Raw genomic sequence first — 134,700 nt, forward strand, 5'->3', positions numbered from 1 at the left:
TTATACGTCCTGTCAGCTGCTACAGCTCCGTTAAGCTGCTGTAGGAACGTCGTACGAGCCATCAGCCATCAGCTCCGTATGGAATTATGGACGATATGGTGGCCGATCGAACTTTCAAATCATTCTTATGTTCTGGACAATAATGAGTTCGCCACACTCTGTTAATCCTTTAGAAGGACATCAAGGCCCCATGCACGCAAACCTGGATAGGGTTTTAGCCGTGATCGATGAAGATTACTCAGCGGCAGCAGTGGAAATGATAGTTCTGACGGCAGTTGGCTGTCAAATTATGGTAGCACTGCCACTCATTCTGCTTGCTTTTAATTTGCTTTGGGGCCTGCTGGCCTAGCAAATCTTTTGGTTAAAGGCTCTCCTTTATGGCCGATCCTTCACTCGAATGACCAGGTTTTAATCCGCCCTCCGGCCTTTTTTTTTCCATTTCTATGACCAAGTCTGCAGTACGCAATCAATATGTAAATCTACAGCTAATCTGCTTGCTTGTCTTTTACCCGGTTGTCGTTTGCTGCCTGCGTGATCAGGAGTTCAGAACGATTTGGATACGCGTAATAACGAATGAGGGAGTACAAAATCTAGGAGATTCAGGTGAGCAGTTCCTGGCATTGTTTTATAGCGTAACCAGACACAGGACCATGACAGTACCTTGACAGAACTACAGTTTATAGTAGTGGCTGTCAGTATAGTATGGTACTCCATCAAGAAGGGAATAGTAGTGGAAAAACACGTTGGTTGAACGTTAGTGGGCCTGGTCAACTGAAACTTGTTGGGTGGGCCTGTAAATGATCCCCGAAAGCCCACCTGATATCGGTCGCTGGATGGAGATCCGACGGTGACCATATGATTGAGAACCTTCCTTTAGACTACCAAAAATTGTTAGCGCAAATCAATCCAAATGGGGTTTATCACTCAGAGTTACTAACGCGTAGCTATGAGTTTTGTAGCCAGCAAGTTCGTTACAATCAACCCTAAGGACTCGGTGACCGGCGATATCACCGTATCCGAGGTTGAATGAAATTTGATTGTTCTGTAAAAAAAAAAGGAATTTCGTGCAGAGTCGATGGCACTGGAGACCCTTTTTCCGGAGGCGTGTCTGGTGGAAGAGGTGGCCACCGGCAAAAGTTCCCCATGGGGATGGCCGCAGAACGGGAGCGCGCAGCACATCCATGCACCGCCACTCGCTCGGTCGTGAAGGCCAGGTCAAGGAGTCGTCTCCCTCCCTCCCCTCTGCACGCAGCTCCTCGATCGTGATCCCACCACGGTGATGGCGCGCGAATGATGGGGACGGAGACTAGCGCGGAAAAGCCACGCACCGCCACCGACCGTGGGGTAGTGCGGCAACGGCAACCGGCAACCGAGCAGAGGGCTGGAACACACATGTTGCCCGGCATCCACGTAACGGCAGGAACAGCGAGGGGAGAAGCGAACTCGCGTCCGTGGAAAAAGGACTCGGAAGGGGCGCGGCACTTTTTGATTTCGGCGTGGCTTCGCGTCAACAAGCGAAGGTCTTGCTAGTGTGGTCTGGAATTGTTTGCTAGCTGTGCGGGCGGATGACGTTTTCACGTGTGTGGCCTTCGCTCATGGGCTGGAGCCGACATCATATTTGGAGGCCCACGTCGGATCACTGTCGGTCCGCCGCTGCTGCATTGTTGGTGTTGGGTTCCACTGCTAGCTAGCTACCTACCTGCTGTTTCACGTACCGTTCACTGCTCGCTAGCGTGTTTGGATCTTAGGCTAAAAGTTTAATTGTTGTCACGTCGAATATTTGGATATTAGAAGGACTAAATATAAGTTAATTATAAAACTAATTGTAGAAGTTCTAAGCTAATTCGCGAGATGAATCTATTAAGCCTAATTAATCCATCATTAGCAAATTGTTACTGTAGCATCACATTGTCAAATTATGGATTAATTAGGCTTAATAGATTCGTCTCTCGAATTAGCCTCCATCTATGCAATTAGTTTTGTAATTAATACATATTTAATACTTCTACAGTATCAAACATCAAATGTGATAGGGGCTAAAGTTTAGTCTAGGAAACAAACACCCCTATGTTGATATGTTGATATGGTAGGCGTGCACGCATACTGTCAGAGCTGTATGAAAGCTCCTGTGGAATTACCCAGCCGGTGGTGGGAAGTGGGTTGTGGTGGGTAGCTCCACCGTGTAGTTCATTCTCTGGTGCCCACTTTTACAATCATGATGTCAACTTACCTGGCTACGCGATACGGTACTGCCAGTCGCCACGTATATATGTCCCTTTCGGCACGTATGGTGTACGGAGCATGCGCATGGGTCAAGAACGCACTGAGAGACGCCACCTCTCTCTTTTGACTTCTGGCCAGACCCCTCGCCTGCCGTTGTTCCCCTTCCGTGCTCGAGCTCCGACCGTGTGCATGCAACGGCTTTTCACTTCACGTTCCGAAACAGTGCTAGCTAGGAGAAGCTACTAGAGCTGAATAGCAAGCAGATCGCCTGATCCCCCACTGCGGCGCCGTCCAAACGTGCTTCCCTTTTCGCAAGTCCTCCTCCTCCCTAGCTAGCTAGGAGCCCCGTAGAAATTATCGTGGATGTCCTTTCATAATTTCATTGGCGAACGGGGAACGGCCGACGGTGGCAGCCGCACAACCGCGCGCACGACGCAACGCGCGCGTGAGGAGGAAGCGCCAGCTGCCGGCGCGCGCGAGGCAAGCGCTGACGGGCGACTGACGACAGCGCGTAAACCTCGGCGGAACCAAACCGCGCGCGGATCGAGCCGGGCGAGGCCTACGATTGACCTGCGGCAGGCGCGCGCGCGCGGCGTGCGAGAGCCGAGAGCGGCGACACCGGACGCCATGCACCCCGAGCCCCTGCAGCCTGCAGGTGCGGCACGAACAGAGCGCGACACGCGCGGAGCGGCATGATTCCCGCTGTTCCGACGGGTTTCGGCCGCGCCCGCCGCTGCGTCGCCGTGGCGGTGCGAGCACCGCATATGGGCCAAGGGGCCGAGGCACACTATATATCCGCGCCGGGGGGAGCAGACCAAACGTTCTCGGCATGACCGCATGGGCTAGGATCAAATGTTTTCGCTGGTCAAAAAGCAGGTCCCCCTCCCTCGCTCCTCCAAAGCAAACGTGCTCCAGGAGCAGAGGCGAGCGAGCAAGAACGGCAGGTGTGTCCACGGGGTGAGACAAGCGAATCTGCTCGCCGTAAGGGTTGCCGGTTGCCTCTATTAAAATGCGACGCATCCAAGTCAGTTATGGCCGGCTGGCCCTGTTCCGTTCAGACGGACGCTCCAGGTACTAGACGACTACCATTCGAGTAAACCCTCACGATTTTGTAGTATCGCAAGACAACTACCCAGTATTCAAATACACGCACAGTGGATAAGAAGACCATAGATTAAAGTATCTATCCCCCCAAATTAAGCACGCATGATTGGTACCACCGTCCCACTGGCCGTTGGCTCGGTTTTCTGTTGACAAACATTTCAATCACTCCAATTCCGTTGTGAAAAAGCAACTCTGATCATCAGGAGCAACAAACGAAAACACAAATGATAAAAATGAATTAGGGCTGCGAGTCTTGTACCTACTAGGCACACCTTCACAAGAGACAAGAGTAATATTGGTCGCTGGCATGTTATTTTAGTTGGCATGTCGGTACCCCCATAGAACTCGACGTCTCCGTGACCAACAGCGCTTATTAACAAGAGACGACAACGACAGGTCTGATAAAAGAAACCTCCCCGAGCTTGACCCCTCCTTGTCTCGAGCCCCCCATCTCTAGCTAACACCAGCAGGCTGCTCTCTCTAATCAGGAAGCACATATTAATGAGATGCCTCGGCTTTAGAATACAGGCTAACATGGAAACGCACATACTTCCCCACAGAAAGATACACATTTGGAATTGCCTTCTCGGCACTAGACACTGACCAAATCAGAGTGGTTAGTGGTTGGTTATCAGCCTGGTCCTGCAAATTAGCTCAAACTTCAGTCTTGATTTGAGGGCCATTGCTTCTTCGTTGATCTGAATATTAGTCTTCTGCAACCAGTCATTGTATCTCTTCTGTTGGCATAGGGTCTGTAATCTTTTTCTTTTTAGAATAAGGAGCTTCATTAATTACTGGAACATAGGGTCTGTAATCTTGATACCACTTATCAGAAGATGCACACCCAGCATGGTAATACGTACAGAAGACAAGGAATCTCACAGGCATGATGCATCCACTCACAACATCACAGCATGCATGCATGAGAAAAACCATGAAGCATGGGGGTCACGGTGAGGCCATGCCCATCCCATCAGTCGGTAAACGGTAGTGCACTGATGGAGCAGCATCATGTGTGTCCTGCCTGCAGCGTGTTGCTTAGGTTGCGGGATGGGTCCTCCTCTTTTTTGTCAGATTTAGTAGGGATGGATCTCACGAGAGCAAGAAGAGAGAGAGAGAGAAAAAAAAAAGGCCTAGAGCAAATCGCCAAACTTTGGGGTTGCCCGTGCCCCTACCTAATAATTGTACACTCCTAACACAATTGCTTAATTACTCACTCACATGTGACGTAATGGTCCACAAACTAGAGCTCGTTATGCTAATAATGCCTCCAGTTTTGGCTTGTTTGCAAAGTGGTGCCTGGATGTCATATACTTCTTCTTTGTGAACTAAACCCTTTAGCAACTTTTCTAAACGAGGCCGGCTTCGCTAATATGTCAAACTCTAGGTACCATTGTGCATTTTGTCCCAGCAACCGTCAGCAATTTATACCCACGAAAGAAAGAGCCTGCGACAAGCAGAGCGGCTTCTCCTTCTCTTATTGAGGCCTCTTCATCACCAACCATCATCGCCATTGCCAATCCACCAGTATGAAGAAGCTACTCTGTGTAGTACTAGTCTCGAGCCTTCTTCTCGCCACTCTTTCAGGCGCTTCTTCATCATCTCTCACTTCCTCCCTCGGGAGAGATCAAGCACAAGTTCTAGGCCGCAAAGGCGCAGTCCATTACGAGCATCTGAGCAGGAAGATGCAGCAGCCCGAGGTCAGTCCCCCAAGAACCTGTTGAAGTTTCATTGTTTCTTGTGCGGCAAAGAAAAACTTCAGTACCTGAAGGCTGAATCTAGCTAACAGCTGTCTGCTGCCTGTTTCTACACAACAGTTTTGTTCAGCTAATATCTTCATCATCAGCAATTATAAACAGTAAGAGAACTTGGCAGTTCATGATACATCTTGTCCATCCATGATCAGGAATTGGCCGTGGAAGTGAAGAAACCAACGGAGACGAAGGCCGGCTGGACGGTGGACAAGGGTGCGGACGCCGAGGAAGGGCTGATCTACAGCGCGGACTACAGCGCGGTGGCCATGCACGCTGGGTCCCCGCCCAAGCCCAAGCACAGGCACCCCAAACCATAGGGAATCTGTTCGTCTCCGTGTACAACCTTTATCCCTATGTACTGTAGTTAATCATGTTCTTAATTTCGCGTGTCCTGCTTATCGCGGGACCATATCCCTGCTGTATAGAATCCGTTGCTTCCGTTGCTGCGAATGGGGTTCTTTGCATCTCGCTGGTAGGTTCTGATCAAATGTGTCTCACAAGTGCACAGTAGAACGTGTTCATAAGCTAATCCGCACGTAGAAATGGGAGCCGGTCCTGCATCAAATCATCGTTAAAAATGCCCCCCAAAAACGCCGACATGCCATTGCCAGCCGTGGGGCTGGGTGGTTGGGCGATTGGGCGGTTCCTGTTCGGACGGCGCGAGTTGGGTGAACGGCGAGGCGGCGGATTCAGGAGGACGTGGATCAAAGCAGGGCGAATAGCAAATGGCATCGGTGCGGTTTCAGCTTTTACAAGTTAGGTCCTCTTTGGCACGGCTATTTCACGCAAATCGAGACAATGTAGCATGAAGTCGTTTTGTAAGGCGAGACTAAAATGAACTAGAAGCCGGGTGAAAGCTAGTTTTTTTAGCTCACCGGCTTGAGCTTCACCGGTGAAGCCGTTTTGGGATGAGCCGTGCCAAAGGAGGTCTTAGAACATAACAGAACCTGACACACGTTAAGACTGACTGAGGCACAACTGGAGAACCAGACTCGCGGAATGTATTTCAATGTCCATCATTCAGTCCCAAATGGCGCGGAATGCATTTCAATGTCCATCATTCAATCCCAAATGGATCATTCAATCCCAAATGGAGTCGAGTACAGACCAAGTCCAAAACGTGGTGTTCAAGCAAAAGGTTACTGTAACAGACTAATCAAAGACAATGTGTCCTGTGGGTCCAGAAACTGGAAATTTGTACAGACTGGCGCCGAGCAGAATCACACGATGCAGACCGATGGGCAACAGTCAAATTTGTTGCGGACCGGTTTTATTCGCCTGGAGCATCCTTCAAGTCTTTCATACCTTGAGCGCCAACTTCTTAGCGGCAAGAGCCTCCGCCTCAAGGGTTGGCTCCCAAAGAATTGTGGTTTCTGCCAGTAGCCCTGTCACGATGTATGGGTCCATGTTTGATGCTGGGCGACGGTCTTCCAGGTAACCTGTTAGAGTGGCCGAGGTGAAAAAGGGAAATAGTTTTGCATTTTATAATTTCATAGCTACTGAATTCACATGCATGGATACTGAATGGTACAATAAGATATGGATTTAGTGGCATGGTATCTTTTTTTTTCATTCTATTCGGTGCACGCATTGGCCAACTGGATGTATACATGAGCTAACAGAAGACATATTTACATCCTCAAACTAAACGAGTAAATTTATAAACATTTCAAAGACAAAATGCAACATTGAAGTGTAGGGTCATTTGGATAGAGTGCAGTCAAGATCATAAGACCTCAGTTGCAAGCTTAGCAAGACAATGTAAAGGCAAGAGAAGTTATCTACTCTGCATGGCCTAGACTCTTTGTCCAATGTCCAGGTGGTATTTATATGAATTTATAGGTAATTTCAGCATAAACTGCTAGAACATACCTTTTCCTTTGGCCTCGGTATCTCTTCCCACACGAATAGAGCAGCCACGGTTTGCCACACCCTGATAAATGAAAATGTTTCATTGGCAACTTATAAATATACAATATTCAGTAGATTGGCAAAGATAAAGAAAGGTGCTTCATCCATACCCATGAGAAGGTGTCGATGCTAGCTGTCTCGTGTAACCCTGTCAATCTTCTTTCATTTCCTTCTCCGTATGCACTAATATGCAAATCATGGCGCAGAGAAAGGTTCAGGATTGCTTTCTTGATCAATTCAAAGCCTCCATCTTCACGCATGCTCTTTGTGCTACATTTTCAAGGATTTCAGACTGTCAGTCCCAAATAAGGACATTGAGAAAAATTCATAATGCAGAAAGTTAGTAATTAACTGAGGTGAATACTCATATGGCTCATTCACACTAGGCAACAATTTATTAATGGCCTACTGATACTTTTACTCCCTTTTTGGAATAAAGAACAAACGTTTTTATTTAACTCTCAGCAGTCAGCATATGCTAACCTATAATGCTAATGTACTATAGGCATTCTGATGTTTTGTCTACACATGAAAAAACATACCATGAGCTAATTGGGAAGGATAAATAAGTATTAGCATAAAGGATTGTAACCTGTAATTTGTGTGGCAGCCAGCTCCGTTCCAGTCACCCTGTCACCATATGATGCGGATATATGTTCAGTTTCCTTTAACTCTAATCCATTATAATAACTTGAAATATGTAACTAACGGACATACCGGAATTGGTTTCGGATCAAGGGTAAGCACAACTCCAGCTTGCTCCGTGATTCTCTGATAAAGGTGAGTAGGACTATTTAGAAGTGCTTATAGTGATGCTAAAATTGATATCAGCTTAAGGACATAATCATGGGCTTCAAACCTCAGGTGTTTTGAACGAAACAGATACACTGAACTACGGTTTTTCACCACAAGAAAGATATCTTAAAACCTATAAATGCTTTATACTATGATAAGCTGATGTACTCTTAAAAATATGCTCCAATAATAAGGAAGAAGAAAAGAACCGAAATGACACGCTACCAGGAAATCTAATTACTATTTGAAGTACCTCGAGAAGGTATCTTGAAATCCATATGTGGTCTCCTGCTTCAATACCAACACTAGGTCCAACTTGGTACTCCCACTGCACAGATAAGGATCATGAAGTTCTGTCAATTAAACAGTGTGGGAGGGGTGGAGATAGAGATTCAGAAAAAATAAAAAACAAATTACATGTGTCTATGGAAGTAACATAACCATACCTGACCAGGCATGACCTCCCCGTTTGTTCCACTAATGTTGATTCCAGCGTAAAGGCATGCCTTGTAGTGAGCATCTGATATGTCACGGCCAAATGATTTCTCCGCTCCTACGGCGCAGTAGTATGGACCCTGCCATATTTTGACACAACATTTTTTTTTCAAAATAGTGTTCATCAAGCCAATGCAAGACGTATTTCAACAAGTGACTTTATTATGGCATGTTAAACCAAGTCAACTTTCTTCTTGTTTAATAAAATACCTGGGGACCAGGGTAGCCCCCAACAGGCCAGCCAAGAGGCCAATTCACATCTCTCTGAAGCAAAGTGTACTCTTGCTCAATGCCAAACCTGGAAGCAAAAGGATGCAGCAAGTGTTTCAACTTTCAACTCATTCCGTGATAGTAAGATTTGTATTAGAATTTACAGAGTACATGTGATTAAGTCATAATTACCATGGCACTTGTTCAACGACCCTTGGGTCGCTGAAAATTTGTGCAGCCCTGTGGCGTTTGTTAGTAGGAATGGGTTCCCCAGCTGGTGTGTAGGTATCACACATAACCTGAGAAGCCAAATTTTATATTAATCAGCAGACTGTTTTGCACATGCTAATCAAAGGTCAGTACGTTCGCCCATGGGTGCAGGTGATTATGTGGCATCCACTCGAAGGGGCATATGCGGCAATCAAAATTGAAGGTGAAAAGATGATACCACTCTAACTGGCAACTGCTATTCTTTTAACCCTTTTGTTCACATTTATGTGGAATTGCACAGAAGGCTACAAGCATGTATAGAAAGGGATGATTCAGTTGGGATTGGAAGTACCAAAATGTTGTTGCCACCTCGGAATGGGTCCTTGAAAATAGCCTGGGGGCTGAGAACAGAAAGAGAAATATCAGCAATGTACAGTAAAAAAATGCTTTGCCTGTAAAAGAACACATCTACTGTAATTTCCCCCTTACTATAGAATGACTTCACTGTCTTCTCCTGGAGCTTGCCCTGTGCTTGATCCATCGTAGTTCCATTTTGGTAGTTCCGAGGGATCCTCCACTGGCTTCTCAATTGTCTGGGATGCGGGCATGAAGATCTATTTTGAGTATTGGTGTGTAAAAGTGGTATGCAAATAGCAAAAGGAGTGCCCTGTGCTCATTGGCTCATTTCCCTAAACACCTCGTAATTGTCCGCAAAAGGGGATGCAAATAATGGTGGTGGTGACGTTGAATGCTTACCCTTGATTTGCTTCTGAGGTCGATTCCAGATCCTCCAACCCTACACAATGCGAAAAAAGGGGAAGATGCAGATTCGTCAACACAGAGCTTTTAAGTTTTAACACTTTGCATCAGTAGTGTGATCCGCATTTTAGTATTTTACTCACAAGAGTATGTGGTACACTACTATTTAAGTGCTGGAACTGGAAAGCAGAGATGAATCAGCACCCACAAAGCATCAGAATTTATGTTTTGGACTAACAGCTTCATAACTTTTAGTGGCTCCGATACTATTTTAACTAGTAAAGGCAAATCCACACTGTTGTCCCCGTGCTAGTGTAGTTGCATCTCAATTCTTAACTATTCAAATCCCAATCGGACGGTTCACGGGCCTGCAGAAAGTGTGGCCTTGTCCTGTTCCAATGCTATTCCTCATGTGGGGAAGAAAAAAAAAATGTTCCCTCTGCGCTGCAGCGAACCGATCAGTCAGCGAAATGTAAGGCGCGTACCAGATGTACTCGGCGATGATCTTGTCGGTGTAGGGCTTGGTGTCCAAGTTGAGCATCTGCTCGAGGCGCGGCACCACCCCGGTGCTGGCTGTGCTGATGGCCATGACCTTGAACCCCGAGGTGCCGCGGCCGGTCCTCCTGACGCCCCACACCCTTCCCCCGGCGCCCGCCGCCGGCCTCGCCCGGACGGCCGCCTTCGCTCCGACCTGGCACTGCATCGCCGGCACCACCGCCTGCGCCATCCTCCCGATCAACCACCCGGCTTAATCACCCGCAAAACCTTCATAAAAAACAAGCAGCGCACCGTCACCACCAACCAACCAAACCCAAATGCAGCAGAGAGAAGAGATGGCGGCGTGCGTGCATTGCACCGACTCACCTGCGCCTTTGGGAGGATGGAGACGAGATGAAGACGATGCGAGAGAGGGAAGAGGGCGTCTCGGAATTTCGGGGTCGGGCCGTATAAATATTTCGGATCCAGTGGACGCGGCGGCAACTGCATCTGGCTTTTCGCTGAGGGGATAGGGCTTTTGTTGGGTGGACGAGAGATTCCTGGCCCTTGCGAGCATCAGGGGCAGCAGCAGCACGATGGCACTGGCACCGCCCGAGCCGAGCCGAGCCGAGCCGAGGCCCTCCATCACAAATCCGGATAAAATCCATGGCTCTCCTTGTCACGTCGGCGCTCTTGACCTCTCACGAAACGCAGCGTTGTTTATGCGTTAAGAATTAAGATTGATCGATCGGCATTGACGCAGTGTAATCTGTGAATACAATATGCGATCCAGCGGAACCTCTGACCGGAGAGGCCAATAATTGGAGTGGAGGCGAGATCAGCGGTTCAGGATCGTCATCTTCTTGGTTGCTTGTTTTGCAGCAGCAAGCGGCGCCCGTTGATTCGATCCGCCGTGGCAGGTGTCGGAGACGGCCAATTGCAATCCCATCCGCACCGTGGCGCTCGCTATTCGGCTGCTGCACTGTGGTAGGCACAAGTGGCCATTTCAGCAGAGATCTCAAGTCAGTGCCACACCACTGGGGATTCTTTACTGGCAACATGTGAATACTGAATTCAGAGGTGTTCAGGTGAGGGGCTGTTTGGATACGAGGTGCTAAACTTTAACAGTGTCATATCGGATGTTCGGATGCTAATTAGGAGAACTAAACATGAGCTAATTATAAAATTAATTGCAGAACCTTGTGCTAATTCGCGAGACGAATCTATTAAGCCTAATTAATCCATCATTAGCAAATGGTTACTGTAGCACCATATTGTCAAATCATGGACTAATTAGGCTTAATAGATTCGTCTCGCGAATTATACTCTATCTATGCAATTAGTTTTGTAATTAGCTTATGTTTAGTACTCCTAATTAGTATCCAAACATTCGATGTGACAGGTGTTAAACTTTAATAGGGTGTTCCCAAACACCCCCTGAGACGGAAGAAACGTCCAGCGCTGCGCAGGGCACACATGTGATGAACTGAGTACTGGGTGACAAAACAATGCCGATAAGCTGAGCTAATCTGGCCAGCAGTGAAGCTTAAGCATCACGAAATGATTGTGTGTGGTACAAAACAGTACAAGTGTCTGGTTAGGTAGGTTTTTCTCGCTAGGAAAAAAAATGACTAGGTCACCACCACTAGAAACTTTTCTGTCAAGGGGATTCTCCGCTACATCCTCAGCTCACGTGTGCCCCGTGCAACGCCAGCATTCCCCTCATGTACTGATTCCTGGTTGTTCTGTACATCTGAAGCAACGTTTCGAAGCTCCCGCACGCGTCCTCGTACTCGTACACGACGCACCTGCAGAACCTTGACTTGAAGCCGGTGAAGCCAACCAAGGCTTGCTCAGGGTCAGAGCTGAACGCCTCAACAAGCTCTTCAAGGGCCTCCAAGATATTACAGAAATCGATTCTGAGGTCTGCGTCTCCTTCTTGTGGCAAGTGCCGAAGCCAGCTCATCCATTGGAAGTGTTCATCGTTTTTCTCTTGCACAGCCAACTTGATGCTTTCCAGTGCTTCCTTGAAGCTGCAATTCTTCTCGATGTTCCTGATTATCTCATCAAAAGTTGATCTCTGGCTACTTCTAAGGGCCTTCAAGTGAGCCGTTGCACAGGCACTGGGTGATGGAAGCTTTGCTGCAACCATGCATGCCTTCCTGAAAATAGGATCATTGCTGGAGAGCAACCTGATGGCCACATGCAACACAATAGCAAATAGTGAAGTTTCCTTTTTTGCACTGGACTTGTCAAATTGAGAGCCTCCAAGCTTCTGCTTCTCCACCCAACAATGAAGGGCAATATGTGCAAATCCTTCCCACCTGCAACACAATGTAATGTTAAGGAGCAGAAACACTAGACACACAAAGGTAAAATTTTACATAAATACGACACATACTTACTCAAAGGGTGGTTCAACCTCAATAGCAAGGGTCAAATGGAGTGAATAACCACCATGTGCATTAATCTGAGGTTCGCCAACATCAGTGTGAGCCTCATGAACATAGCCTCTAGGAATGTACATCATGTCTCCTTCATGTAAAACCTCCACCCTTCCACTGTTATCTTCTAAAGTACCATCTAAAGGGTCAAAAGGTTCATATAATCTAGGCAAAAGTGGCTTTGGGTTAGGCCAAATCATCCATTTCTTGCAACCAAGTAGCTGCCAAACAAGTACACAGTGATCATCATAATGGCGGGCTAGGCCTTGAGACCTTGCAGGTGAGAAGTATATGTTGGCTCCTACAGAAGGTTGGCCAAATAGATCAGCCAGGGCAGAAGCTATAGCAGCAACCTTTGCAAACCGGAACTCCATGCCACGCAACGCAATTGAATAACCATTCTTGAATGAGTGCTTGCATTTTTTGGTGAATGTATCTTCATCCAGGAAGACTGTTCCATCATCGAAAAAGTGCTCCTCCATCACACATCCCCTTGAGGTTTGGTCACTCAGGTCTTGTGTTCTCAAGACTCTAATGTCTTGCCTGTACATTATGGCATCACCCAAGGAATCATGAACCTCTTGGAGAAATGAATTTATGTCGAGTTCATCAGAAGCAATAGCAGGACAAGAAACAAGCCCCTCCATGAATGATTCGATGATAGCATCAGGTGCTGCACCAAGATTAAAGGCACTATGCAGGGCAGCAAAGACAGGATCATCATTTCGAGTGTTTTGTTTCCTCCTGTACAAATTTGGTGACCTTTCCCAGTAGGCCAGGACAAAGTTTTCAAAGCTGGACTCTGTTTGGCCAAAAATACTTTCCCTGACCACATCAGGCTCTAGGCAGGTTGGAGAAGCAAGATCAATTGAAAGCCTAAAAATAGCTTTACAAATCTCATATTCTCTACTTTGAAGTTGATTCTTCCCGTTGTTGCAATCAGCTGATGATCTCAAGAGTTGGACTTTCTTCCATACTTTATGTAACAAAGACAGAGCGGTCCTTACTAGCTCTTTCTGAATGCTCTGCAATTTATCAAGTTTGCAGGAATTTACCAGAAGCACCACTGTGTCAGTGATCAAGTAAAAGATTTTATTTGCTTCTGTATCTCTTTTTGGGTATTTGGTGGTCCTGCTATCGACAAATTCACGGATAGATTCCACCTGAGAAAATACATACCTACAGGAAGTCAATTTCACATTTTTCATTTGCTGAAGAAATTCAGAAAGTACAAACAGGGAGCATCCCTTTCACCAATTAAAACAGACTGTGATACTTGCCTTCTTCTAGCATGGCTAAATCATGCAATTGAAGTACATTCCTCTGATATAAAGTATGGCTCAAGTTGCTACAGTTAATATAAACAATATAAACGATTTTCTTAACCTAGTTTAGTAGCAATTGCACATACACAGAACTGCCAGTAGGAAAACTAGCTAGCACATGAGCACCAATTCGAGGATTTGATATCAAAATTTGATTTTATTTTTGTTGAATTTGATAGGGTAAATTCATATAAACCAGTAAGCAAAACGTGCTTCATACAGGGATACAGATGCTCACAATATCCTCGGCAGAACAGGCGAGCCTGCAAGACGCTCCCTACCAACTGAAGACGCCGATAGATCCATTATAGAATTACAGGCAGCCTCAGTCACTCGCTGGCTTCTACTCCCCAGCGCCCTCGCCAAGCCGCTGGCGATGCAACTGTCGGACGCCAGCACCTCGCCGGCCTCCATGGACCGCAACGCCGCGGCGCCCAGCACCTCGCAGCTCAGCGCCGCTACAGACGAGCAGCTGCAGTCCACATTGCAGCACACAGTGACAGTGCATCAGAAGGGCACGGATTTAAGAGAAACAAGCGCAGGGAGGGCATTCCTGCAAATTGCATTGGTGGAACGTGGAGTTCGAGCTGCGCCTACCTGGTGGAGAGGAGGCGGGGGAGGAGCGCGACCAGGGAGTCCGGGAGAGGGGAGAGCATCTGTCGCGGGCGGGAGAGCACACGACGCAGGAGGCGGGCTGCGAGTGCGGCAGGAGAGCAGGAGTTGCGGTTTTGGCTGGTGGTTTGGGCGGCGGCGAGAAGGACGGGGAAGACGTGGCGGTCGAAAGAGGCGGAGGAGGGAGAGGCGTCGTCGTCGGCCGCTTCGTCGCCGCGCTCCTTCCTCCTTTTCCTCTTCCCGCTCCGATTCATGGCGTTCGTTTCGGTTCACGGCGGCGGCTGGGAGCCTGGGACTGGGAGGCCGCGTGTGCGCGGTGGGGACTTGGGAGACGTTTGATGGAGAAGTACGTGACGCCTGTATCGTTGGCGTATGAGAGTATATTACGCTTTCTCATCAGCTTTGCGCCTTTGCATGATGACGCCAAGAGCCCAAGGCGTCGGTTGGGAACTTGGAATGCATTGGGCCGGCCTGAAACTTAGTTTTTTTAAAAAACTCCAAAATCACCCTATCCTCTAAACAAGTGACAATAAGAGGGCCGTGCAGCTAAAAAAAGTGAAGGATATGATGGGCTTTTACACCAAAGCGTGACGCTAAGATGCACGCAGCGTACTAAAATCAATTAGAGAATAAATTAGTCTGAGGTAGCAGCTCGAGCTGATCTTCAAAGGCGATCTGGCACGCCATTAGTCACTAAACTAGTACCAAATTGCTGATTCATTTATGCTAAGAACTCGAACTTTAGCAATCATACTGTTAGCTCATTGAATAGTTAAATCACTGTGGTGGCCTATTCCCCATGCTTGCTCTTTGCAAAGTTGGAGGAGTACAGTCAGCACGCCTACACCTACTCCCAACGCCTTGGCCGCCAAGAATGCTTTTGGTCGCTTGCAGTGCTATATGAAGACCTCAAGTCGTCTATCAGCAGTACTAGGGAACTCTCTGTTTCTGAGCTACATGTCTCCTGACTATGCGTCGTAGAGCTGTTCCTCTCTTCTTCTCAAATCTCGTCTCTGCGCTTCTTGTTTTTTGAATCATGATTCCGGTTTTACTGTGCCAGTTTCCTTTTTTTCCCCCTTTAGGGCTTTCCGCTTCAAGTTTAGTTGCTGGTTTAGTTGGCCACGATCATCTTTATTTGTTTGGGCTTGGCCCTTGGACGGAGGACAATGATGGAAACAACGAAGGCTCGCTCGCCGAACCTAATATGCTGGCATCTCAAATGCCTTGAGGATCATATTCGTATGTGTACTGAGTTCTCCATGCCATGCTTACATCTTTCTTTTGTCTATTACTCTATCATCAGTTTTATTTCAAAAAAAAAACTATACCATCAGTTTATTGCTGGTGAGAATATGAGAAATCATTCTTGGCTTTGCACGATCTTCGTCCTCCCATTTTTAAGCGTTTTTTCGCTCTTTTGCATGGAAAACTGTGCAGCTTCTGTGTTTTTCGCTGAGCAAATTCTTCATGTCAGGTGTCACCATCAGACCTTTTCCCTCTTTCTTGCCGTCTTGCAGATGCACGACTGTTCAGTTTTTCTTGTTTCAGAACGCTGATGTCGAAAGTTTCTCTTTCAGTTTTCTTGGTAATAATTTATTTCCTCCCTTTTCCGAACTATTGTCCGCAATGTTCAGATGTGTAAAAGCTCAATTTGAACACATAGTTTTCCTTTATGGAAAAGCAATGCACATGACCAACACTTTTCATTTATTTGAAAGCCGGCAGCAAACTAACCCTGGGCAGTCGCGCGGAGCGCTTCCCAAAAACCTTATTTGCCCTCTCCCAGTGCAGGATCACAAGAGCAAGAGGTTCCAGAGATCTGCTCTCTCGTTCGCCGATGCACGCCGGCGCTCGAGATGGAGTAAACTACGGTGGCGGCGCAGCAGCGAGAAGAGGCAAAAACCCTAGCTCGATTAGATGTCTTTTTGGTAGAGGCCGATACGTCGTATATATAGGAGAATCCACGATCTCACGTCGCGATTATGATCTAAACCGATTAGGCTTTCATATATCTCACTGATTTGAAGGCCAACTAACCAAAGAAAATAAAACGGCAAAAGAAAACTGCAAGGGCTGGAGGCCGAATTTCGGTGGACCATTCACGCAGGTGTCGCACGCCATGCCACGCCACGCCGGGCGTGGCGTGGCGAGCGAGCACGCGCGCATGGAGCTTTACTTCTCTCCCCATACACATAGCTTGGAGGAGTGGAGATAACCTCCATATTTAGTTGGTCATCCTTCTTCTCCCCTAGCAATGTGAGACTAAAGGTTTGCACCACTCCAACCACTCGCTCATACTCACATGGACTTTTAAGATTTATTTGGAATTTCTAAAGTTGCAATGGACCAAGCCTATTATTCCATCACCAGATGCAAAACACGATTTGTATAGTTCCAGAAGTAGGAGTAAAAAGAAATGTACAAGGTTCGAAACCAGCAGTTAACCATACGTGGAGTACATGTATTTGATGATGCGGAAACCAGGAGAGCTCGATTGCTGGAAATGGTTTCGTTGTTCGCCGACGCAGGCAAACACGAGCACCGGTGAGCGCAGACCAATGCACGTCAAAGTCATGCTAGCGCTAGCGCAGGGAAAGGCCCGGCCATGGAGGCGAGGACACGGCCGCCCTGACCCTGGACAACATAAGCGGGCGGGTGAAGCGGCTCCCGGCCTGCCGGATCGATGTTGTAGGACGCACTGGAGGCCTCACGGTGACCGACCGGGCCGGGGCGGGAGCTGACGGTGCGTTCCGCGACGCAGATAGACTCCTTTTGAAGGAAAATCATGCGCAGTTGGTGTGGAACGTCACAACTAGCAGGCCGCCTATCTTACTATTACTAATTAGAGATTTTTTTTGAAGCCTCCACATGAAATCACCTAGTAACGCTTAAAAAAGAGAAAATTTATAGAAGCCTCTACATGAAGCCACCTAGAAATGTGGACACTCTAAGAAAGAGAGAAATCCTTCAAAAAACCAAAACATCCGGTCATCAATTCAGTGTACCGTAATTATCATTGATTTTAATAGCCGTTGGATGTACTTTGTTTCTAAAATTACCCAATGCTATTGTAAATGATTAACAAAACTAACCCCACGTATCTATGTCTAAATTACCCACATATGTCACTATAGAAAAATTAAATCTAAATCATCTGCCGGTCACATCTGACATACATATGCCACTATAGAAAATTAAATCTAAACCATCTGCCGATCAATCTAACATAATAAATCTCTTTGCTTCAAATAAAAAATCTTCTAACTATCCTGATGTGCCTGTCACATGCAGCAATGTAATTAATCTCTTGCCCTTAATTATCTCTCTCCCATATTTAAATCATAAAAAGAATCTATCCTAAAAAGGATCTTTAGCTAATACAACTAACAAACTAAATACGTACGTGCATATAGAGATGCCTGCCTATCAGATATAACGTAATCTCTTGCCTTGAATCTCTCTCCCATATTTAAATTATAAAAAAAAAATCTATCCTATAGGGTTGTACGTGCATATATAAAAGGAGAGCTCTCTTTTGTATACTGCTTCCATCATCAACAGAACGAGGCCCTGCTGCTATTCAACAGAAAGGTACGATCAACTTGCCTTTGAGCATTCTTCTAGAACTGTTATTCCTATTCAATGTTCAAGTGCTACGCCCAGGAATCGAATGGCTGTGCGGAACCTTTTAGACCCATTGGTTACACTAGAGATCAACGCACAGCGAGACATTGTTTTTGGAATTTGTTTGATTCCCCCTCTACAATTAGATTAATTTTTCATGGCATATGTTACTACTGCTAAATCATTTGTTTATTGTTTGGCCTGCTGCGTGCGTGGTATAGATGACTTGCTTCTCACCATTGTTCTCAAACTGTTATTCCTATCTAAATATATTTTACTTGATTGTTGTTTGTGTACCATAACTTCTGTATAGAAAAATTCCATGTTTGTAGTTCATGTCTTTTGTATAGAAAAATAGCTCAATTAGATCCATCACCATATTTTGCTTTATGCAGTTGAACAAGTTGCAATGGTGAACAAAACCTTAAGTGAAATTAGACCGGAAAGGAATTGTGGAACATCAAGGCAAGGATAACCAGATTGTGGAATGCAACCTTACTCACTAGTGGTGAACAATTAAGTCTTGACATGATCCTTATTGATCACCTTTGATTGTATTTTTGGTATAATTTTTGGTTTACAAATTATTAAGATGATGCAAAATTAGGGAACCATGATGCACGGTGTTATCAATAAGGTCTATATGGAAAAGTTCAAACCATTGATTGAAGAAGGCAATGTGTACATAATTGCAAATGTCAGAATCACACCAGCAGCATAGAATATCTGGAAAATGACAGGATAGTCAGCTTCTTGCCCACAACTACTCTAAAAAAGGTCAAAGATACTGAAGACATTCCAAAGTATAGTTTCAAAGTCATGAGCACGGATATGCTTTCAGCAAGAATAAATGTGGACATGTACCTATCAGGTAAACCATTACTGACTTTACAATTTTTACACTTCCACCCATTCAACGGCCATCTAATAATAATTTATATTTATGTTTCATAGATGTTATAGGTGTCGCAGCACACATTGGATCGATAGAAGAAACAAGGACAAACTTCGAATTTACCAAAATCCCTGATATTGTGCTCAATAATTCTCTTTTCTTTCGTAGAAAACAACTACAAAACTTTCAACGTTTACATGCATGCTACAAAACTTCTGTTGAACTAAAAAATATCTTCTATAGCCTCCAAATAATTAATTTTGTAGTTAGATATTTAAAATATTTATTTTTCACTTTTAAATTTGTAGTGACATTAAGTTAAAGTTAGATTTTGGGGAGACAAAGTTGAGGAAGTTGATGATAGGACAAAATCCCATGTCATCGCAATAACATCTACAACTGTGAGGAAATTTAGTAGTAAGTCTTCATTAAATATGAGCTATTCAATATTAGTCATTCAACAAACTAACCTTCTAGGAAAATAAATAATTGACATTTTCTTAGGGTATTCTCTATCTCTATTGTCAACCAATGCAACAAAAGTTGTAGATTTACCTATTCCTGAACTAAGGATGCCCATGACAGGTAAGAAAAATTAGATATTATTTTTCTATTTTAATCTATGTAGCATGCACTCTAACATGATACATTCTTTTGTATGAAAAATAAGGCGTGCTGCTAGATGCATGGCTAATCTTTTGGCAGAAATTGGCATAAAAATTTACCAGTTCAGCAATAATGCAGTATAAACCTTAGGTTGCGATTGAATAATATAGAAGAATAGAAGAGAGGAAAGGTAGTAGCTGTGAAGCGAATCCTTGCTGACGAATCGGAAATCCATCAGAACGACGACTCCAGCGGCATCTCGCGAAAACCTGACTCTTTTGATCGGTAGGAGTGCCAGCGACCTCTACGAGGCAGCTGATCGTAGGCAATCAGGACGGGTGATTAGTGAATCATACGACAGATACTAGGCAAGAAAACACAGAGCACACCTGCACCAGCCGCTGCTATCTTCACCTATGCCTATCCGTGATCTGATGAATGGGGAAAGGTAGAAAACACAGCCGTACAGCACGCTGTTTTCTTTCTATTTTAAATGCGACAAGTTCCTGTGGGCTGTCGACAGGTAGAGTCCTTACATTTTCTGAGCATTCACACAGTGAATATGTCTTCCAATACAATATTTTATTGATTCACCATAAACCTACAAAATATTGACAACGTGAAACCTCAATTCATTAAAAAAATCAAGTCAGGATAAAACGAGCATGACTACACACTAATGGAAAATAATTTAAGGTAGGTAAGGCCTTTTAAAATTCATGAACACCACCATCATGGACCCGACTCGAAAGGATACGCATTACCCAATGCATTTCACTAAACTTCTAAAGCGAAATACAAAATTGTAATATAACCAACCTTATATTAACACCGGCCATCCATAATTTTTAATCCATGTAGCCATCTATCAAGATAATACGTGCCCCTTAAATAACCTAACTTAATCAGGAAAACAAATAGTCCCTAGCGATGACATGTATTGCAATTTTTTTAAAAAAAATATGTCTATCTCTAAACCAACAAACAGAAAAAAAATATCTATCTAAATCTAAATCTCTTCCGTTCTCACACGCCTATTAAAGAGAACACAACCAATCCCATCCACGTTCCATAGAATCCATCTAAAAGCCTCCTCACTGCGGACGGCATTTGACGGCAAATCAACGGAAGATCATCCTCTGCAAATATCTGGACGGCATCACCATCTTTCTCTCACCAACCTACAGAGCTACAACGATGTTGCAAAGATCAACTAGGTAACCTACCAATCACCCTCCCCTTTTCTATATGCTCTAAAGAACACGTGGATTAATTATAGGCCTATAGAAGCCGACCAACCTAGATTAATATGAAACTACTCCAATATTAAATGATAATCCAAATCATCTGTACTACTGTATTCGATAGGATTAGCACAAAACTACTCAAGGAGGTGTGCTCTTTTTCAGATTCAGAAATATGCAAGATCCTTTAGATACGTTTTCCTTCCGCTATTACACCCTAAATTCTTCATATAACTTCTTCTTTCCATATTGCATCGATTAAATCCATTCCATTTAACACATGTGTTGAGCAATATAGGAAGAACCGGAACAGGATGCTCCTGGTGAAACGAGCAACACAAGAGCTGGCCAGGTTGGGAAGAGGATAATATTACCATCTTCTTTTCAAGGGCGCACAAATTACAAGGAAAAAAACTACCAACATGCTATGCTATGATGACATGTCATTTGGTTGGATACCCTAACCTATTTGTGTCATTCATATGCAACGCCATTGAAGAAGCAGAAGATCAGAAAGCATCACCGGAGATACCTGGCATCAACCGTACCATGGTTCAAGAAAAAATGAAGCAAATCATGAGACACATAAAACAAAGAATACACTGTGGTGGAGCCGTTACAGGTAATGATCTGAACAACTCTTAGTTAGTAATTATTCATTAACAGATGATAAACTAACGGATGCCATTTTAAATGCAGATATTTATGCAGTTCAATTCCAAAAGGCAGGCCTCCAGCACACCCATATACTCAAATTGTCTTGATAACTGCTACATTGGGGGACAAACTATAACAAGAAGACAACAAACACCGAGATTTTCTTCTTATTGTGGTGGATCTTTCAAGAAAAATAAAGTTAATTGTACTTATCATTTTTCGAGCATAGTATGCAATACAATCTTAAAATTATATTGATTTCTCTACCCAATTATGATGACCAAATGCTCATTAATATATTGTATTTACAGTCCACGTTGCAAAATAGTGTGAAACTTATTATGATGCTACTAATAAAATTAAACAACAACTTCTAATAATAAAAATAAAGTGCTAGCCCGTGCAGAGGTATGGGTTGATGGACTAGTGTGGAAAATCAGACCGGAGGACGCGTGGTCCGACGTCGTTGGAGGGAGCAGTGGAGAAGCTAGCGACTAGCGACTGAACAAACCACGCTGCTCTACTTGTATCAGGGAAAAAAATAAACAGAGTTGCATCTTGCAGTTCAGCAAGCGTTACATATCTGTGTGGTTCAGTTTTCAAAAAAAAAAGAATATCTGTGTGGCTTGCATGTTTTTGCTCTGTAACAAAAACATCTATGTGCCTTGCATTGCTCTGTGCATAAAATCAGTCGGACGGGTGAGGATTGAGATGAAAATTTGCTGTCCAAACAAAGCCTGCAATGACTGATTGCAGGCTTGGGATGCTAGCCGGATGAGGGATGACGCCGCAACTGCACCCAGCTCAACCCTCCTTTTCTAACCAACACGCGCGCGCGACACGACACACACGGAGCACGAGACAAAATCAGCCTAAGCACAGAACACATCTAGGGAATAATGGAGGGAGATTAGAAGAGCACTGAAAGATTGTCCACGTCAATTCACTTCCAAAAGGGAACAGGTGGAGACGATCAAAAGTCTCCACATAGCATGTTTTTTTCAACAACAATACAACACTATCGATCAGATCCGGCATCCACTGCAACGAAACTATAGTGAAAGACGGCCAGCAAACTTATTGTTTAACCTAACAAAGTACACAAATTTCCCAGCAACTCCCATCAGAATACACATATCCTAGCTTCACCGTTTCCCATTTAACCTTGGAACATCAATCAACGCATGTATATCATAGCACACGGCTGCACAGAGTAATTTTACTTCTTTGTCTTATTAGGCATATCCGCTACTACCTTGCCCATGCAAGAAGCGCACGACAACACAGGTTATGTTGTCACTGCTCTCCCTCTTGTAGGCCTCTTGCAAGAGCTTCTTTGCAGCCTCTTCCGGGTCCTGAATGGATCTGGTCATGGCGACAGCTTCCTGCGTGACAAGAATTGTAAATGGGGTGGTACCAAGCACAACGAATATAGTAAGAGACCATCAAGTATTCTGCTGCTTTGCATTTCCTTAAATTACCTCGTTGGAGACCACATCCCACAGCCCATCACTTGCAAGGATGAGAAACTCGAGTGTATCATCGACAACTTCCTCCTAATGACCCACCAAAGCATTACAGAACACATTCATCAAATTTTCAAGTGTATAAATCATAGAGATAAAACACGACTAAGGAAAACAATACTTCTTCAGGATATAACATGACTTCTACAGTTCTACTGAATGTTTGTGTGATCTCAAAAGTCAAAATTGATAGAAAGCATCCATGACAAACATTTATCACCAAACACCTAGATGGCACAATGCCGACTAGATGTGGCAAATAATAACATCCCAGTTAGGATATTATTATTACTAACTGAGCATAGCATTAAGATGAATACCTATCCACATATTATGCATTTTGGGAGAAGAATAAGTGAAAAAATAAATATTGAAATGTCGGAGATTACGTACTCGGATCTCCGGATCCACAACTACATATTGCTTTAAGAGTTTGTCACCAAAAGCACGAGAAACAGCAAGTACACCACCAACACGCCATGTTCCTATAGAACAAAGCATGGTCATTAGGAGGAGAACCATATCCCACCAAGAAACTATGAAGAGAATGCAGTGACTGACATACCTGCCCACATCACAAAACCTCCAGCATCTTCAATGCGTTGCCGCTCATCAGTCTGATCAGGCTTGTGATCTTTTGAAACAGCAACAGCTGCAAAATCCAGCAGAACACATCAGGTTAAGAATGGTGTTACCAGTTACCACTGAGAAACTGATGCAGATTACTCCTCATACTCAAGACATGTTTTATCTTGGTCGTAGACTTAATGACTATTTGCCTAGCTTAGCAAGACAAGGCAAACAAGGCCAAAATTCGGACCTTAGGAAATTCCTCAAAAAACATCATATTGTACTGTAACCAAAATTTAGAAGCATGCATTTTGCAAGATAAGACAACAAGGTCAAAATTCAGACCTTAGGAAATACCTCCCAAAAACACCTTATTGTGGTATCACCTAAATTCTACAGGCATGCATGAATAAAGCAAAGGGCATGCATCCTACCACCATCCTTTTTCCATAATCACAAAAGGTCTTACTTAACAAGTCCAATACTCCAGTTACTTACCAATAACCAATATCAAGAGCATCACAAAAGTAAAAGTCTAAAACTGTAATGTAATGCACTATTGTACTTGTAGATTGATGGAAAACCACAGAAGATTGTTCCTTGTTTTTATGTTCTACTATTTTCACTAAAGAAGTTTTAGAGGAAAGCAAATTGTCTCAGGTAACTATTAAGTTAAAACAACAAGGGTATTTGAAGAGGAGGCACAGTGAAGTCTTTGATTACCATTTCCTCCCCTGCATATGATGGCCCTAGAGTCACCAACATTTGCGACAAAGAGGCGATCACCAACAAGGACAGCAGTTGATGCAGTCGATCCACACTGATTTTGACTACTGTCAGATTCTAAGAATTCACTGTCGGTGCTTTTATAAGCATCATCTGCAATAGTACCACCGTGCAAACTCTCCTGATTGTGCTCACACATTTTGAAGCCAGTGGAAAAGGGGACAAAAGAATACCTATAGCGACTTTGGTATCACTGATGAACTTTGGATGCCTAAGAAGATGGCTGAACAGGTTTTCTTTCACATACTCTGCTACTTTAGCACCACCATGACCTACACAAATAAACCAACCCTATGGGGTCAGAAAGAACTAGCTACAGAAGAAAATTACGGTCAAATTATCTAAATAAATCATTCTCAATTGAGATAAACCCGTACCGTCAAATACTCCAAAAAGACCAACTATCTGACCATCCACACAGTCAATTTTTGTTTCATAGAAGTCTTCCATGGAAGCCCTTTTACCAGGGGAGCTTGCATAGCCATAGCTAAATTTACCATTCTGGCTGGCAGAAAAATAAATGAGAAATACTAAGCAAATAGGTAATACAGATATAAATGATAATATTCCATTAGTTTGATGTTTGGATAATGGCAATGGACTACTAAGCCAAGCTACAAGAACAATACTCAAGGGATCCCAGTTAGGTATTTTGAAAAGCTATAGCTGGACAGATTCTTGCCTTGTAGAGCTACAACAGCAATGAGCTAATGTCCTATATTAAAACGAACCATCACAGAAAGCTGACATAAGTTCATAGGTAAGATGAGACAAGGTCAGATTTATAGAACAATACTAGCAACAAGCCATCCAAGCATGTTAACAGTACTATCCATTAACTTGATTGATCTGAACTGATGGAGCATATGAATGCTTTAATATTCTCTTATCTTATGTTATCAACCCTACATCTGATCCACACTTGAAATGCCATTTTTTTCATTTGGAATAATACATTCCTGCTCAAATTTATTCAAGACCAACATGATGACCTTAGCCTAGTTTTTTTCAGGTATTAGCTAGTCTGTAGCATTGATGTATACTTTGGCTTTGTGAGCTCTTGTTCCTTGTGAAAGTGTATTCGTATATCCTACTGAATTGATAGACATAATCACATAGCTACAACCAGATTCGCTTTTTTAGGTAACAAAGCTTAGGTCATTCCATTTTGACAGGATCAGTTCAGTTTCGAGCTAAAACACTAAAACACCAGTTTTGGTCATAACATCCAGGGAACCCTCTCCATTGTTTATGCCAAATTCGTGTGATGCATCAAGCAACGTATCCCAAAACTACATGCGACACGTCACATTTATGAAAATAATCGCAACCAAGCTGAGACAGACGAGCCCACACCACCAAGGAGATTTACAAATTGAAGCGCCCACGTCACAATTCGAGCAGAGAGAGCACAAATCAAACAACAACCATGGGGCGAGTGAGAGAGCGGTGCTGAGAATCGTCACCACCTGAGGCCGCCGCCGCTGACGGGCGATCCATCGGTGGGGTTGCCGATCACCGTGCTCAAGTACCCCATCCCCCGCAGATCACCAGCTGTGGTGACGAGCCCGCTCGGATCAAGCAGCTGGGAGCAGCGAATCGGCCCTCCAACGCGTCAGGTTTGCGGCAAGATTTGGGAGGAGCGGAAGCGGAAGGGGGAGGACGAGGCGACGGGGTTGGCACATTTCTAGTGGAAAACTCCTTGCTCGCTCGTCGGCGCTTTTGCGGCTAGGCCCTCGCGTTACCGGGGTATTCGCTCTCGCTTTTGGATGAGGTGCCGTGCGAGCGGCGAGACCGAGGTGCTCTTTTCACGTGAGCGAACATGGCTTTCGCGGCTTCCGGACTTGTACCTCCTGCAAGCTTGATCCTTCGAGAACATCGAGGGCGGATCACCGCGTGTCGCCGCTGGATTCGCCGGCTTCCGCCCCAAGCAAGTTCCTGTTCCGTGTCGCCGCCGTCCACCGTCCAACGTGAACGGCGCGTACCGGTACGGATGGATCGCGATGTCAGACGAACTTATGGGTTTTGTTGAGACAGTGCGTGTGTCAGCATTTTGACCCAATATTACTAGCGTAGCGTATCTGCTCCTCCTTCGTTCCAAAAATGTAGGTTCGTTCCAAAAATGTAGGTCTGCTCCTCCTCCTTTCGTTCCAAAAATATAGGTTGATTTAGCTTTTTTAATTCTATCTTAATACGTAGCAAAATCTATATATCTCGAAAATTTAAACAACCTACATTAGGGAATATATGTTACCGAATATCCATATACAAAAGTTCAATTTGCTCACCGTCTTAAGCTTGTTTAGATCCCAACAGGGCTATCCAGCTAATCTGAATAGACTTAACTAATTTTTAGCTAACAACTTCTAACTAGCCAACTAACAATTACTCGCACCTTCCTTTTTATATATGACGTTGGCATTTTTCTATGACGTTTTATATGGTGTGCGTGAAAAATAAATTGCCGAATTGTGTAACAGATAAACAAAGCTGTTGAGGAAAAATTTCTAAGGACGTTTATATACAAGAAAACACATTAAGTTGAACAGGACTACCTGACTAACTACGAGAAATTGTAAGACCAACTTTCTCGCGAAAAAAAAAACACTTTTAAGACCAATACTAGTATTTCCTCTGCTTGCCCTCAATTTCTCGGACGATGTGGGGGCAGCTCGCCCTGAGCCGGTTGAACCCCTCTGTCCCCTTGACGTGCTCCCACAGGTGGTCCGGCGTGGCGTACTTGACGCAGGCGTCCTCGAGCAGCCGGAGGTCGTACCTGACCGCCATCGACAGGATGTCCGCCACCGTGAGCGGGGTCACGAACGAGCAGAGCCACTGTTCGCACCGCAGCTTCAGCCTCTCCGCCCCGTACCTCTCCGCCGCGAAGAGCATGGCCTCCACCGTCTCCTCCGTCGGATCCACGTAGCTCATGCCCGGCAGCTGGTCCGTGTACACCACGTGCAGCAGCGCCTCGAACGCCTGCGCCGTCATCTCCTCCTCCTCGACGTTGATGTACCGCCATGGGTACTTCTCCGGGTTGTCGACGAGCTCCCGCATCTCCTCCCGGAACACCGGCGACCGCGCCGAGAGAATGCACGAGTGCGCGCGGAAGGTGGTGCCGCCGACGGCGTACGTGACGTCCGACCCCTCCTGGCTTTTGAGGAGCCAGAGGAAGTCCGAGGACCGGGTGTCCGGCGGGGCGGCGATCGCCGGCGCCTCGGCGAGGAGCGGGCACGGCGGCTTCCCCCTGAACACGCCGAGCTTGCACCGGACGATCAGGCGGTCGCTGCGCATCTGCGGGGCAGACTGGAGCTCCGCCGCCGCGCGCTGGAAGCCGAGGTGCTCCGAGCTGTTCGCGTTGCTGTTGTCGAACGTCGCCCTCACCTTGGCGGACTTGTTGTTGCCGCCGGCCTCCTTGAAGTTGGCCAACTCGAACGCGAACTCGGCCGTCGTCTCCGGCTCGCCGGACCTCCCGCGGGCGAGGAAGAAGGACACGTTGTCCTTGCTGCCGGCGTCGTGCCCGTTGGGGTACACCTTTATGTACCAGTTGCTCCCGCCGAGCCGGAACTGGGCGGAGCGCAGGCACTCGCCGCACGCAAGCAACGCCTTCTTCTCCGAGAATTGGCTGATGGTGAGCGTATGGGACCCGGTCACGACCTCCGGCACGCCGGTGGCTGTGGACGTCGAAGCCGCGTCCGTGTCGGTCGCGGAGTCTAGTGCAAAGCTTTTCATCCACGATGGCGTAGGGACGACCATGCCGCCGCCATCGTCAGCCTTGGCCGTGCGTCTCCACGGGAGCACCAACGGCGGCTTCGCCACCACCTCGGCGTCGATGAGCAGGGTGCACCTGACAATGATGCTGTCGTCGTCGCGGACGCACGCCGCCGCCACCTCCCGCCTCCTGGCGAACTCGACGTAGCCCTTGCTGAACACGCTGTCGCCTATCGCCAGCGCGGTCGTCTTGGCGGTGGCGTCGTCGAAGACGGTGCCCTCGCCTTTCTTGTCCAGGATTTTGACCGTGACCACGGCGTCGTAGAAGTCGAACGGCTGGGTGCGGCACTTGACGAAGACGGCGACGAAGTCCCGCGTGGCGGGGGTGAAGCCCGTGGGGTACAGCTTGACCCGCCACGATCGGCCATGGAAGTCGAACGCCTTGGATCGCAGCGCCTCTCCCGCCGGCAGCTGCGCCGCCTTGGAGTAGTTGGGGAAGGTGAAGGCTCGCGTCGTCGTCAGAGTGATCACGGGGCCGCGCGAGGCCGCTGGGCGCGGCGGAGAGCTTTTGGACGCCATTGGTGCAGTTCAATAGCGGTGTGGGTGAGGTCCTTTCCATGTGACATATATGGTAAGAGCGCTTGTCCCAATCTGTATGCGAGACAAGTTCTAGTCCATGTACATTATGCAAATGTAACAGAGTTCGGATGAAACATGTCTGAAATACACTTCGCATCAAAAACATCACCAACCGGGTAAATATTTGTTATGTTCTCACTCAAATTTGGGACGGCTAGGATTGATTTTGCTGTCTTGTTTGCTGTGGGCTGATTTTTCTGTTGTTTTCCTCGGGACAGTTTGTGATACGGTTTCCAGGCAAGTAAGTAGTTCTGTTTTATTTGTTGATCGGGCAGGGACGATGCCTGGCGTTTCTAATCAGACTACGCGATCCGTTGCAGGAGATGCAGCAGCTCGGCATCTGTTATGCCGACAGATGCAGGAGTTGAACATGTAGTGATGCCGGGGCCCTCCATCCGGCTCCAATTTTGTAGCTACTTCTTCCGTTTGGCGACTTACACTATATTTAGATGTATACAAACATCTATTAAACATAGAAAAGCTAAAACAACCTACAATATTGTAGGACGAATGGAGTATATAAAAACTCAATTGAGCCCTTGAATCCAATATCCCTGAATGTGCTCCAATGCCGTATTTGCTATTCTATTTTGTAAACACTTCCTTCATTTCAAATTGCATGTCATTTTAACTTTTCTAGATATATAGATATCATTATGTATATAGACGCACAGTGCATAGAAAAAACTATGTATTAAAAACGACCTACAATTTGGAACATAGGGAGTATAAATTTGTTATCTCTCTAGAAAAAGCCCTTTGAATTAAAGTAAACATGAATGTGTGGAAATAACTAGTTTTTTATTTTTGAACGAAGCACACAAGATAGTGCAAGTTTCCGTTGACTGCAGCCCTGGGATATCAGAGCTACTAGCTAGCACTCGGACGTCCAAAACATTAAAAATTACCTTATGCAACATTAGCGGTTACTATTTGTAACATGAAAAATAGTATGTAAAAATGACTACGTTGTTTGACTCTGGGATAGGAAATTCCCAGCGCAACATGAACACTATGTTTCATACAATATTCACTGTGAAACACAGAAACAATAATTGCAATATCGATGAATTATTAAGCACCGAGAAGATATCGAATTTAAATTCATATTCGCTGCGGCATTTATACCACTCGGATTCAATTGTGTATTCCTTAACATATGAAAAACGAATCACTACGGTATTTTTATGGGATGTTTGGTAGTACTTCACTCCATAAAAAATAACTCCACTCCACCAACTTCATCTTTTTGCAGCTCCACTCCACCAACTCCAGGAAAATATGGAGTTGTTGTATGTATTTAGCTAATTACTGTGCTCCAGCTCCAGAAACATGAGAATATGTTGTGAATAGTCTTTTTTACCCTTTTGTGAATGGGCTCACATGTATGTCTCTCTTTTCTCCCATCCTCTTCCTTTCTCTCTTCTCTTTTCTCCCCTTCTCTTCCTCTGCTCCCGATCTCGCGCAGGGGCGTCAGCCTGCGCGCGCCGGAGCGGCCCTTCGCATGGCATTTTGCGCGGCGGCGGCCTGGCCCCACGCCCGGCGAGCAGCAGCGGCACGCGACCTCAGTTGTCGACGATCTCCTCTCCAATCTCCTCCACGACCTCCTCTCCAATCTGGCAGGCAGCCTGCACGCCGGCATCAGTGTGGCCATTAGCATAATTCTTCTCTGCCAATAGCTCAAATTTTCGACACCGGCGCGCCGTCCGGCTAGTGCTGCAATGGCACCGTGCTCTAGTCGGCAGGGGCAGCACGGCTCCAACAGGTGGGGGCGGCATGGCCCCGGCGGGCGGGGCAGCACGATGATAGCGGCACAGCTCCGATCGGCAGGAGGGCGCAGCCCCGCAGCCCCAGTGGGCGGGGGCGGTGAGGTCCGACGAGCGGGTGCGGTGAGGTCTAGCGGTCGGGGGTGGGCTGGCAGCGGCGGGCGATGGCGGTCGGGGGCGGTGTGGTTCGGCGGTCGGGGGTGAGCCGGTCGCAGCGGGCGACGATGGTCGGGGATAGCGCAGTTTGGCGGTTTGGGGCGACGTGGTCTGACAGGCTGAGCGGCAGAGAGAGAGGAAATGGCGACGGGTGGGGATAGAAAATTTAGAAACGAACCGGTAAGTTGAGTAATTGGTGGTAATGGTGGGTAAATAACCCCAACTCCACAAGGAAGTCTGAAACTGATGTTTTTGGAGCACCCCCTGAGATACTCCATGAAAAAAACGTGGATCTGACCCCTAGCTCCACGTTTTTTCTGAAACTGGAGTTTGGGAAGATGGACGTGTTTAGCAGGATATTTTGTAGAGTTGGTGGAGTGGAATTATTTTTTCCATTTTTTCTAGAGTAAAGTGCTGCCAAACAGCCCGGTATACCACTCGGAGTCGGATTCAACTCGATCTATTTCTTACCGATTTGTATAACGCGTAATCGTAGTTGATATCCCGCCGACGATTTCGCCGTTCCATAACTGGTTACGAGATCTCGACGGACGGAGGGATCATCCGCGTGAGGCGTGCGTGACCAATCCAAGCATCCCTAACTAGCCACACGAACGAAACCCTACGTCAGCGGATCGATGGGTTGCTGCCTCTCGGCGCCCGACGACGACGACGCCGGCGGTGGGCTGGACCCCGTGTCCGGCACCCACCAGTTCACGATCCGGCAGTACAGCCAGACCAAAGGCATCGGCTCCGGCAAGTCCATCCTCTCCCGCTACTTCACCGTCGACGGCCGCACGTGGTACGTGCGATTCTACCCCGACGGCTACACCCCCAACTCGCAGTTCGTCGCCTTATACGTGCAGACGCTCTACAAGCCGCATTGCCGCGCCGTCCGCGCCCGGTTCACCTTCGAGCTCCTCAAGCCCGATGGCACGGTCGGCTACGCGCGGCGCTCCGACCGGCCCTGCAGCTTCGACCGGTACTGCAACTGCTGGGGCTTCCGCGTCTTCGTCACCCGCGAGGCCCTCGAGGGCGCAGACCTGGGCGTCCTCCACGGCGACTCCATCAAGGTGCGCTGCACCGTGGAGGTCGTGAACAGCCGCCGGAAGAACCGCGGCGGCAACCAGGCCCGAGCCGCCGCCGCCGCCGCCGCGATGGCGCCCCAGTCGGACTTCGCGGCGAACGCCATGCGGTTCTTGAAGAGCGGCAGGGCGCCGTTCGACGTCAAGTTCTCCGTGGGCGGCACGGTCTTCGAGGCGCACGGGCTGGTGGTCGCGGCGCAGTCCGAGTGGTTCGCGACGGCGCTCTACGGCCACGGGGACGAGGGGAGGTGGGCGGAGGCGGGGATGCAGTGCATTACCATCTCGGACACGACCCCGGAGGCGTTCGAGGGCGTGCTCTACTACATCTACCACGACGAGCTGCCGGAGGAGCTGATCAAGGCCAGTGGCGACGAGGCCGCGATGACGCGGGAGCTGTTCGATGCCGCGGACATGTTCCTCATCGAGAGGATGAAGAGGATGTGCGCCAGCCGATTGCGCCGCTTCATCAAGGAGGACACGGTGCGGAGCATCATGGAGCTGGCCCAGGCGCACTCCTGCAAGGAGCTCGAGCAGGCCTGCCAGACTTACTTGGGCCGCCGTAGGCCTTAGTGTGTTGCGTTAAACACAAGCTCCAGTTTTGTAGCTAGATGTACTCTGGTGCTAGACATCTGCATCGGGAGTTGCATATGCATAGGCGATTTCCACAAGTTTTGATCTTCACTAATGTACACGAGCCTTCGATCATGTAAACTGCCAATCATCTTCTTCTCTGTTGGCCATTGGTGTTTCTATGATTCTTTTGGGTGATGATATTACAGTATTTATCTGTGTGAATTAGCATGTCAACAATTTCTGTATTTAAGTTTTACTTGGGGAAGGCATTGTGTGCAGGGACGTGCTTTTTGGCTGTGTGTGTTGTGCGCAACTCGTCATCGTCAAGAAATGAAAAGTCAGCTGCCAGCCAGAGGGAAGTTTGGATAGGGGAAGGAGTGGCACGAGGTAAAAGAAACTGTGGCCTGTTGGATCTCGATCCCACGCAAAGAAAATATTGGGTGTTAAAACACATTAGCTGGAAGTAAGTAGGCAGACCCTTCGGGAAAGCAATTGATCAAATGATTAACAATGGGGGCTTCAGTGACTTTACCCTGATGTATGATGAATCTTCTGGCAAACTTGACTGAACTATGGAGGGAGAAATAAAATGACCCAAGTCGGGATTAAGTAGTTCGCTTTGCAGGTGCAAAGCTTTCTTTTACGGAACGAACCATGCATGTGAGCTGCTCATAGTACTTCATTAAAAAGGAGGGCGCAGAGTTTTCTGACGCCTTCTGCTTGCTTACTAACTTTAGCAATTAACACGGTGGATAGCCACAAGAAGAATTTTCGGCAGGAGCCTGCACTAAAGGTATATGGATACCCACCACTAAACTTTAGCACCTATCACATCAGATATTTGAATACTAATTAGGAGTATTAAACATAGTCTAATTACAAAACTAATTGCATAGATGGAGTCTAATTCGCGAGATGAATCTATTAAGGCTAATTAATCAGTTAATTAGCATCCGAACATCTGATGTGATCCTGCTAAAGTTTAGCACCTCGATCCAAACACCCCCTAAGCTTTCTTAAGTTCTATTCCAAGCTCAACAACCACGCATGCTCCACTCAATACTGAACATCCATGTGGCATTGTTTGGTACCACTGTGGGGAGAAGTGCTTCTCAAATAAGCTGCACTAATATGAGAAAAGCGCCTCTATAAGAAGCTGTGGAGAGAAGCGTGGTCAGAAGAAGCTTAAAAAAACGCGCCGTTTAGCTACTAGTTTCAGTTTATTTTAAGCATAAACATGATCTAAGCTGTTCAGTTCTGTTTGTGGAATTAAAATGATTCTGGTAGTAGTACACTGTGCACACCTGGCCCTGTTCAATTCAGTCGGGACATATCAACGGTCAGACTAATTGCTTGCGCCTTTCAACACGTATGCAGGTGTCTTTGTAACCCTGATATCTTCTTCGCGAACAAAATATTGGCATGAGCTGAGATTCCCTGGATTCACGATCTCCTGTGTTGTCAGGATGCGGGTCTTATTTTCTTTGCCTGCGCCTGGCTCGTTGCTTGCCATTGCCAGCTTTTCTTGTCGGTCCACAGATCGTGAACACCACCTGCCTGCGCCTTACAGTAGATTTTCTAATTCTTGCGGTGTACGTCGTGAACACCACCTGCCTGCGCCTGGCTCGTTGCTTGCCATTGCCAGCTTTTCTTGTCGGTCCACAGATCGCCATCGATGGAGGGGCTCCTCTAGCAGAGGGAAGAGGGTATCACTGATAGGTCGCCAATGATTCAGGGTTTGCTTGTCTCTGTCCATGGATTTATGATTGGGGGGAGAGCAATCACGTGACCGTGTTGAAAGCTAAGAGGAGTACCATGCTAACCCCGTCATCCTCATCTGAAAGGCGATCTGTTGAGCCCATCTTCTTTGTATGACTCTCCTTTCTGGTAGGCGGCAGGCAGCGAAGGCCGGGATCAGCAACACAAAATGGGGAAGAAACGACGGGCTCCGCTGTCATGTTGTCAGCAGCTACATCACTTGTCACCCGAGACAGTGATCATCGTAATAGCACGCGTAATCCACGAAACAGCTTCGAAAACAACTCAATCGATCGATCAATCAAATTCGAGGCTGGGAGAAAAAAAAAATCTCCGGTTTCGTGCAAGCTACTTGGGTCTCCTAGAAAGGGACGATTCTGACAGTGCATGTGGCCGGCTAGGTCCCCTTGTTAGCCTCTTTTTTTGTCTGCAAATGACAGGGTTTCTGTAAGTTGATCTGCACATGAATAAAATGTACTTCCCGTCATGGGTGTAGAGGCTGTGCGGCAGCTTGGACTTGTCAGTGAGGCCTGGAAGAGGCAAGACCGGCAGCTCGCCTCGTTTTCGCACTTAAACCAGGGCGCGATCCCGGCTTGTCGACGAGACGAGACAAAAGTCTGCGCAAGGTCTTTGTCTCTCCCTCTATCCAAACCACACACACCAATTGGGTGACAGAGACGAGTTATCTCAGTAGCTCATGCTCGTCCTCCTCCCTCCCTAGTCCTTCCATGAGTCAAACACTGCAGCTCTGAACACCGCTAGCAGGTCAATGGCTCACGACGGCAGCCACTCCCTGGAGCTCGCCGCTGCCCCCGAGCTCGACGACGATGGCCACACCCCGCGCACCGGTACCTACAAGTTTTCTCTCATCTTGCCTACAGCTGGCCACGCGTTAGTAGTAGTAGCAGTACTCGTGCTGACAGCGGCCATGGCTGCCTTCCTCTGGTTTTCTTTGTGTGTTCTTGCTGCTCGTCGTCAGGGAATCTATGGACGTGCTTCGCGCACATCATCACCGCCGTGATCGGGTGCGGCGTGCTCGCGCTCTCGTGGAGCGTCGCGCAGCTGGGATGGGTCGGCGGCCCCGTCGCCATGGTCTGCTTCGCCTTCGTCACCTACATCTCGGCCTTCCTGCTGTCCCACTGCTACAGATCCCCTGACTTGGAGAAAAGGCAGAGGAACTACACCTACATGGATGCCGTCAGGACGCACCTAGGTACCTGCTGGCTGCTGCCCCTTTTCAGATCATCAAATCCTGTGGCCTTTTTTTCACGACATCTTTGTTAGCTACTGCCACGAGTAGTACTTTTTTCAAAACGACCCTTTTCTTCTTTCCGTTCAAAAAAAAAATCTTAGTCTTTGGTTACTGGAAGCTTTGCTATCTTTCTGTGGCAACTGATGAGCCAAACGTACAGGGGAGAAGCGCACCTGGCTCTGTGGCTTGCTCCAGTACTTGAACCTGTACGGGACTGCAATTGCTTACACCATCACTACCGCGACTTGTCTCAGGTGATTCTGATCTTTGTCATGGATTTTCAGTTGGTAGCCACTATTCAGTCATGGCAAAATAGTTCCCGTTACCGAGAGTCACAAGCACAACTCCTCGTGGCAGGGCGATCAAGAGGGCCAACTGCTACCACAACGAAGGGCACGGCGCCCCCTGCGACGCACACGACGAGCACTTCTACATGCTGCTGTTCGGAGCAGCGCAGCTGGTGCTGTCCTTCATACCCAACTTCCACAACATGACGTGGCTCTCCGTCGTCGCCGCCATCATGTCCTTCACCTATGCCACCATCGGGCTCGGCCTCGGACTCGCCAAGACCATAGGTAACGTGCTTGATCGATCCATTCCAGTGAGCTGACGAAGCATATTCAGAAAATTAGCTCTTGAATCATGGACGCCAATCTTGTATCAGAAAATGGGACGATCAAAGGAAGCATCGCCGGCGTTCCGATGAGCACGCCGGCGCAGAAAGTTTGGCGAGTGGCTCAAGCAATCGGCGACATCGCGTTCGCCTACCCGTACACCTTAGTCCTACTGGAAATACAGGTAGGTACAACCTGAACTTTATCACTGTTCAGCAGGTACACGGATCGAGCTGCCTTTATCCATTTCACTGAAAGCGACGAAACATCTTTTTGGTGAAACTCCATCCACACAGGACACTCTGAAATCACCGCCACCTGAGAGCGAGACGATGCAGAAGGGCAACGTCATCGCGGTCCTGGCGACCACCTTCTTCTACCTCGGCGTCGGTTGCTTCGGGTACGCCGCCTTCGGCAACGCCGCTCCGGGCAACCTCCTCACCGGCTTCGGCTTCTACGAGCCCTACTGGCTCATAGACTTCGCCAATGCCTGCATCGTGCTCCACCTGCTAGGTGGATACCAGGTAAACTGACCACTGCAAGCTAAGAATTATTTGATTATTTCAGAGACTTGGACAGAGAGCTTGTTGAAACCATGCTAATGATTTTCAAATCTCTGCAGATGTTTAGCCAGCAGATCTTCACGTTCGCCGACCGTTGCTTCACGGCGAAGTTCCCGAACAGCGCGTTCGTGAACAGGTTCTACGCCGTGAGGGTGCCGGGCCTGCCGGCGGCGAGCTACAAGCTGAACCTGCAGCGGCTGTGCTTCCGGACGGCGTACGTGGCGAGCACGACGGGGCTGGCGCTGCTGTTCCCCTACTTCAACGAGGTGCTGGGCGTGCTGGGCGCGCTCATCTTCTGGCCCCTCGTCATCTACCTCCCCGTCGAGATGTACTGCGTCCAGCGGGGGATCCCGCCGTGGACGCGCGGCTGGGTCGCGCTCCAGGCATTCAGCGCCCTCTGCTTCGTCGTCGGCACATTCGCGTTCGTCGGTTCCGTGGAGGGCGTCATCAGGAAGAGGCTCGGGTAGTGTAGGGCAAGTGATACATGTGAATATGTGATGGAGCGGCATGCATGGCTGGTGCTTTTCTGTCACGGGAGATGTAAAGAGAAGGCTAGTAGAGAACAACCTATAACCTACTACACATTTCTTGTTCCTTTTGGACGTTCTGATGATTCTGAACCTTATGTTTTACATTGAAAATCTCTAGTTTGTTGGTGATGATGTATGATACTTGGCAACAATTTTCCAGCAAAACGAATCTCATTGAGCATCTACGGGCTAAGTCCTTTTAAGGTACACATAGGATGCACATAACTACACGTACACATGTGTGCGTGTCTATACACATATTAGAGAAGAGATTGGAGAGACTACTACCCTCGTTGCGCGAAAACACGCACACTTGTGTGTACTCATAGCAACTCGGAAATAAGGACTTATTTGGGACTGCTCCACTCTCAAATCTTCCCAAACACCTCAGCTTCGAAAAAACATGGATCGGAGGATCAATTTCAAGGATTTTGTGGAGTTCATGAAGATGTGTTAAAAAAATCATGTTTCAAACATCTACGTAGAGTGCCATTGTTTGCGCACATTCCCCGTACGGTTCGCTTATGTTTCCATCATCCACCTCCGCTCGTCGTTCTCCTCTTCTTCGTTGAAACAAAGCCGCCGCTTAGGCCAGCAACCATGTGCCACCGCCCCTTCTATTCTGGGCTTCCGGCACGCCGGAGCACTCCGCCGCCATGAAGACCGGCAAAACGGGCAGATCCGGTGCTTGTATGCCGATTCCGCCCATTATTTCTCCCTAATCCCTCTACTCCCAGCACCCCCTGCGCATCTGATCGAAGTCCATGAGGCGACGTCCATGGCGTAGGCATGCCCGGCTCCCATAGGGATGGGCGGACGGCATGCCCGCCCACAGCCTTCGGCAGCCAGGGGGCACGCTTACATATGTTAGTTATAAATATTGTTTTCTCATGCCGAAGCACCACATAATTCAACAGGCAAGGCGATGCTTCTTGTACCACGTTCAAGGAGATCATAAACTTCAAGCTATAAGAACCAAAGGAACACAAACATCAAACAAACCTTGAGATCCACGGTGGAGCTTGAATCAGTGTTTCCTTGCAAGAATCCCCAACCAAGTGAAAGAAGATAATCTTCCAACTGCAGACAAAATTTGATCTCATCAGCCATAGTTATATTTTTAAGTTGAAAACAACCAATAATATTAGATATATATAATTTTCACCTGAGGTAGAGTTTGGACACGCAGCCCGTCAAACGAGACAATCACATCTCCATATCTAATGCCAAGCTTCTCAGCAGTAGAACCAATATCTACCTACATAGGTCAAACTCTCAAAGGAATTACAATGTTCCTGTATCATAGTCTCAATAGAGCTCAATACACACTGAACAGAAGAGTCATACCCTGTCTACAATGTACCCATTGTTGATGTTGTGATCAAGAGAGATCACCTCCTGGAGTGACACGTCCAGCAGCTCCACTGTTCTCAAGCTCAAACCATGTACAGGGCGAGCAATACAACTGAAATAAGTTGGATTCAAACAATCAGCTCTAAAAAATTATCACAAAGAAGCCAAATGCAGCAGTTTCATAAGACCATGTCAATGTCACTTTAATGATGCATTAGCATAAGTTCAAGGATACATTCGGTTTGTCTTAAAATACTAGACCCTGTTAAATTAAGTTATGCATGAAACATGATTATTTGCAATATAAGACTATGGAGTCATAATTTTAAAAGGGGATACGATTAAAAGAGTTTTTATCTTTTCTCCCAAGGATTCCGCTGCCTGAACTTTAAGGAGATACCGTCCAAAACAAGGTAGGTCTATATGAAGCGGCAGCCGTTCTAGTTCCTTGTGTTAAAATTCGACTTGAAAATTAATTAGCTCTTGAGACAGATTGGGCAAGCTCCATGAATCTTCATGGACCACGTTTGTTGAAGTGAACCAAGCTAATCACAGGTTTGCCCTTAATACCAAGTTTATGCACATAACATTGCAACTTGCTCAAAGTCTGAGCATATGCCATTATACTTGATGATTCGGATATATGGGTTCTAACTGATCCAAGCTAGTACATGCTGTATGACAGTAATGTCACTAGCCAATTTTCCAGTCTATCTAGAAGCAACATTGTCAACCACCTTTTCAAACTTCGTTAGTACAGGCTCCCATTTTTATAGATTCATTAAACCTAATAGCATATATTTCTACACGGGGCAAGGGGAAAATTGCTCAGCTCAGTGAATAAAGAATGTTAAAATGCAAATTCTATACACATAAGGCAAATTGGAACAAACACTGCTTACAACTCAAAAAAAATTATGTTGAATTTTAAAACCAATTAACTTAGATGTTATAGACATTAAGCAAGTAATAACATCAGCGCAACATTGAGCAAAGTTAACGAACCTGAACTTCATCCACATTTCAATGTATGTAAGGATGGTGGAGATGGAAAGAATACTAAGATTTGGGCCACCATTATCAAATGCCATCCCAGCGACATTGCCATCATTGTCAATCACCGGTCCTCCAGTGCCACCCTACATCAAAGAAATACTATTAACTAAACTGTGCGATGAAGTAAGAATACAATACTGGGAAATAATAATGCTATTAGTACCTTAGGAGGTTCACAGTTAAGAAACATGTGGTAGTTGCACACTAAATCATCTGGGTCTTCAAACCACAAGATTTTCCCATGCCTAGCCACCAGATTAGACTCTTCGCCCCTACCCAACATGAAAACCTCCTGACCGTAGTTTGGGTTAGATCCAAAAGAGGGGGTCTGCAAAGGTAAGTCTGACTAGGACGAGATCTCCAATAAAGCAATATCATAATGCTGATTGAAGAACAAGAGTTATCCCTCTACGGCGGCCCTATTTGGCAAGCAAATGTGTAGCTGAAAGGGTAGAAAAGAGGTTTCATTAGATGTATTGTGCAATAGGGTCAAGAAAATAGCCAATCAGATAAGAACCATGGGAAAAAAGAAATTCTGAAAAGATAAACAAGCCCATAGCACTATTACACAAATCTGAAAAACACACACATGAACTCTACAATGTAGCAACCTTGTTGCGGCTACATGTGAAGAGGTAATAAACATTGGTTGGATTGCACTAGTAGATGTTTTGCAAGAGATGTCAGGGATTGGCGAAAAAATGTGGGAAATGTGATAGCCGAAAATGAATAAATTAAGTAGAAGCACATATCTTCCATTCTGCAGCTCACAAAGTTACTGATAACTTGTCCTTAAACCTAATTTCTAAAGTTAACGCAAGCTCCACAAAATTTAACATTGAAAGCTTTGTCTGTACCTTAAATTTGGGATCAAGTGTACATACAACTCCAGAACTAGTTAATATTCTAGCACACTTCTTGGTCTCCTTCCAACCGATGCAGATGCCAGTGCATTGGTTAATGAACTTCCCATCTGCAAACAGATGTGGGCGTTATCATCAGCATATAGGAAGATTAAATCAGGTTCATGTTGGCTGTGTGCGGTCGCAGAGGCCGGAAATTATTCCCTTTTCTAAAAAAAAATCAGGTTCATGTTCATCAACCAATTTTACCGTGTGCAATGGCGGAGACGCTAACGACTGAGCGTGCCGCTTCCCGGATAAGTGCCTTTTCTCTTGGGCTGGAGACACTCTCGGCAGTATATGGGTCTTTGGGCTTCACCACAGTAGGAAGATTTCTACGAGGATCTATGGAAAGGTGGAAAAAGATGCAGCAAAGACTAGTTGTGCACTTGTGCAGTAGGAAAAGTTTTAAGTTTTGAGTTGAGAAGAAGGTGACCTTTTGCAGCAACCTTGGAGATCCTCCTCCGCTTGCCAGACGAGGGGAGTGGCTGGCAGCGAGGAGGTAGCGGCGGGGTGCTGGTAATGGGTGCAGCAGGTAAGGAACTGAAGCCCTCTCCTGCTGCGGCTGCCAGCGTGTTCCTCTGCTGCTTCTCCTCGGTGCCTGTGTTGCTCCCGCCCACCAATTCCGTCGCCGCCGCCTGAGTCTTCTCCCTCTCATTAGGCACCGGCCCCGTACTGCCATCGCTTGCCGCCATACTCCAAGGCCCCGTCCGCCAACCTATCCACGTCCGGCGGCTTTGGTTTCTTCTCAATGGCCACCCCCGGAGTCCTCCTGTCGGTGCGAGCTCACCGTGGCTTTTGTTCTTCTCCTAATCTGTCAACTCGCCGGCGCCGGACTCCTCTTCGGTTTAGGCGGAACGGGAATCCTCTCGTCACCTCTAGAATCGACGGGGGGTGGGTCGGGATGATACGAAGAACAGTAGTCGAACTTGAATCCAACACGAAATCCTAATTCTCACCTTCCAACCCGAATTCGACATAGAAATCGGAAAACTATGGGAAAATTAGTTCATCGAAAGAACGTCACTTCCGGAAAAGAGCTGCGTCACGCGAAATACCATCAAAGAAGAAGGATACATTATCTGAAAATAACATTCCGTCACAGTTGGAGCTATTAGTGTGAAAATCTTGCAGCTCTTCACCTTCTTCCCACGCTAAAAGCATCGGCAGACAATCCCTCACATTCTCCTTCCCTGAGCTCCGGAGGGTCGGATTTGCACGGGGTGGTCACCGGCAGCATCGATCGGCAGAGCTCGAGGAGGCGCCAGGTCTGGCCGAGCTAGGCGGTGGCGTGGCTCGGCAAGGTCCTGGAGCTCGAAGAAGACCTCGACGGCGCGGAGCTCGAAAGGTCGACGCGAGCCGCGGCATCAAAAAGCTTGGTGCGAGCGGCGGCGGGCCAGCGTGCGCGGCCTGTGGACGTCAACGACGCCCCGCGCCTCGAATTCCCCCTCTTCCACATCAACGGGCGCCACTCAGACCAGCAGCAAAGCAACAGGAAGAGGAAGAAGAAGAAGATGAGGTCACAGGAGGAGGGTCTTTCGTGCCTGCCATGGTGGGTAGCACCGGCGCCGCCGCGACTGTCTGCAACTCTGCGTCTCCTCCATTGGCCGAGCGAAATTCTGCTCCCGGTGGGGATCGCTCGCGGTACTGCAGCGGGCCAGCGGGGTCACCGAGCCCGGCCCACGTAGATATCGAAGCTGGTCATAAAAGGCAAGCCCAGCCATGATTACATTTCGCAGAAACCGCTTTGTAGTACCATACGTGTTCTGCTCCGTCCGATCAAATCACGGGTGCCCCGTTCTCGTACTCGAAGTCGATACTTTCCCATCCCTCGCCGACTCGCCTTCCGCCGCGCCTCCCCCGCCTCGCACGCCGCCGTCGACGCAAAGCCGCGCGCTAGACCTCGATCCTGCGGCCGGGGCGATGAAGCTCGTCCACCGCGACCTTGTCCGCAACGGCCCCGGATCCGTCAAGGTCCCCCTTTCCTTCCGCCTCTCTCTCTCTGTCGCTGGGTGATCCCTATCCGAGCAGTCCAGTTGCTTGTTGGGTTTGCCTTGTATTGGGGCTAGGGCTGACGCAATCGTTGGGATTCCGTGGGGTTGGTTTTTGATCGGCTAGGAATTGTGGTTCGCAGTTGGTGCCGGAGGAGGAGGACGACCTGTGGCACGCGTACAACCTCATTGCTATCGGGGACAATCTCCAAGCGGTCACTGTTCGGTGAGTGAGTCCTCTGGTACTCTTATAGCTTGCTTTAGCTTGCAGCTTGCTTCAGCTCTTATACTCGTAGTAAGTCCTCTGGTGGATGCAGTAAACTACCGCAACTTAAGCAATTATGTTTTGCATTTAAGAAAGCTGCTATGTTCTCTAAAGCTTCTGGGTTTGTTAATTTTACACTCCTATGGCTCTCGGCCTATGATTGAAACTGGATGTAAAATTAGGGGAGATAGCTGTAGTAGGCCTGGTTAGTTTATTTGTTATATGGCAACAAACATGAGAGACGGATAATTTTCAGCTATTGACTTGGATTTGGGATGTGTTTTGCTTTAAGTTCACCAATTATCCTTTCATTCAAAATGCTCTGCTGCAGCTCCATACTGATTATTACACATTAATAATTATATGGATGATCACAAACAGTATTAGTGCGAAAAACATATGATATGCCAAATTGCTTTGAAGCCTTTGATCTAACTACAACTCGGAATAGTAGTTGAAGTCTCCATCCACTGCCCCTCATGCATCGGTGTATGTGTGCACATTTAAAACTCTTTTACAGCCTTCATGTTATGGAAATTGTGGATTTCCTTATAAGCAATTGCTGTTCTTTTGCTGGTTTACAGGAAAGTGTTGAGAGAGATGGCATCTGGAGGGCGTGATGCTGAGCGTGTGAAGCTTAAGTTGGAAATCGTAGTAGAGGTGATATATCGTCTATCTAACTGTATCTGTCCGGTGTTTCTGTCTATTAGCATTCAACATGTGAATTGAGAGCCATCATCATTGTTTATCAAGACTCGAGTGCCAACTTTATCCACATCACTTGTGGCATCTGGAAAGAAAGTAACAGAATGGGCATGATTGAAACTGTTACTACAGGAGATACTTATGTAAAAGCCTAACAATTTGCTATCTAAACTGATATTTTTTTTCAAATATAAGTACTTTTCAGGATGCGGTTAAATATCTCTGTTGTTTTTATCCCTGACGTTGATTTTAGTTACTTTGCTCCTCTTCGTTTTGTTTCATGTTCTTTCCTTATGCTATCAAACCTTACCCATATATCTGGATTGGCAATTGAGTGTGTCCTCTGTTTTGGAATGAAGTCTGTAGACTATGACAAAGAGGGATCTGTCTTACGTGTGCGTGGAAAAAATATCACTGAGAATGATCATGTGAAGGTTAGTGATATTTATTTAATAATTCTACCGTGTATTATACCCAGTTAAGCTGACCTCTTTCTTCATTAATGAAGATTGGCCAGTTCCATACTTTAGAGCTCGAGCTGAAGAGACCTTTTGTTCTACGAAAGGTATGGTTTAAATGTCAAGCAAGTTTATCTCAAGATATGTGCCTTTTGACTGTACAGTATATCTGCATTGGCCTCACTTTTCTGTTAATAATGATTACCTGTTTCTTTGCACTCTACAATATCAATTCAGGTCCTGTTAGACTGGTTAAGCCTAAGCTGAAATGGCTTCTTTATTCTTAAGAGTCACCAGACATGGTGCTATATATATTTTTTATTCTTCATAACCTTAACCCCTCTTCTGTAGCTATTGTGACAAGACCAACCTGTTGATGTAATAGGAGAAACTAAGCACCTCCATCAGCTGCCATGTCGCTTGTACATTCTAAGCAGATAAAAGCTATATCAACATTTATTAAGTGCACTTGACATGGCCTCTATGTAGTTATCCGATATTTGCTATGCTGGATGTGCTAATTGACTCAGGTTTCTGAGCTTGATGGTTGCTGCCCATGAACCTATGTTCTTTGCAGTCTTTATCATCTATAGTTTTGTAGTTAGGAAATAAACCAAGATGTTATGGTTTTTCTGTTTTCATCTGTTGAAGTCAGAGTAGCATCTTCTCCACTATGTTATTATGGTGCACGGTTGTGATGATGCATTTCATTCTGTTTTGTTGCTACTGTATCTTAAATGAAGTATGTACATCTTGTGTAGGAAATTTGGGATTGGTTAGCCCTTGAAACCATCCAGCAAGCATGTGGTATGTGATTTTGTCCTGTCGTTTGTAAACATGGATTATCTGCTCAATCAAATGTCCATCTCATCATCCATTTTTAAAATAAATGTGTTAACCTGGTGCATGCATGATACCTGGTCTGATTCAGCGGCGACCATCCTGCTAATTTCACCATGAAATAAACCACTTTTTCATTTCATTTTTGAAAACAAGCTTTTCCAAATCTCCTTGATTTCTATTGTTGCTCCTTCATGTAAAACATAGTGTTTTAATTGAGTCTACCCAACCTATTGTAGATCCTTCTGCAAGTGCTGATCTAGCAGTTATTCTAATGCAAGAAGGACTTGCCCACTTATTCCTCATTGGCAAAAGGTGAGTAGAATTATTGCAAATATTGATTTCTCTAGTGTTGATTGAATTGCTCTAGCTTGTAAGGTGACATTGTTGTTAACTATATATGTCTATTCTTAACAATTAGCTCCTCTAGACTCTGGCTCACTCATGCTAAGAGTGTTTGTATATCACTTTGTAGAGACCTTGCTTGCTGCACCCATGTTATATGAAATTCCCTGTTCTGCAAGTGACCATTTATTCAATGTTGGCTCTTTCAGAGGAATAGTAATACCTTGAACATGATATAAAAAAAGATAGATGTTGAGTGTATTTTCATCTCTATCTTACCTCCCCTTAAGTGGTTACACAATCGAAATAGTATTTTCTAGTTTCAATTGAAGAACACATGTTGCCATATATATGTCGTCCTGTCTTGTCCTGACATCTATCATTCTCTTCTAAACAGCATAACAGCGACCAGGGCACGTATTGAAACATCAATTCCTCGGAAGCACGGCCCTGCAATTGCTGGCTATGAGTCGGTATGATAATTGGTTCTATTAACTACAGGACAAAATTGTGTGTGTGTGTGTGTGTGTGGGTGGGTGGGTGGGTGTGTTTGGTTTTCACTCATTTCCACTTTCTGCTGTTCTTGTATAGGCCCTCAAGAAGTTCTTTGAGCATGTTTTGCAAGTAAGTTATGCACACGATGTTCACAAGCAAATTTGAACATGCACAGACACATTTGACTAATGGATTTCATTGCTTGGTTGTAGGCTTTGCTGAAACACATTGATTTTGAAGTAGTCCAGTGTGTTGTAATTGCAAGCCCAGGTTTTACAAAGGGTAATCCTCACTTATCTGCTATAATAGTTCCTCTATACGGGCATAAGTTTCAGCTGTGCTATTAGATACATGCTCACTCTTCAGTAAGTATATACGGTACCAAATGAGTCCATCTGTCATTTTGTCTCTAGCGTTACTTGCACAAAATAAAATGCTCCTATGTTAAGGCAAAAAAGGTCAATTTATGTGATTTTTATTTCCCTTTTCCCTTTTTATCTTAACAGGATCAATTCCGTGATTATATGTTTCTTGAAGCTGCACGACGAGATTTAAGGGTAATAATTGAGAACAAACAACGCCTTGTTCTGGCACATGCCACATCAGGTTACAAGTGAGTTTTTCCATCGTTTTGTATATAGTTTTGTCTGTGGGGATAATGTGTTGATTCTTAACACTGTAATTTGTACACATTTAGGACTGCTATCTAATCTTCGGAATGGCATGTCACTAGCACTAGCAGTTTAGCATTATGAACTGTTGGTAACTTATTTTCTGTGATCTCAGATATGTGTAACTATTATTTTGTAGAAGTGGTTCGTCACATGTGATAAGCTGCAATAATCCTTCTGGAACCATAACAATCTTAGCTAATTCTGTATTTGCCAAATGATTTTTAATGATCATGTTATTTATTTGTTTGAGCATCTCATTGCCCTTTACATGTCCATTTGTTTGCTAGGCATAGTTTGAAGGAAGTTTTGGATACCCCAGGCATCATGGCACTGATAAAAGATACAAAAGCAGCACAAGAGGTAAGTCTGACTCAGAATCAAACATGTCACAAAGTATGCTAACTTAAGTATGAGCTTTCTTAAACAATTTCTTTGATTATTAAAGCGTATTAGACCCAGTCTAAACAGATAATATCAGATTTTCTTAGCTGTTTCATATTCGTATGTCTTTCTATCTAATTTGCAGGTCCGAGCTTTGCAGGATTTCTTCAATATGCTTACTAATGTAAGTGTCTTCAAGTGAAACCAATTTTTTTAATAGTACCTTTTGAAGCTTGCAATAGTTACATGGATCTTCTCTATTCTGGTGCCACGGATTAGAGTTAGACCCTTTGTATTTTTTCAGTGGTACCTTTTTTTAAAAGAAAATTAAATAATAATTTCATATGCTTAGCTGCTTATGAACTTAATTGAAGCATATATGTTTGCTGATTATCTGCAGGATTCAGCTCGTGCTTGTTATGGACCAAAGCATGTTGAGATTGCACAAGACCGTCTTGCTATTCAGACTCTTTTAATAACTGATACTTTGTTTCGGTAAGTTGCATTCATCAAAACTGATAATATGTTCTGTAATCAGATATAAGGAAAATTACAATGATAAGAAACAGAGATTTTTCAGTCACGGTGAAACTGAACCATGCAACACATTGTATTAGACTAAATTTCTATATAAGCTTACTGTCCTAACTTGCTAGAGTCTATAGATGAGGAAACAATAGATTAATGAACTATCTGGGCTTTCTCAAATATTCATTAGACCTAACTATGATGAGTACACACTTGGGAAAGGAATCTAGTCATTCCAGTCTACCTTTTCTTTTACTGTGATGTGAATCATATCAGGCGACAGCTTGTCACTACTTGTTTAATGATATTAACTGTGTTTTCAAATAGGTCTTTTTCCACACAAGCACTTAACATCTGATTCTGTCAACACTAACATTTTCTTACTCTTATTCTGGCCATAGCAAGTGATGCCCCATATTCCACATGAGTGCTTTGCGAGCTTTGGTAGCTTGATATTTCTGGAGGATATATCTGTCGTGCAATACTATGAATATCGTTCCTATGCACGTCTAGTTGAAAGTTGAAACAGAAGTTTATGCCTTGCAAACCTATGTCCATATGAGTTGTCAAACTTCTAATTCTGATATTCTACCTGTGTATTAGTATTCACAGTTCTATCATGCTTCTCAGTGGTACTACTTAGTCCATATAATAGAATTTCTGGTGGTGACTGTTGAGAAATAATGACTGAACCTTTTGTTCGCTTACAGGAACGCCGATATAGCTACGAGGCAAAAGTATGTGAAGTTGGTTGAAGGAGTCAAGAAATATGGTGGTACAGTGCACATATTTTCTTCAATGCATGTCTCCGGCGATCGTGAGTTCTATGCACTTATCTTATGATTTTGATCTGGTTGCTCATTTCCATTATGATCGATGAAAATTTATGCACTAAGCTATATAATGTTGGATTTGCTTTAAACAGTAATAGTAAATATGACCTCTTTTTAATCTCATTTTCAATGCAATAGGTAAAGTTTATTTACTTTTATTGCTTGCTGCAGTGTTGTGTTTAAATTCCATTTGTCGTTTGTTTGAACAGAGTTAGCGCAGTTGACAGGGATAGCAGCTATACTTCGTTTTCCCCTGCCTGACCTAGAAGACATCGAGATGTGATCATACCAACCCCTCTGCAGCTGTTTAACATTTTTTTGGTGGTGGTCTGTTTGCTTATAACCGACATCATGTGTAACTTTATGCAGCTGATTTGATATAGTCATATAGGTAATCCTGGAAAGAGATTCACCTACTTTTTAAGATATCCAAGTTGTAAATGGTTTGTTGTGCCATATTTGTTAATTCTTTTCTCGATAAAGGGCCCTTGGTTCTTAGAGTTTAAAAAGGCAAGCATGCATAAAAGCCTGGTAATCTGTGGGGTAGCCTTCTCTTCCAAAACATAAACTGACTTAACATGGTGCGTACATGGAAATCACATGTTCTGACTTGAAAAGTCATAACCGTGGAGGTTCAGACATCGGAGCTAATTTTTCGTGGGGGGTGTTGCTAGCACGGGCACGGTACAGCATTAGCCGTTGTGTGATTGTGGACCCTTTTTTTCCATGAAAAAAGGACACGATTTTATGACTTTATATGGAATCACACCTTTATGCTCCTACGCTCTGCTGGAACTCTCCTGGAACCTAGTGCTCTGATGGCCAACCTGTGCCTACCTGTCTGCATTATTGTTCGATTATTCTTTTTTCTTTCTTTTATTTACGGGTGTACGCTTAGCATGATATAGACCATACTTGCTCTGAGAGTCGTAGTCGTGGAGAACGAATGCACAAGATCACCTTGGACAGCTGAATTTATTGGGTTTTTTATGCAAAAAAAATGCAGAATACATACAAGGCAACAAAGCGGAATCTTGTGGTTTAGTGTTTGGAGTCCAAGTATATCATTTGCCAAACCACTAGAAAATACGTGTGCGTGACAGTCGATGGGCCACGAGTTGCATTTTCTGCCATTTTTCGGACTATCGTTTGTACTCATCGATTTGGCGTGTTGTTCGGCATGTCAGCGACAAATAAAAAGTTTTGGACTTCGATTATGAAAATTTACTGGCACATCATGGTGCACGAACTTGTTTCCTTCCATCGTTTGCTCACTACTACCATGTGGCAAGAGTCAGGTCATAAGGTAAACACGTAGCTTATTCAAAAAAAACAAACGGTAAACACGTAGCTCAATGTGATTTGCTTCGTCGTGTAGAGGGAAACAGCTCGGATCACTAGCTGAGCCGCCTAAGGCCTCGTTCGTTTTCACCGGATTGGCCCGGAATGAGGTCCATTCCGGATGGTTTGAAGTGACCCAGTTTGAAACCAGACTTGCATTGAAAGTGTTGTTCGTTTTAGTCTGGCCTGGAACGAAAACCGGCCTGGATTGGAATCCTTCTACATTAGATGGCCCGGATTGAAACCATACCTCCTCACCCCTGGAATGAATCCTGACCGGATTGAGTGACACGGGTGGAATCACTCAAACCGGACCTGGAAGTAATCCTAGTTGGAATCCAATCCTGATGAAATGAACGAGGCCTAAATGGCCGTTGACTTGAGGTTTACCTTGGTCATTTCTCTCTAATCTTCTCGTGCCCGTGCCGTGGAGTAGAACACAATGAATAGCAAACCTTCGTGGCTTTCCGACATCATCAGATTTCTCCTCTCACATATTACATTCTATTGGTTATTGTCCCACAGAAAAAGAAACCCTTATCAGTGGACCCAGCTGCGTTTCCATGTCTTTCTTATTCCGTCACGCTCTACAACGTGACAAGCACGGAAGGGCCAAATGCCGCACGCTTCCCCCGAGCGATCCGGGGCGCCAGGAGCCAAATGGCAACGGTTTGTATTTTTGGAAGGAGGCCCATCCACGTCGCGGGCCCACAGTGGTGGCCACGAACAATTTGTCCCTTGGGAAGAAAATTTCGCATTTTCGATTGAAAAATGCTGGAAATTCACAGATGGATACCGATTGCTCGTTGCGTCAACGTAGTCTGTCTAATCAGGAATAATCCGAAGGCACTAGGCGCCTAGGAGTAGGACAACGCAGGAGGAGAGACTAGCCTAGCTCGTTGATGTAACTGCCTAATAAAGCTACTTGCGGTGTTATCTTGGGGGTATTTTAATCAAGTAGCTCAAGTTGGGGCGGCGATGCCACTTTACAAGTGGACTTATGCCGGACATGAGATGTTTATCCGATCCCATTCCGACGAATGTCAAACCCTAGGATTAGGCTATTGGTAAAATTCATGACGTCAGCACCACCTGGTTAAGTAGTGAGTAGTATAGTAATCAGCTAGTTACTCCTCTGCCTTCGCAATTCAGCCGTCTGCTGTACAATCAGTAGGGCACGGACCACGGCAGCAGGGCAGATTTTACTGAAATTCCTAGGTAATTTGAGTAAACATTGTCCTAGCTAGAGATTGCTTAATTTGCCTTGTGTCCCGGCTTTTGAGCTCGGCAAGTACGCGAACCCCGGCAGGGTTTTTGCTTAAACTTGACCGATCTGTCCCTCAGGAGATGAGCATGTTCTGATGAGCTGATCCAACCCCTCCCACCCGTTTCGAAGACTACAAATCGGCAGCCATCGTCATATTGTGCGTACGCTCCTAGTTAAGTAGCCTATCCATCTCTCGCCACCCATGCATCTTCAACCTCACACAGATTAAACAAGAATCCAATCCTCTCTCCTAGCTGCTTCCTCAATTTAATACAAGCAACCACATAGGCTTTGCTTTCCTGACACATCATCAGGCTGATGAGACTTAGTACCAAAATTAAAAGATACATACATACATACATACATACATAGATATATGGACCCAATCATTGCATTACCTGTAAATTATCCAACTTGAGCTGCTAGCCAGGCCCTCGATCCATTACACCACCATGGTCGTCCATAGCTTGCTAGTTACAAATTAAATTAGCATAATAAACCACAATGGTGACACTAATCGTACGAACCTGAAAGGACCAGCTAGGCATTGTAAACAAAGGAGAAATCCTTCTACTTTGGTCACCTTATTGTTGTTGACTCTTAATATAATCCCTTCCAAGATGGTCCCAAAAATGTGCAGGCATCCCTTCACCTCACCAAGAACCAGCAACACTTCACGCGGCTCTAGCATGAGCCGAGCCCATTTGTCGAGCACAAATTAAAGCATCAGCTAGCTAGCTAGGCCACGTTCCACAAGATAATTAAGGTCTTTGGCATGCTTCAGCCACACCCCCGAGTTGGCCATGTTGTAGAATATCACAATGTATCTATACTTGTACTACCACTTAGTACTATAATTTTTGTTCTTATCACTGTATGAATGGAATGCAGGTGGCGTGTGATGATATAATCACATCCTTTAATTTTCTAATGGAATTGAAAAAAAAAGTCACATCCTTTTCTTGTGGGGCACACTTATAGCCTGCCATGCAAATGATTAGTGTTATATGTTGAGAGTGTCATGAGATGCAACAAGGGGCTAGCGAGCTAGATCAGTGCTTTCAGTGATGGCAATCATCACGCCATCATCATCACAGCAGGCTACCCACAATAACTTACTAATACCTCACCTACTAATTAGCTAATTGCCTTGCAAAATGCTACCCCATCTCTCACTCGCTATATAAGCTCACTCTCTTCACTGGAGTGGCACAGCTAAGCTGATTAAGCGCTGTCATCATATCGCTCATCAGAGAGTATCAGTGTCCAGCTAGCGCAGGACCGAGACTAGCTCCGAGAGGCAGGGAGATCATGGCTAGGCTGGCCTCGGTGGTGCGGTGGTGCGGCGGGTGGAGGGAGCGGAGGGCGCGGCGGCAGAAGCTGCTGCGCCGGCGGCAGCACAGCGGCGGCACGGTGTGGCTTGGCCGGCGCAGGAGCTGCCGGCTGTCCGTGTCACGGCTGGTGCGGTGGCGCCTAGTGGCGGCGCTGCTGCGGCCCATCAGGAAGGCGCTGATGGAGATAGTCGCCGGCGCGGCGGCCGGCCCGGCCGGCCGGCGGCAGCTGGTGACGCTGCCGCAGCTCAACTTCCCCTTCGTCGGCACGCTCACGCTCCCGGCCGTCGCTTGAAAAGCGCGCGCGCGAGAGAGCACAGCATGTAATGATTTTGCGTTTTGTTTGGTTTGATTTTTCGTGGGTTAAGCGATCGATCTCCCAGCTGGTGCGACCTCTCGTCTCGATCGGTTATTAACAGCTGACATTTTCTCCCTTTTTGTAACTTTTATGTATACTGTCGTAATGCTCCAATACTCATAGCAAGTACGAATTCAAATAAAGGTAATAAATTCAGAGCAGGTTTACATTAAAATTAAATCCACGCTTGGAAATGCAGAAAAAAAATCTTATGAGAACGAATCTGTCAGAGGTTTATACAAACAGTGCAAATTCATTTATGTAGGAAATTAATAGAACAACTTTCGTGCGTTCCATAATCCATACAGGATCCGAATAGCAAGCGAAGAGTATCAGATCAAACCATTAAAAACCACACAACAGAAATTAAAGACTGCTAAAAGGTGAAGGACAGGTTCTGACGAGCTAAGGAGTACTTAAGCAGATGGTGCATATACACGTGATGGTGGTTAGAATTTCCTAGTAGCACGCAAAGCGTTCATCTTCATGCAAGGATATGCAAGAACACTAATTCGAGGACGACGGCAAAAATTTTGAGAACCTGGTACTAACTAACATCTATCTCATGATAATTTTAAGGTTTATTAATTAGCATTGGGAGCTTTTTTTAGTTAACTTGTGCTAGATTTGGTGATAAAGAAAATTTTCCCCATCACACCACCTGACGCCAAACATTGTGATCTTCCCTGTAGGAACACAAATTCAACGACAAATTGATCGAGAACCGCTAGTAATATCTGCAACCAGGGCAAGAGTGGCATCTTAATCTGTGTATCGCTAAACATGCACCATGCATATCTATAGGCAGTCACATGGAGGAAAAGAAAAGTCAGACTTATACTTGAAATCACGTCTTTACAGATTACAAGCATGCTTCTTTTTCTTTGAACAGATTACATGTATGCTTTTTCTTTGTCAGTGTAGAATCTTCAGAAGTTTTCAGATATTTATTCGCTCTTCTGAGATTTCTGGACCTTATTTGGAACATGCATGTGCATGGGATGGGAAAGGCTCTTATTAGATCACAAGAAGGCAACGGAAATTAATTTTTGATGTCGACGATCTCCAACTGATGGAACCAGTTTGTCCGTCTAGCTAGCTGGCGACAACTGTAACGTGCGTTCTGCAGAATTCAACAACGAACTGCGCCTATGGAAATGAATTTGTCTTCAACTAATTTAAATTGCCTTCAGTTCTAACGATTTATATCTGTTTCTCGAAATAGTTTACCAGTAGTCCACTGGCCACATAGAGTTCATATATGATTTCAGGTTACTGTATAGCTAGGCTCTCACACAATAGGTAATTGTTGTCTGTAGCTCAAAGGTGCTTTGGAATCAAATAAAAATAAAAAGTAATTAAGGTTGCACAATTTATCATGTATAGTGGTGATCATTTCTAAACTCGAAAAAACAGTCAGCAGTATTATCTGACTTTTTTTTGGTCAAGTAATTTACTACTTTTAGACAACTAGTTGGACATTATTTTTAAGTTATTATGAATGGGTGTATCTTTATAAATACACTAGTACTTTTTATCATAATTTCGGACTTTTTTGTGAACATTTTTTTCATTAGGATATATCAGCAGAAAAATATTGTTGGCAACCATATTATATAATGGGTGAAAACCAGGAGCCATAGAAAATGTTAGGAATGTTTATTAATTCGTATGACATGCACCCTTGTGCATATATATAAATAAAGAAATGGATCTTTGTGAAAGCCCTCTACATTGAATATGCAGTTTTCTGTGGTGGCATTTATAAGTATAACTAAAATAAAATGGTGATTACCAGCTGTACGTTACACACATGACTCCTTAAGTATAAAAACAATTCATCATTTAAGACAGAAGAAAACCACGGAATACACTTATTGCTCTTAATTACAAGAAAAGCTAACTGCCTCTCTAGTGATTACCAAAAAGAATATTTTGCCGTATTTCTTATGTCCGTGTTGCATATAGGTATATGATATATATCCTCATGGCATACTTGTTTTCCAACAATGATACCTTCTTTGAGTTGCCTAACATGAAAAAAGATATCAGCTGTCCGCATGGCATTCTTATTCAACGCAAACAAGTTAGTTTCATTTTTTTGTTTCTTTGTAAGGATCGGAAAGATCAACATAATTTAATCTTCTTGGCTTGGTCTCCAGGTTTATTCCAAAATTGTATGTTGCCTTTACTTAATCATGTGTGATATCTAGTTGTCTACCCAGTTTCGTAGTAAAAAAAAGACCATATAATTTTTGTTCTTGCTTGACAGCAATGTTCTTAATTCAATAATAATAAGAAAAAATACTTATGATCTTATTAAACTTGGCATGCAGGGAAACTTCACATAATTGACATCATGCTAATATGATTTGATAGTTATATCTCTGTCTGTTAGATTTGATTATTGGCCATCTCTGTAGTGCAAGAGGTAAAACATGACAGAGCACAACAGAAGGAAAGGAATATGTGCATCATTGGTATAGAAACCTCCGAATTAAGGAATCAGTACACAGTCTTGGTCTACCACACACCATTATTAGTGGGCAACATATTGTTATGTATATTTATGTTAATCAATGGAAGATGATTAAATTGTAGCTAGCAAGCAAATTATTAGTACAGCTAACCATGTGGGCCAATTATGGATTGGCGGAATCCAAAATGACATTAGCTGTTGATTCAAGTACCATTTTGGTGTTAGTACTGATTTAGCTGTTCGAATTGGACGGCCATCTTACCTAATTAATACTCCTATAATTAAGTGTAATGCACACAGCACATACTTTGTCTACATACATCGAGAGCTTTGTGTCTTTTTGTAACATATGTGAACATGCGTGCACACTTAAATTAAGATGGTGCCAAAACCAAAATATAGAGCGTCCAAGAAAAAGACAATTAAATACATTATATCTTCATAAATATATAAACTGTATGGATAATTTGTTTACACAAAATAAATAGGTATACCATATGTGCAAAGAGAAAACAAGCAAATAATAAAGGAGAAACGACCTTTATGAATGCAATGCCTTAATTATGTATAGTTTTGATAAAATTTGCACAAATATGCTTAACCTACCCAATATGGAACATAATTCTTCACACAAATTACTTCTCTTTTGATCAGTTGAAACAAAGAGAAGGAGACAACATTAAGCCTTTCAGATTCTTACCTCACAAAGGAAGCAACAATCACATGTGTTAAAAACAACCAAGTATTAATAACAGACGAGAAAAGAATCAAAGAGAAAAACAAGATAGCATCAATTACACAGAATACTCTTTAGAGCCGGTGGCACCTAAAAAGGAACCGGGGATAATTAGTTGGTGTAGTTGATGGAAGGTGAGGAGGAGGGGAAAAAATATGTATTTCCCAAGGAAAAAACAAAAGGGACCTAGGCCCTTTAATCAAAAGATGCTAACTGCCTGTAGAGAGAATGTCTTTTGGTTCCTTTGGCTACAAGTCATATGTCTTCTCAAGCTCAAAGTTCAGCAGCCCTATCCCTCATAGACTCTGTGGATCCCACTTTCCCAAATTTGAGAGCAGAAAGGGAACGCTCCACCAAACCAATTGAACATAACCACCATCCTAGCACTCCAATTACACAAGGCAACAACTAGCTAGAGCATCATCTAGCTAGTTCTCTCTCCCAGGCCTATGAATGGGCGAGAAAGGGAGGGAAAGAGAGAGAAATACATACACATGTGCAGCAGCTATATACTACAGAAAAACAAGGGCTAATACAGCTAACTCAATCAGCCATCTAGCTTAGGGAAAAAGAGAGAGTCGCGCAGCAATATGCATGCATCATGCATTCATGCAACCACTGATGGTAAAGGTCCATGCCATGCTATGAGTATGTAATTACCTTCTTCCTCATTCAGATAGACCTACATAAAAGTGAAAAATTGACAGGCGGAAAAGTGCGTGTGTGTATATAACAGCTACCTACATGTGTAGCTAGCTACAAAAGATACACGACATGGTTCCACAATTCACGAACATATATGCATACCAATCATCTTACCCAACAACGAGTACTGCACTAGCTTATATGTATGTGATCTCCATGCTTCAATTCTCTCTATATATGTTACAATTAATTACCTCAATCTCCCTCTCCAATCTCCCATGTGTTCCCAACCTATACACCTACTAATAACCTTACCAACTAAACATATGTACCAACAATAATCTCTCTCCTCAACAATCTCCTATATCTTAATCATGCATCGATCTCATGTGTGACATGAACAAGAGATATGCGATGATCTAGATACAAACAGCGGCAGCAGGGGCAGCAGAAGCATATGATCGGCGGTGCAAGAACAAGAATTAATTAACCATGCGGTATTAATTAATTACTGGTTCGATCATTGGCCGGAGAAGAGGTCGACGAGGTTCTGCATGAGCTGCACCTGCGCGCGGAGGCATCGCAGGTAGTCGGCGGTCTCGTCGAGGAGGCTGCAGTACTCCATCTCGCTGCCGCCGGGGACCAGCCGCCGGAGCGCGTCGGCCCTCGCCGGCTCCCCCGCCTGCCGCGGAGGCGGCCCGCCCCTGGGCAAAGCCGCCGCCGCCGCCGACGTCCCTCCGGCGGCGGCAGAGACGGTGCTCCTGGCGGCGCCGAGTGGAGGCGCTGGCGATGCAGCTGGTGGCGCGCCGGAGACGCGCCTCCGCAGCAGGACCGCGCGCCTCGACCTCATCGCCCTGCACACGCGCACCTGGCGGAGCAGCGCCTGCGTCCACGCGCGGCGCGGGTTGGCGGCGCGCGCCATGGACGAGTAGGCCGCGCGGCGGATGTTGCGCGTGCGGCGCGGCACGGGGGTGGCGCTGTGGATCCGGGCCAGCGCGCGGAGGAAGTGGAAGGCCAGCATGCGCTTGGACGGCGATGCCGAGCCCGACGCCGGGTCCGGGGCGGCGGCGGCGCTGCTGGCCACGGCGCGGCGGTTAGGGTTAGGGTTTGGCGGCGGAGGCGGTGGTGGGCGCGCCGTTCTCTTCCGTGCCATGAAACGGCGCGGATCAGCAGGAGACGGAGCGGGAGAAGGCTGGAGGATCAAGAGAGAGAACTCCGGGGGAGGCGGGCGCGTTGCTTAAAAGGCAGGAGAGGGAGTCGTGGGAGGCAGGAGAGAGGAAGGCGAGAGCGAGAGCAGCAGCAGGAGAGAGAGGGGAGGGGGAGTTAAGGTCGGGGAAGATAGGGTGGGGAGGAGAGAGAAAGGGAGATTTGGGCTCTGACACAGAGGATCAGGAGAGGGGCCTGCCTGGCTTTTGTGCTGTGCTGTGCATGATCTTCTATAGAGAGAGAAAGGAAGAGAGGCAGTAGAGAGAGAGGGAGAGGAACACGGCTCTGACACAGATGTCCTCAGCAAGATCCTGTGTCCTATAATACCTTGTTGACAACGAGAGACAAAACAAAGGCCGCGCCGCAGCAGGGAAATGGAGGAGAGAGAGGGGGGTGTTATTTTTCTTCCGGTGCAAGATGAAACAGGTAGAGAGAGAGAGGGTGAGGAGAGAGAATAAGGGGGTGTTTGGGAAACCCCTGTTAAAGTTTAACACCTGTCACATCGGATGTTTGGATGCTAATTAGGAGTACTAAACATAAGCTAATTACAAAACTAATTGCACAGATGGAGTATAATTCGCGAGACGAATCTATTAAGCCTAATTAGTCCATGATTTGACAATGTGGTGCTACAGTAACCATTTGCTAATGATGGATTAATTAGGCTTAATAGATTCGTCTCGCGAATTAGCACAAGGTTCTGCAATTAGTTTTATAATTAGCTCATATTTAGTCCTCCTAATTAGCATCCGAACATCCGATGTGACACTGTTAAAGTTTAGCACCTCATATCCAAACAGCCCCGAACAAGTGAACAACAAACAACTCCCCACTCCTGCATGTGGGATAATGGAATCCTGTGAAAGATAGAAAAGCACTTTGGTCGGACGGCGGTCGGACGAAGAATCATTTCATTTCTACTACTTCCTCCAAACAAGTAAACAAGTCCCCAATTTCTACGCGGATTAACGAGCTGAGTAACCCCCATTGTTGGCATCCAAGAGCACGATCATCTCTCGTAATCGGCACCCTCCGCGCAAATTGTCCACGCATGTGCCTCGTATCAATGGCGTGATTAGGAAACGCTGGCCAGCCTTTTTGCACAATAATTATGGCCGCGCAAATTAAATCCCGGCCGGTTACCACGATCACGTTGCTGTTGCTATCATCCGCCTCGTTTCAAGAACGACGTTGTTGCTGTTGCTGCGCCATTGATGACACGGCCAACGGAAAACGGAGAGATCGCAGTGGCATGGCAGGCCCAGCTGCGTGTGACCAAAGTAATCTTGGGATCGATCGATTAGGTGCAGTTCTCATCGGTAATGCTAATGCATTGGTGTTGCTGGTGCTACGCGCTTTGCTGGTCGACACGGATCGACCGGACGGAGAGAGATCGATCAGATGAACAATGCCACACCATGGTCTAGCTAGCCGATGATGAGCGGGGAACACATGGCGTCGCGTGCACTTTTGCCAGCGGATACGGGGCGGGTAACATGCGCGCACGCCGAGTCGTCATCCCGTTCCCGTTAGGCCTGTGAGTGACAACCAGGCAGACGTCACGGCTCATGAGAGAGAAAGAAGAGAGAGAGAGAGAGAGAGAAGGGATCGAAGGAGGGCGATGGAGGTGGTGTACGTACTGGATGGTTGTCCGGTGGGTTGGGGAGGAGAGAGAAAGAGACTAGAGAGAGAGGGGAAGCGGTGGGTGGTGGGGCCGGGCGTTGCAAACCACCACATGAGCGCACATGGGGTGCCTGGCCCACCTCCGCCCCCGATGGATGGAACGGATGGATGGACGGATTGGCCGGCCGGCGAGAGGAGAAGCAGGTAGGAGAGAGAAACAAATAAAAAAAGGTCGCCACACCAGCTGCATGCCCTCTCTCTCTTCTTTTCTTTTCTTCTCTCTCTAGCGGTAGCCGAACAAACAAGGAGGATACTGCTCCACTACATTTCTGCTACTACGTGTGTAACGGCATCGCGAGCAATAATCCTGGTGGTGGTCGTCGCGGGCGCGGCGCCGCTCATAAACCTCGCCCCTTTCCGCTGGCGACGGCGAGCCGGCCGGCGACCGGAAAGCGATCCCGATCCGGCCGTGTGGTGTTGTTAGTTCCAGTCGTTTTGACAGCGATCCCCGGTGATAATTCTAAAAAGGCCGGCCGCAGTATATATCGATGAATCGATCGTCGGTTCAGAGACGGCACATCGATCAGCATGTGGACGTCCGCGGAGCATCGTCCATCCTCTCTCTACTCTCTACACCTCAAGCTCGACGGAGAGGGATTATTGGCTAGGGCTAGCTGTGATTTAATTAGCTAATGTAATGGTGGTTTGGTCCAACGTCTAAACCAGTGCCATCGGTCTCAGCCTCACACGAGAGAGCTCAATCTCGCGAGCGGTTAAGACATGCTAATCGGGGATGATCCATCACATATGAACACGGATTAGACGACGGAGCAGAGAGGAGGAAAAAAAAGGTTGGATGGATAGGTTAATGTGTGGAAGGACGGGTTCGAGCGGTGGCGTGCACTGTCCCGGCCGGCCGGCAACTCTCGATCGATGCCGCACGATCGTGGCCTCTCGCTTGCAATTGCCCCTCTCGTGATGGTTGACTTGTTCACATCAACGGGATAACCTATATGGCTATGCTTTGCATCGCATCGCATCGTTCAGTTTGTTGCAGGGAAGCAAAGGAGATGGTATGATATCCACGAGGGAAGAATAGAAGCTTTATTTTGGAGAGAGAGAGAGAGAGAGAGAGAGAGAGAGAGAGAGAGAGAGAGAGAGAGAGAGAGAGGTCACTGTAGGCTAGCTTTGCACCGATTAGGAGTGTGTAGGTGCATGTGTTATCTGTAATACCTATCTAGTGGTATGTAGTATCTAGATACTACAAACCGCATCAATCGTATTCTCAAGTCAAAAGGCCAAACGAATCATAGCTATGCCGGCTTATGCGTGTGGAGGCCCATTTCTCTGTCACGGACGCATGCAAAGCAGTGTACTACGATATGCTACCAGCTCTAGCTTCTTGTGCATGGATGAATTCATAATAGTAGACTAGTTGAATAACTTTCTATAAACCGCCGGCTGCAGCTGCAGCTAGCCTTCCTGCTTGGTATTCGTTTAAAATTATAATACTTCTTCCATTTCTAAATGCTTTGTCACCGTAATAAATTTCATACACGATGACCATTCGTTTTATTCAAAAAATGTGTAGATATCATTCTTTTTGTGACTGGTCGACTTATAGTTTTGCATATTTGCACTACAACACTAATGGGTGAACGTCATGACCTCATGGTTTTTCTCTCTCGAATCTTTTGTTGCCCTTCGAAGGTTGAAGCAGGTTGGAGTTGGAACTTCGAAAATCCAAATGATCTTTCACCACCAGAAAGGCAGAAAGAAACACATGCTGGTCTGTGTTCGGGTCGAGAGCAAGACACGCGTCTCTCTGGCGATTGTGCAAATCTTTTTACCGCCAAAGAAATGCACGTGTATGCTTGCGGTCTACTCGTGCTGCCTTTTAAGAGCACTCTTGAGTTTTTGAACTGCTCGTTAGATGTACCTGTATGAAGACCATAAAATGAAACAGAAATATAAAGAAAAATGACATGATGCATGGAAAGGCTTCATCAATAATCATGCATGAGCGGGTGTGTCCAGCTGCTCTCCTGCCACACCTTCTAAAGTAAAATTTCGAGTGCGTCCTTCGTGTTGCTAATAAATCGGAAGTGGTTATGTGATGATATGCATTCGCAAGCAAATGCTCACACGATTTGTCCGGTACCAATAATTAATGATGCTTAACAGATGACATAAGCTACCGCCCAACCGCTAATGATCCGTGCCGTGCCTCCGGCGTCCATATGGGCCATGCCTGCATAGATCATGTTCTTGGAGATGTCGGGCATGCGACCGCAATTATATTGTTTGTGTGTCGAGATTAAACGGAGATGTCGAGGTCACGCAAGGGCGTATGCAGGTACTGTATATGATGTGTTTGCACAATTATATTGTAAACACATTGTTCAATGCCATTTGTGGAAAAAAAAAATACTGTTCCAGGGTGTGCATAAACACATCTTGCACATAGTTCTAATAAAATATGTGTTTTATATATAAATACAAATTTGATCATAAGTGCTTATTACAGTGCATAAGTGCTCACGGGTCATTTTAATTATTATCAGAAACATTTTAAATTCATAGTACTAACATAGGAACGTGTCCTAGCTATGATCTATACTTTGCCACTTTCATCTCATATAACAATAATACACATATCTCAAACATGTTGTCTTGCGTATCTTAATTAGGCCTTTCATGCTGAATGCCAAATATGGCTAAAGCACATATGAAAATGTGCGTAATTCACAAGATTTTCTAGCTAAAAGTTGAAAATGAAACAGCAATAGGAAATGTCAAATAATTTTGGATTAAGATATATCCAAGAACATCGATATCTAGTGTTTGATAAGATCGATCTATGCACAAATGTAATTGTCCGATGCATACCCCTTACCTTCTAATGTCATTCTCATGCTTAATGTCCAGTTTGTCTTCTTACGGACACGGAAGGGAATAAATATATTAGGTTAATTATCCCGAAATCTGTGAAATTAAAGTATAATAAAAAAACTCCAGCTGTGTGATATGAATGAAGCATCTACAAAATGAGCAGAGCTTAATGACTATTTGTACTTTCATGGAAAAATTCATCATACATTTGCTAGGTATCTTTACAAATAAGTTTCAACACCAGCTTTTGGAGCTGATTGTAAAAAACAAATCTGTCAGGGCGGCTTTTCAACATCAGCAGTGGGCCTAGCCTGTAGACAGTATCTAGCATTCTAGCTTCGGATAACCCACGTATGTACTCTGTAGCGGCTCAAAATATTTCTAATTGCAGAAAATTTCCTTGCTGGGGAAAAAGTAGAATGGATGGAATAATTAGGGTTAAAAGCATTATAGCACGCTGCTTATTGTTTTATATAGCGCCTTATCTTGCAGGCCGGTTTACATTCTTTGCCGATCTGTAAAGTTAGGGTCCTTTATCTTTCTCGCATGGAAGCGTACACACATGTATGGTCAAATAAGGAAATACTCTCTCCGTTTTTGTTTATAAGGTGTGGTATGATAAGGTGTGGTATGATATAGTACGGTCTCCCAAATTAGATTTTGACCATTCATTTATCTTATATTATATTATTTACGGTTATAAACTTATAATTATTGCCATGCCAAAATCACATTACAAAATAAAAATTTTATTAGCTAAATTATTGGTCAAAGATTGTAAACTTTGAATCTTGATATGCATATGCGCCTTTATAAACAGGAAGAGAGAAGAGAGAGGCGGTATATCTCTACCTTTATTTGGGTCTAGGATTATGTCAATGTCACATATCCGCATTGTAACTTTATTGTTTTTCTTTTGAGAATAATAAAAAAGAAAGCTTTGTTCCTCGTGTTGTAGGCTATAGCTAGCTGCGCATGTAAGAAGAGATAGGTTATTAATGCAGTAACGCTAGAGATGCATGCCAACTTCACACTACCCCATCGCCATGCAACCGAGAGAAACTAACATATGAGACAGGTACTAGCTATAGTGCAAAATGGGTGTTGCATTAAAGTCACATTTATTTTTCAACTACTAGGTTAAATTCAGAAACAACAAATTCACGAACCTAATTACTATTTCAAAGTATAAAGTATTAATAATAATCAGCACAATAAAAATAACTAGTCAATTAACTTGATATCCAAGAAGTTCAGAGTTGTTCAGGCAAATATGATAGATTGGAGTGTGTTGATATGTCCCGGGCTTGTCTGAACACGTACGATAGACTGATGAACATATTTCCTGCTTGTTTATGAAGCGGTTAGCAGTAGAATTAGTTAGACTATTAGAAGGTTCCAAGAAGCCGGAACAGGGATGGGTGGGGACTGGTGAGGAGTACAAACAGGACTCGTTTGTTCACATCTCATAATATTCTCACTGATTTGGTCCCCTAAAGGGCCCTCAACCCACATGCAAGCACTGCAAAGTACTCCCCCGTTGCAAATTGTAGGTTGGTTTCGACTTTTTAGGTGCATATTTTTTGCTATGCATCTAGATATATAAACTTAGAAAAACCAAAACGACTTACAAATTAGAACGAGAACGGAGGGAGTAGCGTAGACTATGGGGGTGTTTGGATACCCCATGCTAAAGTTTAGCACCTGTCACATCGGATGTTTGGATGCTAATTAGGAATATTAAATATAAGCTAATTACAAAACTAATTGCACAGATGGAGTCTAATTCGCGAGACTAATCTATTAAGACTAATTAGTCCATGATTTGATAATGTGGTGCTACAGTAACCATTTGCTAATGATGGATTAATTAGGCTTAATAGATTCGCCTCGCGAATTAGCATAGGGGTTCTGCAATTAGTTTTATAAGTAGCTCATGTTTAGTCCTCCTAATTAGCATCTGAACATCTGATGTGACACTGCTAAAGTTTAGCACCAAGTATCTAAACACCCTCTATGAACGATTGATTGATGAGTCGACGAGAAACATGGAAAAGCCATGAAGAACGGGGGGCTGGCCGGACTTTTATATAGTCCTTTTCGGCTAGCATTACGCTGATGTGTTTCTTTAATTTGTCCATTTGAAAAGGGCAACCAAACGCTCCTGCATGTTCATAATTAACATGCGCTTGCATATCATCACTAGCTTGCTAATTGGAGGTAATCATCAAACGCTCGTGCCCGATGCTTATATACCTTGATCCATAGCTAAGCAAAGCAACCAAGATATAGCAGCACATATGGAGGTTGCACCACCTGATCACAGTAGCTTTGCCAGCGCGTATTAAAACTGTGATGCTGCCACGCGTGTACGTAGCATGCCTTACAAGACACGTCATCCCTTTCATGAAAGGGTACGGTACACCAGCTAGCATCATGAACAATCTAGCTAGCAACACGCCACTTTATCATCGTTTTATACGTGTATATATCTCAATTAATTTTTTATTTAGTTTACATTTTTTAAAAGTTATTGTTAGCTATAGAGAGTCTGTGTGTGCCGGCTCATTACCTGCTAGCAATTGGCGATTCAATCAGCAATTGAGGGGGGACCAACACAGGTAACTGTTTCTTGTTGTTTCTGAATTTCATTCGGCAGGCATATGCATTTGGAGGGAGAGATCGAGATATGAGTGTCATGATCATGGAGCTGTAGCCAGCGAGGAGCCGAGCCCTGCCGGCCGTCGTCTTGCAGGGTGTTTTAAGGAATGGATGTGTGCTGCTGCAGGGATCGGAAGAGATATATTCGAGAGACGCAGCGGCAGCTATGTGTCTACTGTTGCATCCACTAGCTTGTAGCTAGCAGGCAGCTAGCTACTAGCTAGATGCTAGTAGGGTGCTCTAATTAGGTCAATAGTGCCTGTCATTATGCTCGCTAATTGGCTGGCATAAGCGTAATGGCACGAATTGATCGGTCCATCCGTGAGCTTTGAATCGACACACATGCTGATGCCTCTTCGTACACGCCTCGTGCAACTGTTCTATACACACATGACACGCGTTGCTGATGACGTGCGTCGCGAGAGGCCTGTATCTGTATCTATCGCGCAGGATGCGGCCGGCTAGACAAAGATCACGGCGGCGCTGTGGTGCCCCACTCGCGCGCGCCTCCGGCAGCAGCAGCCGGGTGCGCGCGGTGGATTGCCACCCAACAAACCGGCCGGCGCGGCGGGGCAGCGCGAGTTGATCCGTCTGGCGCATGGCGTTGGGCGTTTGGCCGCACCTGGGGCGGTGAGAGCGAGAGAGGAGGCGAGAAGCGGCGCGGCATGGGCGTGATGGCATCGTACCTGCAGACTGTGTAGCCTCTATCCTGCAACAGGACGAAAACTGTTAGGAAGGGCCCAGCCAACTGCCAACAGGCGGCGCGGCGAGCGACGTTGCTGTTGCTGCTGGTAGAGGCCGGCCGGGCCGGGCAGCAGCTGCGCGCGGCGGCCGGCATGATCGACACTGCACGAGACGCGACGTCGTTGATGAGGTGTCCGATATCGCGGCGCGACGAAGAGAAATTCGGAGTTATCCACACTCCAGTCTTGGCATCGTACGCGCATACAGAAGCTGAAGTCACCCTTCTTTGTCGTCTGCATCTTCGCTGTTCCACACTCCAACCCTCGCTCTCCAGTGGTTCTATCCCCAAGCCAACAATTCCCTAGCTAGCTAGCTAACCAATCATTACTGCAGGCCGATCGCGCGGTGTTGCCGGCGGGGACGCTTTCACGCCCGCGCCGAGCCGCGCGGGATGACGACGACGGAGCGAGATCACAAGCTATAGCGAGACGCCCCGCCCGCCCGCGTCCGCGAGCGCACGCACGGCGCGGTCACTCTCCGGACAGCGACCTCGGCTAACGGCACGGCAGCCCGGCCCCAGCAGCAGCAGCAGCGCGCGCGCCGCGGCATGTGGCTGACACGCCTCCCGCGCGACACGGCACCAACCACCACCCGGCCCGGCTCGACCGAGCGCCCGCGCACTACGCCGCCGCTCGCTATCGCCATCATTCGGGCCTTGCCTACGACTCGTGTACTCATGCGCTAGTACGAATACTTTCCCGTATCGGCCGGCCGGCCCGGCGCGCGCGGCGGCGCCACCAAAAAGCGCGCGCGCGCGCGCGCGCGGCGCGGCGCACGCCGGCCGGCGCAATAATTGGTTGGTGGCTGCCGCCGCGTACGTGCTCCGAATCTCCGACCCTACCCATGCGGCCGTGCGCCCCCGGCCGGCGGGCATCTCTTCCTGTCCACAGTGCAGTTCGGATGCGCGGCGGTGCGGTGGCCCGTCGTCCCAGGCCCCTGCGGCGTGGAGCCAGCGGGCGTGTGTAAGGGATAAACAAAACCGCGTGCTGCAACACCGAGATCGAGTCCCAGACGTGTGGCGTATGGGGTGCCCTGCACTGTGCCCGGCCGTCCGTTCCGGGTAGACGCCTTGGATTGGAATCATTGGACGCAGGTAGGTGGTCACAGTCCCATGTTACTGTACCACGGCACAGTGGTGTGTACGTGCACGCGCCACCACCCGGTGCCGGCCGGCAATCCCGCGGTGGTTGGAACGTTGTGGTTGCACAGAGCGCTGCCACGACGGCGCACCATCGATCGGGAGGGAGAAGGAGAACCAGTGCGAGAAGCAAGCGCGGTTGGCGCTCCGGGCGACGCATTTTCCATCAGGTTCGGTGACGACGTCGGCCGTGCGCTCGTGCGTGCGAGCAAATTAAAAGCCTCTCTTTCTCTCCAACCAAAAGCTAGCTTCGCAAGTACAACCTCACCCATGCATCGAGGACGCCTGCAGTGCAAGTGCAACCACTGCGAACCGTACGTACCTCGCGTTCTGCTCTCATGCCGGAGGGAGAACCCAAAACGTAAACAGCGGCAACGGCAAGGCCTTGGCCCCTGCGGTGTGCGGCCGGCGTGGGGAGGAGGGGGTGGGCGGCAGGCCGGGGCAAGCGGCTTGGCAGCTGGCGACGCGGGACGTGCCGGTGCCGGGCGTCGCGTGCACGTGGTGGGGCAGCCGGGGGAGGCGACCCATCGACGGATTTAGAGCATCTCCAACGGAACTCTTTATTTTTGTTGACAAAAAGATTTCTTGGGGAGTTGAATGGCAATTCTGTTGGAGTTGCTGTAACGAGGGCGGGTGCGTGCGCGCGCGGACGGGAGGCGAGCGACGGCTGCCTGGAGGAAGCGGCGATCGCTGCCTGCGTGGGGGGCCCCGGGGCTCGCTCGTGCATACGGCGACATGCCACCTGCGCCGCGATCTCTGTCCCCCTCCGCGGCCGGTTTGTCCTCCTCCGCTTTTGACTCCCCCACCCCTGATTGGATTCGCATTTGCTGCTGATGCCCGGCCACCAAACGGCTACGCTACGCAGGACGAAAGAAAATGCAAGGATACGCCTCGTCTGCGGCTGCAATCCCATGAGGCCATGATGATGGAATGGAATGCCTGGCCAGGCGCGTCCGGCGAGTCCCTGGAAAGCTACCTGGAACTTGTGGCATGTTCCAGCTCGTAGGGATCACACGATGGTGTGGTCTGCTGTTTGCCTCGCTATGATTCCGAAGGGGATGGGGTTGACATGCGCCTGCTCGCCAGGAGACCTGGTCAAGGGCTCAAGGCAGGTTGGGAATGGGAAGGATCATGGATGGTCGCAGGGTCTTCAGGCATGTGGTGTGTGTATCACGGTTCGGAACGCTGACCTGAACTGAAGAATATCGTGTTCTTTTTTTCCTCCGGCATTCTCTGTTCATTAGTTATACTCGGGCACAAAATCTGGAGGTTAGTGGGACTCTGTCGTCTCCGTCACATTGTGCAGTCGCCATGCAGTGGTTGGAATCTGCAACAATATGCAGACTTGGAAAAGGCACACACGAAGCGAAAAGCATCATTGTGATTGGCGACGTCTCGATAAGTACACGCTTCCTTGTTAATACAACCATGACAGCATCGAATAGGGGCAACAGGGATTTTCAAATGCAAAATTGCCTGGAAATGATGTCGACGAGCTACTTACCAGATAACACATTCACATTTCCAGGTAAACGAAAGCCAGAATGCTTTGTTATGGATGTTGATCCAGGAAATTGTCAGATGAGACGTAGGTTTCTTCAAACAATTAACAGTATCTCAGTGTGTACATAAGAGAAATCTCTCGTTCCTTGATAACCCTCCAGTTACAAAAAGATGGTCTGAATAAAACGCCTTTTGCTACATCATCTAAGAGCTATTGACAGAAGTGATGGGAGGAGCAAAAAAGAGGACCCAATCCTTTGGCTAGTCAAGAACACAAGAAGATAATCCAGGGCAATGCACTCTAGAGCATAGTACTCTGGTAGCTTCAAAACAATGCTGCAATTATTACTTATCAAGGCTGCTTTAGCAGCACAGGCCAGGACGGGTACAGAACTGTATAATCTAAGAAAAAGAACAAAATATGATGGTGGGAGTAGGAGCATCCTCCAGCCGAACACAAACCAGATCAAAACTTTTGAGAGGATGGCAGTGCAGATCCTAAGGCGCCATGAGCCCTTGGATCGTGTATTGAAGGGACTTTGCCCAGTCTTCTTTAAAAAGTAAAGTCTGTAGTGTCTTCATAACATTGTAATCTGGATCCAACTTGCGTTGCCAGCCCTGTAAAAAGGTGAAAAGAATTCAAGGATCACAAATGGGAAAGGAATGCCTATACAAGGTATTCTTGCGATTAAAGAAACAAAGCTGTAATACACAAATAGACAGGAACACAGATTACATAGGCACATTGTGGAATCCTATCTGCTTACAAATGATGAATCATCTTAGCTGGATATTACACAAATAGACAGGAGCAAGATGTCTAGTCAACCCCCCCCCCCCCCAAAAAAAAAAAAAATCCAAAGTTTATAACAACAGGAACATGGTTAATTCGGCTTAAAGCCCTTCAAACCAAAAACAGTATTCTTAGAGTAAAATCCAGTTAAGTCAAAACAAGTCATGTAAGTTACCTCAAGGACTAATGTAGTCACCATAACAGTGCAAACATTGCCATCGATGTTCACTTTGTGACGTCGAACTTGCTCAAGAAGCTGGTGCATACACTCAGCTGGGTGGACAGCGTCACCCTCAGTGGTGCCCCAAAAAGAGAATGATCGCTCAACTTCCTGTTGCATAAATTAAGAATTCTCAGCAATTGCAACCATGAAAATACATTCACACAAAACTACCATTAGCAATCACCATTTTAGCAAAAGAAAAGAGATACTGGTTGCTGACGAGATTGACAAAAAATACATAGGAAAGAGTATCCAATAATCCAACATTGAGTTGTGACGCATTCTAGTGTATCTAGGGTGACACTTTTTTTACAACCAAATGTAGGTGTATCTATGATATTTAAACTTTAAGGGAGAACAGAACTTCCGTGGCAGCATAAGGCCACAAACCAGACCGAATGTGCTTGCACCAAATATTACCACATGTTCATACAGAATTAATCAATGAACCAACTTTTTTTTAATCTTCCTTCATCTCAGGTTTTAAAACACCATGGCCTCTGATAATACTCCCTCTTTCACAATGAGACCATTATAGATCAAGGAGACACCAAATATAAGATCTTATAGATAATGAGATCAAACCAAACATTCGCCATTAAATGGTACTACGGTAACTACTGAACCTCTTTCACAACATTAAATGAGTTGAGAGTGGACAAAATGCAACAACTACACACACCACTCTCCATGAACAACAGCACTCTCCGAGAAAATGAACATTTAGCAAAGCAGAGGGAGCACCAAAAAATGGCAACCAAGTGCTAACCAATTATAAAATTCAGAGAAAATTTTTCATATTTGGTTTCTGCTGGCAACCTTTGCTATGCAAATACATTTTGACAGAATTGAAGGTAAATCCTATTGACCACCTATTAAGTAGTATAGCCTGCTTTATTAAGGAAAAGGAGAGAGATAATACTCAACAATAAAATCTAGGCTTTGATCACCAATGAAAAGACTTGTAAGGTAGTGACATGTTACCTCAATGAAAGCTTTCGGATTTGGACAATTCTGCTGTTTTGACAACTTTAAAGTACTTTCTGCAGCTGTACGACCATCTCGGCGAGCAACAGCCTTGAAAAACTCAAGTAAATTCACACGGTCATTACTTGAAAGTTCAGCGGTCATTCCTACATCAAGGAAGACTACATGTGGCCTTGACTTTATAAGGGTGTTATTTGAGTTTTTTGGTTGTACAACACGGACTAAAATATTTCCAGGGTGCATATCTGCATGGACGAAATTATCAACCTGTGAAAGGACACACAGTGGCCAAGAATGTTAGCTGTAAATACAAGCTCTAAAAGTTAGTGCGTATGAATAACAGAATAACTATGCTACAGCAGATATGTTTAGAACAGAAATTTGTATTGGTAGGCTCATAATCTGGAGTCCAGAACAAGTATAATCTCTTATAGTAGCATTTATTTTTCATATCAAAGCAGCAAAAAGTGTCATTTTGATGCATAAATAAAATACTGAGGCCCCTTTGATCTTTACAACATATAACCTATGTTTCACATAGTTTTAATTTCTTCAGCTGTTCTAATTAGGTAATCATATATATTGAATGAGGATACGCGAGATGGCTAAAAATATATTACCAGTAGCATTTTCAAGAGCGCATGAGTGCCAATATGGGCCAGAGCACTTTTAATTCGATCATGTCCCTCAAGGTCATCTACATAGTGTGAAACACTCTCTCCATGCTCGTAAGTCTCAACCAAAACAGCAGGATGAACAAGTGGATAAAGAGGTCTTGGGAAAGACACATCCTTCCATCTTCGGAAGTTGTAGATAAACCGGCTCAAATGAGCAGCTTCCCTTGCAAGGTCAACTTGAGACATCATGAAGACAGCAAACTGTTGCACACTTTCATCCAGACGCAACCAATTTAATGTGGGGATATATCTAGAAATTTTCGCTACTGCATTAATGATACTGAAATCCCTCCGTATTGAATCTCCTACACCAGGATGTCTTACTTTTACTGCAACTGTTACACGCTTTGTCTGCTGATTGGGATACCGGAATCGTAAAACAGCTCGATGCACTTGAGCAACACTTCCAGATGCAACAGGGTTCTCTTCAAAGTTCTCAAAAATGTCAGATAGCTTCCGACCAAAAGCTTTCTCAACAGTTTTCTTGGTATACTTAAAGCTGTGAGCTGGTGCTTTTGTGTGCAGCTTTGACAACTCAGTGCAAAGGTCACTTGCAAACAGATCAGGGCGTGTTGCAGCCCATTGACCCCACTTGATAAATGCAGGACCTGCCAGCTCCAAAGTACGATGAACAAGTCGAAGCCATGTTTTCCTATACTTACTGCCCAGAGTCTCTGCAAATGGGGCCATCAGTATACTCGGAGTGAACAGCAATGCCAAATATATTGATCTGAGGATTATAATAACCATCTCCACTGCCGAATATATCAAAGAGGTGATATAAATACGGCCATCCTGAGCTCGCTCACGTATTGGGTAGTACTCTCCATCTGCAGATGTCTTCTGAGCTAGCATTACCTCTCCCGCTATGAAAGCGAAGAGATAAGGAGCTAAATTAGATCTACTCACAGCCAAGCTAACGGCACAAGCAACCCTACTCAGAAATGGAGATGCTTTTGGTGCACGAGAACCCATTGCCATAAGTCGCTTCCAAGCAAGTTGGCTCTGAAATGCATTCTGGCTACAAGACGAAAGAACTGAGAACTTTCTCACACCAGTGCTCCAGTGTAAGCTCTCATTTGCTCTTCCAAGAATGTATGAAGTGCTTGGGCCATTATGAACCCTTCCATGCAATAAGGCCCTGCCAGAATACCCCAAACCAGATGCAAAGCTTGAACCAATGTTTTGCCCACTAGCAGTACTGGGTTTTGAGGAAACTAACAGGGTTTGAGCAAGTTTTCTGCTCTTCCCTATCTGCGCAAACCTGGGAGTCAGAAGAAAGCAATTTACACTTCAGCATTGGACAAAACGCACTAGTCAACATGCTAACAAGCATAGAAATATTGAATGTAAACTCCATAAAATTAAGAGCTGTAGAGCTGACCTTGACATCATGGCGTTCTCCTATGGATGACGCGTCACAAGCGGGGTCACAGGGATGGGCTTAGCGAGGGGCATGGGGGTTAGACTTTTGCAGGAAGAAGCTGCACCAGCGCCTTGAATCCCAAGTTCTATGTAGTCGACTGGGATCGATCGTGCGCTAGAGGAATGGCCTAATCAAACCAAATTACAGCAAATGATGGACGGATTAGATAAACGCTGAACTATGCAGCAGCAAATGATGGATGGGGACAGGGGAATATTTAGATTCAATTGGCCACAGCATTTGAAACATATCACAAAATCGAATTCGCTCTCGGAACAATCCAATCAAGCAAGCTTAGGGTTCCTTACCAGCAAGAGATCAACCCAAGTCCGGACGGATCTCCGCCCCGCCCTCAATCCACCACCGGAAGGGACCGGGGAGGGTGGCGCACGGCGGCGAGGACCACGAAGGAAAGGTTCCCCGGGAGCCGCCGAGTCGGTGTGGCTGGCTGGCGTGCCCCGGTGTGGTCGGAGGCTGGAGGAGGCGGCGGGTTCGGCGGCGCGCGGAACGGGCGCTGGCGAAGTGGAGGACGAGGCTGAGAGCTATTCCTTGAGGTATTGCGCGGGCCGGGCCGGCACTTGAAGTGGGCCGTTAGCGGATCATCATCATCCTTCGTTTTTTAGTGAGCGGCAAAAAACGAAAAAGAAGAAGAAGCGCTCCTGCCCGGCCCAAACCCAACCTATTCCGGCTTGTCCTAAAAGAAAAGAAAATCGCCAGAAGTCTCTCGTCCCTTCCGTCCTTATTTCTTTGCTACAAAGAGAGAGGGCGAAAAGGAAGCTCCATCAGTTCCCGTTCTTCTTGCCGGTGAGCTTCTCGATCCCCTCGCCTCCGCGAGCCTCTTTGGCTTCGGATGGTCGAGGGGATCTTGACTAGACGGTGTATATATAGAGTCTGTTCGGTTGTGCTTCTTTTAAACCACTGAAAGCTATGGCTGTTTTGCAGCTGAAGTCAGCAAGCAGCAGCTCAGCTACTTGGGCTTGCAGCTGCAGCTTCAGCCGCAACAAAGTAGCACAAACGAACAGGCCTATAGGTTTTAAAATAGCTATTAGTTTACAATAAATCTTTCTGTGGTCAGCTTTAATGGGGATCTCCTGTTCCTTGATGCCGCTCGGATGCCGTTTCATCTTTCGGCCTTGGTGGTGTCGGCGATGAGGTCTTTTGCTTCCTCCTGAGCTTCTCAGCGGTTGTTTATGTCGTTGGTGATATGATTTTAGTGGTGGTTGTTGTGTTCGTGGTGCTCGACGATGGTGTTATATGCGTGGGATTAAGCATAGACGATATTTTCTTCGAGATTTCCTTCTGCATTGATGTTCGAATCCTCCGTGAACTTCTTCGCGTCATCAGGATCCATGATAACAACATCGGCGCTGATCTCACAATCCACTGCATGGCTGCTGGAGTCTGGAGGAATGTATTCCCGGTGGTTTTATGTAGCTGTCCGGATTGTTTGTCCCTCCAGGACGTTTCCGACGATGGTGATGTTGTTTCTAAAAATGGATATGTGAGGTTTTCTTTCTACTGCACAAGAAACCGGGTTGGTTAATCTCCTTAGGGTTACTTTGCTGCGGGGTGTTGTGGGGTTATCGACATCACGTGTGGCGTCCGATCCCACAATCTTGGTGAAGTTTTGCTTGGGTGTTCAACGATTCAGGTGCACATCGTTTGTGCCAGCTCATGTGGCATTAAAACTGAAAGCTTATTCGTCAAAGTTGAAGTGGGATTCGGCTTCAAGCTACAAGCTTAGCGTTTGTTTCAGCGTCGAGTGGAGGTCTCGTTCTCTAGCGACGAAAAATACCGAGAGGTCTTCATAAGGATCAAAATGTAATTCTTGTTTCAATTAAGAATGTCTTGTAAAGAAGTTTATGTAAACAAATCAATAAATTGCGACCCGGTTCTTAAAAAAAAAGAAAAGAAAATCTGGCTTTTTTTGTTGAGACTTGAGAGCATATAAAAAAATTCCGGCTTTCGCTTTCCCCGCGACGAAGCAAAGCGACAAGGGGGCACGGCAGAAAACTGCGGAAGAGCGAGGGGGAAACGGGCGTGAAAAGTCGCCGATTGGTGCGTGGGTCGCGGTCCTCGCCCCCCTCGGGCTTTCGGGTCCGCGCTGCCCTGCCTGCCGGCAAACGCAACACGAAGCGAGCGTGGGGAGCGGGAGGCGAGGACCGAGGGGCAACGTGGCGTGGCACGGCCGCGGGAGGGGAGGCGCCTTTGCTTCCCGCGGAGGGGGCTATAAAAGGGGGGGTGCGAGATCCAGATCTGGGCCGATGCGACCGCCCTCGCTGCTCTCCCTCACCCTCGACTCCGCGCTCCTCCGCATCGCCCACATCGCCGACCTCTCCAGCATTCCCGACCACCTCGTCATCGACCTCTTCCGTGTAGGTATCCCGCGCCGCCCTCCGCCTCCCTTTCAAATCTGTTGCTACTACCGGTTGCTCGTGCTGAGAAGGTAACTGCCAGTGCGTGGCTTCGTTCTGGCTGGGTTCGATCATGTCGGGTTGGGCTTGTCCGCTCGTTTAGTGGTTATATGCTGCCTGATCCGTTCTGGTACCATGCTAATTTGTTTGCAAGGTTGATAGAACTTGTCGAATTGTGTGGAAAGGGTTCACATCAATTGTTCTGGGATCCATGCCTTTGCTAACAGTTGTCAAAGTGGTGATGTGTAATCAATTTTGATTGTTATTTCCCTTTTTGGACACTGCATTGATTTTTTTTAATAATATACCTAAAAATTGGATTTAGTCATGAAAGTGTTGGCAATTATGGACTGTGGTGGTGGGGAAGAGTAGCGGATGCCTTAATGTTGGTTACGGTGAGACCCTCCACACTCAGGCAATTTGGAAAGCAGTAGTGTTGTAATCTGGTATGTGTAATTGCACAGTTGGAATTTTGTAATTATCATCATTTTTCTAGTTATGATGGAAGTGTGATAGTTTATATGGCAAGGATTTGAGTTATCAGATATCCCAGAAAAGGGTGGATTGTGTTAACTTGTGCACACTTATGAATGTGTTAGCTAATTTGCTCTTGCATTTTGATGGCAGAGAACTCTGAGTGCTGGGAAGCTGACAGAGAAAGTTCTGAAGTTGTTTCTGGCAACTGGTTGTGAGGAAATCATATTGGCTGTTCAATTGCTAAACATTAAGCAACCAGTCGTTCCGGTCCTTCCCACACGTGTGTTTGTCATCATATTACCCTTGCTCGTTCAGTTATTATGCCGCAGCAGCTTTTGTTTTGACACAACATCTGCTTGTTTGCAGGGTGCTCTGAGAGGTTCTAGACCTGTTGTTGCTTAGATCATTTTGATTACCTGAGAAGATGTCTTCGGGAATTCAAGACAGTGAGGTTGACATTGTGATCGCAGCACTCCAGCCCAACCTGAACACCTTCTTTGAAGCATGGCGGCCATTTTTCTCTCGTTTCCACATCATTGTTGTCAAAGATCCAGACATGAAAGAGGATCTTCAAATCCCCACTGGCTTTGATCTCAAGGTTTACACCAAGTCAGATATTGATGGAATGCTTGGCGCCACGTCCATCAACTTCTCCGGTCACTCATGCCGTTACTTTGGGTATCTTGTCTCACGCAAGAAGTATGTGATTTCAATTGATGACAATTGCCTCCCAGCAAAGGACACGGCTGGGTCGACTGTTGATGCTGTTGCGCAGCACATGGTCAATTTGAAGACACCCGCCACGCCTTTCTTTTTCAACACACTCTATGATCCATACAGGAAAGGTGCTGATTTTGTCCGTGGTTACCCATTCAGCCTGCGCGAAGGGGTTGACTGCATGCTCTCATGTGGTTTGTGGCTGCATAACGCGGACTACGACCCAATGACTCATGTTGTGAAGAGAAATCAGCGGAACACAACCTATGTGGATGCTGTGATGACAGTTCCGCTTGGCGCCATGATGCCTGTGAGTGGGATAAACGTTGCATTCAACCGTGAGGTATTGGGGCCTGCTATGTTCCCAGCCCTCCGGCTACGCAACGAAGGGAAGCACAGATGGGATACCCTTGAAGACGTATGGAATGGTTTGTGTGCTAAAGTGGTATGCGACAGCTTGGGGTATGGTATGAAGACTGGACTGCCTTATGTGATGAGAAGTGATGCGGAAGCAGGTAAAGCTCTGGAGAGTTTGAAAGAATGGGAAGGAGTGAAAGTCATGGATGATGTTCTTCCATTCTTCCAATCACTCAAACTATCAAGGACTGCAGTTACTGTTGAAGATTGTGTTAAGGAGCTAGCAAGCATCGTCCGGGAGAAACTAGGACCAAAGAATGCAATCTTCACCAAAGCAGCCGATGCCATGGTGGAATGGAACAACCTCTGGAAGTCTCATGGAGCTCGGAATGCTTAGTTTGGACTTTGTGCGTTTCCTACAAAGCATCTATAATTGTTTGGAACACTTGTTTTTTTTACTTTTCCTTGTGGAACCCATAATGTTAATAAGCGGCATTCCCGTATGCTGCGGATTTGGCATGAGTAATTTTACACAACCATGCATACCCTTACTCTCTAATGTATCGATCAAAAGAACATGTGATTTTCTTGCGTTGGGTTTCATCGGAATGTAAGTACCTGCTCTGCAGCGCAGCCACTATTTTAAATATGGTGCTACAAGGGGATCTACAATAATATCAAACATTCTGAGTGCACCAGATCGTTATCCTAATATATAAGCATGCGCAACACACCCCAGTAGAATGGCCACCACACCCACAAAAATGCTCTGGCAAAATTTTACTAACACATTATGCAACAAAACAAGTCAACATGGGTTTTGTTTTGTAACTGGGAGACGTCTATTTTACAATTTCCTCAGTCCTCACTAACATATGCTAATTACAAACAACCATGAAGGACAGAATCCTGCACCGCTGCGTTGAACCTTCCTCCCGATAAAAGAGGGATAAGGTACAACATGAAGTTTGGTGCTCAATCACCACAGAAGCAGAAAAGGAGAATAAAAAGGACACCTTTTCCTCTAGGGCAAACATTTACAACTTGAGAGGAAAATACGTGACCCACCACAATCACAAGACGGTGTTGATGTGCAGTGCTTTCAACAATGAGGTGGCCATTTGTTTGACCAACACTTGTTGGCCGCCCCGTTGCCCATCCCTGCGTTCTTCAATGAGATTTTGTAGCTTTTGGGGAAGGTCATTCTCTACTATGAGCTGCTTTGGACGAGGATGGTGCTCATAGACAACCTGGAAAAGTTCCATACACCAAAAAGTTCAGATTCTACATAGCTACAAGAATCATTTCATTGACAGTGACCTAAAATGCAGGACCATTTGATCAAGCTAAGACTAGATGTCAAACCTTTATGAGTTTCAGCAGAGTCAATCGAGCAATAGCTTCTCGATGGTCAAGTCTAGCAATTAGCAATGTTGTCAAACCATTGGTGGCCATTGCTGTATTTATCCGAGACGATTTCCTGCAGAAGACATTGCGTACAATGCACGAATCAGTAATCTATAGCATGATTGCAGACAATCAGGATTGTAGCCTTATATTCTTACGTGATTATCTTCAAGAAAGCATCCAATGTATGGACAAAATATTGTTCTGGGCAGTCTTGGAAAAACTTCACTAATTTCTGAATGGCCTCTTTCTTCAATAACGCTTGTTCTACTTTTCTGTGATCATTATCATGAGCCAAACAAACAGCAATAGAATCTAATGCAGTGCATGCCCACGCATCATCCTCCAACAGATTTAAGTACACATCTAGCCCTCCATGAGCCCTCAACTGCTCTCTAGAGTTGCGAGAAGCATGGGCCATATCACACAGCAAAGGCAGGGCATATTGCCTTAGGGGTGAGTCCGACATGACAAAATTCATCAAGTGAGGGATGATCCCGTTTTCAGCTGCTTGTTCCTGTCTTCTTTTGTTAATCTTGCAAAGGTTGAACAAAGCATTGAGGACCTAGAGACAGAAGGCAGAGACAGTTATCATGTGCTCAAAAAATAAACAGAAGGCAAGTTGTCAACATGGTTCTGAGAAATTAGTTATTTAATAATACCACTTTTCAACTCAGACTGTACCCAAAAAAGGTGCAAAGCTACAGGCACATTGTCATCTTGCAGACACCTTCTGTTGCCTAAAACCTTTTCCAAACCGTCAGGTGATGGTTTGCTATTCCAACTTTGATTATGCTATATATTTATTGCATACTGCTATAAAGAAGGCATCAACTTAAGTATAGAATTGGTACTTCGCTCATTTAGGCATAATACCACAGGCCAGCACCCTCTGACTTAACAGCAATAGACCAAGACTCCAGCCAGCCAATATAGAACATGGACCATAATTTAATTTAAAAAATATTGATACAAAATGTTTCACCATGTAAAAAGGAAAAGGGCAAGCTAGGTGCTAAGATTTTCTTCCCCTAGTAAGCATGCTTGGATAACAAAAAGAACTGCGCACCTCACTATGTATTTGATAAACCAGAGGTCCATCACGAAGTTCAAGAATCGGTATCAGATGCTTGATAGCATCTGTGCGTTGAAGTGTCTCGAGACAATTAGGATCACCCGACAAATGATTAATACACCTAAGAATCTGCACAAAAAGGAGTTCCATAACAGAAACAAAAAGGAAAAAAGAAATCAGTCACAGGACCAAGTAGATAGCAGAATCAATCAAATGTTTAGGCTTTACCTTAAGAAGAATAGGAGGTTCTATCTTGTTGAACATCTGGAAAATACGTGCAAGAAGGCTTTGGCTGGCCATAAGAGATTTTACCACGGTGTCTGCTTGTGCAAACTCCAAAAGAAGATCAGCCACTTTCTCAAGATACTCACGTGCAACATCTGCGCTCATGGAAGAGAACATCTGAGCTAATGGACCAGATGATGTTGTACTCCCTGGTCTTAAATTGAGCACTCCTGATCCAGATAACACACCAGATGCTGTTTGCGATGCAGCTCCAGAAGTCGATGCTCCTTCATTAGAGACACCTGCTGAAGGTGCATATTTCATACTTTGAACTCTGTTTGAATCTTTTGCACTGGATTCAATATGGCCATTCTCCCTTCCATGTCTAGAAACCTCTGCATGAAGTTCAAAAATCAATTTGTTAGGGCATAAAGAGGGCTTGAGCCATAGTATCAAACATTTCCATGCTACACATCTTTTGCCAGTGGCCAGTGGGTGATTCCTTTTATACTCCAAATTGTACTATGGTCGATACATGACTGCTAAAGCGATACAATATAGTGCACTTATTTTTTTGATAATGTCACGGGTGATTTACAGAAGCCGAAACTCAGGACTGAAAACTAATTTATCCTTTTTTTCTCGAACCGCAGGATATACACACAGAGTAACACATGCACAATTCACGTGAGCCGCGCATTAAGGAACTCTGATAAGTGATAACCAAATGTGGTTTTAACATAAATGGAAAGAATGAAGAAATGATAGGTAAAGAATATGATGGGATAATGAATAGAGGAAGGTGCAGAATGGTAATAGTGTATTTGTCCATGTTTAATAAAGAAACCAAAAAAAAGTGTAGTATTAGATAAACAGTAAACTCTCAGAAAAGAGGAGTGAGACATAAAGTAAACTGCCCAAGTGACAGAAATGTAGAATGCACGACGGGTGGATACACCAATGTGCTAAGAACTGAGGTCTGAAATAAAGGGTACAGAATAAAGTACCAGCAAATTCTGCCATTATCAAGTCAAGTTCACCATTTGTTTTCCTCTCTGTTGACGCATGTAATAATGGCAGAATGGTTTCATGCCTTCCCAATCCAGATATGTGGTGAACGTAATCAAGTTGTCCAGATACATGTCGAGAAGGTGGTTCTTTCTCCAACAAACTCAGTAGAGGCCGGACTTGGTCATGTTGACCGCTATTATGACCATTTGAAACTAGTTCTATGTGCTTCGGTGATCTGTCTGTAGATGTCCTTCCTGCAGAAACACTAAGCCTCTGTGGCCTAACCAAGTCATTCTCATTCCTCTCTAAGTTACCAACACCAGTTTTCTCACTAAACCTAGGAGATGATGAGGAATCGATTAACATATGGTGCTTATCCGCATCTGCTTGTAGGGATTGCAGAGAACCAGATGAGTGGTGATGATCCAGCCTCGCCTTGGAAATTTCAATAAATGAAGGGTCTAATTGACCAGATCTACGTCGGGGGGTTGAGCCATTTTGTGTTACCGAAGCGCCTGACCCTGAGATGGAGGCAAATCTTGTTGCTTCATTCAAGCTATGAAGAGTATTCACCAGCCTAAGAAGTATCCCATTTTTTGCCGCTATACGGCAGAAATCATTTCTCAAAGTTGAATGCTGTAGCTTGAAGACCTGCCATATGCCATCAATTGCAAGATGAACCATATCCCTGCTAATTTGAGATATATTCCAGCATTAGTTAGATACAAGCATTTGAACAAATCAGTAGGGAAGATTTATGCCAACAACCAGCAGACTTGCCTGTACTTTGCATAATCAGGTTCCAAAAAGCTCACCAAAACAGGGATCCCTTGGCATGCAATGAACATTTGCAATGTCAAGGTGCTGGAGATGGAAATTGAAAATTAGTAAACCGGAGCTTTTACCCCCTCCTCTTTCTTATTAAAATAAGAAACCATCAACTATGTCGGATGAAAAAAAAGAACCTGGCCTGACAAAGCTGCTGAAGAAACAAGGATGCCTGCACCCGAACATCCTTTGGACGATTTGGCTCCGCAAAATTCATTACCACTGGAATCTGCAGATAGTTTTTAAATATCAATTATCACTCCATAGTGTCAACAGAGTATGGAGGTCATGAATTGCTTGGAAACAGTGTCTTACAAGGCCAACAAGGCACGCATTTTCTAGGAAGCCTGTATTATCTTTTACAATGTTGTTGATGAGCTGCAGAACTGAGCTTAAAATCTACAAAAAGTAAACAGTCAACTTTTCAGTGTAAAGAGCAAGAAATTTTTTTGTCAAATTAAAGTAAAACTTCATACACGGTTTTTGGGAAGTTCAAGGAGTTCCATAAGCGGGAGGAAACCATTCTGTGTCACATAAATCTGTTTTTGCCCAGGCCGGTGATTGAAGTATACTAGAAGCTTTTGGCATGCTGACAATATCACATCTTCACTTTCCCCAGGTTTCAGTTGTGCTACTATTTTGCTGTATTCCTGCAAAAAAAGAGGAATGAAAGTATTTCAAGGTCAACCCCTGACAGTTAGAAATGTATGATAGCAATGCATCTTAGCAGGACATAGTCTAAAAATCAAACAGAAGTGCCACTACATTGCATAGGAATTACTAACTTTTTGGATGGCTGTTCTCTTTTTGGAGGGGGGACAGCAGAGTTTATTAGTGAATAAGACATCCAACATACTGTCATTTCAAATGCAAGTACCGTATATTTCAAACAGAAAATAAATGGTTGTAAATGGTACTGATCATGAAATCAACCAACAGGGGCATACATTTGAACAAGAATCATCAACATTTAAAGGCTTAAACAACAGACAGGTTCAGCAACCGCCACGTTTGCAACGGAGCAGATAACATCACCAAGGTCCATAGTAAATGCCATAGCCATACTACCAGTAACTGGACACTCAAGACTCAACAGGTGCCATCTATACAAAATACTCCCTCCGTTTCACTATGTTTGTCCATGGTCTCAGAAGAACGTGTTCCATAATGTATGTCCATCGAGGATATCAATGGTCTAGTTATTGTAATGTTCCACTCCCTACCCCAAATTTGGTAGAGAAATTGTTGTATTATGACATTTAACATGGATATAGATGGTCATTTCATATTTATTTTTTCTTAAAGCTAGTAGCCTAGTACTTCCTTGGTCTGTGCACATCGTGTGCTATGGACAAATATAATGAAACGGACGGAGTATATTTATGGAATCATAATGGTTGACCAAGAGCATTGTCAAAGCATGGTTCTAAGACGGTAAGATAAGGCGTGGCAACCCACCCCTTTCATATTGCATAGGCGCTTAAGTCAAGGCGGTAAGACAATGGGACGTCATACACATATTAGCATCCAAAGAGAAAAGGAAAACAATATAACAAAACAGGAGGGATAGGGCTTTCCGTGACTATCCAGCTTGTCACCATTTCTAGCTACCCCAGCTCGTCAGCAACGCCTTGCACCCTCAAGGCACCTAACGACCTAGAAAACGCTTTAAGAAACTTGTGCCAAAGTATTGACATAGGTTTTTACAAAGATAGACAGCAGTTGCAGAATGCATAAGAAGGAAGCAATGGCACACCTGCCAAGGGAAAAGACTCTCTCCACCAATATCACCAAAACCCTGCAAATTCAGTTGATAACACCATCAAAACCTGAGCTAGAGTAAACAGAATTTCATCTACTTTACTACCAAAGGAAGGTAGATATGATAAGGTAGTGTTAGTACAGTACCTGTGCATCAATATCTTGTAGTCGATCTGCATATTCAATTAGTTTCCCACCATTCATGGACTCGCTATCATTTCCTTTTTGCTTCTCTGCCACCCTAGCATTGAGGGCCTTTGCAAAGTCATTTGATACACCATTATATGGAAGTTCGTGGCCAGTAGTTGATGTTGAAGCTTCAGCTACATAATTGCCCTGTTTGTCGATTGGTGGGAATAAATCTTCCAACGAGGCATCTCCAGGTTTGTCACTAAATCTACTCAGCTCTTTCGGCACCTCAACTGCTGAAGGTTCAACCACCTGTTAAGACCGGATATATTTAGCTTCCAATAATAAGAAAATCAGTTCAAGATCTTGATAATGAGGCAAGTGGCAAGTGGCAACCTAACTGCAGTAGAATTTTATTAAAGGGTGTCAATTGTAACCTAAACCAAATTGACAGGATCATGCATAATTCCATCCTGTTAACCCAGACAAGACAATTCAAGTATTTTAATTTTTTACTCCTATACTTCTTTTCAAGTTTTCCCACTTCCACATGTACAACAAATAGTTGGTAAAGAAATCGCATGTAGAGTGAATAAAATAGAAACACATGTATCAATGGGACTTCTCAAAATTCTTGACTATGGAACTATTAGGCCATTTCTTTGTATGTCAAAATTCTATGCAGAAAGATCTCACCTTTTGGTAGTCAATATTCTGTCTTCCAGCCTGAAAGGAGAACGCATCAACATCCTCAAGACTTGAACTTTCTTTACTTTCAGGCTCTATCTTACTTGGCAGACCAACTTGCAGTTCATGTGGCATTACTTTGTCATTCAAATCAGCATCTCCAGATGAAGATTCAGCTGGTAGCTTCTCATGTAAAACCAGTGTCGGATCTTTATTAGGAACTATGTTATCTTTCATAAGCGCCAGATTGTTTGAGCTACTGCCCTCGATGGGTTTTAAATTTCCATCATAAAGCTCATCAGGTTTATTTTGTGCAGCAGATTCCAGAATTGGTTCTTTTCTCCCGTTCTCCTAGTAGAGCAGTATAAACAAAAAATGGTTTATAATTTCCAAGCCTATAAATCCAGTTGGTCTGAATATTTTGGAGGATCGCACTCTGAGCAAGAAATCCCATGGTGTTACCTGCTCAACATTAGAAACGATAGGTGTTTGAGAATCTCCTGGTGTGCCACAAAAACCAGCAGTATTATGGCCACTTGAGCCTTCATCATCCCCATCGATGTTCCTGGTTGCACCAACAGAAGGAGAATATAAGTGTCTTCTCAAGGTCACTTTAAAAAGATGGTTGAAATAATCTGTAAACAACCAATCTTTATAATATAAAAATTTGTGTGATATATAGTGAAGCAGAAGTCCATGAATGAGAATAATTAGAATGGGCAGGGAAAGAACATGTTCAATCCGAGCAACGACAAGTTTACACAAATAAAATATTAGTTATCCAAGAGTTATATGCTGCTTAAATGATTGGCTAATCACCAATTGAGAAGGATATGAAAGAGCAACGGATGTCGTGGGACCATAGTCGTCAAAGCACTCGGCACCTTGGTGGCCCCAGATGTCTAGGGCCCGTCTAGGCAAAAGTTAGACAATGCCTTGTTATAGATTAAATAAATTAGGAGATATAGAAAATTACATATCAGAGAATAAAAGAAAAAAGAAGACAATTGGTTGGGTTCTCTAGTTAACGAGTAAACAGCCATTGTTGCTGATTTATCGGATGGCGAGCATACTTGTGGAGGAAATGGGAAGAGATCATTCAGATTGCCTCTGGCAATCTACCTCAACAGGTGCCTAGTAGGCACTGCCTACTCCTCAGTCCTTGTACAGTATTGTTAACCACCAGGGTGTAATGTACACTGTTTGGAAACTGCGCATTCACCTGAGGGTTCATGTGTATTTGTGGTTGTTATCCAAGAATAAGCTCCTAACTATAGATCACTTGGTGAAGAGGAGAGTGAAGACAGATCTTACCTCTTCTATTGTGAAGAGAATCCATCCAATGTTATACAGTCGTCCGATTAATCAGGCTTATCGCTTTTGCAGCACCGATTAGGCTGAGCGACTAGGCAGGAGCGATTAGGAACCTGATCGTTCGATTACTCGTCGCCTAATCGTGATTAGTCGTCCAATTAGGAGAAAAAACGATCAGCATCGATGTGGATGTGTATCAGAGTCACCAACTGATAATCATTTGTGGTGTTGATGGGTGCTATATACTATGTATTATATAGTATACATATCATATCGGTCCTTGTATATATGGACGATTATATGGACGACTAGGTCCGACTAGAACCGACTAATCGGGCCTGATCAACGGCTAATCACCTGATCGTATAACATTGAATCCATCCACCATCTCTTCTTCAAGTGTGTAGTTGTTAGAGAGATGTGGAGATCGTTAGCAGAGTCCCTACAGTGCCCTGTGGTGGACAGTGAAGCCAAGTTCTGGATCTCGGACAAGACACATGTAGTGTTTAATGTGTTTAGTTCTGCTTCTCTGTAAAGCTAGGAATAATCTTTGTTTTCACTTTTCAGGCTGGCAGGCGTTGAGGTTGGCCACAGCTGTGGGGGCCCATGCTTATGATGATTAAAAACTGGGAGCAGCTGTGCAAAATGCATCACTTGCAAATATGCAAGAAGTGGTGTCCAGAGCTGGAAAACATGGCAGCTCAGCTAGGAGGATCTCTCTGACTGGCATCTGCTGATGGAGGAGATGAACATCCAAAGCAATGGCATGCCATGCACCTGGGATGCCAAAACCGCGACCTGATCTGGGAGGATGAAACTTCCAGGGAGCTATTGTCAGATAACTTTCATTCTTAAGAGTTCATTCCTACAAAGTTGGTTGTTGTTTAGGTTCTTTTTGTTTTGATGGAGTTTTGTCATAGACTATGCAGTCAAGTTCGCGCTGCAGTATTGGAAAAAAGCGCATGTAAGGGTTAGGACGGTGCTTTTGAAATGCCTGTGGCCTGCGTTCTGTATGCTGTGCAAGCGGGGCTTATGATACTGCGCTACAAACTGTTTTAACGTGTGGTCCAAACTGCGATGCAAGTGGGCAAGGGTTGTCCCTAGAAATCTTTTTAAAAAAAGAAAAAGAAATGAGAGTATACATGTTCAGTCCACTTTCACAGTCAAGCGCAGCAAGCCCAGAGAAACACCAACACCTCCCAACCGGTGTCCTAAAGTCCTGATGCTACCTGCAGCCCAGCTGCCTGTCGTTCACAGCCATTCAGTTCTTTTCTTCAACAGAAACTTTAACCCAGCCCTGCGCACACAGCCTCCAATCTGCTGCCTCCCACATCCATGCCTCTGCTCACTAACCCTCTCTCAGATCCACAGCTTGCAGATTGGCCACAACACCAGTGAAATGGAGCGGCAGAAGGCCAAATCAAACAGTAGCCAAGGCAAAATCAAGGGGGACAGCAAGTGAAATTGAGAGGTGGGGCTTGTGAATTCCTATCGTGGCGCCTTCAGATGGTCACAAGAGAGCACCAGCAGGAAGCAAAGTGAGCTCACGTGGTGGCGCCACCGCCTAAGTCCTGAAAGTTAGGTGGTGTGCCCTGTCATCCTCCCACTGCCGACTGGACACCTTGGCATCAAGCCGTCAACTAGGCAACGCCATGACAACTATGCATGAGACTCGAACAAGATAATAAATGGCCATCATATAGACTTTGTAAATCTAGCATTACTTCAAACAGAAGTATCTAGACAAGTTTCACTCTATACTGCAATGCAAAAGATTGTAAAGGCCAAATTCTGAAATCATCATGCACTTTCATGATGTTTGTACTTTTCCAGCCCGTATATTGGTTCATCAAACTATTCAATTTCACAGGTCCCAAGTTTCAATAGAATAGAATAAGCTTATAAATTTATTCAAACTATGAACTCTCACTTATACCTCAATGGAGTAGGTTGCCGAAGGGAAGCAGGCAAAGCTCGTCTTGAGTTTTGCAACCAAGTATGCATCAATAATGTCTTTGCATCAGGCCTTTGCATTGCATCCTGCAATTGTTTTTCGAAGTTAGGACATGTAACTAGAGAAATAATATATCAAGTTCTCAAATAACATATAAAATAATAGTGTACCTTTTGGAAGCATTGCCGGAGAAAATCAGTAATCTCAGGAGACAATCCTTCTGGTATCGGTGGATGCACATCCTATACAAAATATTCTCATATGGCTTGATAAAGAGTTGCTTGCAAACATGTGAGGAGACAGGAAAGTAGGAAACAGATGTATGCAACCAACCTGAACAATGCGGAATAGTGCAGGCATAGGCTGGAGATCATAATATGGTGGGGCACATGTGAGCAACTCAATTACAGTGCACCCAACACTCCAGATATCAGAAGCAGCACAAACGCCAGACATTTCGATAACCTAATGTAGTCATGTGTTAATCAGAAAATGCATCCCAAACATTATACAAATGCAGTTCTTTTATGGTTGGAGTTGTAAGACCATAGGAGCCACAATAGCAACCAATATTATCCTATAATCCTGTTAGCTACTTAGCTTTTCCCACTAGAGTATGATATACAGTCAATGATGCAGGTTTGCAATTTTACTCAGTCCAGTTGTCCTAGCTGAATATGTAAGTAAAACCCTTCAACCTGGAGTGGATCTTTTTAGTGAACCTTGCATACACGAATCCTTTAGCAATTTACAATACTGTGGCATCACTGGCATGTATTTCCAAAACCAAAGTTGTGGCCAAAAACTCATGCATGTGGAAATTCCAGAAGTAACATAATGGCACAGCACAAATGAGTTCCACTATTTTAATGATCATTGATCACCGTTCCAAATCCCAATCAATAGATCTGGAACATAGGCAAACAGTGGTTGTCTTTTCTCTAAAGAAATGGACGATCAACTTGATGAATTAATGGTTGTCTTAATCTCTGTTATTCTACAATTTTTAAGTCCACAGAACAGTGGACCAGAGAACCTTCAAGCCATTTTATAGTAAAACACATACAAGATAAGAAATTACTTCAATATGTTAGTGGCATAGTGCACAATTAATTCAGCAGGAACATGATATTCAACAACTAAAAACAATTAATCAATCAAACCTCGGGGGCCATCCAGTATGGGGTGCCGACTACAGAATGAGTGTTGATATCAGCTTCAGTTAATTTAGTGGCAACTCCAAAATCAGCAAGTTTGACAAGGCCCTAAACAAGCAGGGTACACAAATGAAGATATAGAGAAAAAGTGCTGCTGTTATGATTCTATTACAAGTTTAAAATTTAAATAGTCAGTCTGCTTCTTTCGAAGTAAGCAAATAATACAATCTGAGAATAAAATAACTCAAGTTATGTTGGTATATATTCCCTCCGTCCCAAATTACTATTCGTTTTGACTTTTCTATATACATAGCTTTTATTACGTATCTAGACATAGTGTATATCTAGATGCATAGCAAAAGCTATGTACCTAAAAAGTCCAAAACGAATAGTTATATGACTGGAGGGAGTACATCTTTATATATCTAAAACAAGTAATAGGGAATTTCTAATTACAGTGCTATAAAAGTATCGTATGCAGAGCTCAGGATAAACTAATGCAAACATGTATAAAATTGTTGATGACACTTTGTGCTTAAGAGTTACTATGAGGCAGAAGGGACAACTACATTGACTATTAAAAACAACTGCCCCCAAATTGAATGCTAGACCACTGCCCGTGAGTTTATATCTAGACTTTTGGTGCACTTTCTTTCTTTTTTTCCATTGCATGACATTGTCACTAAATGTTCCATGGTTTTATGCAATAGATTAATTCCAACTAAGATATTAAAAACTTCCTTCTTAGAACAATGTCCTTGCACCTTAATAGTTTTTTTTCCAGCAGTTGCAAGCTTTGTATTTTTACCATATTCAAAGATTGGAACAAAGAAGAAACCCTGGCAAAATAACTTATTATGCAATCACTAACCTCTTTGGTAGTCAATATATTTGCACCCTTGATATCTCTATGTATGACACCTTGTTCGTGTAGATAAACAAGACCTTCCAACACCTGGCCATGTAAAAACTAAATTCAGACAAAAAAATGAAAACGAAAGTAGTAATGTTGCGGTGATCACCACAAGCACCTGGGCAATATAGACAGCCACCAACGATTCAGGAAAAGGTCCAAATTTGTTTGGCTTGATTATATTGGCAAGTGAGCCATTCTCCACATACCTGCAATTAACCCCATGCATTAGAAGTTCAGAGCTCCCAAGTCAAAATTCACTAGATGCACCCCAAGACATTTTTCAACAAGAATTACTTACTCTAGAATAATATGGAGGTGGCTCTTTGTCTTCAGTGATCCAAGATACTTAACAATATTTTTGTGATTAAGATTCTGCATAAAGAACCAAAATATTTATATTTCCATAAAAGTACATAAAACAATCATGGTCCTGCTTTCAATTTCAGAACAATAGAAGCTGCTAGAGATAAATGCAAGAATGTTAGCTTTCAGACCACATTATTCCCAGATTTTATTACCTTCAATATTAAAAATGTCTAGGGAGAGACTGGGTAAGATGCATCAAAGAATCAAAGAACGAAATAAAAGCACCACAAAGTTTATAACAGTCTATATTAGATAAAAGCAAGGATCTAGTGTGATTCTTATGTATTTTCAGTAGCTACAGCAACTTTAACCTACACATCAGTAGAGCATGCAAAGGAGATGCAAATTCTATTAACAAAAGGAGAGATTTAATAGGGACGTATATGAAAAAACAAGGCCTACTTTCAGAAGGTCGATCTCTTGCTGAATACACACCACCAGCATGCCATGGAGATCATTGTGCAGAATCGTCAAACATGCACAAAGACAATTAATTAGAACACTAGGCTGCAGAGATACAAGAGCAATTGCAAAAAAAAAATCCCAATATAGTTTTATACAAGAAGAATGAAAATAAATGACAACTTCCTCAAACTCAGTGTTCTACAAAGAATAAAGAAGTAACAAGCCAGTGCATCCTGAGACCCATGACAAAGTACTGATGTAACTTATGGTGCGACAATTTATCAGTTCACAAAGAAGGACAGACGCATCAGATATGATAAAAAACTCGACCTGCGGGGGGTAAGACAGCCCCCGGGCATTTTGCTAAGAAGAAGACCTTCTCACGCAGGTCGAGAAAACCCCCGAACCCCTACCCCACCCTTACCGTAGCCCGTGTGAGGCGACCAACGACCTGGAACGGACCTTAGACCTATGCTTTGGTGTGGGACAGATGAGGGGATTTTTTTTTTAACCCCAGCCTGAAATTCGCTCCCGCGGGGACTCAAACCCAGGACCTGAGGAGTGCTACTAGAGCCACCTAACCAACTCAGCTAGAGGCCCGTTCGCCAAATCAGATACGATCAAAACGACAAATCAAGTTGTCGGTTCAAATCTCTATGGCCTATCACGAAACTTAAACAGTGCGTGCATATATATTTCAAAAGGAAACCTAAACTTCAAAGTGATAAATGATACATGCATCAATGCCAAAAGGAGGAAAAGATAACTGAATTAGTGTCCACTTCCACAAAATTAACACTAATATGTAAAATTCTATTTTGGATATTAAAATTTACCCGACATCTATACAGCCATGGATAGATGAGCGTGTCAGCCTGCATAGCTGCTAGTTGCTGCCAATCCAACCATAAGGAGTTATGCAGACAAATGATAAATTTATCTATTGCAGGAGAGTTGCAAATGTTCAAATCATCATGTGCAGCTACTGCTTGCAAGGGCATATAAGGCCTAAGAATTTTCAGTTAATCTAGTCATGGTGCTGAAACTAAAGAAAAAAATCTTCTCCCCATGAATAATGTGACAAATAAAACATGCGTACTTATCATGTGTAGGTAGCAAATTTGGAAATAACTTGGCACCTATCTCATGCATTGACATGATAACCAAGCCAATTGCATCAAACAACAGTTGCAGGCATTGCCCCTTGAAATATCACTTTTCGGACCAGATACCCCCTGCTAGTAACAGCCTCGAGTGGTGCTACTTTATGTCATGAGTCTTGTTTCTTACGAGAACAAGTCCCAAATAATATTATGTCATATATGTTATATGGAACATGTACCATATCTTCCCACGCATACGACAATTAATAGCTCAAAAGCTAAAATATGATCGCAATCGACAAACGTATGACCAACTAGCTACATGACCAATCAGCATGCCGAAAGCCCAAAGTAATGGTTACACGTGTCTCTAGCTTCCGCTATAATTCCAAGTATGAACAGACCTTATAGGAAGCTTGCTTACGAGTCACACGAGTAAGCTAGCAGAACTTAGTGCTAGGATGTAATTTTATACTAGCATGCTACTGAACAAAAACAGTAGGCTACCAAACAGCAAGCAGCATAGCTCAGATTTCTTGTCGCATCTTATAGCAATTGAGGCTACTCCTGCTGTTGTATGTTACACAGCTCCCCAAAAACCACATTCCATGCACTTCCACGCATTTGCTGGTCGGCACTTGCTGCGCATGATAAGCCAAAATAATGAAACCTCACCATTATTATGTTGAGATCCTCCTGCGGAATGTTCTCCAGCGAGACCTGTTTGATGGCCACGAAATCGCCATTCTCCAGGTCAAGTCCCTTGTACACGCGACCGTACGCCCCCTTCCCTATCTCATCTCCAAGCATCTGCGCGCGGGCGCACAAAACAGTCAGTGAGAGGAGCTCACCCCCCAAAAAAATTCGCCACACCAAACACGAATTCCCCCCGGATCCGAGGCGGGAAGCGCGAGAACACTCACGTATTTGTTGTCGAGCGTCTTGGATTTGTGGAACTGCGCATTGTGCTGCCTCGACGCCATCTGGTCGCCTCCTCCGTGGCACGGGCCGGCCGCCGGCGGCCGCGGCGGGGGCGGGTGGATCAGCAGCGGCGGAGCATAGTCTCTCGCGAGCTTGCGGCTGGAGCCATTCACTTGCTCTAGGGTTTGGGTGGGAAGGGAATTGGAGGATGGGGGAAGCACCGAAGCAGGAAGACGAAGGTGGAGAGGGGAGAGAGAGAGAAACAGTGTAGGTGCTTTTCTGTAAATATTACTACTATTTTCGTTTTGCTTTGACGATTTTTCTGGGCGTGGGAAATTAACGGAATGGATCCCTTTTATAGCGGGAGTGGGCCATTGCAGTTGGCGGAAGCCAACGAGGATGTTGCAGGGATAAGCGGGGGGAGGGACTGTCAATTAGCTGTCATCGACTAGCTGCGTCAAGATCTTGCGCCTCATGCGGGGCCGCTGTGATCCCTTTAATAAGGATTTTCTTATACGTCTTTAATAAAGCATTCAACGAAAATGTGACATGGTTTTGTCTCACGTATATATATATATATATATATCAAAGTCTTTTTCTTAGAAGACGGAAGATCGCTAGCTCGTTTGGGCCTTCATATTATTATTACTTTTTTTTTAGAAGCTAATGCGATTGGTTTGGCCTTTGGGGTGTTGGGGCGAAGCAGAGTTTGTTCGAAGATCACAATGCAGATAGTTTGTGTCTTTGAACAATGATAAATTTAAGTATATTTCTTCTTGTGATTGCTTCTCAAAACTGTTCTCTCGTCCAGTCTCACTCAATTGGGTTTTAATCAAACTAGCACTCGGTGTTTTTAATATGTGTATCGTACCTTAATCCAATGGTTTGCACCTTCCATCAACTTCTCTAACCCAAAAAACACACTAAAATTTAAATCAACATTCATTTCACTTTACACTTTACAATGATTTTGGCACCGATGTGCCATCTTAGCAACCCATCACTCTCAAAGTATCGACACCTTCTCCTTCCTCACCTCCGCCCTCCTCCCACATCTCCATCAGCTTCTATCATTGACTTGTCCCTCCTTTATGTTGCCGTCCCTCTGAACTTATTGGATGCATGTAAATTCCTACCTTAAACCAAATCTAAAGTCTTCGTTCACTGTTGTTTCGTAGACTCGTAGTTGTTGAAAAAAATATGAATATGTGCGTTGGGGCTGCCATCTCTTCTTGCTAAAACGCAAGTGGCTTAAAAAGTGAGATTTACGATTCATCACCCTCTCATCTAGGTTTTAGAGCGTCTTCAATGATACAAGTTAGTTGATAGCTCATAGTTAATGTTGGTCCCATATACATGGCAGCTTTGAAGATCGTGTTGTAAGAAAAACTTGCATTGAAAAGTGAACGAGACTACCTCTTCACTCCACGCTGACCTTATATCTATTGTCCTGTTTAACTAGTAAAAATTTGATTGAGTTAGCTCTAAACTAGACCTTTGGAGCCGCCGGCGTGGTGCCAAGACGCACGGCACCCACTGTTGCCCCTCCGTGCACCGTGCTGCGCTGCGTGGTCCTCCAAAGTTGCATTCTGCGTGGTGCTGTAGTTTTAGGCTAAACAAAGAAAGAGGAGAAGAGAAGAAAAACCAGGCGTGCACTACTTCTTGGCTCTTGCCCGCCCGGGGCTTTTCCATCGCTCACCTGATCACCTCACCACGCACCCGTGCACCGTCAGCTCACACGCTAACGCGAAACTGGCCGAAAGCCTCGACAGCGCGCGCGGTAGGCCGGTAGCTGTGCTCCTCAGTGCCTAACTGGAGCACTACGTTCCAAGTCCCCGAAGTTCAGAGGAGATCGAGGGGTGGCCACACCGCCACACCGGTACATATCTACATGTTCCTCGTGGCTGCTAAGGTTTGGCCACAAATTACTGTAGTTGCAGCTTTTCGATGCTGTGAACTTTGGCTCCGACCGATGCGCTGCAGTGAAGACGACGAGGAGAGAGTCCACCCCGGAAGCGGAGTCAGTCCCGTCCGGAGACTCTCTTCCGAGGTTCATGTCCGCTGCTTCATTCACTCATGTCCTCTGCTTCCAACAGAGTACTGCGAGCCTCTCAATCTTTCCTTCCAACAACTCGAGCATACTCCTAGAGCATAGAGCAGCGTGGTTATCCCCAAACAACAAGTGTCATCTGTTCGAATTAAAAACATTTGGCTATAATGATATTGCTTCTGGACTAGATATGTGCTGCGTGAGATGGTAAGAAAGCTACGCGTGAGGCTTGAGGTCGTGAGTTCGAATTCTACGCACCGCACACGTACATATTTCGCGTGAAACTTCTCCGGCATCGCGCGAGTGCTCGTTGCGTCGTGCCGCAAGTGGAGGCTCCGGATGCCGCACCCCGACGACGCGCGGCGGCAGGAGGCGCTCCTGTACAACGGAGACCCTCCCGCCGCTGGGAACGACGGCCGCCGCGTGTTCAGGATCCCCCTCAAGATGAAGCTCAGCTTCCTGAACAAGGCGGCCATCGCGACGGACGCCGCTGACGAGGTACGGCCCGACGGCTCCCTGGCGAGGCCGTGGGACCTGTGCAGCGTGCAGCAGGTGGAGGAAGCCAAGTGCATCGTGAAAGTCATCCCCGTGTGGATCTCCGGGACGCTGTGGTTCACCGTGGTGGCGGAGCTGACCAACTACACGTTCCTCCAGGCGGCGACCATGGACCTCCACGTGGGCGGGCATTTCACCATCCCGCCAGTCTCGATCACCGCCGTGTTCTACCTCGCCGTGGCGCTATCCGTGCCCGTCTACGACCTGCTCATATCCCGCGCCGCGCGGCGGCTCACCAAGACCAAGGCCAGGGCGGCACCACCTTGCTCCAGAAGCAGGGCGCCGGGCTGGCGGCCGCCGCGCTGGACAGCGGCGATGGTGCGTCCCCGCTGTCCGTGTTTCTCCTGGTGCGGCAGCTTGCGGTTGATCGGGCTACTCAGGAAAAACGACGTGCGTGGTGCATGATGGGAGGGCGAGGAGGGAAGGGAAAGACTGCCGGAACTTGGCGGTGCTCCGGCGAGCCGCGGCGTGAGGAGCAGGCTGCGTTCTTTCGCCCCGCGGTCTGAAACACCGTCCACCCCCGGGCCCCGGTACCTGCTAGCCGCCCGATGCGACATGGACCTGCTAGCCGGGATTGAGTAGATCGCGGAAGGAGACCAAAGGCGCTCTGCCAGTCTGCCTCGTCAGAGTTAGAGTCGGACGCCGGAGGCCGTGCTGCGGTGCTCCGCCGTCTCCGGCGACGCATACCATCATCCAGGCGTCGACCATGAACCTCCACATGGGCAGGAACTTCGCCATCCCGCCGGTCTCTATCGCCGCCGTGTTCTACCTGGCCGTGGCGCTGTCCGTGCCCGTCTACGACCTGCTCGTCGCCCGCGCCGCGCGGCGGGTCACCAAGACCAAGGGCGGCGGCAATGGCATCACCTTGCTCCAGAGGCAGGGCGCCGGACTGGCGGTAGGTACGCTGGCGTTCATGGTCGCGGCCGCCGTGGAGCGGAGGCGGCGGCGATCCGCGCTGGCGCTTGGCGACGGCGCGTCGTCCCCGCTGCCCGTGTTCCTCCTGGCGCCGCAGCTCGCCGTGATGGGCGTGCCGGGCGCGCTCAGTATGGTGGGGCAGACGGAGTTCTACAACACGCAGTTCCCGGACCAGATGCGCACGCTCGCCAACGCCGCCTTCTACTGCGCGCAGGGCGTCAGCAGCTACCTGGCCACGCTCGTGGTCAGCGTCGTGAACGCGGCGACGAGGCGGCGCGGCGGGCCCGCTGGCTGGGTCACCGACGACATCAACGCCGGGAGGATCGACTACTTCTGCTACGCCATGGCCGTGCTCACCGCGGCCAACTTCGTCTACTTCCTCCTCGTGTGCGCGCACTTCTACCGGTACGAGGGAGAGCAGGCTGCCGACGCCCCTGCCGCTGCCGGACCTGAGCCTGCACGAGACGGTGGTAGCACAAGCGACAGCGACGCCGCGCTCCTCAAAACTTAGCAAGACAGAGCCTTGTATGTTGAAAGAATGAAAAATCATTCCTGATCTTACTGGATGCAATCGTTGTGAGATCAAAAATTCAGAAGAGGCCACCAGAGTGAATTGAACCATTATTTTCTTGTGAAATTTACAGTATATAGATGGTCAGATACTCAGATGGATGGGATGCGTTAGTTACATGATGGAGCACGGCGGCGGGTCCTGCTCGTAGACTACTCTCTCCTGGTACCTGGGGCACGCAGGCCACGATGGGACGTGGTGGACGAACACCGTGGCCGGCTGCTCGGGCGCCTTCTTCTCCGCGTCCGCCGACGGCTTCTTCTCCGCGTCCGCCGCCGGTTTGTTCTCGTCGGCCTTCTTCTGCTGCTGCTCGGGCTTCTTCTCCTCGGCCGGCTTCGGCGGCGCGCCGATGGTGATGACGGACGCGCGCCTCCCGGCCTTCCTCGCCTGCACGATCACGTCCACCGGGTCCACCGTGCCGGTCACCGTCATCGTGCCCTTCTCCGAGTCCACCTCGATCTTGTCAACACCTGAATCATGGATGGGTTGCTTCGATCATTGCCGTTGCATTGTCGGAATCCATGTTGCATAGTTGGATGGGTTACCTTGGAGGCCGGAGACGGCCTGAAGGACCTTGCGCTTGCATTTGGCGCAGGAGGTGTCCACCTTGATCACCGTCACCTTCGACATGGACGCAGGAGCCCTTTTGCCACTGATGCCTCTGTCTGGCCTCGCACGATGAGTGCCCGGCAGAGGGTTTGCTCCCGCCTGAGCTAGCACAAATATTTCTGCTAGTTTTCAGGTGGTTGGAGGGACAAACTGGGTAGCTCAACCCCTGACTCCGAGAAGTCTAATCGGTGTCCCCTCGCATTGGCTAGCTGCTAACATTGTCAGCACCAACTTCCAGTGATTGGCGACTACGCTGCAGATTCTAGAACGCATTTCGCTCGTGCAATGGTTCGTTCCCACCAAGCTTGTGTCATGAACAGGGATCATGCGAGGACTCAGCTGCAATGGTCCGATCAGCCGGGATTCTGGTGGGGTAGTTACACTTGCACGATTTTTCTAGTTGTTGAATAGTAAGCGTTTTCGTTACTCTGTGAACTACTTTTATTATTGCTCGTATTCTGATTCCTAATCCCTAGTGTTTGAAACTGCACTCTGCCATGTCTCTCGATTTCTTCAAGTTTTTCGGCCGGTTAGTTTTGCACCATGACATGCATGAGCATGACCCTGATAAGTGATATCCTAGCAATAATGTGCAGGCTATATAAACTACACCATTGGTTTAGCTTGCAATTTAGCTGTTTAAACAGGACATCCTCTCCTTTTGTCTACGCCAAGCTAGAAGTTGAACAACTGTATCTAACTAATCCTGCAAAGGGCGGACGACGTGGACGAATCAACTACATGCATCCTTGAACAGAGAAATAGCAAATACGCAGTATAAATTTGGATAAAAGAAACACATACAGCGTAATCAAGCAATGCTAGAAACACTTCACGCCTTTTCATAAGCTCATCTGGGCTCTGGCACAGCAGAATCACGCGGCAAGAACAACGGCTAGACGACGACAGGAGCTTGTGGCCTGTTGCCATCAACGAAAACAGACAGTATCGCAGGTCCGACAGGCAGGATTTCCTCCAATGAAGCCAATAGCCAGATACAGATTTCCAGCCATCAGCCCATCACCACCGATTCTAAGATATGTTTGCTTTGTCCAAGACCAGAGCGTGAGAAGATGAAAGTATCACCAAACATTTCAGCAGTAGAAAATTAGGACACATGACACTAGGAAAGATGGTAACCTGCGAGGGAAACTTCAGCCCTCATTTCAACTGGGATGTTACAGTGAGTGGTTGCCACGGTAAGCAGTTCAGTCATCTCAGGTTCTCAACTAACATTGAGCATCTCTGCAGATTTGCGGTGACAATCCACGGTGTATGCACTAGTAGAGTTACAGCAGCAATGACGAACAACACCTCCTTAGTACTCATGAAGTCACAACAGCAGCGTCAACAAATAGCAATCGCCACTCTGTAATGGGCGGGCCCTTCCCCCTTCTCCAGACGTATATAGGAAGAGGCTCCTCATTGTTGGAGCTGAATCTGCGAAGCGTCTTTAGTGTTACTGCCCTTTAAAGATGGCACGAGCTCCTCATTTCTTGAGTAGAAATTGACTATCTTCTGGTCCAGTTTAAAATAATGTTCCATCTTATCCAGAGGTTTCACATCCAGATCAATGAAATTTGCCTGCAAAAGGAATGTGTAATTTAATACCATTTATGTGGAAGAATATTAAAAAAAAGAAATGAATTCAGTAAACTCATTTGTGAACTACTCCCTCCGTCCTAAATTATGGGTCGTTTTGAGTTTTCTAAGTTCATACCTTTTACTGTGCATCTAGACATGATATATATCAAGGTGCATAGCAAAACCTATATGAATCTAAAAGACCCAAAACGACTAATAATTTGGACAGTATATGTTAGTTTAGTTGCTGGATACTTGAAGATGACGGTAATACAACAATATATCTCACAGTAGTATACCTTGTACTCATAGGTTTGCTTCACAGAATCAAGAAATACTGAATCATACTCAGAATCTGCAGTTCCACTCTCTCTTGGACGAAAGCTGATCATCAGGCTACAGTCCTTTGCAGTAGCAGAAACAAGGAAGTCCCTGACAATCTTCAAGCTCTTGTCCAACGGAAGAGAATGCAAAAGAGTGTACTTCCGCAATAGCTCTGCATCAGTTACATTTTTGCAGACCAAACAAGGCTGCGAAATTATGCTGTAGTACAAATGAATCGCCCCTTCAATGTCATGATCGTCCAGCTTTTGGGTGATCAACAATTTACCAAGTACTCCAGATCTAAAAATTGCCTCTGACAGGAGCTCAATGAAGTCAGGTAGCTCTAGGCCACTAACCTTGCTGAGATCTTGAAGACACTTGTCTGTTTCAGCAGGATGAACGTTATCTGCTCCACCTCCCATGCCACCAAAAACTAAAGAACCATTGACAAAAACCCTGAAGTTGTTCTGAGGAGTTGAGAAAAATGACTTGATGGCAATGCATATCCTTTCTTTTGACCCAGAAAATAGATCAAGAGGATTGTATTCACTAGGCGTCGATATCTGAAATGTGTGCAAGAATGTGTTGGGTATCAACCTGATTTCCAAAACCAAAAGAGATAATATAGTATTACAAGAGTGCCATAAATAACACGAAAGCATGTAGGTTTTTGTCATATAATTGTATCAACAACGCATGTTTCTTTTTCAATGAGCAAGAGCAAAAGAGAGTGCGATTCTATCTTGTATCAATCATTTTAATATACATACCTCACCCTGATGAAATTTGAGGTGCTGATGCATCTTATATCGTGTTACTTGTTTCTTGATGGAATTTTCTTTTGATATATATTCTGATGACGGCAAAAACCCACATTTGGCCTGAAAGGTGAAGCATGCCAAAAATAAGCAATGGTAAACATCTAACACACAATAAAGAATGAGAATAAAAGAGGAAGCTCGCAAAGTACCTTAATCTCCACAGCTATGCAACTGTTGCCTCTCGGATTACCTGAGATTAAGAAAGACTTTCCGTAGTAAGCAAACAAAAAATTCAAGCTAATATAGAGGTCTAAAAACCCCATAATAGAGCCCATCTGAATCTACTATGAATTCAGGTTGATGCCCAGCTGCCATTTCAAGACAGCAATCAAGCTCTTAGCGGTTCAACCTAGAATTAAGTTATGAATCAGTGAAAAAACAAGCCAGTTTCTACCATCTTGATGCCCATTTGGCTGTGGTAAGTAGTATTTGCAAATTTAAACCAATAAGAACTGCAAACCCAATGATGTTTATACACATCTAACACAAATAGAAACAACAAGCTAGGCAACAGTCTTGCCACAAATGTTTCACGCAGAACGAATGAATATAGCATTACTGACTAGACGTTACTGAATCAACCTTCTTTTCTAACATAAACAAGATTCAAATTATGGTAAAAAGAGGGATGGAGAGTTTACCAGAAAATAATGAGTGATCTGGTATTAGAAGAGCAGCATCGGCAGTGTTATCAATTGAGCTCGCATTCACTCTCCAAGCAGGACGGCTATTAAGAACATTCTTTTCAACAAGCTCCAGAAAATCCCTAGAGACACATACACGAACCTGCACGATGGAAAGACAGCATGATTTCTTTGTTGAGTCATGCAGATCCAAAGAATGATGCATTTTTAAATAACTTAACAGCAATTAACAAATGATGAAATAACAGCATGATGATGACCAAAGTCAAATGTTTGCGCATCCAAGGCATGCTATTTCATGTATACTCCCTCCATTTTAACTATATGACGTTTATTCATTTTTGAACTAATTAGCTTGTCCCAAAAATCATATATTTAAAAGAGGGAGTAGCAGACTAGTAGGGTGATAGTGATTACTAGGAAATGGTCGCAATTTTCTCATTACTGCAAAAAAAGAATATCGAAGTATCAAGGATTGTTGATATGTTGCTAACCATAAAAACAGAATAACAAGAATAAGTTGAATCCGAACCGTACCCCACCATCAACATGATTAGCACCCAGATGTTTGCTCATAACATGCATTACATAGGCTTGAGCTAAGGAGTCTTGTTTGACAGAGTCAACCAATTCTGGGATATGGCCCCACAGGAGTTGCTCATAACTTGAGAAGACCATACAACTTGGTGCCGGTTGCGACTTGTCTTTTAGAATCTTCTTGACCCGCAGTACCTTGCCAAGCTGAAAACAAGTGAAAAATAAGATCATCAAAGTGAGATAATATTTCCACCAAGCACATCATAATCAGGAAAGAATGCATGCATGGTCACAAACTGGACAATGATGAAAGCCGTAACGTATGCTAATTTTTGGGGTTTTTCATGCGACCAAGTGATCCCTGATCCCTGTGTAATCACTTGCTCGATCAGGTACCGGATCCGGGCTGGAATAGCCACATCCGTGCAGCAGCAACAGAGCCCCGAAATTCACAGCACACCAAGCAAATGAGGACACACTAGGAACCAAATCAGTGCATACCATGGCAGGGGATGTGCCCGTGTAGCTGAGGATGAGATTCGCAGCGCCCTCCCCTTTGTAAACCCAGTCCTTGGCATCTCCCGCTTGCAGAACCCCTTCCATCTCCATCGAAAATCAGCAGCTGCTACAGGAGCGAATCGAACAGAAATTGGTGATCCCGAGAGTCAAAAGCGCGGAGAAGGAACACGCAATCTGCATCTGTACGTCATCTAGCTTTGCCGGTTAGCTCCGCCATCCGCAGCAAAACCCATGCCGCGGTGAGACCAGTACGGCGGAATCAAGCGAAATGAAGCGAGCGAGCAAGTTCCTAGGCGGAGCGGCGTTTCGTCGAGCAGATGGCGAACGGCCGAGAGCAGCGGCATGGGGAGCAGCCGAGCAAGCCGGCGGAGAGGAGCTACGAGGGGAGCGGGCGGGTGCGATACTTACCAGCGGAAGGAGGTGGGCTCGGGGCTGCGCTCCCGTTGGTTCCTACTCCGGCCGTCCGGCGCTCACCGGAGGGGGAGGGGGAGGGGGAGGAGGAGGCTGGAAGCAGCAGAGATCGCCAGTTCGTGCTGCGGCTGCCGCTCCGCTTGCGCTTCCGTGGAGGGATGCTTTTGTAGGCTAGCAGCATTCGGGGAAGGGGAAGAGAGAGCGCAGGCGTAGCCGAACGCCGGGAAGGCAAAGGGAAACGTGGAGGGAGGGTGGGCGCCACGCGGGCGGGCGCACGCTGGCATGTGGCTCCACCTCCGCGCCGCGTATTGGCGACGCCACCGACCCACCGCCGCCAGCATCTGCTTCTTGTGCCTATGGCTACGAGCCAGGCTGCATCAGGTTATTGTTGGCAGGGGTAAATTCTTTTCGAAACGGAACAGTGGCAAATTCTGATTAACTGTTACGAAACCCAGGACTCACGTATAAGGTGAAAATCAAAATAACGTGACGGTATCAGGTCGCCTCACCAAACCGAGTGCCCCTGATGTAGCATACAGAACAGCAAATGCTCTATGTGAATTCCGATTTTTTTTTTGTTGCTGTTGCACTTGCACATAGCATAATTGGCGTTTGGGTGCACGACCCAAAGTCGTTGAAACAATCACACAGCACAACGGGCAAGAATATTTGTAAATCCAGGAATTTTGTGACGAAACTTTTACTGGACGAAAATGGACTGGAACAAATGGTGATTCCTGAAATATGCTTGTTTATTACTCTTACAATGACTGCCTTGACCCTCTATACACAATAATCAATCATCGGGATGTTTTACACCCACAGCAAAAGAAGATGCCTATGCCTATGTTCAGAAGAGTCTCTATTACAGCAGAGTACAGATGCAAGACGTCTGATGATTTCACCAAGCTGATCTCCTCGGCTTCCAAAATTTTCTAACACCAACTCTTCAGGTTGGATAGCTCAATCAATGACGAAGCTCACCAAACATGTGAGACTGGGAACACAATTACATCAGATAATGTGCATTGCAGTAATATCTGTTGATGTACCTCGACTTCATAAAACAGCAGATACTAAGTTAAATCTAGCAAGATCCCGAGTTGGAAGGCACACCTCATGAACAAAGCTGGGAGGCTAACGGTCGTCAAATCAGTGATGTCCTCGGTTTGCACACATACACTTCTTGCGCTTGACGTCCCAGACTGGGTGCTGCGAGAGATCGACAAGAGCAGAAAGGGTCTCCTGGCCAACTGCGTGCAGGCCGTGTAGGTTTGGGGGCCTGGGGATTCCGGACCTCAAACTCTCCTCTCAAGCTCTTCGGCTTCGCTGGATGTGGCTAAAAAGAACGGATACGCAGCGTCCGTGGATCCAATTAAGCACTGATTATGACAGGGACAAGAACCTACGCAGTATCTTCCAAACTTCGATCGGGATGGTGACGCAGCTCTTTTCTGGGAGGACAACTGGCTGGGGGACTCCTCACCGTGCTTCCTCGCACCAGACCTTTGTGCTATGGTCAAACCCAAAACAAGAAGAACCAAAACCGTAGCGGCTGTCTTGACAAACAAGGTGTGGATTCACGACATTGTCGGACGAGCTACAGTCAGCGGCATTAGGCAGTATGTCCAGCTTTGGCATACGGTTGCCACTGTCCATTTGCAGGCCGGCGTCGAGGATGTCATCTCCTGGCGCTGGGAAGCCTATGGGACATACTCCGCCCGATCGGCATACCATATGTTCGGCTCCACTGTCTCGCCGATCTTCAGGACCGTGTGGCGCGCTTGGGCACCTTTGAAAGTTAAGTTCTTCATTTGCCTCGCGGCCAAGGGCAGGATCTGGACCGCCGAAAGGCGCAAACGACATGGGTTGCAGATTACTGATGAGTGCAATCTTTGTGGCCAAGAAGTTGAAACGGTGGATCACCTATTCAGTCATTGCGCCTACTCCCGTCAGGTGTGGCTTCAGGTTGGGCAAAGAACTAACAACCAGCTACCGAACCTCACCCCGAATTCCAACTTGATCGATTGGTGGCTGTCTATCCATGCTAATATGACCAACGTCAAAGCTAAAGGCCTAGATTCTACAGTCATGCTGGTCTGCTGGAGGTTATGGAAAGAGAGAAATGGCCGAGCCTTTGCAACTGACGTTGCTAGAACACCGCAACAACTCCAACAACTCCTGCCGCTCATTGTTGAAGAAGCGTCGCTTTGGACTCAAAGTGGTGCCCGAAACATGGAAGCCTTTGGTTGGAAGCCTCCTGATTGTTAGCTAGCGCTGCGACTTTTATGTCTTAAATTCTACTACTAGACGCCCCTTTTAACAAATGTAATCTCTGTCTATTTCCACTACTGTGTGCGAGTGCCCGGTTAACGGCCCGCGTTGTACAAACATTGTATTTATCTTCCTCTTAATTGAATGATGCGCAGCTCTCCTGCGTATTCTAGGAAAAAATCTAGAGCAGATTCAGATGCTGTAACTAAGGAACACTTCATACCTTTACTCTTACGAATTTTCGATGCCTGAACTGCTTGATTAGATTGTTGTTTTACGAACCCAAAGATTGCGTAGAACCAAGATGAACCTCAAAATCACCTGCTGGTATCTGATAGCTTCACCAAACAGTGTGTTCTATGGAGCAGCATAAGCAAAGATCTCCATAGATCACATCTTGTTGCAGAACTTTACATGTAGATGCAGCATATCTGATGCTTGGCAGCACAGCCCAGAGTTAGCAAAACAGTGACAGGTTATACTGTAACAGGCAAGCTCTGCTGCAACGATATTAAATCCAGGAAACATGTGCTGAAACTTTACTAAATGATGAAAATGGAACAGATTGTTCCTGAACCACTTGTTTACTCTTACAACGACTACATTGACCCTCTGATTCATACACAATAATCTAATCCGCAAGATGTTGTACACCGCACAAAGAGAAGATGCCTAAGAGTCTGAGGGTGACTATTACAACAGAATTCAGATGCAACATGTTGTCTCATGGCCCATAAGAGACTACATTGGAAGATGTCACCAACCTGATTTCCGCCGGCTACCAAAATTTTCTAATACCAACTCTTCAAGTTGGATAGCTCAATCAATGACAAAGCTCACTGAAAATGTGAGATCGGGAATGCCACTACATCAGATAATGTGCGTTCCGGTAATATCTGTTGATGTACTTTGCCTGCACAAAACAATAAATGCAAAGTTTAATCCAGTGCAGGTTCAGATGCTTTAACTAAGGAACTGAACAACACTTCATACCTTAACATTGGAAACATCGGGGGTGTCCGGGGTTTTCACAGGATAAAATTTGTAAAATTTGATGTTCTCAAATGCCTCTCTTGTCTTAGGATCCATGTCATCAATAGCTTTCTTCCTGGCTTCTTTGGCCTGCATAAGTTTTTGGGAACATTGAATACTGGAAAGCACTAAATCTCTTGAGAAAATAATTAAATATTTCAGATGATTGTGGACCTGTTTCAGTTCTCTCTTTCTTTCTCTAACCTTCTCCTTTAGAAATTCCTGTAAACGTGGCAGTAAAATGAGGAAGGGAAGTTACTACTGTAAAAACAAAGTTGCTTTAGCATATGATTGATCAACAACAAATAGTAATTTGTACCTTAAATTTTTCTTTCTCATCCTCCGGCAACACCTCATCTTTGACTTTCTCTTCAATAAAATCCTGCATTGCAACACAATGATTCAACATACATGCCTAGCCATTATAGTACACCAGAGCAGAACTAAACAAATTCTATACAAACCTCGTAATCATCCATTTCCCAATCAAAATCGCAAACTATCTGCAACAAGCAGCACAAAGTAAACATTGATGTATGACAGCATTTACAGCTAATTGAAATAAGAACTATTGTGAATTATATTTGAAATACAATAACTGCAAAGTGGAAAACAGGGTGAACAGATTTAATTGTCACTTCACATCAATAGAAGAAAACCTCAAACAACCCAACCATCCATTTGGATTGTGCACCATCAAATTGTGACAGTAAATGGCAACATTCAAGAAGGCATAATAGCACAAGCAATTCACGTGTGATCAGTTGCAACCAATGGAAGATGGGGAGGGGGTCCCCAGCAGCACGTGAGATTGGCATACGGCTAAATAGCTATTGTAGCATGTCACCAGCATCAGACAAAAACCATGACCTCATGGACTGATGATCGTGTCACAAGCACAAGCAGCCTAGTGATCACAGTAATAAGCAAGAAGTCAACTTCTGTCTGCAGCTTACATGCTGAAATTAGCACAGCAGACTAGTTGTTTCAGTAGAAAAACATATAAAATATAAAACTCAGCCGGTGGGGGAAGACCACCCCCACGGTATTTCGATTAAGAGGGAACTCAACCTTCTATCGGCCGAGAAACCCCCCTAACCCTGGCTTCACCTACGTAGGAGGGCCCAAACCAGATCACAGGTCGCCACCACATGCCGATGCCCTGCCACTATTTTTATGGGTTGCCAACAAGAGGTTTTTCTTTTAACCAGCCCTGAAATTTGCTTCCACGAGGAATCAAACCCAGGCACTGTAAGTGCTACTAGAGCATTGCAACCACTACGCTACAAGCCCTTTCATGACACCGGAATATAATATAAGCCTATTCAAGCTCACAATAAAAGAAATCCATATTTGGTGTGATGCAGACACTACCCTTTCCAGATTTATTCCATTAGCAATTATGACCTACGGGTAAGTAAGAGAAGTAACAATTCTCGATCCTTTATGTCACTGAAGAAAACTCGATGAAGGAAGCTTACCGGGGGTTCTAGAGGATATATGATATTGACAACCGTGTCATCTTCATCTTCAGGAGGATTCAGTGGCATATAATCTGTAAACAAGGTTCGTATACTAATGAGATTACCCTCAAGAGAACGACTTCATCAAACTAAAGCCATATAATTTGAATCAAACGATCTATCAACTGGAACTAGAACAACTCTAGTATATTTGCAGGTAATTGGGAACGTGGGTTGTGCCGAATAGAGGTTCAGTGTGAGTGTTGGGTTATTTTGAGTACACAATAATTTTTTCATGCTTCGGAAGTTCGGATGTTTTAGAGTGTGACTAATCAGTCCGTCTTAGCAGTTCTGAGGCGCTATGCGTAGGTGGCTGCCTCCCTAGACGGTGATTAGGTACTAGCCACCACCTTGTCGCCCACCAGGCGCCTCTTAAAAATTACATGCTCGGACTCCATGCTAATCTTCAAGGCACAAACAGCAAACATACCAAAATGCACAAACAAAAACAATAAATCTGTACCCTCAAAAGAAAGAGAGAACTAATTAAAAGAAGAGAGATTTGCTTGAGACAGGATATTACGTGCCATCAAATTACTAGGAAGCAACCAGGGCATAATTCAAGTGGTATTCCTAAATATAAAACATGCCATTTATGATTTTGTAAAATGAAATACCGGTCAACCAACAAAATTATAGTTTAAGAGCCGTCATATATGTTCACTGCCATGTTACTTGAATTGCCACTTCAATGAATTGACAATTTGATTAGGGAAGAGGGCCATCATTCCAAGAAGTACAGTTGGATCGTAAACATTCAACTCATACGTAGTTGCAGTCCCACAGAACATTATGCACGGTTTTGGATAGTGTGGTTTACATAATCTTGGCGAGACACATGACAAGGATAGGTACAGCATTGGAGCCTCTTTAAGGGTAAGGTACTCAAAGGATCCTAAAGCCAAAAAGGTAACAGATATTCCTGGAGAAGCACAATATAGGCCTACAAAAAGATCAACCCAATTCAGCTTACATGGCATGCAGTAATCGAACTTTTTGACTCTCTCAGTTTTGAGATGCTTCAGCGCAGACCTGTAAAATGTATAAACCTGAGATTTTGTAACTTGCAACTACTGGTAAGGACAGCAGAGCTTGAAAGTGGAAATATAGCACCTCACTGAAAGCGAATGAAAATGCCCCCAAAATAATAACAACAGAAATAAAATTGTCTACCCTAAAGCATGACATTTTGGAAGCATAAATTCATAAAACTGACCTCCGCTGGGTGCAGCCGAGAGTAAATATTTTTGTTTTCAAACTGTCGATCCTGCTAAGCCTGTAGACAAAGCAATAGCAATGTGTGCAAAATAAGTTACCATGTAGTGGGAAAAGGCAAGGATATAAGCGGCAAAAACAAAAGGCAACAAATATTGCTCAACATAAATAACGAAGCAGTACCGGTCCTCAAGAGGAACATAAGGCACCCATGCCATCTTCATCGCCTTCATTGGCACTATTTCTTCATTTTCCCTTTGAACAGAATTTATGCCAATTTTATCTGATGGAGGGAACGGACAGTCTACCTGCAAAATAAAACATATCTAAATGAGACAGATCGTCTAACGAATAGATAGCAAAATAACCCAGGCCTTAAACAAGTTAAATTGATCGAGCTGCCAGGCAATATTTGTCACATCATATTAGAGTCAAAGCACCAATGAAGAGTAAGAGAAGGTCACCAGCCAAGTAGTTTTAACCAGGATACCAGGAAATCCAATAAGGAAATTTTTGAAGGGAAAAAACAGAATTATAACAGAACAACAATAAAGGAATATAAAATGCACCAACCAAAATAGTCCCCTTGGTAACATCAACCAACAAGATCAATAAAGTTTCTTACTCTTCTTTCTAAAAAAGCTTGTCACAAATTTTTAAACTTAAAACTGACATTTTTTCTTGTGCAATTAATAATTCTACGCAAAAAAGGAAACAATAATATATACAAAAGATGGTATGGATTTTGGTAATGCGAAAGGCGCAAACTGAATTGTTTAGCTGGCATAGTCATAAACTAAAAATGTTCAGCTCGGTACAATGTGCAACTGCAAGACCATCCTCGATAGTGCATTTTCTAGTAACATGTTTTGCTTTGAAACTAAAGATAGCAGAGCAGAGTAATTATAATCATGGTATAAATGACCCGCGAAGAGGGTGGATTAGAACTTACAGCAACTACTACAGGAATAAGTACTATCTTCGATTCACCATTAACATCTAGGAGTTGTGCTGCATGCCAACAGAAACCAATTAGACTTGTATGGAACAATATTAAACAGGCTCATAAAACTAGTAAGGAAATGAATCTGATGACAGATACTAGAATACACTTTATAGATCGAACATGTACAGAGTAAAAGTGATGCATGGGTACAATTGTCGAGTATCATTAAACCAGACTAATAACTCTGCGAATAAAATTCAGATTAAATTTAGCCAGATTACACTAGTTTACTGATTACTGAAGTATAACCAAGATTAACAAAAATGTATCTAGGATCAACAGCTGCAAAATTAACATTGGAAACTAGCTGACAACCAACTACACTTAGTTACTTACGCTCAGTGCTTCCAAACAAGTAAACTGTCTTTCCATAAAGTTCTCCCCCTTCTTCTAGTGTTTTCTGCTCACCAACAAAAACCACATATCAGCATATCACTGTGCAGGGAAGCTAAACATTCAAAAAGAAAAAAAATTGCAAGATTAGTTTTGAGTTTTGGACCATCATACCTCTAAATTTTCGAAGTTCCAGTTGAACTCCTTTATCTTATCAATATTTTCCCACTGCAGATGATAAGCCAAGTTATATGAGTTGTTACAATCATGGCAAAATGCGCAGGTTAAGCTGCATGCCATTTCTAAGTGCACACCAGAAACATACGCACTATACAAAATAAAAGAAGGTAGGGATGGGAACAAACCTCAGTCCCGATAGGAAAAGCGGATAACCATAAATCCTCCTGAACATTGTGACAAACAATTAGTCAATCATGCAATCAAAATCAAAATAGCAAGGCCATCATACAGCATAGTCGTGCAAACCGATCATAATGACATCTTCCAAAACTGGTCAAAATAGTTGCTTTTCAAATAGAAAGAACTGCTGCCATAGAAAAGAAAAAAAACTTGCAAACAGAACATGGCACCTGCATGAGTCAGCATGCCAAAAACATGTTTGTCAACCCATCATCTTCCAATGGCATCTTAAACATCAATGCTAACCAGGCATGCTCCTTGACTCTTACATGAGAATTGCTACCACCGGACCAAAGAAAAAAGTGGGCCTAGAATGAAGGCACATAGGTCTAAAAAATTCATCAGTCACGGATTCTCAAACACTACGGTTGAGCATTCCAGATTCTACTCAAAGCATAACGGAAGCATCCTCCTCCGTTTTTGTTAATCAAAGCACTACAAATCTCGCAGCTAGAGCACCGCAAATCGACTATGAAACAGTTCGCGAGCTAATCAGATCAGGACTAATCGTCGCTCACTACTCGGGATACCAAAACCTAACACACCGAAACACGCATCCAGACAGGTTCATCGTGAAGCCCACTCACCAAATTCCTCTTCTCCGGGAAGTACTCCGTCTCGGCCTTGGGCTTGGGCGGCGCCTTGGGGCGCCTCCCCCGCCCCCGAGCGGCCGGCTCCTTCGCCGCGGCCTCCGGCTTGGTCGAATCACCGGCGGCGGCGGCGCCCGGCTTGCTCGAGTCAGTGGCCGCCGCCTGGGCCGCCGTGCGCTTCTTACCCCTCGGCCGCGCCATCGCCTTCGGCTGCTAGGTCTTGCGTCCGGATGGGAATGGATTTGTGTCTGCGCGTTCGGGGGAGGGGGTGGGTGTCGATTTGGGGGAAGCGGCGCGTGAAATCGACGCGACGCGAATTTGAAGCGGGGGGGCGAGAGGGGGGTGGCGGAGAGGAATGAGGGCAGAGGCGGCGCGGGGCGCGTGGCCTGGCTGCTGTGTGTTTGGTGGGCTGCGAGGGCCGCTGAACTGAACAAGAGTCGGTTTTGGACCGTTCGATTCGTTTGGTTTGTCGACGAGAGGGTGCGAGATGTGAGAGCTTGACCGCGTGGAAAGGAGACTGCTGGAGAGACGCGATTCTGCGGCGTTGTTGCCAGCGCATTCAAATCTAGTGCGACTGACACGTGGGGTCCACCTCTAGCTAATCGCGAGGGTTCGGACCTTGTTTCAAAGTAGTGTCGAGCCGGCCCACTTGTGGTTTTATGGGCCTTTGATTGGAGTATTTCTAACCTCTCAACCTTCTTTCTAGCTTATCTTTCTTCTCCTCTCGAGAGTTTACTTTGCTAGGAAAATTGTAAAATCCCACCTCCAGGTCAAGGGTTCCAAATGCTCACATGTTTTGCTTTCTCAAAGTTTAACACTTAGGAATTTTACGTGTTTTAAGTTACCCCATATCCATTGACTTACAATATTCACGTAATTTGGTTTTCAGAATCGTACAACTCATCCTATACGGTGATATGCACCATGCGGAGGTGGTAGAGATACTAAAAGCATGAATAATTGTACCAAAGTTTCACGTAGGCAAGCGATAACATACAAACTTAAAAGGCAAATGGGAACATGCTAAACTCTTAGAATTCGATGACTATATTGCTTGGTCAATTGATGAAAAGGGGTATCTGAAAAGCCAACATTGTGTTTTTTAATCTTTCCTACTTTACTAGGTCAAAAAATCTTACAGAGAAAGACCATATAGTCCAAATGCTAAAAACAAAACAAGTTAGATAAAAATTATCAATTTCGCGGTTGACAGTTTTTTAATTCTTTATATCCAAGAATACTTATTATTTAGAAATTTAGATAGATTAGTGTTACAAATTTTAGGTTATTTGTGTTTTTGCATTTTATGTCTTTTGTGGATTCTTTCTACTCACTTATATCCGCTAAGTTTACCGTGGTATTTTCAAACTACACTTTTTACTTCTACTTTTACAACTTATCCTCTTGCCTTCTACCAATCCACAACTAACTATCAAATTCAAGCTCGGTGTTCACCTACACACCCGGGTTCATGCCAAGTTTAGGATCTAGTCATATAGGCAAATGGTTCAAACCTAGTTTATTTGATTAGTCGTTGTATAGTTTCCTATTTTCAAATACGGTTAGTTCAACATTTGATGACACTCCTCGCTAAATGGTCATTGTGATAACGGAAATGTTGGGCACCACCCCGATCTTCATACTCTTGCATACATACAATTTATGATGAATATTGAATAATAATTAACGATTAATGCATCTAATTGAAGAGCTGCAGTGTATGATTGCACCCCGATCTTCATATATACTCTTAAGGTATGTCTCAAGTCACCAAAATATATAATATAGGCTACGGCATATGAGCTATACAATTACATAATACCGTAATGTTGCACAATATAAAAACTTATTTGCTCTTTACATAAGTGGATATGCTCTTTACAATACCTCATAATTATGTGGGGTCATAAGAAACCAAACTTATTATAGCCTATAGATCTCACTAGCAAATTATTAAAAAAAAGACTAGCGATTTTTGAAAGAAAATAAAAGCCATATAACACGTAAAAACTGGTAAAACCTTGCTGCTCCATTAACATAGATTTGTGTAATTTAAACCAAACAAAAAAGAATGGAGTTTTAAATTTTAAGCTCCGATTTTTTTTCGCATGACAATTTTTTAACAAAAAGAAATGGTTAACTAGCAAGGGGAAAACCCCAAAGCCCTATCGAACGAACATTCTTTTGTTTCAAGAGAGACCCCGAACTCCGCCTGGACTGAAATCCCCGACGCGTCCACCGGACTGCAAGCTGCCGCCGCTCCTCCAATGGTGACCAGGTGGAGCCAGAAGAGCCCGGGCCTCAAGATCCTGTGGATCTGGACCCTGGGCACCGCCGCAAGTAATCATTTCTGTCATACCCATGTTTATCTTCTCTTGCCGCCTATCTAATCGTCCAAATTGATGCCAGTGCCCGCTGATTATTTGCTGATTTTTCCGCAGTTGTGGTCGGCGGCATCGTCCGGATGCGGGTCAACGATATGCAGAAGATGCTCCGGGAGGAAGGAGAAGCTGCCGCCGCCGCGGCAGCAGCAGCCACGCCGGCCTCCAGGGAGCACGTCCCGAAGGACGACGAGTAGAACAGGTACGGCTGCCCACTCCCACGCGAACTGACTGAACTGTGTAGTCCACCATCGTCGTGCTGTTAGGATTTAGTAATCCACCACTCTGGGGTTGAATGGAGGAATGCTCAATTCAGTGCTACAATTATTCCCCATCTCGGAACGGGATGTACTGATTTTCATTCGTTCTTTCTGCTGATTTCATGTCAGAAACGTGTTTAGTTGGTCAAAAATATGTGCGCATCTGGTCTGCTATATGTGAAAAAAGCTCTCTGCTCTAGACTTGAATAATCCGTGATTTTGGTTAGTTTTGTCAGGCACTGGATAATTGTGTCCATACAGTTCCACCAACATCTAAACAGAATGAGTTTATTGTCTTTTTCACAATGCCATGTTACTCCATGGTACACCATCCAATTTCTCATTAGGTACAAAGTATAAGACTGTTCTATCAAAATTTATTGCCTGTCCTCCTCCCCAGGGACAAAAAAGAAACAAGCATGACTGCAATGGCACTCAAATAGAAACAAGCATGTCTGGATGTCTGCAATCGTAAAAGCCTTTTGTGCATGCTTTCAACATACACCATAGCTTTCATAGTGACATCTTAGGTTTTTTATTTTCCTTTTTTTTGTTCACTTTACGATAACTAATAATCCGGTTAAATCCATCTGATAGTAGCAGGCTTGTAGCTGTTTCTTATTAATGTTTATAAGAGTTGTTGTTTGATGTACTAGTAGTAGCTGAGCTGTTACTGAATTGGTGTTGCTTGATGTTAGATCTATTAGGAGAGCAAACTGCTAATGCAACCCTGAAGATGGTAAAAAAATCAATGTAATGGTAGTAGGCAAATGAAGATTTGGGCATGAATAACAGCTCACAACTACATTCCATTAGTGTCTGCTGTTTTGTCAGTTTGCATCAAGCTAATATATGCCATACCTAATTTGAGCTGGATCTGCAGAATGTTTTACCTCTATGAACTGGCTATCTTACTGAATTTTTTGAAAATCTGGGGTATGCTGATATTCTTATACGAGTGTACCTTTTGTTTCTTGCTCATACTTACAAGCTCTATGCCTCTATCCACATATTGGGTTAATATGCTGTCAGGAAATAGTCTTTAAGGTAGGCTCGTTGCATAGAAAAACATGTGGTTGATCTAAGTGTGGGTGCTTGCTTGTATGAATGTTCTGGCACATGACAAGGGATGGGGATATGATCAACCTTGTGGAGGTTCCGTGTGAGAACAGTATTGTGCATTGCCATAATTACTTTTGTTTGCTATATGGGATCTTCAGATTAAAACAACATTGCTTATCATTTCTGATAACAAGTTTGTAATACTTTTAGAGTTTTAATGATAAATCCCTGCAGACCAAGTGACCAACACAGGGATAGAGCAGTTTTTCGTGGACAACAGAAATATTGGTGCATATCTTCTATATATGCTGCAGCCTGACAGAAATTCTTTTTCTTGCAGGGAGTGGTGCATCTGCGCCATTTGAGCTGGATTCATATTTACTGGGTCCATCCTCCAGTGTCTCCATCTACAAAGACTTTTGGAGCTACTTAAGCATGATATGAATCCTGCTTTACGTCCTGTTAAAACTTTATGAGCTGAAATTTTGCTGCCTAGAACAGATGGTGGTTGGTTCAATATTTTTGGCCCCATGCCTAGTCATGTACAAGTTGTCAGGAGTGAGCTGATCAACGTCCAGGAGGTAACAGGAGTTATGCCTGTGATTGTGTTTACTATCGCAATGGTTGAGCCCGTTAATGTCCTCGCAAAAAGAAATAAAATGTTCTTTGTATTTCAATCAGTTTACGCTTGCAAGTTAATAGATTGAACTTTTCGCCCGGGTAAAAAGACTGGACTTGTAGGCCTTGGGGTTGCATAGTTGCGGTAAGTCAGGAGCCCCGCTGTTATGCTTTGCTCCCCATCATCTACCGAAGTAGCTAGCTTGGTCAGTCTGAGCAGAATTCAGATTAGCACTTGTCTTCTCTGCTTTACTCCGTTGTCTCGGCTCAGCTAGCTCAACCATCCGAAATTCTGAACTGAAGTGGCCAAGTGGGTGCTCTGCATCGCTCGTCTTGGAACGATCTGAGCGTGGCTGGCAGCTAGCAGCTAGAGCACGGCATTTATGGTACGGGCGCAAGGTGGTCTTCGCTGACGTGAAACCACGGTCCCGTGGATATTGGCCAGTGCCTCTTCGTCTTCGCTGGCGCCTCGGCGATTCAGCGGTGAACTAGGGAAGTGGTGCCCGGCGGCAGAACGCCTCGCCGCGAGTGGAAGTGTCAAAGGCGTGTAGGCGAGGCCACCATTTCGCCGCCCATACAAGCTGATGGATCTCTCTGAACTCTGGTAGAGAGAGACGGCGACGCCAAACGGTGAAATCAACCAACGGGAGACGACGCGAGCCGATCAGCGTTTACCTCTAATCCATACCGCCTATCGGCTGCGCCGGCCGCGAACCTTCCTCGTCACACGAGGCGAAGACGACTCGTTACCCGTGGCCAAACAATTGGGGCTTTGAGATGCCCGTCGCTTTCGAGAGACCAACGTGATCTTGACGTCGGAATTTTGAGCCGCGAGTCGGAGGCCGGCCTGGCTCCGGCTGGCGGCGGCTGCTTCACCGCCGGTCACCGCGCAGTCGTCACGCCACACGTGGCAAGTCCTCGATTGAATTTAAAAACAGAGCAGGGCGAGCTCGCCGAGTGGTTGAGTGATCGCGTAAGCCGATACAGATAGGCAGATAGCCCTCGCCCCCTCGCCCGCCGCCGGAGCCAGATTGCCAGAAGAGCCGAGGAAAATTGAAGTATTAAAAAAAAAACGGAGAGGAGAGATGCTGCAGGTGGAAGAGGCGCTGGCGGCGGTGCTGTCCGCCGCGGCGTCGGCCCGCGCGGCGCCGCGCGGCGTGCCGCTGCACGACGCGCTCGGCCTCGTGCTCGCCGAGGAGGTCCGGGCGCCCGACCCGCTCCCTCCCTTCCGCGCCTCCATCAAGGTCGGTCGCCCCTTCCGCCCCCTTCTCTTCTATCTCCTTTCCGCCGCGCCGTGGCGGCCATGGCTGATGCTTGATGAGGACCGTACTCCTCCTGCAGGACGGGTACGCCGTCGTGTCCTCCGACGGGCCCGGGGAGTACCCGGTGATTACGGAGTCGAGGGCCGGCAACGACGCGCTCGGCGTGGTCGTCGCACCGGGCACGGTCGCCTACGTCACCACCGGAGGTGAGGCGACTTCTACGCGCGGCGTTCTCTCCCCGTGTCACCGCCCCGTTGTGTCTGCTGCCACCTGAGTGATTGAGTTTGTTGACGCACAGGGCCGATTCCCGATGGCGCTGACGCTGTCGTTCAGGTGGAGGACACTGAGCAGATCCCCGCCGGAGCAGATGGGTCGAAGAGGGTTAAGATTTTGGTGCGGGCTGCCGAGGGGCAAGACATCCGCAATGTGGTATGCTGAGTTTGGCCAGTACTTGCCAGTTGCCACTGTTAAATTTACATGGAATGCAATTATGCAACATCCTCATTACTTAGAATTAATATGCACTTGCTGATTTAGCAATTCAAATAATTGGCAGGGATGTGACATAGAGAAGGATTCGATAGTGCTCAAGTCTGGTGAGCTCATTGGTCCTGCAGAAATTGGGCTACTTGCAACAGTGGGTGTAACTACTGTCAAGGTCAGTTAGCGTTGTTGAGTATAGAAAAGAGACACAGTTGCAACGTGGCATTCTGAATTTGCATGTGCAGGTATACCTTCGACCAACCATTGCTGTATTTTCCACAGGGGATGAGCTAGTGCAGCCAGCCACTGCCACCCTCAGTCGTGGTCAGGTTATTTCTGCTACTCCATCATGTTTGCATCCTGCACTGTTCTTTGCATTCCACATTCTCAGAAAATAATGACCTTCCTTCTTGAAACTAAAATTGCAGATTCGTGATTCCAACCGCGCCATGCTTCTAGCTGCTGCCGTTCAGCAGAAATGCAAAGTGGTTGACCTGGGTATCGCAGAAGACACTGAAGAAAGTCTTAAAGAGCATTTGGATGCAGCTTTACGTTCTGATGCTGATATAATCCTTACTTCTGGTGGTGTTTCCATGGGTGACAGAGATCTTGTCAAACCTTGCCTGGCAAAGATGGGCAAAATTCACTTTGAGAAGGTACCTTTGAAACTATTTGGTTCTTCCAGATTTATACTGTACCAACTAGGTATTAGGCAAGCTAAATCAACAGTGAGACTTACAAATTGAAGATTCATTTACAGTTAGCTTATTTTCATGTTTTTTTTTGTTGGACAACCAATTGGACCTGCTATCTTTGCAAAAATAATCCTTTGAACTCAACATCATGATCTTCGTCCATTTCTCAGAGTAATTTAACAGTTTTCTTCTTGTATCACATACAGATCCGAATGAAACCAGGAAAGCCATTAACATTTGCTGAGATCACTACACAAGACACATCAAAGCCATCTAAAACAGTTCTGGCATTTGGTTTGCCTGGAAACCCAGTGAGCTGCATGGTTTGCTTCAACCTTTTTGTTGTTCCTGCAATTCGTCTCCTCTCTGGTTGGTCAAATCCTCATCTGCAAAGGTAGTAATCCTCATGTTTATGTTTGTTGTCAGTTTGTTCTCACCTTACACTATTCAGCGTATTTCTTTACTTATAACTCTGTGTCCACAGAGTGCACGTGCGCTTATCACATCCTTTAAGAGCAGACCTACATCGCACAGAGTTTCACCGAGCAGTAATCAGATGGATGCTTAATGATGGGTCTGGTAGACCTGGGTAAGATCTATATTTTAACTTGCGATATTTGATATTTTTGAGTTTTGACACCAGGTACATTTACTTTTTATGGTCATGTGGCAGTTATGTTGCTGAGAGCACTGGCCATCAGGCTAGTAGCCGCCTCCTGAGTATGAAATCCGCAAATGCTCTGCTGGAAGTACCATCAACTGGGCAGATATTGGCAGCTGGAACATCTATCCAAGCTATACTTATTTCAGACATAATCAGCTATCCTTCAAATAAACCACCCGCTGCTTCAGATCCACCTCCATCTCATTTTGGTCCATCTTCAAAAAGTATTTCCACAGATGTACCTCAGCTTTCAGCTTCTCAGAATACTGAAGTTAAAGTAGCAATTCTGACTGTAAGCGATACTGTTTCATCCGGTGCTGGCCCTGATAGGAGGTACTTCTCTAAGTTGTTTTTCTTCATAATGTCAATAGAAATCCATAACCGTACTATTGCATGTGATTTGGTTTTTAATATATTAAAAAGAGCCAAGTTGTGTATTGAAATCTCAATTTCAAGCGCATGCACCCTGATACACCTATTTGCCTTGAGCTGCAAAGGGGTCACTTTATGGGTGCAAAATGAAAGAGTCTGATAACTGGTTTCTGGTTTTTCTTCACATAAGATAGTGATGCAGTTCAGTAATGACTCCACATTTTACTTTTTCTATTTGTTCTAGACATCAAAGCAGTTGAGATTTGAGAAGCATATGATCTGTTCTAGTTTTATGGTGCAGACCACAATTTTTTTAAAAGTTAAAAGTGACTTACATCAGTTTTATTTCTCCTCTCTTGCATGGCACCTGTAGTGGCCCGAGAGCTGTATCTGTAGTGAATTCTTCATCAGAGAAACTGGGTGGAGCAACCGTGGTTGCTACTGCTGTTGTTCCTGATGAAGTGGACAAGATCAAGGGCATTCTGGTACAATGGAGTGACATTGACTGTGTTAACCTCATTCTGACATTAGGTAATATGATCTTATTCTTCAGGTTATAGTGTTGCACATTCCTGTTTCCTACTCACATGGGCTACTTCCTGGTGAATGGTCCATGCAGGTGGTACTGGCTTCACACCTAGAGATGTCACACCAGAGGCAACAAAATCTATAATAGAGAAAGAAGCACCAGGTCTCATATTTGTTATGCTTCAAGAGAGTTTGAAGGTGATGTTTGCATCTGTTTGTTGTTTCTAGATTTTACATACACCGAATATTTCACCTTTTTAGATCAGGAGCTGCATATTTTACATTGAATGAATCAATTATAAAACTAGACTGGAAGGGGCAGACGCCCCCGCTTTGATTTAAGAAGGATGCAAGACTTGAACACGGGCCGGCTGACTGAGCTGTGTGCTCCAGCCACTGTTAGCCCGCGAGAGCACTTGCAAATCAATCACTTATAAAAGTTAGCCATACATTTAACAGTTATCCAGTACGGCTTAATGTTTCACATTCTTACAGACATACCAGCTAATCATATATTCGCACTGAATAAATATGGAGTACTTTGGTGAACTTTGTTGGAAATGATATCTTCTGATCGTACTGTCTCTGAACTGTTTTCCCTTGTACAGATTACACCATTTGCAATGCTATCCCGGGCCATGGCTGGAATTAGAGGATCGACTCTTGTGCGTGCTAAAACTCACAAAAAAAAGTATCTGATAATTTCTTGCGTTTGGACCTCCTAATTGCTGATCGTGGGTGTTGCTAATCCTTTTCAGATCATCAACATGCCTGGCAACCCTAATGCTGTGGCGGAGTGCATGGAAGCGCTCCTTCCGGCGCTCAAGCACGCCCTTAAGCAGATAAAGGGTGACAAGAGGGAGAAGCACCCTCGCCACACCCCTCATGCTGCAGCAGCACCGGTGGACCAGTGGGAGCGGAGCTTCAGAGCCGCGTCTGCCGGCAGTGGTGGGGGCTGTTCATGCGAGCCCTGAACCCTGATCGGTACCTAACAGAGCCGGGGAAGTGGGAACCAACACCGGAGAGTAGGAGAGCTCTGCATACTGCATGCCTGCATCCAGGTCGATGTTGAAGCTTTGGTTTCGTTGGTTGTTATGTCCTAACATGTAATGCTCAACTCCTGCGTGACATCTCGCCGTCATTTGTCCACGAACTTTACTGTGATCCAAATAAAGTACAGCACCAGTTTTAAAAATATGATTATGGTCTCATCCACTCCTTGATGTTTTGACTTCACCTGTTTCTGGCGTGGTTCGCACCTCTGTTCTGGTCATGGTCCATGATGAATGGTGGTAACATACCGAGAACAAAGGTGATCCACGTAAGGTACGCACAGTCGAATGCATTCTGGAGCAACGCTTGCTCGCGGGCAAACTGAACTACGCCTGTCAACCATCTTTTCTGCTATCTTTTTAGTTCACTATCAGTATTCACTGCTTGTCGAAACCTGAGTTCCTGGGATGCAACTACTACAGCAGATTCGTGAACCTGATGTTCGACGACTAAACCAAAGCAAGATTCTTTCTAGAAATTCAGATACACACAACTGGGAACAGGCTGCCAATGCTTTTCAAAGCAAGCCTCGTCTCTCATTTCAAAATTACGAGAAATGCTTTAGTTAGAAATTGCAACTAAATACGAATCTCTGCTGAGCAGTACATGGCCTAAATCCTAATACATGGCAAAGTCAATGATGGGGGCACTGCAGTCTACTGATCATACTACCAACTTCTACACTCGCTATATAGCTCATCTTACAAACAAGATACAGCAAAATGTGCATCTCATAAACATCAAGTTACATCCATTCCTTGCCTTCATGTTTGTCACTGTTGGAATGCTTTTCTACCATGACGCCATAGGAGCAAAAGATGCACTAGATACCTTTCAGGAAAAAAGAAAAGACCCACTAGATAGCACCACAGCAGTAATGCCATATGCCTTCCATTGTCTCACGGGGATGCCCAGGCATCTGTCCCTTCCCATTGTCTTCTATCTTCTTTTGGCTGGAGTTCTTGATCTCGACCGCCTCGTCCTGCAATGATTTGACACGGTTTGTAAGGAAGTCCTAATATCACAGTTACTGTACACAAAGGGGGGCCAACAAAAAGGGGATTCCATATTGAAGGAATCAGCTGTGGCCAACAAACGAGGGTCCCAGATTTAAAGGAACCAGCACTTCCCAGCCAGAATAATGAATAACCAAGAGTCCAAGATAAGTGCAGTTGAGTTCAAAGATACTTAAACTGAAAACTTCCTGCAGACTACAAACTTATGACATGCAATTATGAGATTACTCCATGAGAAATTGTGCAGGAAAGAAAATATCTAAGATTTCTCAAGATGGTTTGAAAGATTTCAGGGGAAAACTATGCAAGATCACATTTTAAACACAAGGTTTCTTGTAAAATCGAAATTTCAAGATACCTAAGATTTACTTTATTCTAAAATACCTTAGTTTACTACTTGCTCTAATCTGCAGTCAATCTATCTTCCATAATCAGCTATAGCATGATTGATAGTTAAACTAATTTCTAACCTAGATCTGAAAACAACCAGAAATTTCACGTTGAACTATCAGGAGGAGTAATATATTGATGAAGGAAGAACCAATTAATCTCTTACCTGTTGGCAGATGAATAAGGCGAATGCCTGCGGTGAGAATGCTTGCTATGTGGAGACCGCGAAACTCGTCTAGAGATGAAACATAATACTAAATGGGTAAGTGTAAGAAATATATGAACCTGATGTTTCTTCGCGAGAAGATACCTGCACTGCACACTCATATTGATTTCACAGAGCATACAATAAACAGTTCTATTTCAACAGCTTTCCATCCATATCCGATAAAGCAGATCAGTGCAGTTTGGATTAGCAGAAATATTTAGTGTTTCACAACACTACAACAGCCAACCACCTTATGAACCCCACCCTATAATAGGTAGAACGACTACAAAGAACAGCATATACCAGGACTCTCCTTATTCATGATAAAAGCATACAAAAAGCTGGCAAGGTGTATTTTTTAACATCTAGCATACTAGCATAACTAATTTCAACCAAAAAACACATCTATCTGCAAAAATAATGGAGCTATCCAAATTCAAATTTCATCAAATTCCTAGCAGTATAGAGAAAGGATTCCTAGCATTACAGAAAGGGGCATGAATAAGATACCTGTTTCTAGATTTTGGAGGTGAGGGAGACAAACTGTTTTTACGGGAATGATGCTTTCTGCAGCAGAAAACAGTAATGAACTATTCAGCATAACAGGAGCGCAACTAATACATGTGAAATCATTACCACTATTGAGAGTGACATCACCTCTTTTTGACACTATCAGAAGGCTCATCACTTGAAACACTCCCTCGAACATGGGAAGAGTTTTCCTTTCTAGTTCGACTTCTCCCTCTTGGTGATCGTGACCGTGAACTTCTGCTATGATTTGTTGACCTCTTTGTCATCTGCCTTGATCTTTCATCCTTTTCATCTTTTCCTTTCCCCCCTCTTCTATCAGTAGTGTCCCTATCTCTCTCTCTTGTATCCTTCGGAAAATCCTTTCGATCTTCCTTGGCACCATCGTGCTTAGAGTTACCTCTGGAGTGCGGCTCCCTTCTATCAGACTCATGCTTTGCAATCCTACCAGAACCTTTTCCCTCCTTGAAGCTACTCTTTTTATCAACATTTCCATACGTGCCATACTTGTCATTATTATATTTTTCTGCAGTAGAAGATTCAAGTTCTTTTGTATCATCAGTCTGCACCTCTTTAACCAAATCTTCTTTGCTGCTCCTTTCTAAATGCCTGTGACTGCTTTCCAAATCATTATACTTTTCAGTGTTACTGCCAGAAGAGGTTTTCCTGTTTTGGATATCTACTGCAGCATATCTATGTGCTTTATCATCCATTTTATCAACTGCACCCTTTGGCTCGATAAAAGTTTTGGCATCTAAAGGAAACTCTCCATTCTGTGTATCATGAATATGCACTTGTTCAGGTTCTGCACTTGTGCTCATTTGAGTAGATTTTCCAAGTGACGAAACCTTTTCATTTTGATTCACGCGTTGTTTACCAATGTTGCTTTTGTCACCTACAATTTTATCACACATCTAAGTAAATAAATTCTGGAGAACAATGTGATGTGTACTTTGGTTAGAGCTTACCTTCTTCAGCATTTGCGGCACCAGCATTAGCTGATAAACCTGACATTGGAATCTTATCCTTGCCATCACCGCCATTGTCGTCATCATCATCATCATCTGAATCATAACTAGCAAGACCGAGAAGAGCGCCTTTAGGGGAACTTAACCCAGTACTACCTTTATGATCACTAGAGCTAATGTTTGCTGGCTTAGCAGGGAGCACAACTTTAGCCGAGGTCCTGGTTCTTGATACTCCCAGACCAGGTTCCTTTGAGCCAGAAACATCGGTGGGCCCATTGGCTGTACCACAGAGGAAACAATCAGTAATGTAAGATGTCTATTTAATTTCACAATTCTTACAATTTACTAACCTTCAGCTGAGGAATCATCTTCGTTCAGAACTTTTGTTGCGATCTCATCAAAAAGATCATCAGTAACCTGCAAATGATGACCAAAAAGGGTAAAAAAACTGGACACACAGAAGTACCCTTGCATCTTTTGGACAGATACAATCATGCAGGTAGTAGACATGTTTAAGTATAGGACAAAACCTTCAAAAGGACTTCAGTTAAAACACGCTTAATTTCCTGGTTGATTGCTGCCATCCGAGTTGCTTCAATTTCATCCTGCAAATGATTTGTTTGAGCACAATAATTCAAACGTGGGTTATATTGACACTCAAAGTTGAAAACGTCAGGCCTAGAAATTAAGGTTAGCACACTGTTCAACTATATGTTCTATTTATTTCCTAAAAACAGCAAAGTTAGTTCTCCTTTGCAGCTGTACATATGATAGGTTTTCCAATAACATGCATATGGGCACAACGGCTCTGTAGGATCTAAAGAAGTCACTGTATACTGAGAGTTTTTTACATAACCTAGTAAGTAGTAACATAAAAAGCAAATAGAAAATTGAGAAATAAATTAGGCAATAAGGCTAGACAAGGGAACATGCCCTTAGTAGTTTTTTTAGAACCACTCGACTCCAACTCAAGTCTGAAAGTTCAACCTGCTGCCATTACCAAGCAAGCTAGCTCAAGGGCATTACATTCCGATATTATTTTTAATATCTTCATTTAGAGTCCTTCAAATTACTATTCAGCTTACTAACTTGAACGTGTTAATCGCTCCTCAGGTCCTCACATAGATAGCCAGAAGGATGCCATTTGGCTGATTTTATGTGCAAATAAATAAAACCAGTATCAATAGCATAACAGTTAGAAACTGATAATTAAAATAGCAAATGGCACCTCATCATCTTCATTGTCTTCAGTGGATTTAGCCGAATCATTACTTCTGCTGTCACTTTGGCCAGGTTTTCCTAGTGGTTCTTCTGCATTGTCAGATTCCGTGGAATTTAAGTTTGTCGGGTGCTGCGCTGAAGCACTTAATGGTGCTGATTTTTTCTTTAAAAGTTCTTCTCGAAGCCAGTTAGGTACTGGACGCTGGTACAGAGTACAACAAGAACAGTTCAAAGTTAAACAATCAGAAAGATTAGAGATGAAAACACGTGGCAGGAAAACAAGAAGGCATACTTTCTTAGATTTTTCTGCAACACTGAAAGGAGTGTTTGGATCTGTAGGGAACACTTCTGTTACACTACCAACACCAAATGCTGCAGGTGGGGCATAGTTTGAACTAGAGGCTGCTCCAAAAAGTGGTGCAGCATGAGGATCCATCTGTAAGATCAAAAGAATAGCAATCACTCGTGTAAGGGGATTATAACAAAATAGGCAAGTAATACAAATAAGTGTATAAACCTGTGCTGCTTGTGGTGGCAATGGAGCTCGAGGCAGAAACCCTACTGTAGCAGATGGCGTCCATGAATGAGTAGACGTTGCAACTGTATCGTAATTAGTTCCCAGTGTTGGAGCAGCTGGTATAGTAGAATTGACATTTGTATGGACTGCCACATCAGGAGCTTTCCTGCTGTTAAATTCCAAAGGTTGGTCACTTGGATCAACTGACTGCCGTTCATGTCCAACAGGAGGCAATTCCGTCAAGGGAGCCTGTGGGAATCCACCTTGAACAGTGGAGGCAGTTGAAAATGACTGTCCTTGAGAGCTTGGATATTGAAGCATATTATTCCCATTACCTGCTATTACATGGCAAAGTCAAAAAGAAACAATCTTCTCTGTAATATATTATAGTTTCATAATGAACATTGGACTATTATGTAAGACAAACAAATGAATTCAGCTCTGTGTAACAGAAAAGGATGAATGGACATTGTTGAAGTGGTCACTATATGAAGTGCATATTTCTGCTTCTCGTACGACTAATCAGATACATTGCACCAGTGACCATGTTCTTATTTTCAGCTATAAGATTGATACATAAAATCGTCATGAAATATAACCAGTATCTATTGAATCATTGATATGCAACATATAATGACTAACATGACTTTTCCCTTCTCCGTTTGATAGAGGCAAACGGAATAGATATATCCAAGTCACTGCTTCAAATAGGCCACAGTGAAGTCTACACAACAGGTACTGCTAGCTAAATATCACAGAAATAGGTGCTGTGCACCATACTCTATTCTAAAATAAATGATGCTTTAAACTTTATAGTCTTAGCACGACTGAATCTGGCAACATACCCAAGAGTGAGCAGCCTGTTATGATTCAGGCTGCACAAACAAATTAAATTGCCAAGCAAGGCATACCTGGAGCAGAAGAATAATTATAAGATACCTCCTGCTCATAGGTGGACGGAAATGAACCAAAGGTCTGTGCTGGAGACACCATAGGACCTCTATCTGCAATATAATCTTCAGCTCCATTCTGAAACTTACACATCCACATGTAATACATATAGAGCAAGGGCAATAACATACTGTACCTAACAAATGGTTTGTTTCCCTCTGTTGACCTGTCATTGGAAATGGCATATGATCGTTACTTGATTGAGGAACTGGTGGGTGCAAAGGTTCTGTAACTTCTGCTGGCAGACCAGCTGGTTGCTGATACTGATCATGGTAACCATTATGATGACTTTCAGTTCTACTTGTGGATATGGCATGCTGTTGAATCTGGTGGTTTCCCATAACAGACTTAGCAGCAACCCATGCTTTAGCCTTTGTAGCCCAATCTTCCTCATTGCCATGACCTTCCAGTTTTTTGTTTTTTAAGGAAATAGAGAAACTATCATCATAACTAACAATCCATTTCTTGGTGAAAGAGATTTTTTCTGCTTCTGAAGTCTCTAAACATGACTATACTATTGTCAAGCTATATTTAAATTTCATTTCATTAAGAGCAGCTTAAATGGATTTACCCCCCCCCCCCAAAAAAAAAAAAAAAAAACTGTTCCAATAACTAAAAAACATGCTTTTGCTGAAGCAAAAACAAAGTATCGTGCCATAAATCACAAAGAATTGAACACCAAAGTTAAGAAGCAAGGGATATGTGGTCAAGGGGGAAGCACATACATTCATAAGTAAAAAGGGGTGTAAGAAAATAACAGTGATGCCAAGAATATGTAAAACTAATCACTTGATATAGATTTAGTAACAAATAGTTCTCAAGCAAATATTCCCCCAGGATAATGTTTCTTATACTATCTTATACACTTGGAAATGGGTGTATCACTTGACAGTAAATGTGTATAGGCTTGACAAATTCAAAGGAAACCTCTCATGAACAGTCAGTAATACGTGTAAGATAGTTCCAGCACTCTATTCATCAAGTGGTGCAAAAGAAATTTCCAACCAAGACTAAAATTTAATTGCAACACCAGCACATGGACAAGATTGATACATATTTATAGTTGATTCCATCAGTAAACGTGTTATGCAGTATCCAGTACCTATTGAGAAATTGTGTTTTCATGAACAAGCACGAGTATAATGCAACCTTCTTTTTTTAAAAAAAAAAGAAAAAGAAATCCCCCATCTGTAGAATTAGGATGTTTAGCAGAAAATGCCACATCATATTGTACTAACCTTATGTATCAGTAAATTCAGTATCAACAGATGCGATGAAGTCCCAGTTGTAAAATAAACTCAATTGACTTGTGAAACTATATCTTAAAAGATGCAGAGGCTCAGATTATATTGACAAACCTGGGTATCCATGATTTTGAGCCCATGAATGATTGGTCCAAGCCTACAAAAAAAAAGCAACACCCAGAAACAAACTTCACATTACATGAAAGTTGAGAACAAAGAAACAAATGAAACAAAAATCATCAGCAGATCATGCAACAAGGTCACCTCTATCGTAGAAAAAAAGACGGAATCGACATCAATAGCACTTCAACATGGAAAATAGATAGAGTAGATCGATAGTACAGTCATGCCAACTGCCGTAGAATGCCAAAGTACACCAAGCGATAGCATTGTTTTAATCGAATGGAAGCGTAAATGGTTAATCTTCCATCCAAATAACCTGGCGCGGCACCGTGCCTGCTACTAAGTAAAACCCCCTTTCCACAAACCTAACACCCGACGTCACACCTACGCTACAAACCCTAGTACAAAATCAGCTAGCGGTGTTACCCATTGCCCCAATGCATCGGACGTCATGTGAAACGCACACTGGAAAAATTCAACGTACCTGCCCCGGCGGTGGAGGAGGGTAGCTTGGCGGCGGGGGCTGGCCGGCGGCGTGGTGAGGAGGCCAGGGGTTCCCAGGCGGCGGTGGCTGCTGCTGCTGCATCGGCATCGGCGGGGGAGGCTGTTGATACCCGTAGTGCTGCTGTTGCGGAGGCGGAGGATGACGCTGGTGCTGGAGGTCGGGAGGCGGGCCCCACTGGTGGTGGTGTTGCGGAGGGTAGGGGTGGCCGGGGTGGGGAGGGTACGGCGGCGGGGGCGCCGGGTACCAGTGGGCGTTCGGGTGGGAGGGGTGCGGCGGCTGCTGCGGCGGCGGAGGCGCGTCGCCGGAGCCGGCGAAGCGGCGCTGCTGGTGATACGCGTCCATGGAGGCGGAGATGCTGGCTTGGGGGAGAAAGTGCGAGCTACGCGGCGGCGGAGTTTTCCTCTTCTCCCCCTCTCTCTCTCGTCGACGGGTCGGCTCAGGTTTTTGTTGCTTCTACACACAGTTTGGGCTTTTTGAGCAATCTAGTAGTGTGTGGGCGAGCAAGCTTCTTGGGCTAACAAAAACGGCCCGGCCCAGTTGCAAACGAAGAGGTTTTGTGCAAGTTTGTTTAAACGAGCTGTTCAATGTTCCATGCGTAGTACGGCAGTAGTATCAATAATCCTGTTCAGTGGATAAATTCCCCTATCCGTAAGGCCTTGTTTAGTTCCTCCAAAATATCAACTTTGGCACTATGCAAAAAGAAGATTCCCCATCACATCAAACTTGCGGTACATGCATGGAGTACTGAATGTAGACGAAATCAAAAACTAATTGCACAGTTTTGTTGTACTTTGCGAGACGAATCTTTTGAGCCTAATTAGTCAATATTTGGATAATAATTCATAAATACAAACGAAATGCTACGGTTGCGCTACAATAATTTTGGTTGTCCAAAGTTGGGGAACTGAACAAGGCCAAGTCGAGAAATCATCCTTACGAAAATAGTCCACAATATAATTTTGTCCAACTACCAAACTGGCCATCAATCGAACAGTCCGCTTGTTCTCTCTCTCAAAAAAAGGAACAGTCCGTTAAGACTACAACAAACTAATTCAACAGCAACATCCAACAGTCCGTTAACTGGAGTATGTTTGCATCGACCACCAAAATATGTACATACCACGAGACCATAACAAAATACCGAAAGAAGCCAGAAATATCTCAACACCCGTCTCTGGGTAGTCTCTGCACGCAAACTCCTACATACAATCTCTAACCCATAAAGCACTAATCTGTCTTCAAACAGTCCAATTGGCACCAGCTTAAAAGTTTAATTAGTTTGGCTTCCATCTAAGATTAGCAGTGACTCCCCAAGAAGTTTTTGCGCTTCCTCTCTCCTCCTGAAATAAGAAAATACTCAGGTTTGTCAAAAGGCTAGCATTTGTGCAGTCGCAATTTAGAATGGAACCAGAAGACGATGGTTACTCATGAAAATAAAGCAAGCATACATGGCTTTTATAGAATAGCAACGTGCTCTACAATTTTTTTTATCAAAACTATTAGTTAACTATATTTTGAACTACACCATATATTTTGGACTGGAGCAGCAAACAGTAGTTAAATGGACCTTCTGATATTGCAACGGGTAACAATAGTCTGCTTCTTCTTTATTATGCCAAAGTTGTAATGTAGTGATAAACGGAAAAGGAACACAAAAGAACTTTGCAACATGTGTGAACAATAAGGAAGCATCTCTGGACACAATTCATTTTCCCAACTCTAATTAAGAATATAGAAAAATTGAAAAACGTATATGACAGCTGCAGCGTATAGTAGAGCATTGTGGGGGATTAACTAGCAGAGTCAAACTAATAATAATACTGGTGCATTCTTTTTTTTGAAAGAGGCATTGGCGAAAGCTCAAAGGTCTAACCTTAAAATTTCTATAAATCATGTCAAATGAAAATTCTAACTTATGCAGCCGAACCAAAGAAAGAATAGTTGCTAATTCTAACTTATGCAGCCGAACTAAAGAAAGACTAGTTGCTTACTGTTTTATATCTTCGATTGCTTGCTTGCGGCGCTGAATTTGGCTCTCAAGCATGTGAATCAATGTGGCTCTTGCCTAAAAGATATTAAAGAATCTAAGTACATTTTTTAGAATGGAAGAAAAATATACACATGGAAGTAAAACTGAGGCTCACACCTGATGAGGTCGTAGGGAATTGAGAAGATGGTGTAAGTTACTGAATATAAGTGAAATATCTTCTACCCTGCGAGCATACTGAGATGGTCTCTCCACTAAAATATCTGCCAGCTCCAAAATATGCAGCTGAAGCTCTCTGTTGAGGGTCCTTAGCTCCTTTTTGAAGTCTAAAATTTAATCAATTTTCCAAAGATACAAGTTATTCAGTCCTCAAACAGTAGGAGCAACTTATTTGGTATATAAAATTTCCAACTAATTTATGCTTATAAACACTTGTAACCTAATATTTAAAAAAAATCACAAACATTTGATACAAATATGCGTATGCAGATAAAAAGATACCAATATTGGGGCTGTTTGGATAAAGCTGACGGAGATTATGACTTTCCAAGCTTGGCAGCAACTCATTTGTCTAGACCATAGAGGCACATCACAGTCAGAGTAGCACAACCAATAACTGAGTAGCATGAAAGGTAAATAAGCAACATACTTTGCGATCAGTGCCAAAGGTTGTATATATTTGATCAATTGGCGGTGGAGGTGGAGGTTCTGGTGCGGATGAGGGATCCTGCTCGTAGTCCTTGTAAAGTCGGTAAAATGGAGGAGGAGGAGGGTATGCTGATGTGGCCATTGCCACCATGCTGCACATAACCAGATATTGAATCAATAAAATTTCTGGCTCTAGTTTATTTAACCTCAATGGATCAAATGTAACTTTAAGATATGATTCATGAGTGAAATATAGGAGAAAAAAACATTTTCTCGCTACTGTCAATAATTCTCAAATTTATAGTGACTAAGATAAGTATGTTCAAATTCTCAGGCTACTCAACTTTATAATTGCAGTTCAAGCACCATACATTACAAAAGAAAAATACTTTAGACTCAGAAACCTTTCTAACTTGATTAGTCAAAACTGCACCGCATGGTGAGCATACTCCAATTACTATTAATTTATCCAAGCAAACCAACACAAATGCAAAGGCAACTTGCATGATCTAAGACATCACCTGTGACTATTTACCCCATCAATATACAACACAAATGAGATCGTCATTTCTTTCTAAGACATATAAAATCTCAACAAGAATCATCAAGCAATCACAATCTCGAAACACAATAGTTCCACCCGAACACTTCACAGCAACCACCAAATGACCAAACAATAATTTCAGCAACTAACAATGTACAAAGGAAATGAGAGGATCACTTCCTAAAAAATTTAAGTTTCAGTTCTAACAATCACACACTACAATCTCGGAACATAACGTAATGTCCAAATAGTTCATAGTACTTCCCCAACCAGGATATCATTACAGGCACAGAACATTTGAGCAACTAGCAATCCAGAGATGAATGAGACGGAGGCTTGGGGGGTAGGGGGTGGGGGGGGGGGACCCTGCTCTCTCTCAGCTGTAACAGGGGATCACCTGCTCGCTTCCCTTAGCTCCCGCACCGTGGGGAAGGGGAAGCGCCACAGCCGCTGCCGCTGATAGGACCGTGGGTAGCTGCGATACAGTGAGAGATTTCGATGCAGCAAATTAAAGGACTCCCTGGATTTCATTAATAATTAGTTTAGTCAATAGCTGAGTTCGAGATTCAAAAAAAACTAACATGAAACAAAAACCTCACTGGCTAACCAGATGCAGCCGTCCTGCTAAACCATCATGACATGGCATGACAGAAGAGACCCTCTCAAACCGAAACATGGAAAATTGATTCAGATGACTTATCATGGTTCCAAAGAAACTAACATTTTGTTTGGTGGAGACGCCAAACAAAGGGTGATTGGTTAAATTAAGAAACAAAGAGGTGAAATAAGTACAATTGGCTTATAAGTACCAGGTTGGAGCTTTGGAGGGCATCTCGGATCCTCTAAGACCTAAATAAACACCACATGATAATGGTTGCAACTTGTGAAGTATGGCCTAAGGTAAATTGTAACTCAAAAATAAACAAAAACGAAAGTTTCCTATCTCTATGCCACATTAGCAAAACAAACCGAACACTTTGTGCACTATGTGGATTGAAGTTCCTATTTCAAAAATCAAAGGGAACTTGGATCCTTGATTCTTCAACAAGAACGAGTTTACTACAGTCTACACGGCCATGAACAATGTTCAGTTCGCCACATAAGAAAATTGTATCCCGGAGTGAGGATCCTTGCAGGGTGAGAAGTCGCTCGATCTAAGGTGAGAACTCAAAGCAATCATCTCCGCATCTCCCTCAAAACAAAACCAGCAGCAGCACGCGGTGCCCCAACCCGACGGAACCGATGGCCGGAGAGATAGAGAGGGCGAGATCGAAGGGCGCGGAGCAGAGGAGGAGGAAGTGAGCTCACCAGCGGACGGCAGCGTCAGGCCGGCGACGAACCCCAGTTACCCCACGCCGCACCGAGTGGGGAACGGGATGGAAATCGACGGGAACCTGGTGACGATTCTGATCCGTTAAGTCAGTGGATACCGTATATTTCCAATCGGACGGCAGACACAACATAAGCCGAGTTCTTTTACGCTTCCACCCCTCGCCCCAAGTTATTATTCAAAAGGCGACCGGGACCTTCCGCTTCCGCAAGAAAGAAAAGGAGGGGGGAGGAACAGGAGAAGCAAAGCACAAGCACAGACAGGAGGCGGCCGCCGCAGCCGCAGCAACGACCCCCACAACCTTCCAATCACACGAGCCGACTCCGTCGAGGAGCGGGGCCGCGCGCAGCAGATCCGTGGTCGCCGCTAGGGTTCCGGCGAGATGGACGTGGTGAAGGCCGCGCAGCTGTCGGGGCGGACGCTGGAGCGGGTGGTGGTGCACCCCTTGGTGCTGCTCAGCATCGTCGACCACTACAACCGCGTCGCCCGCGACACCCGCAAGCGCGTCGTCGGCGTCCTCCTCGGCACCTCCTCCCGCGGCTCCGTCGACGTCACCAACTCCTACGCCGGTAAACCACCCACCCCCGCCGCCTCCTTTTTTCTGTCCGACTCTAGGGTTTGCGCGGCTCAGGCTTCCGTTGACGGAGGGGGCTGCTGCGCTTGTGCTTTGCCGCTTAGGGTTTCGCGGAATCGGTTGTGGATGTAGATGTCGTTAGATCCATTGGCGTGGATCGCGGTGCTGCTGTTGTGTGATTGATTAGATCTGTGAGGTTGTTCCGGGGGTAACTCGCTAAATCCGCAACTTGATTTTGCAGTGCCGTTCGAGGAGGATGACAAGGATCCTAGGATCTGGTTCCTTGACCACAATTACCATGAGTCCATGTTCTCCATGTTCAAGAGGATTAACGGTATGCTGTTTCGGATTTCTCAATACTTATTGGGTCTGTGCTGTGTGATTGATTATGTTGTCCTGATGAGCACGAGCTGTTTGTGGTGTAGCCAAGGAGCATGTTGTTGGCTGGTACAGCACTGGTCCGAAGCTAAGGGAGAACGACCTGGATGTCCATGCATTGTTCAACAGGTATGGTAAATCTGCTCTTGAAGTTGTGTCTGTCTTCTTATGAATGGTCTTAAAAATTCGTGAAGCTGTTATACAGTTCAAGTAGGCACATTGAAGATACTCTTAAGTTATATAAACAAGTGGGTAACTTTTCGGTCACGTTGGTATAATTGTTGAAGTATTGTTATATATAGGCTAATTTCCACCTGACTCCGTTTCACCTACCGTTAGTGACACTTGGGACCAGACATTTTTTAGTTTTCATGTGTGCTCAAAACATTTGCTTGCACTAGACTTCTAGTCCCAAAAATACATAGCTAATCTGTGTACTCATATTTTGCTTTGAAATTCTATTTTTTTCTCACTGTCCTTGATTGTTGGCAAATAAAGTAGCATCAAGACAGCAGTCGAGTGTAGTAGTTTTTCCACCAGAGTTAATTTCAGTATCTTCATTAATTTTCGGCATACTACTCTAAAAGAATAATCTTGTTGGTTCAAACTAGATCATGAGTTTTTGAGGGCCATAAATATCTTATGATGGTTTGGGAACCTTAAAAGCAAAATTAACTTGAAACCTTGAATTTTTTTATTTTTTTTCTCTACATTTCATTTTCTGTCCTTCTGTAGGGATGTTGGGTATGTTGATCAAAGTATTATATTTTTTCTTGTGAAAATTGATTCTGTTACCTTGGTCACTGGGGGCCTCATCCTGTACTACTTGTGGCATTCTCGTAGCTGTTAACTCTAATTCTCACTTTCCAATTTACAGTTATGTTCCTAATCCTGTCCTGGTGATTATTGATGTTCAACCCAAAGAGTTGGGGATACCCACTAAAGCGTATTACGCTGTGGAAGAGGTTAAAGAGGTATGTATGGGCTCTGAGAAGCTTGAAGGTTTGACTTGCTTGCTCAGTGTATAATTTGCATGCTTGTCCTTTACAGAATGCTACTCAGAAAAGTCAGAAGGTGTTTGTCCATGTTCCTTCAGAAATTGCTGCTCATGAAGTTGAGGAAATTGGTAAGGCTTTTCATCAACTGCATGAGCTACAAAAATAGTTAGTTTTTTTTCAGAATAGTCAGAAGGTGTTTGTCCATGTTGATTTACTAAGAATGAGAATGCTAGAATTTGTGCTGTGCTGGTTTGTGAACTCATGTTATATGCTATCTTAGCACATTAAAAAATATAGTTATGTGGATTTTACTATTCAGATGTTATTGTCAAAGGGTTTAGGGTCCTCCAATAGCTAACTCAACAAAAATAGTGCTAAGAATCAATGCTAGAGTTTGTGTGGTGGTGGTTTTTTAACTGATAGTTTGCCCTATCTTCAGGAGTTGAGCACCTTCTAAGGGATGTAAAGGACACGACAATAAGCACACTTGCAACAGAGGTAATTTTCATGAGCAGATTTTTCCATTTGCATGCTGCTTTATTTAAAAGGCACACTAATTATCTCTTATCAATGAAGGTCACTAGCAAGCTTGCAGCATTGAAGGGACTGGATGCAAGGCTCAGGGAGATCCGAAGCTATTTGGATCTTGTAATTGAAGGGAAGCTCCCACTGAATCATGAGATTTTGTATCACTTGCAGGTTAGTCATGTATTACTTATTACTCTGTCTCACTAAACTAACCACTGAAAGAAATTTGTCTTGTGATTAGATTATTTTCTATCTTTTAGAATACTAAAGTTGAAAAATCCGTACGTTTTGTAGATTAGAGTTGAAAATTTTCATATGCAATGAAATATACTTAAGTATATCTTTTGTTGATTGGTCATTTTTCTTTATGTTTTAGTACATTGATCCCGACAGAGCAGTTACTTTTCTTAGTATGTTCCATTGGGCCAACCTTTACCCTAGTCCTACAACACACACACAAATATATATATATATATATGCTTATTTTTAACATTTTTAATGCCATCCAAAAGTTTTCTGAAGAGATTTAGTTCCCCCCCCCCCCCCCGGATCATACATATTCACTTCGAATTGTTTTCTGCAGGATGTATTTAATTTGCTTCCAAATCTGAACGTAAATGAGCTGATTAAAGCCTTTGCAGGGAATTATGCATCTTGCCTCTGATTTACCATAACTGGGCTGATCTTTTCATTTCTGAAATTTCTTATCACAGCAGCCTTAAGTTCCCTTTCTTTTGTGCAGTGAAAACAAATGACATGATGTTGGGCATTTACCTGTCTTCTCTGATCCGGAGTGTCATTGCACTCCACAACTTGATCAACAATAAGGGTGGGTGTTTCTGTTTGCTTCTTTTACCTGCGTCAATTCCTCTATGCATCCTTAACACCTGTAGATTGATATTTTTCTTTGACACTGATCACTGATTATGGTACGTTCCAGATGCTAAACAAGGAGCATGAGAAGGCTGAGGATTCAAAACCAACCGCCATTCCGACTGCTGCCGGGAGCTAAATGGCCGAGGAAAGGGATGAAACGTGTGACATGTTAGCATGGTTGCGCTTGAACCAATTGTCTTGACCTTCAATGGACATTTTGATGTTTGTTTCATGTACGATAAGGTCAACGGCAATTGAAACCAATTACATTGTATGAGCTCTAGATTATACCTCAGTTTTTCTGTAGATCTCGATGCTATTCCATCTGACGCATCATGTTTCGTGATGTAGACTTTCGTTTCCTATGATTGAATTATAGCAAACCTGTACCCCCCCCCCCCCCAAAAAAAAATGCAATTACATTGCCATCGTGATTGATTTGCGGCAGGTCTTGGAATCCACGACAATCTGGATCCTGGACCTATCAAGCCTGTCAGGAGGCAATCTCGGAGACCCTTGGGAGTTCAGACAGCATCTAGGCCCTCTAGGGTGAACCAAGGAACGAGTACTTTTGTGGGAAATTCCATCCGATTGTTTAAATAGCAGTGGAAACATTATCCTTTGTGGGATGCATTCTTGTTTCAGAATTGAAGTTCTTCATTTAGATGAGTTCTTCATTAGCCTATTTAGATGAATTAAATTTGCGCTTCTAACCGCGGGAGACTAGAGACTTTGTCTTAAATCATACTATCCTAAGTCTAACTAAGTTTATATAGGCAAAAAATATTGACTTCTACCAATAATAAATCAAGAGTAACGATACTAATATATTATTAATATCATAAAACATGGTCAAATTAAAAATATTTACTTAGAACTTGCAGAACTAAACAAAACTTAC

General features: G+C 44.8%; 21 protein-coding genes and 1 pseudogene across 31 annotated transcripts; 8 read left to right on the forward strand and 14 right to left on the reverse strand.

The window, feature by feature from the left end:
* Positions 1–4,767: 4,767 nt before the first annotated feature.
* Positions 4,768–5,569, forward strand: LOC101763883. Its single transcript, XM_004960091.3, has 2 exons — positions 4,768–5,027; positions 5,234–5,569. The coding sequence occupies exons 1-2, from the start codon at positions 4,857–4,859 to the stop codon at positions 5,396–5,398; spliced, it is 336 nt and encodes a 111-aa protein (XP_004960148.1). The 5' UTR covers positions 4,768–4,856; the 3' UTR covers positions 5,399–5,569.
* A 491-nt stretch (positions 5,570–6,060) lies between these two features.
* On the reverse strand, positions 6,061–10,482 carry LOC101764285 (glutamine synthetase, chloroplastic). The gene is made up of 14 exons (XM_004960092.4): positions 10,326–10,482; positions 9,947–10,226; positions 9,459–9,498; positions 9,192–9,295; positions 9,055–9,103; positions 8,685–8,791; positions 8,493–8,580; positions 8,234–8,362; positions 8,041–8,115; positions 7,710–7,763; positions 7,585–7,622; positions 7,103–7,262; positions 6,954–7,014; positions 6,061–6,520 (listed from the first exon to the last, which is right to left on the reverse strand). The coding sequence occupies exons 2-14, from the start codon at positions 10,186–10,188 to the stop codon at positions 6,381–6,383; spliced, it is 1,287 nt and encodes a 428-aa protein (XP_004960149.1). The 5' UTR covers positions 10,189–10,226; positions 10,326–10,482; the 3' UTR covers positions 6,061–6,380.
* A 965-nt stretch (positions 10,483–11,447) lies between these two features.
* On the reverse strand, positions 11,448–14,649 carry LOC101785360. The gene is made up of 4 exons (XM_004963336.3): positions 14,305–14,649; positions 13,946–14,179; positions 12,344–13,561; positions 11,448–12,262 (listed from the first exon to the last, which is right to left on the reverse strand). Exons 1-4 carry the CDS (start codon positions 14,571–14,573, stop codon positions 11,623–11,625), a joined length of 2,361 nt encoding a protein of 786 aa, XP_004963393.1. The 5' UTR covers positions 14,574–14,649; the 3' UTR covers positions 11,448–11,622.
* A 7,608-nt stretch (positions 14,650–22,257) lies between these two features.
* LOC101764690 (probable protein phosphatase 2C 45) lies at positions 22,258–26,027 on the reverse strand. 2 transcript variants are annotated; one of them, XM_004960093.3, is made up of 8 exons: positions 25,697–26,027; positions 24,605–24,732; positions 24,401–24,499; positions 24,165–24,320; positions 23,437–23,523; positions 23,265–23,356; positions 22,827–22,901; positions 22,258–22,730 (listed from the first exon to the last, which is right to left on the reverse strand). In XM_004960093.3, the coding sequence occupies exons 1-8, from the start codon at positions 25,762–25,764 to the stop codon at positions 22,581–22,583; spliced, it is 855 nt and encodes a 284-aa protein (XP_004960150.1). In that variant the 5' UTR covers positions 25,765–26,027; the 3' UTR covers positions 22,258–22,580. The 2 variants fall into 2 exon arrangements, with proteins under 2 accessions (XP_004960150.1, XP_022680914.1); XM_022825179.1 differs by having other exon boundaries at positions 24,605–24,728; positions 25,697–25,969.
* Positions 26,028–26,849: 822 nt separating this feature from the next.
* LOC101785763 (BTB/POZ and MATH domain-containing protein 1) lies at positions 26,850–28,517 on the reverse strand. Its single transcript, XM_004963337.1, has one exon. It carries the CDS (start codon positions 28,515–28,517, stop codon positions 26,850–26,852), a length of 1,668 nt encoding a protein of 555 aa, XP_004963394.1.
* A 2,620-nt stretch (positions 28,518–31,137) lies between these two features.
* Positions 31,138–32,154, forward strand: LOC101786170 (BTB/POZ and MATH domain-containing protein 1). Its single transcript, XM_004963338.1, has one exon. The coding sequence runs from the start codon at positions 31,138–31,140 to the stop codon at positions 32,152–32,154; it is 1,017 nt and encodes a 338-aa protein (XP_004963395.1).
* A 2,334-nt stretch (positions 32,155–34,488) lies between these two features.
* On the forward strand, positions 34,489–37,006 carry LOC101766324 (probable amino acid permease 7). Its single transcript, XM_004960098.2, has 7 exons — positions 34,489–34,763; positions 34,895–35,128; positions 35,328–35,421; positions 35,525–35,742; positions 35,832–35,965; positions 36,078–36,305; positions 36,404–37,006. Exons 1-7 carry the CDS (start codon positions 34,685–34,687, stop codon positions 36,809–36,811), a joined length of 1,395 nt encoding a protein of 464 aa, XP_004960155.1. The 5' UTR covers positions 34,489–34,684; the 3' UTR covers positions 36,812–37,006.
* On the reverse strand, positions 36,955–41,860 carry LOC101765365 (uncharacterized serine protease YyxA). The gene is given in 10 exon segments (XM_022825157.1): positions 36,955–37,625; positions 37,877–37,954; positions 38,040–38,132; positions 38,222–38,339; positions 39,233–39,366; positions 39,447–39,725; positions 40,141–40,256; positions 40,396–40,530; positions 40,622–41,144; positions 41,263–41,860. Coding segments are annotated over 9 exon segments (1,236 nt in total). The 5' UTR covers positions 40,881–41,144; positions 41,263–41,860; the 3' UTR covers positions 36,955–37,601.
* A 94-nt stretch (positions 41,861–41,954) lies between these two features.
* Positions 41,955–48,182, forward strand: LOC101766735 (protein PELOTA 1). The gene is made up of 16 exons (XM_012844307.2): positions 41,955–42,159; positions 42,320–42,402; positions 43,026–43,101; positions 43,506–43,580; positions 43,655–43,711; positions 44,366–44,411; positions 44,684–44,759; positions 45,187–45,262; positions 45,381–45,413; positions 45,497–45,566; positions 45,792–45,897; positions 46,246–46,318; positions 46,485–46,523; positions 46,740–46,834; positions 47,578–47,684; positions 47,910–48,182. The coding sequence occupies exons 1-16, from the start codon at positions 42,109–42,111 to the stop codon at positions 47,981–47,983; spliced, it is 1,137 nt and encodes a 378-aa protein (XP_012699761.1). The 5' UTR covers positions 41,955–42,108; the 3' UTR covers positions 47,984–48,182.
* A 7,171-nt stretch (positions 48,183–55,353) lies between these two features.
* LOC101767811 (transcription factor IBH1) lies at positions 55,354–57,290 on the reverse strand. The gene has a single exon (XM_004960102.3). It carries the CDS (start codon positions 57,008–57,010, stop codon positions 56,378–56,380), a length of 633 nt encoding a protein of 210 aa, XP_004960159.1. The 5' UTR covers positions 57,011–57,290; the 3' UTR covers positions 55,354–56,377.
* Positions 57,291–67,669: 10,379 nt separating this feature from the next.
* LOC101768222 (probable serine/threonine-protein kinase abkC) lies at positions 67,670–72,255 on the reverse strand. The gene is made up of 6 exons (XM_004960103.3): positions 72,039–72,255; positions 71,689–71,857; positions 70,248–71,568; positions 69,625–69,894; positions 68,593–68,748; positions 67,670–68,242 (listed from the first exon to the last, which is right to left on the reverse strand). Exons 2-6 carry the CDS (start codon positions 71,697–71,699, stop codon positions 68,123–68,125), a joined length of 1,878 nt encoding a protein of 625 aa, XP_004960160.1. The 5' UTR covers positions 71,700–71,857; positions 72,039–72,255; the 3' UTR covers positions 67,670–68,122.
* A 1,538-nt stretch (positions 72,256–73,793) lies between these two features.
* On the forward strand, positions 73,794–76,296 carry LOC101768634 (probable UDP-arabinopyranose mutase 2). Of its 3 annotated transcripts, none has more exons than XM_022825072.1 (3): positions 73,794–74,105; positions 74,772–74,909; positions 75,046–76,296. In XM_022825072.1, exons 1-3 carry the CDS (start codon positions 73,995–73,997, stop codon positions 76,090–76,092), a joined length of 1,296 nt encoding a protein of 431 aa, XP_022680807.1. In that variant the 5' UTR covers positions 73,794–73,994; the 3' UTR covers positions 76,093–76,296. The 3 variants fall into 3 exon arrangements, with proteins under 3 accessions (XP_022680807.1, XP_004960161.1, XP_004960162.1); XM_004960104.3 differs by having other exon boundaries at positions 73,803–74,105; positions 74,772–74,901; positions 74,988–76,296; XM_004960105.4 differs by having other exon boundaries at positions 73,806–74,109; positions 74,772–74,901; positions 74,988–76,296.
* A 158-nt stretch (positions 76,297–76,454) lies between these two features.
* Positions 76,455–91,276, reverse strand: LOC101769302 (MAP3K epsilon protein kinase 1). Of its 2 annotated transcripts, XM_022825071.1 has the most exons (25): positions 90,957–91,276; positions 90,709–90,843; positions 89,767–89,823; positions 88,928–88,948; positions 88,458–88,531; positions 88,275–88,365; positions 88,115–88,198; positions 87,250–87,351; positions 86,420–86,551; positions 86,257–86,328; positions 86,069–86,172; positions 83,281–83,383; positions 82,828–83,169; positions 82,150–82,443; positions 81,998–82,039; positions 80,718–80,891; positions 80,557–80,640; positions 80,379–80,470; positions 80,194–80,277; positions 79,410–80,101; positions 78,406–78,797; positions 78,172–78,306; positions 77,261–77,667; positions 77,061–77,175; positions 76,455–76,945 (listed from the first exon to the last, which is right to left on the reverse strand). In XM_022825071.1, exons 1-25 carry the CDS (start codon positions 91,014–91,016, stop codon positions 76,769–76,771), a joined length of 4,065 nt encoding a protein of 1,354 aa, XP_022680806.1. In that variant the 5' UTR covers positions 91,017–91,276; the 3' UTR covers positions 76,455–76,768. The 2 variants fall into 2 exon arrangements, with proteins under 2 accessions (XP_022680806.1, XP_004960163.1); XM_004960106.2 differs by lacking the exon at positions 89,767–89,823.
* Positions 91,277–93,286: 2,010 nt separating this feature from the next.
* On the forward strand, positions 93,287–94,985 carry LOC101786958 (protein NRT1/ PTR FAMILY 2.13-like; the record flags this gene model as incomplete). The annotated part of the gene is made up of 2 exons (XM_004963339.2): positions 93,287–93,658; positions 94,257–94,985. Coding segments are annotated over 2 exons (1,101 nt in total), but the record flags the coding sequence as incomplete, so codon positions are not given.
* A 69-nt stretch (positions 94,986–95,054) lies between these two features.
* On the reverse strand, positions 95,055–96,307 carry LOC101769707 (heavy metal-associated isoprenylated plant protein 2). The gene is made up of 2 exons (XM_004960107.2): positions 95,591–96,307; positions 95,055–95,515 (listed from the first exon to the last, which is right to left on the reverse strand). The coding sequence occupies exons 1-2, from the start codon at positions 95,673–95,675 to the stop codon at positions 95,160–95,162; spliced, it is 441 nt and encodes a 146-aa protein (XP_004960164.1). The 5' UTR covers positions 95,676–96,307; the 3' UTR covers positions 95,055–95,159.
* A 465-nt stretch (positions 96,308–96,772) lies between these two features.
* Positions 96,773–100,699, reverse strand: LOC101770113 (inositol-pentakisphosphate 2-kinase IPK1). 2 transcript variants are annotated; one of them, XM_004960108.2, is made up of 8 exons: positions 100,492–100,699; positions 100,066–100,186; positions 99,565–99,768; positions 99,025–99,169; positions 98,533–98,573; positions 98,333–98,443; positions 97,538–98,125; positions 96,773–97,238 (listed from the first exon to the last, which is right to left on the reverse strand). In XM_004960108.2, the coding sequence occupies exons 2-8, from the start codon at positions 100,171–100,173 to the stop codon at positions 97,077–97,079; spliced, it is 1,359 nt and encodes a 452-aa protein (XP_004960165.1). In that variant the 5' UTR covers positions 100,174–100,186; positions 100,492–100,699; the 3' UTR covers positions 96,773–97,076. The 2 variants fall into 2 exon arrangements, with proteins under 2 accessions (XP_004960165.1, XP_004960166.1); XM_004960109.2 differs by having other exon boundaries at positions 100,066–100,189.
* Positions 100,700–103,279: 2,580 nt separating this feature from the next.
* LOC101770803 (protein HEAT INTOLERANT 4) lies at positions 103,280–109,250 on the reverse strand. Its single transcript, XM_004960111.3, has 14 exons — positions 108,885–109,250; positions 108,243–108,281; positions 108,052–108,105; positions 107,881–107,944; positions 107,491–107,549; positions 106,722–106,846; positions 106,540–106,599; positions 106,297–106,355; positions 105,282–105,355; positions 104,265–104,303; positions 104,120–104,182; positions 103,975–104,022; positions 103,762–103,890; positions 103,280–103,681 (listed from the first exon to the last, which is right to left on the reverse strand). Exons 1-14 carry the CDS (start codon positions 109,086–109,088, stop codon positions 103,634–103,636), a joined length of 1,065 nt encoding a protein of 354 aa, XP_004960168.1. The 5' UTR covers positions 109,089–109,250; the 3' UTR covers positions 103,280–103,633.
* Positions 109,251–111,059: 1,809 nt separating this feature from the next.
* Positions 111,060–111,603, reverse strand: LOC105913936 (annotated as a pseudogene).
* Positions 111,604–114,071: 2,468 nt separating this feature from the next.
* LOC101771834 (molybdopterin biosynthesis protein CNX1) lies at positions 114,072–118,427 on the forward strand. The gene is made up of 13 exons (XM_004960113.4): positions 114,072–114,452; positions 114,550–114,676; positions 114,769–114,899; positions 115,027–115,128; positions 115,199–115,282; positions 115,382–115,609; positions 115,855–116,042; positions 116,133–116,237; positions 116,322–116,645; positions 117,058–117,215; positions 117,304–117,410; positions 117,821–117,877; positions 117,971–118,427. The coding sequence occupies exons 1-13, from the start codon at positions 114,294–114,296 to the stop codon at positions 118,184–118,186; spliced, it is 1,986 nt and encodes a 661-aa protein (XP_004960170.1). The 5' UTR covers positions 114,072–114,293; the 3' UTR covers positions 118,187–118,427.
* A 335-nt stretch (positions 118,428–118,762) lies between these two features.
* LOC101772244 (serine/arginine repetitive matrix protein 2) lies at positions 118,763–126,363 on the reverse strand. 4 transcript variants are annotated; one of them, XM_004960117.2, is made up of 14 exons: positions 125,916–126,363; positions 125,423–125,465; positions 124,201–124,467; positions 124,025–124,117; positions 123,114–123,448; positions 122,889–123,032; positions 122,604–122,798; positions 121,906–121,980; positions 121,726–121,792; positions 121,376–121,654; positions 120,537–121,302; positions 120,390–120,446; positions 119,838–119,906; positions 118,763–119,247 (listed from the first exon to the last, which is right to left on the reverse strand). In XM_004960117.2, exons 1-14 carry the CDS (start codon positions 126,276–126,278, stop codon positions 119,205–119,207), a joined length of 2,796 nt encoding a protein of 931 aa, XP_004960174.1. In that variant the 5' UTR covers positions 126,279–126,363; the 3' UTR covers positions 118,763–119,204. The 4 variants fall into 4 exon arrangements, with proteins under 4 accessions (XP_004960174.1, XP_004960173.1, XP_022680681.1 ...); XM_004960116.2 differs by having other exon boundaries at positions 123,114–123,451; XM_022824946.1 differs by having other exon boundaries at positions 124,201–124,230; positions 125,916–126,362.
* A 506-nt stretch (positions 126,364–126,869) lies between these two features.
* On the reverse strand, positions 126,870–130,593 carry LOC101773754 (mediator of RNA polymerase II transcription subunit 7a). Of its 3 annotated transcripts, none has more exons than XM_012844908.2 (7): positions 130,424–130,593; positions 129,513–129,590; positions 128,573–128,723; positions 128,425–128,494; positions 128,083–128,249; positions 127,928–128,001; positions 126,870–127,276 (listed from the first exon to the last, which is right to left on the reverse strand). In XM_012844908.2, the coding sequence occupies exons 1-7, from the start codon at positions 130,576–130,578 to the stop codon at positions 127,207–127,209; spliced, it is 765 nt and encodes a 254-aa protein (XP_012700362.1). In that variant the 5' UTR covers positions 130,579–130,593; the 3' UTR covers positions 126,870–127,206. The 3 variants fall into 3 exon arrangements, with proteins under 3 accessions (XP_012700362.1, XP_004960177.2, XP_022680924.1); XM_004960120.3 differs by having other exon boundaries at positions 129,513–129,635; XM_022825189.1 differs by lacking the exon at positions 130,424–130,593 and adding an exon at positions 129,715–130,377 and having other exon boundaries at positions 129,513–129,635.
* A 59-nt stretch (positions 130,594–130,652) lies between these two features.
* On the forward strand, positions 130,653–134,188 carry LOC101774422 (26S proteasome non-ATPase regulatory subunit 7 homolog A). Its single transcript, XM_004960121.4, has 10 exons — positions 130,653–131,014; positions 131,261–131,353; positions 131,445–131,526; positions 132,275–132,371; positions 132,448–132,523; positions 132,835–132,893; positions 132,972–133,094; positions 133,507–133,564; positions 133,666–133,751; positions 133,864–134,188. Exons 1-10 carry the CDS (start codon positions 130,828–130,830, stop codon positions 133,933–133,935), a joined length of 933 nt encoding a protein of 310 aa, XP_004960178.1. The 5' UTR covers positions 130,653–130,827; the 3' UTR covers positions 133,936–134,188.
* The last annotated feature ends 512 nt before the right edge of the window (positions 134,189–134,700 follow it).

The sequence above is a fragment of the Setaria italica genome, chromosome III, assembly GCF_000263155.2.
Source record: "Setaria italica strain Yugu1 chromosome III, Setaria_italica_v2.0, whole genome shotgun sequence".
NCBI classification, from domain to species: domain Eukaryota; kingdom Viridiplantae; phylum Streptophyta; class Magnoliopsida; order Poales; family Poaceae; genus Setaria; species Setaria italica.

What these genes read in the sequence shown, in the direction of transcription:
- LOC101763883 (XM_004960091.3), top strand. Translation starts at nt 4,857, where the DNA reads ATGAAGAAGCTACTCTGTGTAGTACTAGTCTCGAGCCTTCTTCTCGCC. An exon ending in GGAAGATGCAGCAGCCCGAG is followed by an intron (nt 5,028 to 5,233) that starts GTCAGTCCCCCA and finishes ATCCATGATCAG; the next exon opens with GAATTGGCCGTGGAAGTGAA.
- LOC101764285 (XM_004960092.4), bottom strand. Translation starts at nt 10,188, where the DNA reads ATGGCGCAGGCGGTGGTGCCGGCGATGCAGTGCCAGGTCGGAGCGAAG. An exon ending in GGCTGCCACACAAATTACAG is followed by an intron (nt 7,263 to 7,584) that starts GTTACAATCCTT and finishes TTGAAAATGTAG; the next exon opens with CACAAAGAGCATGCGTGAAG. An exon ending in GCATCGACACCTTCTCATGG is followed by an intron (nt 7,015 to 7,102) that starts GTATGGATGAAG and finishes TTCATTTATCAG; the next exon opens with GGTGTGGCAAACCGTGGCTG.
- LOC101785360 (XM_004963336.3), bottom strand. Translation starts at nt 14,573, where the DNA reads ATGAATCGGAGCGGGAAGAGGAAAAGGAGGAAGGAGCGCGGCGACGAA. An exon ending in CCCCGCCTCCTCTCCACCAG is followed by an intron (nt 14,180 to 14,304) that starts GTAGGCGCAGCT and finishes TGTGGACTGCAG; the next exon opens with CTGCTCGTCTGTAGCGGCGC. An exon ending in GAGGTTGAACCACCCTTTGA is followed by an intron (nt 12,263 to 12,343) that starts GTAAGTATGTGT and finishes ATTGTGTTGCAG; the next exon opens with GTGGGAAGGATTTGCACATA.
- LOC101764690 (XM_004960093.3), bottom strand. Translation starts at nt 25,764, where the DNA reads ATGGGGTACTTGAGCACGGTGATCGGCAACCCCACCGATGGATCGCCC. An exon ending in GTCAGCGGCGGCGGCCTCAG is followed by an intron (nt 24,733 to 25,696) that starts GTGGTGACGATT and finishes TTTTTCTGCCAG; the next exon opens with CCAGAATGGTAAATTTAGCT. An exon ending in AGGTTTTGTGATGTGGGCAG is followed by an intron (nt 23,357 to 23,436) that starts GTATGTCAGTCA and finishes TTTGTTCTATAG; the next exon opens with GAACATGGCGTGTTGGTGGT.
- LOC101785763 (XM_004963337.1), bottom strand. Translation starts at nt 28,517, where the DNA reads ATGGCGTCCAAAAGCTCTCCGCCGCGCCCAGCGGCCTCGCGCGGCCCC.
- LOC101786170 (XM_004963338.1), top strand. Translation starts at nt 31,138, where the DNA reads ATGGGTTGCTGCCTCTCGGCGCCCGACGACGACGACGCCGGCGGTGGG.
- LOC101766324 (XM_004960098.2), top strand. Translation starts at nt 34,685, where the DNA reads ATGGCTCACGACGGCAGCCACTCCCTGGAGCTCGCCGCTGCCCCCGAG. An exon ending in TAGTCCTACTGGAAATACAG is followed by an intron (nt 35,966 to 36,077) that starts GTAGGTACAACC and finishes CCATCCACACAG; the next exon opens with GACACTCTGAAATCACCGCC. An exon ending in ACCTGCTAGGTGGATACCAG is followed by an intron (nt 36,306 to 36,403) that starts GTAAACTGACCA and finishes AAATCTCTGCAG; the next exon opens with ATGTTTAGCCAGCAGATCTT.
- LOC101766735 (XM_012844307.2), top strand. Translation starts at nt 42,109, where the DNA reads ATGAAGCTCGTCCACCGCGACCTTGTCCGCAACGGCCCCGGATCCGTC. An exon ending in ACGGCCCCGGATCCGTCAAG is followed by an intron (nt 42,160 to 42,319) that starts GTCCCCCTTTCC and finishes TGTGGTTCGCAG; the next exon opens with TTGGTGCCGGAGGAGGAGGA. An exon ending in TCTTCAATATGCTTACTAAT is followed by an intron (nt 46,524 to 46,739) that starts GTAAGTGTCTTC and finishes GATTATCTGCAG; the next exon opens with GATTCAGCTCGTGCTTGTTA.
- LOC101767811 (XM_004960102.3), bottom strand. Translation starts at nt 57,010, where the DNA reads ATGGCACGGAAGAGAACGGCGCGCCCACCACCGCCTCCGCCGCCAAAC.
- LOC101768222 (XM_004960103.3), bottom strand. An exon ending in ATCCGAAAGCTTTCATTGAG is followed by an intron (nt 68,749 to 69,624) that starts GTAACATGTCAC and finishes TTTATGCAACAG; the next exon opens with GAAGTTGAGCGATCATTCTC. An exon ending in TGACTACATTAGTCCTTGAG is followed by an intron (nt 68,243 to 68,592) that starts GTAACTTACATG and finishes ACCTTTTTACAG; the next exon opens with GGCTGGCAACGCAAGTTGGA.
- LOC101768634 (XM_022825072.1), top strand. Translation starts at nt 73,995, where the DNA reads ATGCGACCGCCCTCGCTGCTCTCCCTCACCCTCGACTCCGCGCTCCTC. An exon ending in TCGTCATCGACCTCTTCCGT is followed by an intron (nt 74,106 to 74,771) that starts GTAGGTATCCCG and finishes TTTTGATGGCAG; the next exon opens with AGAACTCTGAGTGCTGGGAA. An exon ending in TCCTTCCCACACGTGTGTTT is followed by an intron (nt 74,910 to 75,045) that starts GTCATCATATTA and finishes TTACCTGAGAAG; the next exon opens with ATGTCTTCGGGAATTCAAGA.
- LOC101769302 (XM_022825071.1), bottom strand. Translation starts at nt 91,016, where the DNA reads ATGGCGTCGAGGCAGCACAATGCGCAGTTCCACAAATCCAAGACGCTC. An exon ending in CATGGCTGTATAGATGTCGG is followed by an intron (nt 88,949 to 89,766) that starts GTAAATTTTAAT and finishes GTGTGTATTCAG; the next exon opens with CAAGAGATCGACCTTCTGAA. An exon ending in AGAATATTGACTACCAAAAG is followed by an intron (nt 82,444 to 82,827) that starts GTGAGATCTTTC and finishes CGGTCTTAACAG; the next exon opens with GTGGTTGAACCTTCAGCAGT.
- LOC101769707 (XM_004960107.2), bottom strand. Translation starts at nt 95,675, where the DNA reads ATGTCGAAGGTGACGGTGATCAAGGTGGACACCTCCTGCGCCAAATGC. An exon ending in GGCCGTCTCCGGCCTCCAAG is followed by an intron (nt 95,516 to 95,590) that starts GTAACCCATCCA and finishes TCCATGATTCAG; the next exon opens with GTGTTGACAAGATCGAGGTG.
- LOC101770113 (XM_004960108.2), bottom strand. Translation starts at nt 100,173, where the DNA reads ATGGAGATGGAAGGGGTTCTGCAAGCGGGAGATGCCAAGGACTGGGTT. An exon ending in CTAATCATGTTGATGGTGGG is followed by an intron (nt 99,170 to 99,564) that starts GTACGGTTCGGA and finishes TCCATCGTGCAG; the next exon opens with GTTCGTGTATGTGTCTCTAG. An exon ending in AGCAAACCTATGAGTACAAG is followed by an intron (nt 97,239 to 97,537) that starts GTATACTACTGT and finishes TTCCTTTTGCAG; the next exon opens with GCAAATTTCATTGATCTGGA.
- LOC101770803 (XM_004960111.3), bottom strand. Translation starts at nt 109,088, where the DNA reads ATGGCGCGGCCGAGGGGTAAGAAGCGCACGGCGGCCCAGGCGGCGGCC. An exon ending in TTATTCCTGTAGTAGTTGCT is followed by an intron (nt 106,847 to 107,490) that starts GTAAGTTCTAAT and finishes TTTATTTTGCAG; the next exon opens with GTAGACTGTCCGTTCCCTCC. An exon ending in GGGAAATGGATGATTACGAG is followed by an intron (nt 104,183 to 104,264) that starts GTTTGTATAGAA and finishes GTTGCAATGCAG; the next exon opens with GATTTTATTGAAGAGAAAGT.
- LOC101771834 (XM_004960113.4), top strand. Translation starts at nt 114,294, where the DNA reads ATGCTGCAGGTGGAAGAGGCGCTGGCGGCGGTGCTGTCCGCCGCGGCG. An exon ending in CGCCTACGTCACCACCGGAG is followed by an intron (nt 114,677 to 114,768) that starts GTGAGGCGACTT and finishes GTTGACGCACAG; the next exon opens with GGCCGATTCCCGATGGCGCT. An exon ending in TAACCTCATTCTGACATTAG is followed by an intron (nt 117,216 to 117,303) that starts GTAATATGATCT and finishes TGGTCCATGCAG; the next exon opens with GTGGTACTGGCTTCACACCT.
- LOC101772244 (XM_004960116.2), bottom strand. Translation starts at nt 126,278, where the DNA reads ATGGACGCGTATCACCAGCAGCGCCGCTTCGCCGGCTCCGGCGACGCG. An exon ending in AAGACAATGAAGATGATGAG is followed by an intron (nt 121,981 to 122,603) that starts GTGCCATTTGCT and finishes AATCATTTGCAG; the next exon opens with GATGAAATTGAAGCAACTCG. An exon ending in CCTTATTCATCTGCCAACAG is followed by an intron (nt 119,248 to 119,837) that starts GTAAGAGATTAA and finishes AAATCATTGCAG; the next exon opens with GACGAGGCGGTCGAGATCAA.
- LOC101773754 (XM_004960120.3), bottom strand. Translation starts at nt 130,578, where the DNA reads ATGTTGTGTCTGCCGTCCGATTGGAAATATACGGTATCCACTGACTTA. An exon ending in TCCAAACAGCCCCAATATTG is followed by an intron (nt 128,250 to 128,424) that starts GTATCTTTTTAT and finishes ATTAAATTTTAG; the next exon opens with ACTTCAAAAAGGAGCTAAGG. An exon ending in GCAATCGAAGATATAAAACA is followed by an intron (nt 127,277 to 127,927) that starts GTAAGCAACTAG and finishes TTCTTATTTCAG; the next exon opens with GAGGAGAGAGGAAGCGCAAA.
- LOC101774422 (XM_004960121.4), top strand. Translation starts at nt 130,828, where the DNA reads ATGGACGTGGTGAAGGCCGCGCAGCTGTCGGGGCGGACGCTGGAGCGG. An exon ending in CTGTGGAAGAGGTTAAAGAG is followed by an intron (nt 132,372 to 132,447) that starts GTATGTATGGGC and finishes TGTCCTTTACAG; the next exon opens with AATGCTACTCAGAAAAGTCA. An exon ending in ACAACTTGATCAACAATAAG is followed by an intron (nt 133,752 to 133,863) that starts GGTGGGTGTTTC and finishes GGTACGTTCCAG; the next exon opens with ATGCTAAACAAGGAGCATGA.